The 144,179-nt window shown below is 36.0% G+C and overlaps 8 protein-coding genes and 3 long non-coding RNA genes across 23 annotated transcripts; 6 read left to right on the forward strand and 5 right to left on the reverse strand.

Annotated features, from left to right (window-relative positions):
- The first annotated feature begins 294 nt into the window (after window positions 1-294).
- Window positions 295-9,630, forward strand: LOC110904385. 4 transcript variants are annotated; one of them, XR_004879646.1, is made up of 20 exons: window positions 295-2,309; window positions 2,419-2,487; window positions 2,570-2,768; window positions 3,031-3,115; window positions 3,766-3,888; window positions 5,024-5,092; window positions 5,403-5,484; window positions 5,571-5,630; window positions 5,708-5,760; window positions 5,839-6,005; window positions 6,156-6,324; window positions 6,450-6,507; window positions 6,587-6,643; window positions 6,752-6,997; window positions 7,434-7,495; window positions 8,477-8,541; window positions 8,631-8,687; window positions 8,803-8,896; window positions 8,993-9,133; window positions 9,277-9,630. XR_004879646.1 is itself a non-coding variant. In XM_035983380.1 (19 exons), the coding sequence occupies exons 1-19, from the start codon at window positions 846-848 to the stop codon at window positions 9,361-9,363; spliced, it is 3,339 nt and encodes a 1,112-aa protein (XP_035839273.1). In that variant the 5' UTR covers window positions 304-845; the 3' UTR covers window positions 9,364-9,630. The 4 variants fall into 4 exon arrangements, 2 of the variants coding, with proteins under 2 accessions (XP_035839273.1, XP_022005934.1); XR_002572501.2 differs by lacking the exon at window positions 8,477-8,541 and having other exon boundaries at window positions 297-2,309; window positions 8,542-8,687; window positions 9,277-9,611; XM_035983380.1 differs by lacking the exon at window positions 8,477-8,541 and having other exon boundaries at window positions 304-2,309; window positions 5,574-5,630.
- A 4,378-nt stretch (window positions 9,631-14,008) lies between these two features.
- On the forward strand, window positions 14,009-23,302 carry LOC110904387. Of its 7 annotated transcripts, none has more exons than XR_004879650.1 (9): window positions 14,009-14,214; window positions 14,652-15,190; window positions 15,437-15,495; window positions 15,837-16,006; window positions 16,090-16,642; window positions 16,742-16,808; window positions 21,867-21,972; window positions 22,783-22,854; window positions 22,965-23,302. It is a non-coding gene; the product is annotated as an uncharacterized LOC110904387 (long non-coding RNA). The 7 variants fall into 7 exon arrangements; XR_004879651.1 differs by having other exon boundaries at window positions 14,652-14,903; window positions 15,100-15,190; window positions 15,437-16,006; XR_004879648.1 differs by having other exon boundaries at window positions 15,437-16,006.
- Window positions 23,303-40,680: 17,378 nt separating this feature from the next.
- On the reverse strand, window positions 40,681-41,733 carry LOC118486723. Its single transcript, XR_004879653.1, has 2 exons — window positions 41,665-41,733; window positions 40,681-40,870 (listed from the first exon to the last, which is right to left on the reverse strand). It is a non-coding gene; the product is annotated as an uncharacterized LOC118486723 (long non-coding RNA).
- Window positions 41,734-47,500: 5,767 nt separating this feature from the next.
- Window positions 47,501-49,194, reverse strand: LOC110906108. Its single transcript, XR_002573668.2, has 3 exons — window positions 49,049-49,194; window positions 48,485-48,551; window positions 47,501-47,690 (listed from the first exon to the last, which is right to left on the reverse strand). It is a non-coding gene; the product is annotated as an uncharacterized LOC110906108 (long non-coding RNA).
- A 9,546-nt stretch (window positions 49,195-58,740) lies between these two features.
- On the forward strand, window positions 58,741-59,344 carry LOC110904388 (splicing factor 3B subunit 6-like protein). Its single transcript, XM_022150243.2, has one exon. The coding sequence runs from the start codon at window positions 58,837-58,839 to the stop codon at window positions 59,212-59,214; it is 378 nt and encodes a 125-aa protein (XP_022005935.1). The 5' UTR covers window positions 58,741-58,836; the 3' UTR covers window positions 59,215-59,344.
- Window positions 59,345-60,676: 1,332 nt separating this feature from the next.
- Window positions 60,677-65,662, reverse strand: LOC110904389 (magnesium-chelatase subunit ChlD, chloroplastic). Its single transcript, XM_022150244.2, has 14 exons — window positions 65,291-65,662; window positions 64,021-64,199; window positions 63,479-63,880; window positions 63,267-63,390; window positions 63,068-63,160; window positions 62,812-62,907; window positions 62,607-62,735; window positions 62,262-62,489; window positions 62,022-62,177; window positions 61,774-61,881; window positions 61,526-61,660; window positions 61,166-61,321; window positions 60,967-61,087; window positions 60,677-60,887 (listed from the first exon to the last, which is right to left on the reverse strand). The coding sequence occupies exons 1-14, from the start codon at window positions 65,597-65,599 to the stop codon at window positions 60,802-60,804; spliced, it is 2,322 nt and encodes a 773-aa protein (XP_022005936.1). The 5' UTR covers window positions 65,600-65,662; the 3' UTR covers window positions 60,677-60,801.
- Window positions 65,663-69,901: 4,239 nt separating this feature from the next.
- LOC110904390 (arginine biosynthesis bifunctional protein ArgJ, chloroplastic) lies at window positions 69,902-79,161 on the forward strand. The gene is made up of 17 exons (XM_022150246.2): window positions 69,902-70,159; window positions 70,525-70,650; window positions 73,726-73,849; window positions 73,920-73,993; window positions 74,078-74,122; window positions 74,799-74,849; window positions 74,917-74,985; window positions 75,061-75,119; window positions 76,563-76,632; window positions 76,819-76,899; window positions 77,026-77,112; window positions 77,279-77,401; window positions 77,494-77,556; window positions 77,686-77,763; window positions 77,901-78,046; window positions 78,657-78,727; window positions 78,826-79,161. The coding sequence occupies exons 1-17, from the start codon at window positions 70,097-70,099 to the stop codon at window positions 78,906-78,908; spliced, it is 1,413 nt and encodes a 470-aa protein (XP_022005938.1). The 5' UTR covers window positions 69,902-70,096; the 3' UTR covers window positions 78,909-79,161.
- Window positions 79,162-84,198: 5,037 nt separating this feature from the next.
- Window positions 84,199-86,760, forward strand: LOC110904391. Of its 2 annotated transcripts, none has more exons than XM_022150248.2 (3): window positions 84,199-84,748; window positions 85,571-85,958; window positions 86,177-86,760. In XM_022150248.2, the coding sequence occupies exons 2-3, from the start codon at window positions 85,587-85,589 to the stop codon at window positions 86,618-86,620; spliced, it is 816 nt and encodes a 271-aa protein (XP_022005940.1). In that variant the 5' UTR covers window positions 84,199-84,748; window positions 85,571-85,586; the 3' UTR covers window positions 86,621-86,760. The 2 variants fall into 2 exon arrangements, with proteins under 2 accessions (XP_022005940.1, XP_022005939.1); XM_022150247.2 differs by having other exon boundaries at window positions 84,206-84,748; window positions 85,534-85,958.
- Window positions 86,761-87,143: 383 nt separating this feature from the next.
- LOC110907604 lies at window positions 87,144-88,443 on the reverse strand. Its single transcript, XM_022152560.2, has 2 exons — window positions 87,546-88,443; window positions 87,144-87,172 (listed from the first exon to the last, which is right to left on the reverse strand). Exons 1-2 carry the CDS (start codon window positions 88,441-88,443, stop codon window positions 87,144-87,146), a joined length of 927 nt encoding a protein of 308 aa, XP_022008252.2.
- A 1,876-nt stretch (window positions 88,444-90,319) lies between these two features.
- LOC110904394 (ras-related protein RABE1a) lies at window positions 90,320-94,679 on the forward strand. Its single transcript, XM_022150251.2, has 9 exons — window positions 90,320-90,429; window positions 90,532-90,675; window positions 91,878-91,950; window positions 92,058-92,158; window positions 92,438-92,503; window positions 93,264-93,361; window positions 93,462-93,524; window positions 93,611-93,703; window positions 94,378-94,679. Exons 2-9 carry the CDS (start codon window positions 90,603-90,605, stop codon window positions 94,459-94,461), a joined length of 651 nt encoding a protein of 216 aa, XP_022005943.1. The 5' UTR covers window positions 90,320-90,429; window positions 90,532-90,602; the 3' UTR covers window positions 94,462-94,679.
- Window positions 94,680-94,876: 197 nt separating this feature from the next.
- On the reverse strand, window positions 94,877-100,432 carry LOC110904392 (type I inositol polyphosphate 5-phosphatase 8). 3 transcript variants are annotated; one of them, XM_022150250.2, is made up of 11 exons: window positions 100,245-100,432; window positions 99,092-99,164; window positions 98,454-98,538; window positions 98,277-98,354; window positions 97,921-97,981; window positions 97,191-97,283; window positions 96,562-97,000; window positions 96,277-96,473; window positions 96,073-96,181; window positions 95,842-95,990; window positions 94,877-95,475 (listed from the first exon to the last, which is right to left on the reverse strand). In XM_022150250.2, the coding sequence occupies exons 2-11, from the start codon at window positions 99,119-99,121 to the stop codon at window positions 95,226-95,228; spliced, it is 1,491 nt and encodes a 496-aa protein (XP_022005942.1). In that variant the 5' UTR covers window positions 99,122-99,164; window positions 100,245-100,432; the 3' UTR covers window positions 94,877-95,225. The 3 variants fall into 3 exon arrangements, with proteins under 3 accessions (XP_022005942.1, XP_022005941.1, XP_035839274.1); XM_022150249.2 differs by having other exon boundaries at window positions 97,179-97,283; window positions 100,245-100,426; XM_035983381.1 differs by having other exon boundaries at window positions 97,179-97,283; window positions 99,092-99,182; window positions 100,245-100,426.
- Window positions 100,433-144,179: the final 43,747 nt, after the last annotated feature.

A 144,179-nucleotide genomic window follows, 5' to 3' on the forward strand; every position in this document is an offset into this window, starting at 1 on the left:
CGATTAAACTACACATCACATAACCAAACACCTTTTCCACTTTATCTTGCGGTTCATGCGAAAAGGTAAACCGCGAATGCATGTGACTATGGAAATGGTGGCTATAGGAAATGCAAACTGCAACTCCATGTGTGAAAACGGTTACTATGGGAAATATAACCCATAACCCACATCGCCCACGGTTCACACACCAATTTTCATATTCAAATCTGAATTGCGTATAGTCGTAAATATCATGACATCCACACCAATCAAAGATGATTTCAAATCCAAACCGTCCATTTGCCCCATTATCGGATCAAAGTTGCTGTCACTGCCACTTGGCAGCTTCTAATAAGTTCACTGTATCCGGGACCCACTCATATCGATTTTACTCTATCCACCCCTCTTCTCGTGCTCCCGCAAAAAAAAAAAAAAAAAAAAAAATCAGTTTGGTTCGTTGGCGCTGCTTTATTCATGCAAAAAAACGGAGACGAAGATCGAATTACAACAATAAACCCTAGTTTTCTAAAATCGATATGTACGGTTAGTTTGCTACTTTAATATTTTGCAATTTTGATCATAGATCCTATTCGTACATCTGTAATCCACATACACGGATGCATGTAAGGTTTATCGAATTATCGAGCGATTGTTATGCGAGTCACTGATTTGATGTATGTTTTAGATTCACAAGTTGTTTCGTTGTTTGAATCGGTATTTGATTTTTGTATCTTAGAGTTGGAATGTTGTGATTAAGTTGTTTGAAAGAGTAATAGTGAGGGTTTTGAATCCTAATTTTTAGGAATTAGGGTTTACGTTGTGTTATTTGATAGTTTCTGAAGTTGTTGAGGAGTACGGTTAGGATGGGGGAAGGGGAGGGTTGTGTGGTGGTGGTGAGTAATGTTGGGGAAATGGAAGATGAGAAAAATCAGCAAAAGCGTGACCGGCAGTGGCTAACGGGTGATTCTGATAGGGAATGTGTGGCCAAAAAACAGGGAAAAGAGGGTTTAGGTGAGGATGAAGTTGATCGTTGTGCTATGAATCAATCAGAGGTTGCTCTGGATTCTGTTGAAGAAAAGCCTTGTGCTAACGGGATGCTCACGGAGGGTTTAGATGTTACTAAACTTGAGCCATGTGGTAGAAGACAAACAGCAGAAGCTCTAAGTGACAATATGGCAAACACTTCTGATAAGGTGACAGTACAAGAGACCTGTGAAATTATGCAAGCACATGACTCTTTAAATTGTATTGGTGTAAATCGTTCGATTGAGCAGTTTGTTAATGACGATTTAAATGACATGGAGCTAGATTCTGCTGGCGAGAAGCGCTCGTCAGGAGTTTCAAATGATATGGAAATGGAGACTGTAATTGAGCAGCCTGTTAAGGAGTGCCCGGATGAGATGGAACTAGAAACGCATGGTAGTATGCAGAGAACAGGGGTTGAAATTGACATTGAACCAGAGTCTTTTATTAAGCAGCCTGTCAAAGAATGTTCACATGAGATGGAAACCGATGGTTTTGTCAAGATTCAACCAACAGATCCTTTGAATGAGAATGCACCAGATTCTTCTGTTCAGCAACCCGTTAAAGAATGTCTGCATGATATGGAATTAGAGGTTTGCGTAAGGAAGCAGACAACACAATCTTCAAATGATATTGAAATAGAGTCTTCCTCTGTTACCAAGCAGACATCACAGGCCTTGGATAATACTACACTGGAGTTTTCTGCTGATAAATTTATTAAGGAGTGTCAAAATGAGATAGTATTAGATCCTTGCTCCAAGAAGGAGGTGAATGAGGCTTCAAATGATGATATAAGTTCTGAGGTTTCGAATCCAAATGTATCTCCTCGTGATAATTCTTTGAGTTTCCAGACTGTTAATAGCCAACCAGATGGAAAGCTTGTCATGACAGGCCAAGCTGTTTGCGGTGAAATTACGTCGGCTTGTATTGGGAACTCAGGCAGTGAGGGGAGCTCAAGCCAAGAAGAACAGTGTACAAATAATACATCTGTTACAGTGTCAACATCACATGTTGTATTAGAGGTTCCAAAGCATGCTAGTACTTCTTCTGGTATTAGGAAAATCACCTTCAAGTTCAGCAAACGGAAGGAAGACTATGGTAATCAATTGTCTGCATCTGCTGTGAAACGTATGGGTGGTGGTTTCGATAATGGTACCCGTAAGGTACCCAGGTTAACCTATGTTAGTGAGCAAGGGCTGCATGAACCTGGTGATTCTATTCCTGATAGTTATCCTACTACTGTTAAAAAGCTCTTATCAACTAGAATACTGGATGGAGCCAAAGTGAAATATATTTCTACCTCAGTAAGTTGCATCTGTGATTAGTTATTCACTTATTCACTAACATTTTAAGAAAAAAAAAACATTATATTAACAGAAATTGGCAATTGTGTATCCATTTGCATTAAACCAGGGGGAGCTTATTGGAATTATTAAGGACTGTGGATATTTATGTGGATGTGCAACATGTAATTTTTCTAATGTAAGTTTCTCATATGTATATAAAAGGGTGTATTTTGTTATTGGACTGCTACATTTGTTTAATGCTTGAATGATGCACCCAGGTTCTTCGTGCTCATGAGTTTGAGGGACATGCTGGTGGAAAAACTAGGCACCCTAATAAACACATATATCTGGAAAATGGAAAACCTATTTACAGCATAATTCAGGCAATGAAAACTGTTCCTTTCAGCACCGTAGATGAAGCAATAAGAAATGTAGCTGGTTCATCTGTCAATGAGGAACTCCTCCAGGTTTGGAAAGGTGACAATGATGACATCAGTTTTATTTGTAAATTAAATACATATGTATAGACTTGCTCCGGAGAGACTGAAGGAGGTATAATGGATGTGTGGAGTAGTATATTATATGTGATGGATGTTAGTGATATTGATTAGGGCAGTGGAAAACATGTTATTTAGGATACTGAACTACATAAATATTATGTTATTACTCCTCTTTGATATATTAATTTTTTTTTTTTTTTTTTTTTTTTTTTTTTTTGCATTTTCTTTGTAATATGCAGGGAGTCTTCAAAGAAACACCGACAAGGATAAGATAGATGAAATCCATCATTCAAAGCTTATGAATTTGTATCATTCAACAGCAAGGTGCAGACCATCCCTTCAATATCTGTTATTCTATCCTTTTTATAATCTTTTTGCTTTAGGGGATCAGACAATCACAATATTGAGTTATCCGTTCTTTATATCCATTAGTCTTATAAAAATTGATAGTATTAGTTATGCCCCTAGGCTAAAGGGATAATTAAGCATCTATTTCTTTTGTCAATGTTTGAATGCATGACCTTATAATTTGTTGTCAGCATACAGCTATAATATCATCTAAGAAATAAACTTTGTGACACATTCTATATTGGTTTGTTTTCTCTTTCTCGACTAGGATGCAATTCATTTGACCCTAAATATTCAAAGTCTACATGATTCTTCATTTCTTAGCATTTGGGTTCATATGCTTATTTACTACACACCCACACCCACACCCACGTCTGTACGCAACTTATATGTTGCATGATTTTTTAACAATGTCCACCGATGGTCAAACTGAAAGCTGGAAACATACTTTTTGATATCGGGTTGTATCATTTGTTTTTCATACTTTAGCAACTTCTTACTGGACGGCATTTGCGAATGTATGGCTTTAGATCTTGATTATGGTTGGACAATGGTAGATGCTGTTAGATGTGAATTATAATTTTAAAGATTATAAACTTAACAAGTTTTGATTATTCTTCTTTTAGCTGCACCAGCCACACGCGAGAAGATTGTTCAAGCCCGTTCTATTGTTATCGTAAGAGCTTCACTTTGGAACCTCCAACATTTGTTAGTGAGACCTTGAAGGAGCGGAAAGACCTGTTTAAGAAGTATGCTCTTTTTGTGTTCTTCTTTCTTGTGTCCTCTCTCACCCACACATGCAAATTGCATCACTTTATATGTGTGTGTGCATGCGTCAATATCTAGACATACATGCATATATGCATACTTAAGATCTGTTGAGACGAGGGATGACTTCCTAAGAAGCAAATTATTGAATAAATCCCTGTATGATATCTGTGCCAATTATCTTTCCGATAATTGCTAGTTACTAGTAACAATGCCCGCGCTATGCAGCGGGGTTTCGCTCGGTATCGATTCGGTTTGGTACAAACTGACATACGTTTTACGTCGATCGAAATCCAATATCATTGTGGCACGTTAACCATATAAAAGAACAAAATAAAAAAAGTCTGAAAAGATATTTAAAATATAATGTTCACCTCAGGATTATACTTGAATATTTATCAGTATATTTGTTAGTTGAGCAAATGATAATCATATGTATTTAAGGTATAACTAAGCATATTTCTTTATAACAATCCTAATATGATACTGATATTTCATGCAAGTAGTTATTATATGCTAACCAAAGCGGTTAAAAAATAACAGAGATTTTTTTAATAACCAACTAATACTTGTGTTTAAAAGATCATTATTATACCAAAGAATAATAATTTTGATTGTAAAATGTAAACGTATTCTAAATTTCAAGGCTGTAGCACACACTTTCACCAAAAATAAAAATAAAATGGTGGCCCAATAGAAGGTGGATATGTGACCCAATTAAAGAAAACCACTGTAGACACAAGTTGATAATTGTATGTATTAGTAAAGTAATAGTAATAGTAAAGTAATAGTCATAGTAATAGTAACTAGATCCCTCTTTTTATCTTTTTCCCTTATGTATAGTTGTTCGCCTGCGTACATTAATTTTTGTACGCTGTACAACGTGTTTATAAAAAAGTGAGGGCGCGATACTTACATAGGATCCAAGAGAGGGTCTCTGTAATGCATTTTTGCGTGTGTTATACTCGTTTTTTGTGCATATTTCTTGTAGTTTCCTTAGGCGTTCATTAGAGTCAAAACAAGTGATTGCCTATGGTTGATTTTTTATATCACTTCATTCACTTGTGTATTTGCATGCGTATATCTCTTCCAGCTGATTTCACATTCTTTTTGCAGGCCAAGGTCATACACATATAGCCCTGTTGTTGAAACCAAACGAAGTGCTGAAGGTGGCCAAAGGAAAAGGTAGTCTGATTTTTTTCTATATCTTAATCTGGTGCAATTTTTCATGCAGACAGAATCTGGAAATAGCTGCTTGACATTGGTTCTTTTCACCAGCTATTCTTTTAAATATGTTATCTGGTGAAATAACTTGTGTTATCTGTCACACTCAACTTCAAGACTCAAGAGCTCTAAGTTAAAATTTGCAAGTTTCATGTTGTGGCACATGTATATATTTGCTTTGCTTTTCAACCCCGCTGTAATTTGCTCCATGTTGCTATTGCTATCTTGCCTCAACATATACACTCATAAAATCTATTCCATATGGTGACAGGGATAATGATTTACATCGCTTACTTTTTATGCCTAATGGGCTTCCAGATGGGACTGAACTGGCTTATTATGCCAGAGGGAAGGTGAATGCTGTTTTAATGGAATATTGGATATTTTATTTTTTCTGTGCATACTTCATGAGTTATACAAGACGTTTACAATTTTGCAGAAGATACTTGATGGTTACAAGCAAGGGAATGGTATATTTTGTAGCCATTGTGACACCGAGGTAAACACTCTTTTCTGGTTAAACAGAAAGTTTCTCTTAATTAGTTTGATATTAATTTATCTACTTCCTTCCCACAGGTCAGTCCTTCACAGTTTGAAGCTCATGCTGGATGGACTGCCAAACGGCAACCGTGAGTGGTGTTTTGGAGTTTAATTATAATATGATTATATTGTGTGTTGTGTTAATACAATAGCCCCGTTTTGTGCAGATATCGCCATATATATATTTCTAACGGCCTGTCACTCCATGATATAGCTCTGTTACTTGCAAATGGTCAAAGTATTGCCACTAGCAATAGTGATGATATGTGTACAGTATGTGGAGATAGAGGAGAGCTGGTTTTTTGTGATGGCTGCCCTCGTGCTTTCCATGCAGGTAGAGCTTTATCTGTTTAATTGCAATAATGCTACATTCTTATTTAACTCGTTTACTCTCTAATCTTATATTGGTTCATTTCTTCTATCCTGTATGAATACCGTTCTATTTTGCAATGCTGGACTAGTATTTATAGCTTCTAGCTTGCAGGTTGTTTGGGATTGGAGGGTGTTTCTTCTGAAGATCGGCACTGTACGTATTGTAGAGACAGTGTTGGTTCTGGTAGAAAAGCTACTGCAGAGTCCAGACCGATTGTTATCCGACTGACCCGCGTTGTTAAAGCCAGAGAATACGAAACAGGTGGCTGTGTTATTTGCAGGTTTGTATATGCCCTTTTGGTTGAATAGTGTCTAATCCAGTTTCATTGACATATTAGTTTCGAATGTTTACACTTTTATAAATTTGGTTTAAGCTTACCAATCTATTTTTGTGTTCCTCTACCAGGGCCCAGGATTTTAGTGTTGCTGAATTTGACGACCGGACAATGATGTTATGTGATCAAGTATGCATAATCCTTTTTTGTACCATTTTACTTTGTGTTTTGTTCTCTTATTGTAACATTTGTGTTTCATGCTGCCTAGTGTGAGAAGGAGTACCATGTTGGTTGTTTAAGAGAGAGTGGAAGATGCGATTTGAAGGTCAGCTACAAAATCATTGTCGTATTTGTATTTGAAATTTTGAACACTTGATGGCTTTTTATTGTTTAGGCAGCTAAAGATTCAGCATAATTTGTTAAATGTAACCAGGCACTCCCGTCTGATAAATGGTTTTGTTGCAATCACTGTGATTTGATCCACGGTGCTATTCAAGATGTGGTTGTCAGTGGAGCAGCTGTAATTTCAGGTTCAATAATGAGTACAATTAACAGGAAACACATAGAGAAAGGTTTTGTTAGTGGAGCTCCAAATGAAATTAAGTGGCGGATGTTAAGTGGGAAAAGCCGCTATCCTGAACATTTGCCGCTGCTGTCAAGGGCTGCTGCCATTTTTCGGGTATGTTCTTTTACTATTGCTATCTTGTAAGGTGGCTTGTCTCTCACCTTATTTACTGACATAATATGAGGTGCACTACATGGGCAAGATAAAGACAATGCAAGCAAAAACAACTAGATTTTCAAGTTCATATTAAGTAATAGATTTGTTTCACTAATTAACGTTTCTGTTTTTATACTGCTTGTCTGCTTTGCCACATATCATATGTGGGCTTAAGTGTGTAAATTGATTCATTCAGTAGCTTATCTTGGTTTTTTCGAGTGGTGGTGATAGTTTTGAGTTTTTTTTTTAGAATCTTAATGAAAATGGTGCGGTTGCAGAATTGATATTGATTAAACATGCCTTTGTTAAACACTTAAATTTATTGTTCTCATCTCTGTTTATAAATTACCTTTCAAAATTTGTTTTGCTAAAGTTATATGGTACCCATTTGCAGGAGTGTTTTGATCCCATTGTTGCAATATCTGGCCGTGATCTGATACCTGTAATGGTATACGGGTAAGTTGTCTTGTGGTGTGCATGTTGTTCTTTTTATTGATTTTATTCAAGGGCCTGGATTGACTTCGGTTATGCTGGACCTAGGGGTGTAAACGAGTTACCAGCCAAGCCCGAGCTCGCCTATGCTTGAGCTCGGCTCGTTTAACTTGAGAGAACTCAAGCTTGGCTCCAGGGTAGTTTTTCAAGCTTGAGCCCGCGTTTATTATTTTTTAATGATTATATAATTTTATTATTTTACAATTACATTTATAAATTCTTTCATGTATAGTTATAATTATAATTTATATATAGAACATGATATCATCATCATACTCAGTAAATCCCACCAATAGCAAAGCTAAGGTAGGGTCCGAGGAGGGTACGATGTAGACAGCCTTACCTCTACCCCGTAGGAATAGAGAGGTTGCTTCCAGTGAGACCCCCGGCTCGATAGTAGTTTTGTATATGTATCAATTAATTATTTTTATCATAGTTTTATACACAATATTTATTATGTAAATATGTATCTGATATGATAAATAACAATTACATAAATAAATGCTCATTTAGGCTCGCGAGTCTAGTCAAGCTCGATGTGTGAAGCTCGTACTCGGGCTCGTTTATTAAATGTGCTCCAATATAAGCTCGAACTCATTTAAGCTTGGCTCCATTTGAGCTTTTAGTGAGCCGTCTTGACTCTTGAGTGACTCAGGGAGAAGGCAGGTGCTAATTTGGATAGGAAAACATCTTCCATTTGTGAATAACATGGATCTCAGATTTTATAACCAAGTTTTACACACACAAACAAACAACAACTGCAGTTTGCATATCTATGTAACTGATAAGAAAAGCTCAAAATGCTGCAAATTATATTTTCTTTAACCAAGGGTGGTCAGTGGTGACCCAACCTTTCCATAGAATCTACCAGAATTCAGTTTCTTGGGGTACAAATTTCCTGCCCTCGTTACTGTATACTAGGTGATGTTAGATGATGACTGGCAGATATCAAGGATCAATACATGACCATGTTTTAGTCGCCATGTTTTTTACCCGTTCTCTTTTAATAGGTAACCATGTGTATCATTATCAGAAAGCACAAAGGCTTTTAAATATAAAGGCTTCGTGAACCATTACATCATGACTTTTCAATATTCAGGAGAAACATATCTGGGCAAGAGTTTGGAGGAATATATTGTGTTGTTCTTATGGTGGGGTACGTTTATTAATCTGCAACTTTATTTTTAGATTCCACTGCTTCCATTTTGCTATCTAATTATATTTCCACTGCCTGTTTTTTTCTTTATCGTCTTGTTGACATACACGTGCAGGTCAATAGTTGTATCTGCAGGTCTCCTGAGAGTTTTTGGGCGGGAGGTTGCCGAGCTCCCGCTGGTAGCTACCAGTAGACAACACCAAGGGAAGGTGAGTGCAATGCTTTTTGTTGGTTCAAATATGGTTAATTAGAATGTTACGAGTAACGATTCACTAATTTATAGTTGTAATCTATATTGGTTGCAGGGATATTTCCAAGCTCTCTTCTTTTGTATTGAGGAATTACTCTTGTCAATGGGTGTTGAACTCCTTGTGCTTCCTGCTGCTGAAGAAGCCGAGTCTATATGGACCAAGAAGTTGGGTTTTAGAAAGATGAGTGATGAGCGGGTAAGTTAGTTTTTTTCTGTTTTAAATATTTTTCATTCGATGTGTGGTCTTTTTGTAGACCTGAAAAAACTGAAGCACTTTCCAAAATAACAGTTGAAGTGACAGATTAGTTGGTTAATTTGTTGTTAATGTTTTTGCTACAGTACTCAGAGTTCGCGCGGGACATCCAGCTGACCATATTTAAGGGAACATCAATGCTTGAGAAGGAATTGCATCACGCTACATCATAATCTTTTTGTTCTTTCTGCTTCGTGTCTGCTGGACGAGAGTCAATATCGACGCATAAAGCTCAAGTTATATAAAGATTTTTTTTTAGCTTTAAAGGCAGTCTAGTTTTTATAAACTGAGAAAGCACAAACTAGAGGAAAATGGGCATGTAAGCCTTTGCTTTTATTTGGCATACATATATGGATGTAAATTGAAAGGGTTCTCGAGACAAGTTGAACACATTTCGAAACGTGCTTTATATTTGTATTTAGTTCTCTTTTAGTAGTAAATTTGCTATTTAAACCATGTCACACAAGTAAAACAAAACGGAAAGTAATGATTGAAAGGGTATTAAGGCGCATTAATCATTACGCATTTTTAAAGAGGTATTATGATACTGACGTGGTAGGAAGTGCCCCTTAGGGGGGCGGGGCGTTAACCATTATAAATGGTCTTATAGGAAGAAAAATGATGAATTAGGCAAGCTCCCTAATTCATGTTTTCCTAAATTAACATTACCTAAATTAATATTTTTGTTCTCAAAATTGTTAACCCTTGTTTAGTCTCAATATAAACAATACATGTACATGTAACCTTTGAGCACCTTGAATAAAGATGCACTTGTAATCCTTGAGAACCTATATAAAGAAGAAATGGCATTGGGTTTAAAATTCCTCATGCATCTTCTCCGTCTCTTCTATAAGAAATGTTTTGTATATCAGAAGATATCGGGTATGTTGTATGTATGTCTTGTAACAAATGGGTCCCCGAAGAAAGTCAACATTTTCGCGTGGAAAGCCAATGTGGGTTTGATACCATCAGCCTTTTATGTGGGGAGGCTGATGGATGAGGCATATCATCTGCTAACGACTTGTCATGTCGCCTCTATAATATGAAGCCAAGTCAGTTTGTGATGTGATATTCTACAAATACACTGTCTCAGTAAAGCACCTCCTAGATATACAAAAAAAGCCTTCTGTTGTCACGAGCAAAGAGAAAAGTTATACATGGCATATGGTGGCATGCTGGGTTATTTAGAGAGAGCAAGACACGAAAAGGCTTTCTCCAACAAGTTAACCACGGTAGGAAAGATTATGGAAGATATAAAATCTAGCACCTTCCCTCAAATCAACAACCGGTTTTCCTATAAAGCGATTTCATGGAGCAATTGGTGTAGTTTCAGTTTTAAAAAATATATGTAGTTATATATTTTTATCTAGCGTCTTGCTAGTTGTTTAACGAATGGTTGTTAAAAAATATATCTATAGTTAGGGGTGTTCAAAAAAATTCGAATCCGAAACCGAATCCGAAATATCCGAAAACCCGTATCCGAACGGATAATCCGAAAATTCGGATTCGGATTCGGATAGTGATTTTGAGAATTTTCGGATAATCGGATTATCCGAAAATTTAATTTTTATTTTTTTCGGATATCCGAATATCCGAAAATATCCGAAGTATCCGAAAAATATCCGAAGTATCCGAAAAATATCCGAAATATCCGAAAAAATATCCGAAAAATATCCGAAGTATCCGAAAAATATCCGAAATATCCAAAAAATATCCGAAATTTATATTCGGATATCCGAAACTCTCCGAAAAATCTGGTTCCAAATATTAAAAATAATAAAAATTAAAAATTAAATAAAAAATTGGTTATTCGGATATCCGATTAGATATCCGAACCCGAATCCAAAATTTCGGATATCCGATTCGGATATCCGAAATTTCAGATTCGGGTTCGGATGTCAATATTTCACTATCCGAAATTTCGGATATCCGATTTTCGGATATCCGAAAACCGGATTATCCGATCTTGAACACCCCTATCTATAGTCATGTGTGTTTAATAATTAACTAAAGATGCACATTTATTTTAGTGAGAAAGTGGTAAATATTACAAAGATATAACTTAGTCTTTTTTTTTTTTTTTGAAGAATGGCGAAAATTATATTAAAAAGCATAAGCAAGAAGCTTTGTGCAGTGCAGTACATGAACAAAGGAAGTAAGCTAATACAGAAACAAACCAACCAAAAGAGTTACACTGGGAAATCAGAAAATTTAAAGCCTTGCCATTTTTCCCAACAGAGGTCTGTGTATCCTGCTCGGAATTTCGCCCAGAAGAAGGAGTCCGCCTTTATGTCACCTATAATTTTTTCCAGCCGCGGATGTCGATCCTTGAAGATCCGTTCGTTTCTCGCCTTCCAAATGTTCCAGCAGGTTGCAGCGATGACCATCCCAATCGCCTTTTTTGTGCCCTTTCGGAGTTTCTCGGCTGAAATTGTTTCCAGCAACTGCACTAAACTAATGAAGTAACGCGGAGCTGGTAACTTGATCCATTGTAGAATTATGATCCAAACATTTTGTGCAAGGTCGCAGGAGATTAGGAGATGGTTCGAATTTTCCACACTATCATTGCAAAAGGCACAACCAAGGTAGGGAAGTGATACTCCTCGTCTTGCCAATGCTTCACGGGTTGGAATGCGATCTAAAACGACCCGCCATATAAAACAGTTTACCTTCTTGGGTATCCAATGGAGCCAAGAAAGCAGTTTTGTTTCGGGAATGATATTTATGTGATCAAGTTCTGATCTTAAACCACTCACTGTAAAATCTTCGCAGCTGGAACCCATTTTCCACAACCATCGATCTGGGCCGGGCCCAAGCCCAGCAGAACAAAGCAAGTCGGAACATAGCGACCAACTGACCTGGTGTTCTGGCAGAGAGAGAGGTGTTGAGCTGCCCCAAAACCATTCCACGGATCCATTATTTCGTTTGTACCGTTGCTGGACATAGCATCTTTTGTCAGATTCCAAGGCAAAGAGACTCGGAAATTCATCTCGGAGGGGCTTGTTTCCCACCCAGGTGTCTAGCCAGAAGAGCGTTTTGTCCCCTATTCCTACCTTTGGCATCATCCTTGCTTTAACATCGACTACCGGTTCTTGTTTTACTCTCCCCAAATTGATAATCGACTTCCAGACCCCAGCAATTGAACTTTTAACCGGGATAGAAGCATGACATCTAACCCCGCAATGTAGTGCCGAGATCAGTTTGGCCCATAAAGACGAGTTTTCATTTTTATACCTAAGACACCATTTAACCATTAAAGCCTTGTTTGTGGAAGCGAGACTTCCGATGCCTAAACCCCCCTCCTCCTTGGACGCAACGACCTTAAACCATGGAACCCAGCTGATCTTGTTTTTTTCCATGCAACCCCCCCAAAGAAATTTTCGACGCATTTTTTCCAGTTGCTTGATGACATTGAGTGGTGCACAAAATAATGAAAAGTAGTATGTTGGGAGATTACCTAAAACCGCCTCAATGAGGGTTACACGGCCACCGAAAGATAACGTCCTCGCCTTCCAAAGAGAAAGTTTGTTTTCAAACCTTTCAATTATCGGTCTCCAATTTTTTGCTAGACCCATGTTGGCCCCGACCGGAAGACCAAGGTAGGTAAAGGGAAATGATCCCGGTTTGCAGCTGAGGATTGATGCCATGTTACTTAATTCAACGTTGGTGACACCCACACCGTATAGTAGACTTTTGTTGAAATTCACTTTAAGACCGGAGGCAAGGTGAAAACATGCTAAGAATCTAGCAAGATTGTTGAAATTTGATAGGGACCAGTCGCCTACAAATAGCACGTCGTCTGCGTAGAGAAGGTGTGACACCGTCGGGCCGTCGTTTGGAGTTTTTACACCATTGAAAATACCTTCCAAGTTGGCGTTGACCGCAGCTACATGTAGGGCTTCCATGGCAAGAATGAAAAGTAACGGCGAAAGCGGATCACCTTGACGTACCCCCCTTTGAACTTCAAATTCACAAGTTGGTGATCCGTTTACTAGAATGGACGTTCTAGTAGAAGATAATATGCCCGACACCCATTTTCGCCATAAAGCGGAGAAGCCCATTTGTTGCATGACGGAATCAAGAAAACTCCAACTTAAAGAGTCGAAGGCCTTTTCGAAATCCACTTTAAAAAGTAGCATTTTCCTCTTGTTTTTCTTTCCCCAGGATACTAGATCATTTATTATCAATGGCCCTTCTAGAATACTTCTCCCTTCAATGTACGCCGTTTGAGTATCACTTACCAAATCACTGATCACTTCTTTAAGCCTGTTTGCTAGTCATGAACCCCAAACATCCTCTTATACCGTGTAGTATAAAGGTCAAAAGTCGGCTTTTGCAATCAATGGTAGGACAATCAATAGGAAAATTAATGAAGCATTTATTATTGGTATTATTTTGACCAAATCGTAAATCTCGTCTTCCAATTTACTTGGTAACTAGCAGCCACATATCACACTATTACATCACAACTCATGCTTTGAGTTAACTAGCAGTCACATATCACACTTTTACATCACAACTCAGAGTTTAACAACAATTCAAATAAATGTTAAGCATAAGGTACAAGGTTTGATGCTTACAAATGTTCCTAATTGATATTTTATATAATATAATATAATATTGTAGTATTATTATTTTTTATTTAATTGTGTTGTTCTAACTTTCTAACTATGTTATTATATTATTATATATACTGTAATTATTATCCTATATAACAATTAGCGTAGACCTTAGCTACAGTTCCGGTTTCTAGGTTATTCTAACCTACATTTGCCTGTCATTACCATCGTTGGTACCTACAGTTCGTGTTTTCTCCCTTCATCCTCATGATACTCATATGATGCTCTGATTTGATTTGATTTGATTTGGGGGTTACGAAGCCTAGAAATCTTCGAATACATCGGTGTATCGAAAAAAGATCGGAGGTAAGCACCATTCCCACCATCGAATACCTCTATTCTCACTCCGCCGGTGACCTACTTTCTTCAATCGCATCGAACCCTTTTCAAATGCAAGATAAAAAGGTTTAATTTTTATTTTTTTCACTATTAACTTCATTGTATAAAGATGCATGCGTTGATTCACGCTTATGGTTGTTCACTTCTTGATTAGTTATGGGTTTTTGGTTGGTCGATTCTTGATTAGTTATGGGTTTATAGTTGTTTAATTTGGTGGGTATTGATTGTTCTAGGGTTTCGGGTTATTACGAATCTGTAAAGATTTCGAATCTGTTTGTGTGTACTTCGGTATATATTGGTTTTCTTTTTGTTATATGATGATTTTGAAATTTAACTACATTGTTTGGTTATATTGGTATGTACATCTGAGTTCGTTTTGTCCTCCATTCACTGGTACTTCAGGTTTCGAAGTACCACACACTAGGGTTGGGTGTTACTTGGTTGCTGCTTTTACCCACCCACGATAACTGACCTCTTTAGGCTTTTTTTTCCCTAAATCGCAGGCGTCATTAGATTGGTCCCCCACATCAGCTAACCACCATCGTCACCACATTCACCATTGCTCGCCACTTGCAAAACCCTAACCTTGCCCAACACCATCTATTAGCCCTAATCAAACACTAGGGCATTGGAGTTGCCTTCAATCGAAGTCCCTGTTGAACACCTGTTTGCATCTTCCACCAGCACAGGCCACCTACATCAACAACACCATCTTCATCGTCAACCTCCGCCTCCACACTCACACCTCTGATAAAGTACTTTGATCTATCTCGCTATGTATAGTTCATGATTTTTGTCAATTAAACATCCTCAGATAACCTTTTGGTTGGTAATTTTGTGTAACTAAACATATTGATGGTTGTGTGGGTGCAACACATCACACTAAATTACCCCATAACTCGCACCTTTGCTTGTAGAGGTTACATTTTGGGTTTTATTTTTGACCTTTAGTAAGAGAATAAATTGGTTGCTGACTTGCTGTTGATGTGGGATCTGATATTTTAAGCTACTCACCATAATAGGAAATGGTGCTATTGGTGAGGTATGGTTACCCTGCTCTTTTTACAATTTAAATCCCTTTGATGTTGTTCTTTTGCTAGATGTATTTTACTATTTCACAAGTGTAAATGTTAGTAGTATTTAATTAATTAAAAAAAACACCAATGTATACGTCATGAAAAAGCTTTATGTTGACGAATGTTGCTTACTTACATTTAAATATTTGGATGATTCTAGCTTTAGAATGACATTTTATTTCTGTTAGTGATCCGTTTGAAATATGTTGCAGGGTGATATTTATGAGCAAAGAACCCAATTTGCGTGGGAGAATCTTCGAACAAAGCTGATGTAAATTTATTAATTCTGAACTTTCTTTTATCCATCATGGTTCAGCTTACATTGAAAATTAAAGTTAAATTTAAACTTAATTTTTTGCATTAATATTTAGAGCAACAGTCATTTACTTTATCCTACGACAACAATAAAGCAAACAACTTACTCTTACTACATATTGGTCAAAATTGCCACATATAACTATAGAAATGGTTTCCATCACCAGGTTAATAATTATGGTTTAGCTTTTAAATTCGGCCTTCTTTCAAACGTATCAATATATATTTTCTAACTATTGTACGTTTGAGTGTTCTTAATTACGCATTTCTTTGATTTTTTTTATTTATGGTTATCAGTAAGTTTAAAGTGGGAACAAAATACAGAAGAGTACACTTTGTTTAGCTAACCGAAATTTGGATTTACATATTGAGGTTGCGTGATAATGTTGCCAAAAGGGTTTTGAGAAAGCATGTTAGGGAGTCACCTTTGGTTGAGAATGATGACATATTCTGCACCGCTGTCAACAGTAAGTTAACTGTAACTCTTTACTATATTTTGTCGTAAAATATAAAATTACTGCAATGCATAACAATGATGGATATGTGTTAGGTGTATCAAAGGGTAAAGATCAAGACTCGCTACAAGGACTGAACATCGTGCACAAGACGCATCTATTGTTAATAATGCTAGACATCCTTTTTTCTATATATAGCTTTATAAAACGCATACGAAGACACTTTAAAATTTGTAACTAATACCATTAACGACTTGACAGAAATGAAATACCCCGTCGCACCGCGACGGGTTATCTTCTAGTTTTGTAACATAGTTAGGCATCATGTGTTGTACATCATGCTTTGTGGCTTTTATATGCTTTACAGGGTACAAGTGCACATCCCATCTGCCTTTACCCTACTTCTTTTTATACAGGCTTCACAATAACACTCTCCTCTTCAATCGATCCTCCTCTGTCGACCTACCGTTGCCGCCAACCACCCTCCGTGTTTTGCTTTTTTGTTAGCGAGGCTGATTATAGTGGTCTGGAGACCTAGCCGCCACCTCCGACGACGGTGGATTGGATTCTGATGATGATTCCGGTGACGATAGAAGGCTCCTCCGGCGATGCTTGATTTCTGACTCGGCAACTACGAGCCGGTTCGAGGTAAGATCTTTTTGTTTCGTTTTTGGGTGAATACCAGAACATTCAGATTGAGAAATTTGGTAAGGAAAATTTGAGCGATATAACTTTTGGTGATTTTAGGGATTTGTGACTGATGACCAATTTCTCGAAGCTACTGTATGGAGCAAATCGCTTCTTCCTTCAACAGGTACATTGTAACACAAAACTGTCACCAGTTATTGCAACATTAATGTCCATGAAAGGGTTAGTGAAAAAACTATTCTATCATTGGTGCATTTAGTATTAGAAAGTTTATAAGTGGCCTTATTATGTTAACTGTCAAACTAATTGGTACTTCATGTACGAATAAAAAGGTTAAAACAGAGACTCATGTTGTGTAAGTGTAATTATTATATGGGGAAAGTGAATATGAGGCTGTTACGCGTCTAAGCTTAGATGCGAAACCCCAAAACTACGTAGTTTTGTTAAAATGTAACTAAAATAATCTAACTTTTTTTTTGAAAAAGGCTATCTCCATGAATATCGTCCAAAATTATTCGCCCCCTCCAAAATAGAAATTGACCTGCATCTTTGTTCCTTCTCTCGCCTTTTCTCTCCCATTTAGAACCTGGTCTATTAAAATTTCCGAAACCATCCGTCGTATCTCAGTTCAAACTCACTAACTTTGATTTTTGATTATGGAGTTATTAGCTTGAATCTGTTTGACTGATCTATTTGTAACATCCTAGTTACTACTTAACGATTTTGTATGTAATTACCAACGATTAGATGTGTAGTTAAGACTACACATGCTATAAAAATACGGGTTTATTAAAACTTTTACAAATCATGAGTTATTCTACATCACGTGATCATATGTTTAATCCTTATGTATCAAAGTCAAAACTAATGTTTTAATGGTTTTGACCCTAGGTGATTTACAACATGGCAAAGTGCGGAAGCGTGTATCTATATCGTGTTCGGTTCTTCGTTGAGCTTGATCGTCTTCCGGCATCCAAGGTGTACCTACATTTCATAAACATGAAATGCTTTAGTCATACAGGACTTAAAACGTGTCTAAACGAGTCCGAGAAACAATTGATAACAAAAAAAAAACAAAAATTTCAACCTGACCTCCACCGTAAATTACGGTGGCACCGTAATTTACGGTGGCCACTGGTTTTACATGCCCCTACCGTAAACCAGTAGGGGGCCACCGTAAGGCTTTTCATCTCCACCGTAAATTACGGTGGCACCGTAATTTACGGTGGACCCTGCATCCAGTTTTCCATTTTTGCCGTAATTTGACACGAAATCTTCCGTATCTTTCTAACCGCTTGTCCGTTTGGCCTACCGTTTCTTCCTACGTGTTTGAAATTTGATTCTCCATCACTTGGAGTTAAATCCGACATTCGGCTTAACAAAATTTAAGACTTCTAAGTCTTCGGCTTATTACCCTTTATACCAAATTTTGACCCGGTTATGCATTTTATCAAATAAACGTATTTATCTGATTCCTATATTTCGTACACTTCATCAAATAATTGTGATATACCATATTAGGTTCTATTCATAGGTTTATTCACAAATTAAACCCGTTTTCACTAGTATGCTTATTTTGACATGTTAAGGATATTTTAAGCACTTTTAAGCTAAATTTCGCTTTCATTCTAATCTAGCGTTGTAACCTATATCTCTTATCTAGTACTCTTCCATCACAACTAAATGTGTGCTGGATTTAAAGTAGATATCTATGTGTTCCGAATTTATACCTCTTGAAATATCATTTTACGGCAAAGACTCATATGGAGTCTTTTGGCTCAAGAATTACGTCTTTCACTACCCGTACTCGTTCTAAACTTTTGTTTAATCATAAGACTCCTTTCCAAACAACCTCTAAGAGTTGTTTGTTCAATTTAGCCTACAAGGGCGTTTTGGTCGATTTTGGTCCTTCTTTTACAATGAAGGGCTATCACCAATTATTCGACCAAATTAGCACTTTTACATACATCATAAATAAGCGTACCTGGCTCGGATCAACAAATAGACCCAATTTTAATACCTTGCTTTATATTCGATAATTAAGAACGATGCGAATATCCATTGGATATCTATTCCTGTAAGCATATGACTCGACAAAAGAATCATTAGTCTATATAGTCAAAAGGTGTTGTCTACACCTTTTGACCCGTTTGGCCGAATTGACCATTTATCTTTGCGAAATGATATTTATTATCATCACCTCTACATGACTCTTCCCGTTTAACACCGTACGGTAATTTTAAATATAAACCGTGTATTTCTTTCGACATAATATGACCAATTTATCGATTTACTTCTTTTTAACCATTATTATGGTTTCTATCATCTTTGATTTTCTTGTTCCGTTCGACTACACGACGGAACATCATATTTCAATTGTTTAGATATCTCATTCATAATTTATATGATAAGAAAAAATTCCACAATTTAAGACTAGTGTAAGATATACTTACCTTGCATCCGAATTATGCTTTTCCGCCATTCTTGCTTCGTTTGACCCGCTTCCTTTCCAAGCCTCCACCTAGCTTGTCAAGCGTCAAACTATCATCATAATTCGTAAGAAGGTTATATTAGTCATCATTAATTATGACTATTCCATCTTACATATTTTCTATCACAATTACCATTCGATCTTATTAATGGTCGGTTTGACTATTTAAAAGTCAAATCACCAATTAACACATATGATTGCACTATCAAGTTCACAAGACTCAATTAGGCACATTATCAACACTTAGTTCTCATTTAGGCATTTTAACAAACACCTAATGTGCATGATTTTACATATTTACTAACTAGTTCCTAACTAGTTATTTTTACCATGATTAACATCAAAATTCACCACTATCACTTATGATCAATTACTCAAACTTGCAAATTGTTCAAGTATCTTGTTCCTACTAGCAACTATGATGTTTTTAAACATGTGTACATCATCATCTTTACTACATAATCAAAACCCACTTGACACATGAGTGTATGATCATGGATTCACAACCATGAACATCAATTCAACAAGTACATGACTAGGGTTTACTCCTAGACATAGTTTCATCACTAATTTCACCCAAACAACAAACATGCAAGTTCAGATTCGAGTTCTCTAGGTTTGCTCAGAATTTCAACTAGAGATTTCTCAGGAAATTTACATACCTCATGACTCCTTTTTCAATGGAGATCACTAATTCATACTCGGATTTTGATTTGGACTTGATTTGCCCCTTCAATTTGATGAAATTGTGTTGATTAGGGTTTGACCCTTCTTGGTCGCCCCTGAGCTCGATCCAGAACACACACTGTGTGTGTGTGTGTTTGTGTTTGTTTTTATTAAAAAACTTTTCTAGTTATCCCGCTTTAACCCCTCGTGTTTGGTTCGTTATTAAGTAGGCCACAACCTACTTATTTCTTTTAACAATTTTCCCACTTATTAACTAGGTTAAATATTCCTAGTTAACTTAGCGGGTTAGGGAATATTTAAGACTAAGTTTATTTTAGGTCCCGTTAACTCGGGCCTTCTAAGCTTTTATTTCTTAAAAGCTTTTATTCACTTTTTATTTATTATTAGGATTAATTATTTAAATCCTAATATTTACCGGGTAAATTTTTACCACTAAAGGTATTTTACCCGTCTTTACTATTAACGTGGTTTGATTACCAAAGCCGTTTTCGGGGTGTTACACTATTAAAATTTCCGGCAATTCAACTGATTGATCCATCATGGGTGTATTAGCTACAGATGAGACCAGGCCCAGGCCCAATCGGACCGCTACCGAAATCTACCCAAAACCAAAACTGAATACCGTACCATATTATGTTTGATCGGTACTGGTTTAGTATGGTACCGTTAAAAGTCCCGAACCGGGACCATGCTGCATAGTACCGATACCGTAATTGATCTAATTCTAAAGCTAACTGAAGTATTGTATACATTCGGTCAGTACTGGTATGTTAGGTTCGGAATGAAATTCCTAGCAGTTACTGTGGTCTGTGCCATACTGAATGAGTAAGATTACAAAAATTTGCCAAAAACTGGTTCGTTTTATAGGCTTTAGTCAACAAGATTTTTGAACATGGGAAATAGCATCCTTATTTTTCAGTATTAAATGGTTTGTAATCTTTGTTTTTTTTTTTTGGCACAAAAGAGAAGCATTTGTTTTCAACTATTTGAGGTTCATTTGCAAAATTTTAGTTGATTCTTGATTCTATACTTCTTCTGGATTTAATAAGCTAAATACTAGTTTTCAAGGGGTCATCTTCTCACCTTAATGGTCATTTAGTGGAGTAATGTTAGTATCTGTTTTTATATCTTTTAAATGGCTACTTATATCTTCTATAAGCCACTTCAATTAAATGGATTTCATACCTTAAGTAAAGTGGAAATATGATGAAAGAGGTCAATATATGATGAACTAAATCATTTGCCAATCATGAATTAACAATTCAAAACACCAGTAATGACTGCACTTACAAATCCAAGATCAACAGTATAATAGGTATCCAAAGCAGGTTAATTGTTCACTCAACCCATAAATCTCCTTGCATCAATTTCCCATCTCATACTTAGGTATCAAGATTTTAACTAGTTGTCCATAAAAAGAGACATAATATATATATGTGATTTTTATTTGTTTTTCGGTAGAAGCTAAAGAGGCACAATTGCATAAAGTAGGTCTTTAAAAAGAATAAAGCAGAGAATAAGTTTTTCAACTAGGGCGTAAAGGAGACGTAGAAAAGGTAGACAGAGATTTAGTTTTTCAACTAGGGCGTAAAGGAGGGTTGAAGGTGCGAATTGATACATCTATGGGAGGAAACAGAGATCAAAATTAACTTTTAATTTCTTTTAATCAAAACTACATAGTTTTGGTGGTTTCGCATCTAAGCTTAGACGCGTAACAGTCCCATATTCACTTTCCCCTTATTATATACACAATTAGGTTTTTTGTTGTCCGCAAATATGTAAGCCATGTGTGTAAACCCGCAAATACATAAGCCATGTGTGTAAACCCATTTTTGTGAATTTATTAGCTAACATTAGTGTTATACTTAAATAAGTTAATCAAGAATGTGGAACAGTGGCTGGAAAACACATGGCAGCAGATATGGTGATTTATTTATATGATAAAGTTGCTGTTAATATATATAACCATAAAATTTACCTTCTTTACCGGTTTAGTCTATTTTCACATTCAATTCCCTTATGTTTCTAAATTTCTTTGAATAACAGGTGTGCTTCAACTAGGGTTCACATCAGCAACATACATTAATCCAACTCTATTGCTACCAAGTACAAAATGTCCATTTGGTGATCATATACAGGACAACAGGAGAAGGTATTTTGAGTTTTGTGACCACATTCTCACTATACCATTTTAGTATATTACTTCAATGATTAAACTATTGTCCATAGTTATTAAAGGCGCGAGGTGCACTCAGGGCGATTTGTTGGTCTCGGGGCTTTGCGGCTGGGCGAGCGCTTTAATAACTATGACTTGAAGCATAGTTATTAAAGGCACGAGGCGTGCTCAGGGCGATTTGTTGGGCTCGTGGCTTTATTTGTGCCTAGGCGCGTCGCTTTAATAACTATGCTATTGTCAACTATTCCCATTGAAATTTATCTAATTAACATAATTTCCCTATTTTTGAGGGGGTGTATAGAATCGCCAATTGTACCCATTTTAGATTTTGACCTATTTACTTTGTTTTCAGAGTATTATTGCAATACTATTGTTTTTGTAGTCATAACATGGACCGAAAACTATGTATGGGTCAACCCGAACCGACCCTGCAATTTTCAACTCTGCACATAACAGTAAATTTTTTCAACCCAGAACCCATTTTCATCTGTTCCCAACCCGCCCAATCCAATCGTCTTGCTACTCTAATAAACTTTTTATATTTTTACCTCTATGTACAATTATTTGTTTTAACTTTTTGGTAGTGGTTCTGTAACTAGCGAGTTTGAGGCTGCAAAAAAATGAGCTGAAACTCAAGACACCACTCTGTGATTAATTACTTGAACCTTAAATTATACCTTGTTATGTTTTTTTATGTGGCATAATCAGAGTCTTGAAAGGATTACTAATAACACATGATCACGAAATAAGTAGTGATGTTTTGTTCATGTCTTTATTTTAATTCAGCCGCCGCGCTAGACATTCATGATCAAGAAGAAGCTCGCGAAGGAGAACAAGCCCATTGCTCTCGCTAGATTCGTATGTCAACTGACAATACCATCCTGTGAAATTTTGTTTTGTAACAGTCTTGATTTTAAAGAAAGATACCATCTTTATGAATAGCTAACGAGTTGTTTACTTTAATTCAGGTACGGTACAAAGCGTAAAACCAGGCTTGAGTTCTAAGGTGTTCTCTATGATGTCTTGATTTTTGCTAAAGGCTATGAATTTGATGATGAATCTGTTCGATCACATGTTTTCCATGTACCTTGAATTATGGTAGGCTATTTAGTGTTTTTATTTGATCTGATGTCTTCAGTTATTGCTGCTTATTTAGTAGTAGCTGCGTTATGGTACAAGAATAATTAATGCTACTGATGTACTCAAAAGTGCATCAATTGTGTGTGCTTGCTTAGGCAAACCAAGGTGCAGCATAGGCGCCTTGAACACACACAAGGTGAGCCGCTTGCGGGTGAGGAGAGGCGAGCACCTCATCCCATTTGGGCGCAATAAAACATGTGATGTGAGGCGAGCAGCCAAAAAAACCAGACACAATTATTGAAAGCTTATTTAGTCCTAAACATTCACATGACGGTGTAAGTTGTTAATCATGATGGCCCACGCGGCAACGCCCGCGGGGTTCCATCTAGTTATTACTAATTACTGATTTCGTGCATATTGTGATTTTCTCTTATACTTTACAATTTTTTATAATATTATGAGTATATGGATATGACTTATCTATGTTATCTACGTATAGATATAAGTTTTTTAAAAATGAGTTCTAATTACTAATATGCAAGTTGTCAAGCGTAAATGTATATGTTATAAAGCTACCTCACATATTGTTTTCTTTAACTGACACCGTTTACATTTTGCATTATTCGAAAATAAAATGTAATGCTTTATAGAATTCCGGATACACTGTTGCGACATAGGTATTTTTTAATCTACATTTTGATAAAAGTTTTATTCAAATATAACTGACTTTTTTGTTCTATATAGTGACGACTTTATTTTTTTGATTTTCTTTTTTGGTTGTTATAACGATTAACGAGTTTGGTGCTAGGCCGATATCAGAATGAAGTAAACCGTTATACTAAATTCTCGTCGAAATCTATGGAAATTTCCATTAGTTTTATTATTAAGTATAGAATTCTGTACATAAATTAAGTATACTAGGTTTATCACCATTGCCGCGTTGCGGCGAACTTGTTTTGTTATTCGGTCTGTGTTTACATGTGTTTTGAAATCACTACGAGCGCATAATGCACGGAACCGCTAACAACACCAAAAAGAAAACGTAGAAAAAACACTAAAAGATAAACGAAAGAAAATCAACCAAAAAAGTTATATTGTTCGTATAAAACCCATAGTCAGAGAAAAACAAATGGTACTGAGTACCAGTACCGAATTTCTCAAACCGAAAGAACTTAAGTACCAAATTTTCCATTAAAAACATCAAAATGACACACATGGCTAATTTTGAATGGTGTTGACACTATTCCTAAGGTTTGAATTTTAATATATAAACTAGCGGTAAGACCCGTGTGCAAACACGGGTCGTTTCTTAGAAAACCATGCATAACACATATTGATAGAACATATAGATGTGTGTATAAATATTGTAGCAAAACGTGTTATCTATTATAGCTAAAAGACAACTATAAGTAAATAAGTAAATATAAAAGATATTTAACAAACTTAATAAAAGATATCTAAAGGATGTCTAACAAACTTAATAAAATTAATCAGTTACATATGATTATTTCAATTCTCTTATTCAAAAAAGAGAGTACATATGAAAGATGTCTAACAAACTTAATAAAATTCAAATACAACTTAACTTTAACAAACATTAACTAAGAACATATGATCACCTGCCCAAACAACACACATCAAACCTCGTTCAAGAATTTGTTACGCAGCAACATATCCTTCGCTACATGTTGTGATCTGGTTAAATATACTACTGCAAACAATGTAACAGATGTTGGTTCAACAATCTCCCTATACAACAGATGATATGAAAACCCTTCTTTATTACTGACTTTTATTTCTCATCAACATCTCCCTAATTTGTCCTTTGAATTGTAGTTCAAAGTCCAGGGAGAACATGTCTTCTTCATCATCCCTCTCAAGTTGAAGGTCCAACAAATCTTGGAGATCGTATTGATGTGCGTTAGGTGTAATATATTTTTAGATGTTTATTTAAGCCCTTTTTACACTTTTAGCCAAGTTTTAAATTTATAAAACACGATATTCACTAACACTAAACACACATATGGGCAAGTGCACCCATCGTGGACGTAGTATAGTGTTGGTAAGATACCGAGGTCGTCCAAGGACACAAGAGCTTTTAATACCGGTTTATCCTCAACGTCTAATCAAATCAAAAAGTTAGAAAATTGTTTTAAACTAAGAAAAATAAAAACTAACTAAATGCTGAAAAAGAAAATAAAATAAAAAACAGATAGACAAGATGAATCACTTGGATCCGACTCGTGTATTAGTATAACCTTTGATTATTTTCGCACTTTTGCACTTGTTTAAGAGATTATCTTAGTTATTGTAGTAGGCCCCTCTTTTGAAGGCGACGTTACCCTCAACCCAGTAGTTTGAGTCAACAAGGATACAATCCTAAAGGGTCGGATTATTGGAAGATAATGAATTAAGTTATTAATGCAAATTATGGTAGGCCCCGCTTTTGGCGGTGACGTTACCCTCGGCTAAGTAGTCTGAGTCAGCAGGGATACAGTCCTAAATAGCCGGGTTATAGTATTAATAGTAGTTAGCTTATGAGGGGGTCAAAGAGTTTGGATCCCCGCCATCCAATACCTATGGGCATTGAAGGAGATCCTACTAAATTTGACCCAGGTCCCAAGCAGGACCTCTAAACGCTGAACAAGGGCAAGACCCTTACCAAACCGTTCCCTTAACCCCCGACCAGGTAGCCAACATACCTCCATATAGACCGTGGAGATATGAATGGTGAAAATCTTTTATTTTATATAGACAGTAAAATAACGCCAAGACACCACGGACAAACGATAAGGAAAGATCACCTTCAACATAAGTAACTAGTTATTAAAGTCATTAATACAAAACCAAATAAAAAGTGCAAAAGATTAAAAATAAAAAGTATTATACTAAACACTTGTCTTCACCAAGTGATGTAAGAGACTTAGGCAAACATGGCCTTGATTGTCAAGAACTCTTACGATCAATCTTGGATCCCGAGACGACTCACACACTCTACGATGGACAATGGATGATGGTGGTGGATGATGGTGTTATGGTGGTGGTGGGTGGTGGATGAGGTGTGAGAGAGGTGGTGTGCCAAGGGATGAGAGAGAATGAAACCAAGCTCCTCTATTTATAGGCTGAACAGAACGCTGGACACGGCCCCGTGTCCGCTGGACACGGCCCCGTGCCCGTCTGACATTCTCTCTCTTCATTAATTGTAATTGCGAATTACAATTAATGCGCCTGCTGTACTTTCAACACGCCCCCGTGCCCGCTGGGCACGGCCCCGTGGTGAGCAATGGAAGCTTCTACTGATTTGTCTTTTCTGCTGCTTCCTGGGCACGCCCCCGTGTTCACTGGACACGGGGCGTGTTCAGACTCTGTTCTCTTCTCTTTGTCTTGGGAGGTGCCGTTGAGGGTCCGGGCAGTTTACTTTTGTTCCTTTTCTTGTATTTATGGTAGAATTAGTGGTCTTTTTGCTTCTTTTGTGATTTTGAGCTCATTTCATCCTGAAAATTCAAAAGGAAGACAAAAACACTCTTTTTCCAACATTAGTACTTAAAAAGGGTTAGTTTTATGCCTTAATTGATGTGTTTTATATGTTGCATTTTACACACATCAAATACCCCCACACTTGAACTTTTGCTTGTCCTCAAGCAAAACTCTTTTAATGTGGCTTACACTCCCAAATGGAATAGGTAGAAGAGAAGTTTTTTAACTTGTCCTAGAGTGTCGGGAATCCATGGTTTGTATAGGTTCTATTTTTATTTTATTTACAATCTTATTCGTCATGGTTTATTTTGAACTTTTCATAAGATAAACTACTTATTTGGGCATAGCATGCCTTATTAAAATTCCATTTATATACAAGTTCACATACCTCACGGGAGATCACTCAATCACTCGGCCGAAGGTGTATTTTTAAGTGAATCGCTCGAGAGCGGCACGGATTTACATTCTCCATATGCTTGCCAAGCGATCAATCCTCCTCCTTTTTAACTTTTTACCTTTGTAAATATCAAGAGGTCTTTTGGGGTGAAGGCTCGGGTTTAAAGGTGGGTGGTTGGTTAGTGGTTAGTAAAAAGGGCGAAAATCGTAACAAGTGTCGGTTTTCGTAAAATACCTTATTTTTGGTGACATTTATTTTTGAAGTATTTCTCCAAACAAGCTTTTTGTAGCTTATGTTTGTTTTTGACTTCATTTTTTTTTTTTTTTTTGTCACGTAAAGGGTATGTTTATGAAAAACCGAGTTTGTTACTAAAATAAAGGTGAAAAAATGAAAAAGGTTTTTGGTGGGTAAAAAAAATTGTTTTGGGGGTAATGAAATGAAAGGTTTAGGCTCAAAGGGGTTTTCTAGGGGGATTTTGGGTAGGTAAAAAAAAATGAAAAATAATAGTTTTGAAAGAAAAATAGTTAGTCCTAATGCCTCCATCATTTACTTACTTGGGTTTAAGTTGGTAAGGACCGGGAATGTATCGTCGTGGCAAGTTCTAGATTTGTAAAGACCGAGCGGCTATTCACACAAGAAACGAAAAATGAGCATTTAATCTAAATATGTGTATTTTTATGCTCAATAAAGGCTCAAAACTCACTTTTTGTGGGAATGGGTTTTTAATGTGACCAAGCATATATAATCGAATTTTAGCTAGACTTGTTATACCGTTTCATAATTTTCTTATGTTAGTTCTTTTTATCACGACGCTATCGGTTGTAAGTTTGTAAAAATATAACCCTTTTATAACTTGTTATTCCCAACTTAAACTAAGACAAGTAAATAAAATAAAAAATGAAAAAGTTTTTGAAAAAATTTGGGGTGTTTAGCGGTTCCAATAGAGTTTTGTGTAAGGCTTGTTTTAGGATTTTGCAAAATTCCAAGGTTTTAGCATCCCCCCCACACTTAAATTACACATTGTCCTCAATGTGTCCAAAAATAAAGTTTTTGGTTGATTAGAATATGTAAAAGTGTGTTTGAAAACAAAGATTTGTGTTACTGGCGCTCTGGACACGGCCCCGTGTTGACCGGGCACGGCCCCGTGGTCAAGTGCCAGTAACAAAAATTATAGAATTGAAACAGAAGCCTGGGCACGGGGGCATGTCCGCTGAACACGGCCCGTGTCCAGTTACCTGAACTGGGTGATTTCCTGCAGGGGGCTCAGCACGGGGCCGTGTTGGTTGGGCACGGCCCGTGTGGAGCCTTCTGTTATGGAGATTTTTGTCGGTTTGTTCTGTTCTTCTGCATGGTTCCATTTTTTCTCGTTCCCTTTTTCATCCATTACCACCATGAGTCCATAAATCATAAAAACCATCATAACATTGCTAATAGAGAGATTACATAAATATAGTTAATTAACTAAGGAGTACATAAGGTTATCATAAAGGTTCTACTTATTTAGGAAAATTTCGGGAATAGCTTCCCGATGTAGAAACATTCTTCAGCCCATGGCTCCTAGGTTCTCACTCAAAGCCATTCTTCTATCTCCCGTGGGAGGTAGAAGGTAGCCTCATTCTCGTCGGTATCTTGAGGAGGAGCGCTTACCGGGACTCCTTGCACTACCCTTGGTTGCGGTACTTGATGCAAGGCGTGCCATTCTGCTGGGATGATAACCTCGGGTACCACATTCCACGCCCTGTGTGTTATCACCGGAACCAAAGGCGGGGAAGCAAGAAGGTTTAACCTTTGGTGCAGAAGGTTTACTTCTTGCAGGCAGCCCTCCAAACTTATCGTCAGATGATTAACGCGGTCCACTAAAGCTTCTTCTACACTTGTCAATTCGTCCACGGCTTCCCTTAAAGCGTAAACGTAGTTTACTAGGGAATCCTCTGCGGTGGACGATCTCCTTCCATTTCGGTTATTCCTTGAAGATGCTCCGCTGTTTCGGCTGGCCATTTTCTGCGAAATAAGCCGAGGATAACTAAATTTTTGCAAAACAGTACCTCGAACACGGCCCCGTGCTCAGTGAGCACGGCCCCGTGTTCAACTGTCTGCAGGAATTTTTTGTCTAATGGTTCTAGGTTTTTAAATTATTTCTATATACTTTCGTCGTGTTATGAGCTTATATAATTTAAAAACAAAGTTATAGAACTAACTTTAGACAAGAATCCATAGCGAAAATTCCTACAAACCTTGCATAGAAGGTTGGAATCATGGGTTTCCAAGCTTCCATGGAGGTAGGGTTTGAAAAATTTTTGGAAGAAGAGGAAATGATCAAAAGTGGAAAAGACAAGATGGTCCTTAGGAACCTTCTTTTGGTACTTACCTAGGATGGTATATGTGAAGATTCCAGGGATCTCTGCTTGGTGGAGTGGTCAAAAATGAGCAGGATTCAGGCTGCATTTAAAGAAAACGACAGCACACTGAACACGGCCCCGTGTCCGCCGGACACGGCCCCGTGTGCAGAAAAAATCCTGACACATTTTGTCCGTATTCTGACAGAATCAGCAGAAAATCTTCTGAGCGAACACGGGGTCGTGGTGACCGGACACGGCCCCGTGTCAGAGGGCTGTTTTATGGAGTTTTGTCTTTATTAAGGAGCTAATTCTTATCGGGTGGCTCCTGACTTGTTGGAACAACCCCAAAATGCCTAAGATACCTTATTTGTCCTATACTAAGGCGAGAACGCAAGAGGTTGTCGGTGAGGGTAATTCCTATTTTCATTCTAGGTGGACAAGTCCAACCCTTTCCCGGGCTCTCGTTAAAGAAGGTGTATGCCGAATCGCTCAGGTCTATGTATGCACCGAACGAGGTCGATGGGGAGTCCTTCACGGCACAATCGGCACAGGGACGACTATCGTCCACGTCTTGTCTAGGAAGAAAGGTATTTTTGGGAGCAACGAGGTTGTCAGAATGCGGTTCCAACATTTCCTCATGGTCATCATCTTGGGATGGATCTAAGAAATCCTTCCTAAGTTCTTTTGACCAATTTAGAAGTAGTTCTTCTAGTTGAAATAGCTCGTCAAGGAGCATATCTCCTAGAATATCCGGTTGGGCGCATTCGAGGGAGAAATAGTGTTTATTTTTACTTTCGCCCCTCTTAAGGTTACAAGGAATTGGTGGGTCTATATAGTGTGGCCTATAAGTGAGGAAGAAACATTTTAATTCCTCGTGTTCGCCTCCACATATTTGACACCACAAACCATAAGAGTGCCGAAAGTAAAAAGAATCACTATTACTCATGTTTGTATCAGAAGTTACCAACCGCCGGGATCAAACGGTTCTGTTTTCAGCAACTGAATCTTGGGCACGGGGGCGTGTTGAGTGGACACGGCCCCGTGTTCAGCCTACTGTCTGATATAAAACAGGATTGCCAGTTCCAATGATTGAGCACGGGGCGTGTTCAGCGGGCACGGCCCCGTGCTGAGCTCTGCAGAAGCTGAAAAATCTAAAAAAAAATCCTAAAAAATTAAAGAAAAATAAAAAGATGATTAGGCCGTTGATTCCTAACTTTCTTAAAATCCTTGTTTCCCCGGCAACGGCGCCAAAAACTTGATGTGCGTTAGGTGTAATATATTTTTAGATGTTTATTTAAGCCCTTTTTACACTTTTAGCCAAGTTTTAAATTTATAAAACACGATATTCACTAACACTAAACACACATATGGGCAAGTGCACCCATCGTGGACGTAGTATAGTGTTGGTAAGATACCGAGGTCGTCCAAGGACACAAGAGCTTTTAATACCGGTTTATCCTCAACGTCTAATCAAATCAAAAAGTTAGAAAATTGTTTTAAACTAAGAAAAATAAAAACTAACTAAATGCTGAAAAAGAAAATAAAATAAAAAACAGATAGACAAGATGAATCACTTGGATCCGACTCGTGTATTAGTATAACCTTTGATTATTTTCGCACTTTTGCACTTGTTTAAGAGATTATCTTAGTTATTGTAGTAGGCCCCTCTTTTGAAGGCGACGTTACCCTCAACCCAGTAGTTTGAGTCAGCAAGGATACAATCCTAAAGGGTCGGATTATTGGAAGATAATGAATTAAGTTATTAATGCAAATTATGGTAGGCCCCGCTTTTGGCGGTGACGTTACCCTCGGCTAAGTAGTCTGAGTCAGCAGGGATACAGTCCTAAATAGCCGGGTTATAGTATTAATAGTAGTTAGCTTATGAGGGGGTCAAAGAGTTTGGATCCCCGCCATCCAATACCTATGGGCATTGAAGGAGATCCTACTAAATTTGACCCAGGTCCCAAGCAGGACCTCTAAACGCTGAACAAGGGCAAGACCCTTACCAAACCGTTCCCTTAACCCCCGACCAGGTAGCCAACATACCTCCATATAGACCGTGGAGATATGAATGGTGAAAATCTTTTATTTTATATAGACAGTAAAATAACGCCAAGACACCACGGACAAACGATAAGGAAAGATCACCTTCAACATAAGTAACTAGTTATTAAAGTCATTAATACAAAACCAAATAAAAAGTGCAAAAGATTAAAAATAAAAAGTATTATACTAAACACTTGTCTTCACCAAGTGATGTAAGAGACTTAGGCAAACATGGCCTTGATTGTCAAGAACTCTTACGATCAATCTTGGATCCCGAGACGACTCACACACTCTACGATGGACAATGGATGATGGTGGTGGATGATGGTGTTATGGTGGTGGTGGGTGGTGGATGAGGTGTGAGAGAGGTGGTGTGCCAAGGGATGAGAGAGAATGAAACCAAGCTCCTCTATTTATAGGCTGAACAGAACGCTGGACACGGCCCCGTGTCCGCTGGACACGGCCCCGTGCCCGTCTGACATTCTCTCTCTTCATTAATTGTAATTGCGAATTACAATTAATGCGCCTGCTGTACTTTCAACACGCCCCCGTGCCCGCTGGGCACGGCCCCGTGGTGAGCAATGGAAGCTTCTACTGATTTGTCTTTTCTGCTGCTTCCTGGGCACGCCCCCGTGTTCACTGGACACGGGGCGTGTTCAGACTCTGTTCTCTTCTCTTTGTCTTGGGAGGTGCCGTTGAGGGTCCGGGCAGTTTACTTTTGTTCCTTTTCTTGTATTTATGGTAGAATTAGTGGTCTTTTTGCTTCTTTTGTGATTTTGAGCTCATTTCATCCTGAAAATTCAAAAGGAAGACAAAAACACTCTTTTTCCAACATTAGTACTTAAAAAGGGTTAGTTTTATGCCTTAATTGATGTGTTTTATATGTTGCATTTTACACACATCAGTATGCATTCAGATTATATGCACTATCCATTTTAATCTCTTCAACACTACCATCTAATCTAATCTGATCAAAGTCAATACTTGAGTTTTTGAACATGACTTCCACTTTAATATTTTTGGATCAGTTGGTTTTCTTGGGCAAAGAATTATTGAAGATGAGTTTGATGATTGTGGTTTGCTAACTAAATTTACAATTGATTCAGACAAATCAGATGATGAGAGAAGGTTTTTTGGAGTACCAATTTTTGGAGACAGAGCAGCAGTTGTAGGATAGACTGACTTTTGAAGAACATTTGAATGTTCAACTCTATCTTCTTCCAGCTTTTTGTAGGTCTCAACAATTTTCAGTTTAGACCATCTGGCAATGTATCTAACTGGACCATAATCAGCAGCCACAAGCTCTGCTCTCATTCTTTTAAACTTCAATACCTCATCTGAATCCACTGTTTTGACTTTCTTCCAATTAGATTGAGTTGGCTTTACCAGAGGATCATTGTTCATTTTTGTGATTCTATCGATATGAATTTTTCTCTTAGGTGTGGAGATGATTTCTGGTGAAGGAGAAGGTTTTGGTAGTGAAGATGAATGTATGGGAAATCTTTGTGACGTTGGAGATGCTTGGATTGTGGTTGGCGTAGTAAAAATGATCATGGCAGATGTTTGAGAAACTTCTGCTGAAACAACTGGTGTCTCAGCAGCTGTTTGGTAAACATCTACTGATACTTTTGTGTTCCCAACATCTCTTGACAAAATGGGTGATGATGGTGTGAAAGGTATTTTCTCCTTCTTTTGTAGTGGTTTTTTTGGAGAATGTTGGGATTCAGGTTGAGCAGGCAATACAATTTCTGTAGGATTAGCTTTTGAATCTAGTGAAAACTTTCTCAATGAATCTTTCTCCCCCTTTTTAGTATCATTATCATCATCATCATCATCATCTTTCTCAAAGATTGATGTAGAAGTGGAGCCAGTAAGTTCCAACAGATGTTCCTTAATGTTCATAATGTCTGCTTGTGTGTCTTTATACCTGGCATCAACCAAATTTCTGCTAAATTCCAAACTGAAATTGCGGTTACTTTCAGCCAAATTCCTCTGAACTTGAAAGATGGGTTGCATAGAATTCCAAAGCTCATTGGCAATTTCCTGTCTGCTAGGTTGACTTTTAAAAAGCTCTATCATCTGCTTAATCAATTCTTTCATTTCAGCAACATCTATTTCAATGTTAGACACTCTAACCGTCAAATCCTTATAAGTGAATTCATCACCTACTTTAATAGGATCATCTGAATTGCCACCTATAGTGATTGTTTTTATTTTGATAATAGGAGAAGTCTCCATATCATCAGAAACAGATGCGCCTTTTTCTTCGTTCTGGGGACTTCCCAGTGAAGCAGAGATTACAGTTGTAACCTCATCAGTAGTTGCCTTCAAAGGAGTCTTAATGATGTAACCACTGTCCAACTGATCACCAATGGGTTCACAGTTGTAGTCGCTGCTCCACTTAAACTACCACAAAGAGTTTCGTAATACTCAACGGAGATAACCTCCTCAACTGTTTGTAGAATAGAAGATTTAATTGGTTCAGACACAGTCATTTGTTGCGATCTACTATCAGTAATGTGTGCATTCGAGGAACTGTTTTCTTTCTGAAATTCAATTGCTTCTAACAGAGGTAATATTGTTAATGGAACTTGAGCCGAGGGTTGTGGTGTAGAAAGAGTGATTGCCCTGGGAGAGGGACTTTTAAACATACTTTCATATGAAAGCTCTATTTCATGTTGTGGTGTCCCTGTACTTACAACATGATCCTTTTGTAACGATACATGAGGAGTTTGGATGGGTTGAGATCTTTCCAATAACTGTGAAGAAGTAGCAGCAGTGGTTTCAAGTGACATTTGTGTTTTCACTGCATTAACCTCTGGGATCTCATCTTCCAGAGGAACCTTTTTATTTTGTTTAGTTTTGATAGACTTTTTGGATGTGACAGCTTTCTTTTTGTGTTTTCCTGGTGTGTGTTTCACAACATCGGTTGTGGTGTCATGATCAGCATGAGCAGTTTGCTCAACAACAGAAGTTTGAGCAACTGATGCAGACGCATCTAAAAGAGGCTCATCTCCTTTTGTTTCAGTTGTTGAAACTTTTGACTCTTTATCCATAAGTTTAGTAAAAGTTTTACTTGTAAGACTATTTATTTGAAAAGCTACACCTTGTTCAAAATCTGTTTGTGACACTTGTTTTCGTAGGTAGAAGCTTAGAAGTCTTGGATACAACAAAAAAGCATTACTACGAACACCTTTTTTCAATTTTTTCACATTATTCAACAAATCAGAAAATAGTGCTTTTGATAAATTGTAATCAGATTTTGTTAAAATAGCATAACCCAAATACCGAATGTTCAAAGGTATCTCATTAAATGCGGTGGTCTTAGCTGAGAGACAAACTAAAAGAATATGAAACAAAAATTTCATTGGAAGAGGGAAGTTTCGTTTGTAGATAGTAACTTCCTTTAATTGTGCATCATACCCTCTTTCAATTAACTCTGTATGAAGTTCAAATTTTTCAAACTTGTTCTTACCTACCAAGTCGTCCAATTTAAATGTAGTGGAAATTGTAAAGGGAGAAATTCGTACCACACTTTCCCTGACCTTAGATGTGATGGCAACTGGATTATTATCTTCAGTCTTTATTTCAGCATTAAACCAAAATTGTCGGAGTGTTTCTTCTTTAACCGGAGCATCAGCAATAAGAATTGATTTGTATTTTGATGACGTTAAAAGGTCAATTATTGAGTGATAGCTGGCATTTTTGCTAGTTTTCTCGAAGATGGGGTGGTAGTTGTGAGGGTTTTTGATGTTCAGAGACATGATCAGAAAAGAAGGTGATTTGGGGATGAAACAGGATTTAAATTGGAGGGTTTTTAATATGTTGGAAACTGTTTTTGAGAATTTTGAATTCGAGACTGCAGTGGTTGAACCTCGATTTAGGGATGAAACAACTTTTATATAGAGAGAAGAAGTGAATGCTGATGTGGCAGTAATTACAAATATTTGATGGCTAAGATCTGTCCACGTGAGAAGCTCTCTTGCGCCAACCGATGACAGTTGTTTGGAAACCTCTGTTGGTCGTTGGGAACAGTGTGAGTCAAACAGTCGTTAGATAAACAGAAGTTATGAGAACAGATGATAACTTTCAGCAGTTGTTTTATTTTTAGCTAACATCTACCCACGTCAGAACCTCTGTTGTCATAATGGATGACAGTCAGCAGTTTAGTAAATCAACAGTCATTAGGATAAACAGAAATTATGACAACAGACGGTAACCTTTAACAGTGGTTGTATTTTTAGGCAAGCAGAAGTTTCAAAAACAGTTTTTTTCAATCGATGTAACTAAATAGTAGTAATTCTAACATCTGTTATTAGCCCAACCACTGTTAGTATCAAATCTTCTGTTAAGCATTTTAAGATTGAATATCATTTGTTGTTCGTTAACATCTGTTGACCCATAGCAGACCTTTACATCTTCAGACATTTATTCATCAGCAGATGCTCTCTTTTGTCAGATTTTAGCTACAACACACCTTTTATAACACAAAAATATACGGTAAATCCTTCCAAAAAATTGTTGTTGATAAAAAAATTATATAATAATACTTATAGCAGACGTTATATAATAATACTTATTCATCATTAGCCCAACCACTGTTGACCCATAGCAGACCTTTGCATCTTCAGACATTTATTCATCAGCAGATGCTCTCTTTTGTCAGACTTTAGCTACAACACACCTTTTATAACACAAAAATATACGGTAAGTCCTTACAAAAAATTGTTGTTGATAAAAAAAATTATATAATAATAGTTATAGCAGACGTTATATAATAATACTTATTCATCATTAGCCCAACCACTATTGACCTATAGCAGACATTTGCATCTTAAGACATTTATTCATCAGCAGATGCTCTCTTTTGTTAGACTTTAGCTACAACACACCTTTTATAACACAAAAATATACGGTAAATCCTTCCAAAAAATTGTTGTTGATAAAAAAAATTTATATAATAATACTCATAGCAGACGTTATATAATAATACTTATTCATCAGCAAATGCTCTCTTTTGTCAGACTTTAGCTACAACACACCTTTTATAACACAAAAATATACGGTAAGTCCTTCCAAAAAATTGTTGTTGATAAAAAAAATTATATAATAATAGTTATAGCAGACGTTATATAATAATACTTATTCATCATTAGCCCAACCACTGTTAGTATCAAATCCTCTGTTAAGCATTTTAAGATTGAATATCATTTGTTGTTCGTTAACATCTGTTGACCCATAGCAGACCTTTGCATCTTCAGACATTTATTCATCAGCAGATGTTCTCTTTTGTCAGACTTTAGCTATAACACAAATTTTATAACACCAAAATATACCGTAAATTCTTCCAAAAGACTGTTATTGATAAACAAAATTATATAATAATACTTACAGCAAACGTTATATAATAATACTTATTCATCATTAGCCCAACCACTGTTAGTATCAAATCCTCTGTTAAGCATTTTCAGATTGAATATCATCTGTTGTTCGTTAACATCTGTTGACCCATAGCAGACCTTTGCATGTTCAGACATTTATTCATCAGCATATGTTCTCTTTTTTCAAACTTTAGCTACAAAACAAATTTTATAACACCAAAATATACCTTAAATTCTTCCAAAAAAACTGTTATTGATAAACAAAATTATATAATAATACTTACAGCAGACGTTATATAATAATACTTATTCATCATTAGCCCAACCACTGTTAGTATCAACAGTTGTTAGAATACATAGTTGTTTCATCATCAGCAAATGCTCTCTTTTGCCAAACTTTAACTACAACAGACCTTTTACAAAATCTTACTCAAACACTAAATAACTAAAAACAAAACACAACATGTTCAAGCACAATTCAACATGAACATAATCTAAAATTTATTCATTTATTCATAACATTAAAACTAAAACTCCAATAATAATAACAACATCAAATACTGAACAACATTAATTTTTAAATCTAACAATAACAACAAGAATTAAGAAACTTTAGCTTCAACTCCATCGATTGTTGAACCTCTCGATGTATGTCCTTCAACATCACCATGAACTTCACGTCTCTATCGTCGCACTCTATATTACTGACAACACAAAGCTCACGAATAGAGGCTGAAGGCATCCGCATAAGATCTCTGGAAACCTGCTCTCTAGTGAACAGGCCAACTTGCAATCCATCAAAACATCTCTTCAACTCTTGAAGAGTAGCCATATCTTTATATACCTGTTCCTCGATTTGCCTGACAAAACGCTGCTTGAAATCATCTGATTTTGCATTTGTGAATGATGCCATTTGAATAAACTATATTACTCGACTTTCCTGAAATTATGATATCTTCTTAGGAAACGTGATGAAAAACAGGTGAAGTGACTATGAGTTTATATACTGAAATTTGGTATTATGAAAACGTGTACATTTCATATAAACATATTAATTAATGTATATTTCAAAACAACAATCTTTTAATGCAAACACCTTTCCAAACCCCAACTTTTATGAGAAAACTGTAAAATTAAATACCAAGAAACCCAAGGGACAAAATTTCGAAGTTCAAAGAACTAAAGCAGATTATCACAATTACAATTAACCTCTTGATTTACCATGTAGACGCGTTTTTAAACTCTATAAAAGACCGATGATTACTATTGATTCAAAACATCAACAAATTGTCCTACAAATCAATTTCTGTCAAAAATTGTTCCAAATCAGAAAACCAACAAAAAATCTACATGGCAAACTTCAGCTTCTACCACTGGTCAGACACCAGCAATGTTAAAACACACTTCTCCATGTGGTCACTCAAAGAACAAAGAACAGACGAAGAACTAAACAGGAAAGTCGACATAATAAATGACACTAATTACAACAAAACCTGGAACAGCATAGCATTACTCGATAAAGTCCTCCACTCTCCTCCATCAGAGTTCCTGAAGAATGCAGAGGATTTTCTGACACAACTTCTAAAACAGGATCAAAAAATCTGCAACATGCTAACTGACCTGAAAATCAAAAGAGAACATGAAATCACATGGAGAAAGGCCAGAGTCTATGAAATTCTAGCAAGTGTTAACTCTAGCGTGTAATCCTTTATAAATATTTATTTAAATTTGTATTTTCTATGTAATAGCTCATTTTAATAATATAAACATGCATCTTAAAATATTCTAAAATTTCAGTGTCTATAAAAACTCTCAACATCATCAACATTTAATCAAAATAAGAAACAAACCTAACATGCAAAGGGCGAAACAGAACTGTTGTACTACATCTGACTTTTCACAATATTGCACGAATCTATATATACTTTCTATAAAACCATGGAAGTCTCCCATCGAAGAAGATATCACATGCAACTATTCACGATATTGCAACAATCTGCAACATCGATACTGAAAGGTTGATGTGTGATGGGAAACTCCATTGAAACGACGATGTTGGAACAATGATACTGGAACGATAACATGTAAACATAATCACCAAACATTCGAACAAGAAGTGTAATCGGAGATTAGCGGCTGAATCATGATCAAGATGCATTTGAGAGGGAGAGACACCTCATAGATGTGAGCGGGAGAGATTTGAATGTGGAGCCAGATTATTAACCCTTATTTATAGGGTTAGAATATATGGTTCGAATTTTGATTTTCAATGTGGAGCCAGAATTTCTTATCTCAGCAGATGTTTATTGGCGAGTGACATGCATTAATTGAAAATTACATATCCCCATGCATTTTAAAATTCAAATTACCCACAATTTCAAAACATCTGCTGCTAGATATACGTTTACCAAAGGAACCATCTGCTACTTTCTTGTAGATGGGCAGTGGTTTGCCCTTTCGAATGTGGGCCAGACCTTTAACACTTGAATACACAAGGCAGTGGTTCGATAGAACATATAATGTATTTTAAAGTGATTTATATATTAGCCTTTATGATGTAATAATGACATAAGAAAAGCCTTGTTGGACATGCTCTCACGCTGATACCTTACCTTTTCTTATGTCACTTGGATTTCTCCTTTTATAGAAAGTATAGATATATAAATGACACATAAAAAAGAAAAAAAAAAACTTGCCACATGGCTAATCTTGAATGGTGTTGACACTATTCCTAAGGTTTGAATTTTAATATATAGGTAATAATTCATGTCAATTTTTTATATAAACTAGGATGTATCCCGCCGCGTTGCTGCAGGCAATGTATGCTTAATCAGTTAGTTTCTATATCTTTATACTTTATTTTCTTTTTGGTGGTTAACTTAGTCGAGACAAAAGAAAGGTTAACGGGTTAACCTTGTTTAACACAAAGAAAAAAAGGAATTATTTGTTTCGGATCACCAGCCCTCTATTTCTACACCCTTTTCCCCAGACTTATGGAAACCCTTAAAATCAACTTAGGATGAAGTTGGGTGTTTGCATATTTGTTTCAGATCTCTCTCTAATTCACCAGGTGAATGTGCAAGAAAAAAAGAAAGACAAATGGCCAAATGGGTTTTAAAAGGTAGGAGGAGATGCTTCAAGAAAGAAACCTCAAAAATTAGTGGTCAATGGGTAAGAAGCAAAAGTTCGGTGGTCAATGTGTTAACATCAAAAAGCATCCTAGCGCAAACCAATGTTGTAATTTGATATATATAATAAGATCGTGGGGTGTGGGTTCGAGGAAGCCTGTGTGCCAACCCATGTGGCAAATCACAACCCACAGTTTAGTAACGAGTAAAATGCACGGATAGTCCATGTGGTTTGTCAAAGTAACACCTATAGTCCCCAACTTTTCAAAATTACACTCGTGCTCCCTATGGTTTAACAAGCTGTTACTCGGATAGTCCTTAGATTGGATGTGCGTTAGTTATCTCAGTTAAGTGGGTGTGAAGTGACATAACTACCCTTACTAACAGAGAAAAAATTAAAAATATTTAAATTAAAAGAGTTTCAAATGGGGCCCACTTTTTTATTTTAAGTATAAAAAACCACCCCCACCCTACCCTTCTTCTCCATCCACCTGCACCTTCTTCTCTATCCACCTGCAACCTCTACAACCCACTACCATCCTTACACCACAATCGTTAACCGCCAATATCATGACCAACACTTCTAACACAATCATCTAATCAATCTCAGAAAGCAAAACGAAAACACCAACACAAATCGACTCAGATCTGAAAAGATCATCATCGTTATCTCTCATTTTAATAGCAGCAGCTGGAGCACCAACAAAATTAAGAATCCGATGATGAACAGGTCTCGGAAACTGCGCAATATTACTCTGTAAGACCCAGTTTATATTACCAGATTTAACAACCTAAAAACCATGCATTTAACGCCAAAATGACGACTTAACAAAAACTTTCATCGTTTAAACCCAAAACTAACACAACATACATGTATTGTTGTTACAAACCACATTCAAGACGGTAACTACCATTAGTTTACATAGTTTTTAAAACAAAAGTTTGGATGCGGAAGCGTTCTAAAAATGTGTGTGTTCGGTTCGACTCGCTTGCTTGATCTTCATCCTTTACTTGGGTACCTGAGAACTAACATTTTAAACAAGCATTAGTACTATCACTCTTGGAAATTTACGTATTCGAATCAGGTCCGAACACTGGTTCGAGAAAATGATCAAAACAAATTTTATCAAACAGGGCTCCACCGTAATTTACGGTGTCACCGTAAATTACGGTGGCTTCTGGACATTTGGGGCCTACCGTAACTCAGTAGAAATCCACCGTAATAGAATTGCAGGCCACCGTAAATTACGGTACTACCGTAATTTACGGTAGACCCTGCACATAACTCCCTTGTTTAAAACGCAGTTTTCTTGCTGATTCATTATGAGTCGAAACAGCATAATTTCGCATAATTCGCTAAACGGCTGGGCTAATACTTCATACTTGTGTTTTGTTTTTAACATTACTCAACTATTTCTTAATCGAGCTTGTTTACGGGAACTATCTTACACGCTAAATTACAAGACTTCTAGTTAATTGTTTGTTCTATTATCATGCATCCAATTCAAACCTTAACTCCTATAATAAGAACAAGGCTTTTAAATTTGTCTATGGTGTTCGCTACACGGCCTACACCTCATGTAATATTCGCACAATATAATAAAGTCATGCTTCGTGTTTATTACCAAAACTTGTTTGACCCGTTTAGGTGCTGAGATTAAACACCTTACGGATGCTCAATTTCATGTTTATAACTTGTTTAAGGCAATAGCCAAATTCATGACATAATGGAAATTCTTGGTCCTCATGCTTTCTTTCCTTTTAAGCAACGCATAAGGCTAATAATATGTATAATGTAATGAAACGATTAAATTTCATACCTTTAGAGCGCGCCTTTTCCTCGTGAATCCCCTCCGGCTTGCCCGCTAGAGGAACCGGACTCTTTGCCTAGAAATTCAGTTTTTAACATGTTTAGAATCATTTTCATGACCATTTTCACATCAATTATAGACCATTATCAAATCTGCGTTTTTATCCAAATTTCACATTTAATCCTTACTTAGGCATTTCAACAAACACCTAGTGGGTCAGATTTTTCTACATTCAAAAACAAGTTCGTGACTTGCGATTCAACATCTAATTTCACTATAATAGTAATTTTTGCATGCATCTTGACATCATCTTTTCAGAACTTATTTCCTAATTTTCAGATTATGCAAAACAAGAGTTATAATTTCAGCATTAAACAAGCTTCTTAAAGTTCTCTAATCACCTACAATGGTGATTATGTAACCCTAAAATTATCATACAAGGTTATGTCAAGAAATCATCTAGGGTTTGATCCTAATCCTCATACTCCTTCTAATTTCAGCCATGCATCAACAATCAAGTTGAATTTCTCATGTTTCACAATTAACCTAGAATTTGTGATGTAACAAAATTACTGAATTTCACATACCTTTTGATCCTTATAACGAGGTGTTTACTAATATGTGATTAGAGCTCGATTTGGAACTGATTTGGGGCTTCAATTGAAGAGATTTTGCTTGAGTTAGGGTTTGGAAATGGGGATGTCGCCCCCCTGCTTGTTTCTTGATCGACCAGACTCCCAATTTAGGAGGTTTGGTTTATTTTGTTACTATTAGTAACATAACTTTGAGTTTTGACAAGTTTAGTCCCTTTAACTATGATTTTCTCTAGTTTTAATTATTTTAACCATAACATGCATTAATTCAAGACTTTGAATTTAACTAGGTTAAATTCCTAGTTAGTAAACTCTTGTTTATCTATTCTTTGAACTTTATAATATACGGGTTTATGTTTTTGGGGTGTTACAAGTCCACCCCCCTTAAAAAGGGTTTCGTCCCTGAAACCGAATTACGTACCAAATAATGTAGGGTAGAGACGCCGCATCTCCTCTTCGGGTTCCCAAGTAGTGTCTGACCCTTTTCTGTGGTCCCATTTGACCTTGACTTGATTTATCACTTTGTTCCTCAAGCTTTTCTCTTTACGATCTAAAATCGCAATCGGTTTTACTGCATAGTTGAGACTGTTATCTACCTCGATATCATCGTAGTGGACATGAGCGGTCTCGTCGGCCAAACATTTTCGGAGATGTGATACGTGGAATGTGTTATGAATCCCACTCAACTCTTCGGGTAATTCAAGTCGATAAGCTACCTTACCAACCCGTTCAATGATTCTAAATGGCCCAATGAATCTCGGGCTTAACTTTCCCCTTTTTCTGAATCTAATAATACCCTTCCATGGGGAAACCTTTAGCATGACCATATCGCCAACCTGAAACTCAATTGGCCTATTTCTTTTATCTGCATATGCCTTTTGCCGGTCTTGAGCCGCTTTCAAGTGTGTCCGAACTATGTCGATTTTCGCATTTGTAGCTCGGATTATATCAGTTGGTGCTAGCCCTCGCGGACCCACTTCTCCCCAACATACCGGAGTCCGACACTTTCTGCCATGTAATAGCTCATACGGGGCCATTTTAATGCTCGCGTGATAGCTATTGTTATATGCGAATTCGACCAAGGGTAAATGGACATCCCAACTACCCCCAAAGTCAATAATGCAAGCCCGCAGCATATCACCCAATGTTTGTATTGTTCTTTCGCTCTGCCCATCCGTTTGTGGATGATAAGCAGTGCTAAGGAACAATTTAGTTCCCATCTGTTCTTGGAATTCACGCCAGAATTTCGAAGTAAACCGGGTATCTCTGTCTGACACAATGGATATCGGTACCCCATGCCTTGCTATGATTTCATTGGTGTAAACCTCCGACATTTTCTCAGATGTATAAGTCTCACGAATGGGAATAAAGTGAGCGCTTTTGGTTAACCTATCCACGACTACCCAAATAGCATCAAAACCACGACTTGTTTTAGGCAGTTTGGTCAATAGGTCCATCGTGATTTGCTCCCATTTCCAAACCAGAATTTCTAACGGTTGGAGTTTACCATACGGCTTTTGGTGTTCCGCCTTGACTTGTAGGCATGTCAAACACTTTTCCACGTATTTCACAGTGTCCCGCTTCATTCCGGGCCACCAATAGTTTTGCTTTAAGTCATGATACATTTTGGTCGCTCCCGGGTGAATAGAATAACGGGATTTATGAGCTTCATCAAGTAGAAGCTTCTTAACCCCACATGTGTTAGGAACCCAGATTCTATTAAAACGAGTTTTTAGGCCGTGACTGTCCACCTCAAGGTCCTTAACTTGGCCGATAATTCTTTCCTTTTTCCAGTTTTCCACCTTTACAGCTTCATTCTGTGCTTCTCGAATTCGTTCTAGTAAACTTGAAGTCACAACCAGTTGCATTGATCGTACCCGTATCAGGGTATAATCTGTTTTGCGACTCAGCGCATCGGCAACTACATTGGCCTTACCGGGGTGGTAATGTATTTCGCAATCAAAGTCCTTGACGGTTTCTAACCACCGCCTTTGCCGCATGTTTAATTCCTTCTGGTCGAAGAAATATTTCAAGCTTTTATGGTCGGTAAAGATTGTAAACTTTACTCCGTACAAGTAATGTCTCCATATCTTTAAGGCAAACACCACCGCTGCCAATTCTAAGTCGTGAACCGGATATTTATTTTCATGAATCTTCAATTGCCTCGAGGCGTAGGCGATGACCTTGCCTCGTTGCATTAACACGCATCCGAGCCCCAATTGAGAAGCGTCCGAGTAAACCACCATGTCTTCGGTCCCTTCCGGTAATGTCAGTACCGGAGCGTGGGTCAATTTCTCCTTGAGTGTTTGGAAAGCTTCTTCTTGCTTAATGCCCCACACGAACTTTTCCTCCTTACGAGTTAATTTGGTCAATGGTAAGGCAATTTTGGAGAAATCCTGTATAAATCTCCGATAATATCCTGCAAGCCCTAAAAAGCTTCGGATTTCCGAGGGATTTCTTGGAGGGCTCCATTTCGACACAGCTTCTATCTTAGACGGGTCTACTAGTACTCCATCAGCACTAATAAGATGCCCAAGAAACTGTACCTCCCGTAGCCAGAAGGCACACTTCGTGAATTTTGCATACAACTTCTCTCGTCTGAGGGTGTCTAATATTTCCCGCAAATGACACACGTGCTCGGCTTCGCTCTTTGAATATATCAAAATGTCGTCGATAAATACAATTACCGACTTATCTAGCATGGGTTTGCAAACCCGGTTCATGAGGTCCATGAAAGCCGCGGGCGCGTTGGTCAATCCGAAAGGCATTACGAGGAATTCATAATACCCGTACCTCGTACGGAAAGCCGTCTTGGGTACGTCCTCCTCCTTGACTTTCAATTGGTGATAACCGGATCGGAGATCAATTTTGGAAAACCAACTTGCTCCTTGTAGTTGGTCAAATAAATCATCAATTCTTGGGAGCGGGTATCGATTCTTCACCGTGAGTTTGTTTAACTCTCGGTAATCGATACACATGCGCATACTGTCGTCCTTCTTCTTCACGAATAAGACTGGTGCGCCCCACGGAGACACACTCGGTTGGATAAACCCCTTGTCAAGAAATTCCTGAATTTGAGACATCAATTCTTGTAACTCCGACGGTGCAAGCCGGTATGGCGCCTTAGCCACGGGTTTTGCGCCCGGAATCAATTCGATTCCGAACTCTACCTCCCGTTCTGGCGGTATCCCCGGTAGTTCTTCCGGGAACACGTCTTCATAATCTCGCACGACTGGTACATCCCCAATTTTGAGGAGTTCTTTTTCCGTTTCGCTTGCATATACCATAAAGGCCTTGCATCCATGTTTCATGAGCTTATGAGCTTCTAGCATTGTGCATATCACTGGGTTACCTCCTTTTTCTCCATATATCGTAACTTGTTTTCCGCTAGGAGACGTTAGCTTTATTTCCTTTCGGAAACAAACCACCTTTGCGTGGTAACGGGATAGCCAATCCATTCCCACTACCACTTGAAATTCTCCCATCGACATCGGGATCAAGTCTATTGTGTATTCCTCGTCATCAATATTCATCGTGCAGTTTTCACATACATCACAGACAATAAAGCTTTTATTATTACCTATCTCTACCTCTAAAGGCATAGGTAATTTTGTTAGAACAAATGAAGGGTGTCGAATAAACCCATATGAAACAAAGGATTTATTCGCACCAGTATCAAATAACACACGTGCGGGAATTGAATTTATTGTGAATGTACCTGAGACCACGTCAGGTTCGACCTTTGCTTCAGCAGCGGTCAATTGAAAAGATCTTGCTTTGGCTTTTGTGGCTTCACCTTTTGAGTCTTGCCCTTCTTTCTTTCCTGCCAATTCTGGGCACTCCGATCTTTTGTGACCCGTTCGGTAACAGTTGTAACAAACGGTCACTTTTTCCGGGCATGATATAGCCATATGTCCCGTTTTTCGACATATAGGACAAGGCTTATCTTTGAAGCGACATTCACCCTTATGATTCTTGCCGCAGATTTTGCAACTTGGTGTTCCGCCCTTTGCATCTGATTTCTTCGTCGTTTCACTCGTTCTTGCTTTCTTGGTAGGGCTTGGATTTATGTCTTGTGCCCTTCGTTCACCCCGTTCTATACTCTTTTTCAACTCAATCTCCCTTTCCCGAGCGGCATTGACAATCTCGGTAAGGGTCTCATACTTTGAAGGGGTTATGAACTCCCTATATTCTGCGCTTAGCATGTTATGGTAGTAACAAACTTTTTGCTCTTCGTTCGTTATCAGATCGTCACAGAACTTCATTTTGTCCATAAACATCCCCGTGATCTTGTCTATGGATTCACCCTTGTGTCTGAGTTGCATGAACTCTTCCTTGATCTTGTTTATAACCGCTTTGGGGCTATGGTGTTTAAGAAACGGCGTCTTAAACTCCTCCCACGTCATGGCCTTGGCCGCTTCGTTTCCAATCTCCTTCTTTTTATTATCCCACCAGTCTTTCGCTTGACCTCTTAACTGACCCGTACCATAAGCTACGTAGTCATTCTCATCACAATGGGTTCTCTCGAATACTCCCTCGATATCGCCTATCCATCGCTGACACACGATTGGATCAACCTCCCCAGTATATATAGGTGGTTTACAAGCTATGAATTCCTTGTATGAACAAGGTTTTCGTTCCCCAGATTTTTCCTTTGCTAGATTTGAATTATCTTCTAGCTTCTTGATTCTCTCTTCTACCACTGATAAAACCGTATTTTGGATTTTATCAATGAAGTTCGACAAACTGTTTTCGATCGCCTTTCCAACCTCTTCGGCAATCACTATTCTCATTTGTTCGGTGACTCTTGGCACCGCATCACCATCACCTCCGCTTGCCATCTTTGATACTGAAATGTTTACATACATTGTTAAACATTTCATTTGTAATACATGTTTTACTTGTTTTGATTTGATCGAGTTCGTAACTTGACTCAATCATTCTTGTTTCATGCCTTTCTTGTGTTTGAGTGTGCTTACACACTCTTGATTCTATTATTCTTGTTTCATGCTTTTCTTGTGTTTGAGTGTGTTTACACACTCTTTTCCTTGCATATTTGTTCGTGAATTATTTCTATACTCCTTAAATTTTACTTAAGCAATTACTCTTACCGGATGTTGATCAAGCTTGAACCGAACATTTATTGGCAACCTTAAGCTCTGATTACCAACTTGTAAGACCCAGTTTATATTACCAGATTTAACAACCTAAAAACCATGCATTTAACGCCAAAATGACGACTTAACGAAAACTTTCATCGTTTAAACCCAAAACTAACACAACATACATGTATTGTTGTTACAAACCACATTCAAGACGGTAACTACCATTAGTTTACATAGTTTTTAAAACAAAAGTTTGGATGCGGAAGCGTTCTAAAAATGTGTGTGTTCGGTTCGACTCGCTTTCTTGATCTTCATCCTTTACTTGGGTACCTGAGAACTAACATTTTAAACAAGCATTAGTACTATCACTCTTGGAAATTTACGTATTCAAATCAGGTCCGAACACTGGTTCGAGAAAATGATCAAAACAAATTTTATCAAACAGGGCTCCACCGTAATTTACGGTGTCACCGTAAATTACGGTGGCTTCTGGACATTTGGGGCCTACCGTAACTCAGTAGGAATCCACCGTAAAAGAATTGCAGGCTACCGTAAATTACGGTACTACCGTAATTTACGGTAGACCCTGCACATAACTCCCTTGTTTAAAACGCAGTTTTCTTGCTGATTCATTATGAGTCGAAACAGCATAATTTCGCATAATTCGCTAAACGGCTGGGCTAATACTTCATACTTGTGTTTTGTTTATAACATTACTCAACTATTTCTTAATCGAGCTTGTTTACGGGAACTATCTTACACGCTAAATTACAAGACTTCTAGTTAATTGTTTGTTCTATTATCATGCATCCAATTCAAACCTTAACTCCTATAATAAGAACAAGGCTTTTAAATTTGTCTATGGTGTTCGCTACACGGCCTACACCTCATGTAATATTCGCACAATATAATAAAGTCATGCTTCGTGTTTATTACCAAAACTTGTTTGACCCGTTTAGGTGCTGAGATTAAACACCTTACGGATGCTCAATTTCATGTTTATAACTTGTTTAAGGCAATAGCCAAATTCATGACATAATGGAAATTCTTGGTCCTCATGCTTTCTTTCCTTTTAAGCAACGCATAAGGCTAATAATATGTATAATGTAATGAAACGATAAAATTTTATACCTTTAGAGCGCGCCTTTTCCTCGTGAATCCCCTCCGGCTTGCCCGCTAGAGGAACCGGACTCTTTGCCTAGAAATTCAGTTTTTAACATGTTTAGAATCATTTTCATGACCATTTTCACATCAATTATAGACCATTATCAAATCTGCGTTTTTATCCAAATTTCACATTTAATCGTTACTTAGGCATTTCAACAAACACCTAGTGGGTCAGATTTTTCTACATTCAAAAACAAGTTCGTGACTTGCGATTCAACATCTAATTTCACTATAATAGTAATTTTCATCATCTTTTCAGAACTTATTTCCTAATTTTCAGATTATGCAAAACAAGAGTTATAATTTCAGCATTAAACAAGCTTCTTAAAGTTCTCTAATCACCTACAATGGTGATTATGTAACCCTAAAATTATCATACAAGGTTATGTCAAGAAATCATCTAGGGTTTGATCCTAATCCTCATACTCCTTCTAATTTCAGCCATGCATCAACAATCAAGCTGAATTTCTCATGTTTCACAATTAACCTAGAATTTGTGATGTAACAAAATTACTGAATTTCACATACCTTTTGATCCTTACAACGAGGTGTTTACTAATATGTGATTAGAGCTCGATTTGGAACTGATTTGGGGCTTCAATTGAAGAGATTTTGCTTGAGTTAGGGTTTGGAAATGGGGATGTCGCCCCCCTGCTTGTTTCTTGATCGACCAGACTCCCAATTTGGGAGGTTTGGTTTATTTTGTTACTATTAGTAACATAACTTTGAGTTTTGACAAGTTTAGTCCCTTTAACTATGATTTTCTCTAGTTTTAATTATTTTAACCATAACATGCATTAATTCAAGACTTTGAATTTAACTAGGTTAAATTCCTAGTTGGTAAACTCTTGTTTATCTATTCTTTGAACTTTATAATATACGGGTTTATGTTTTTGGGGTGTTACATACTCGCCTCCATTAAATCCCAAATCCTCTTACGAATCACCCATTTCCAACCCTTTGGATCATCCTCTATTTCAGCCGCTTCAATCGCCATTGATTCTCGTGCTTTTGCGTCCAGACGAAGCCTCTCCGCCTCGTACAGTGGCGGAGCCAGAAAATTTTTGTTATGGTGTCGTTTTTTATGGATACTATAGTAACCCGGAGTCGAACTTTTTGGATCGGTTCGGATCTAGTCGGGTCAAATCTCATAATAAAAGTAAATATCAAGTAAAAGTACAATGTCATTGAATAAAAACACATAATAAAATTTCAAAGTCATTTGAATATATAAAAAAATGCATTTAATAGTTGCTCTGTACGCATTTTCATGTTTTGAAAACGATTCATAAAGTTTTCAGTGGCAACTTGCAAAAAAAAAAAACCTCTTTTTCATTATAACAAACAAGTGCGCGCATCATTCAAATGATTATCAAACATCCTGTTAGGTTAAACAATTGAAACAAAACCAATTAGACATGGGGCTATAATGCTCACTGGATTAGTAAAAATAAAAATTAAGCATGGACCTTTAATGATTTAAAGTATACTAATTAAATTCAAGTAACTGAGCTTAATTTTTTAAATATAAATTTGTTTATTATGTAATTCTTTGAGAAGAAAACAAAACAATGGTGTCGTTCGTAAAAAAACAATGGTGTCGCTCGAATTTTTCCTATTATATGTTATATTTGCTACACAAAATCAATGGTGTCGGATGACACCGTTGTTCAAAGTGTAGCTCCGCCACTGGCCTCGTACACGGATTCATCGAAGGAAGGTTGGGGATTATTCTTGCTGTTGTTCATTTTGAATGAATTGTTGGTTGAGTATTGGAAGAAGGAGAGTGAATTGGAGGATTGGTGTTTGATTGAAGGGCTATAGTTGAAAAATGGAGCTTAGAATGTGCAGGTCTTCATGATGGTTTGATGATGATATCTTAACTATTTAAATTATTTAAAAAAATATGTAGATATATTAACAAGTGTTATATATTGTATTTTATAATTCATAATTAATTGTAGGGCCCAATTCATATTTTAATGATTAATTACTTTTTTTATTATATTTTAATAAAAGTAAGGGGTAGTTTTGTCATTTTACATAGATTTAACGGATAAAACTAACGGACATCCACTCTAGGGACTATCCGAGTAACAAACTAACGGACATCCACTCTAGGGACTATCCGAGTAACGGACATCCACTCTAGAGACATCCACTATATGTGTTATTTTACAAAACCACAGGACTATCCATGCATTTTACTCTTTAACTAGTATTAAGCACCCCCGCGTTGCGGCGGGGGCGCACACCAATGCCACACTACTACCAGCGACCACTAACACTGAAGTTGCAGCGTGTTAATGCGAAAAAATTACACCGAAACGTTAAACATATAAAAAATAAATAAGTCGATCTAGGACCCGAGCGTTACGATGAACCTGTGAAACGGAAAAAAATAGACGACGTAAAATATTTAACCACACACGCACGTTGCGCTGTGTTAACTCGCAAAATTATTTATAGTTTTTAATTGAAATACAAATTTATCTTTAGTGGTACAACCCATTAAGCATTATCTTACAAACCATAATGCATAGACATGAATTTGTCTTTAGTGATACAACCCACTAAGCATTATGTTACAAAACCATAATGCACATATATGTTGCAAATTAATATATACTAGGACCAAGTATGAAATTTTTACAAACCACAGGGACCAACCAAGCATTTAACTCTACAAATGGGTCATGCTAATTACACACGCGAAAATAATTTTCACACCCCTAAGCGCCGCGCTATGGCCAAAGCGGGGCGCTTAGGTCGACAAAAGGTGATACGAGGTTTGACTGACTGACTGACATTGCAGAGACATAAAGGGATACGAGGTTGCAGGTGTCTCGTGAACCCTAAGCGCCGCGCTATGGCCAAAGCGCGGCGCTTCGACCCCAAATGTTCACTTTTAAAACCTGCTCAGACTCAACATTCACCATTCGGTGATTTTGTTGTTTGTCGATTTTCTTTGCTCTATTAGTTACATGTCTTGAAAAAATGATGTCGTGGTTAAGCAACTATCTTTTCGGTCAATATTCTGACGAGTCAGTTGTTCCTGATTCTTACGAGGGGACCGTTATTTCTGACTCGTATGAGAAACCGGTCTCGTCCAACTTGGGGGAGGCAGAAGTTGTATCTGGCATTCGTTATCGTGATAACACGGTGAAGCTGGATTTGAATACCCCTGTGGAGGACCCTTACGCACAACAAGGTTATTCGAATTTCGTTACGGTGGCGAGTATAGCTTTGTACAGCAGGAGTGTTATCCAAATGACAGTTACGGTTGTCAACAGAGCTTACAAGGTTATTCGAATTTCGGTTACGGTGGCGAGCAAAGCTTTGTACAGCAGGAGTGTTATCCAAACCAGAGTTACGGTTGTGAACAGAGCTTTGAACATCAAGTCTATTCGAACCTCGGTGATGATGGTGAGCCGGAGGATGTGTCTGTTGACGAGGAAGGTTGTTACCCGGTTACATTTTCGTTTGATACAACGCAGACCTTTTCGTCACGTAAAGAGTTGGTACGTTGGGTACAAGACACGGCAAAAGACAATGGTTACCTCATTGTGACTAAGAGGTTGAATAAAAGAGGAGAGAATTACAAGATTTGGTTTCAATGTACTTTTGGTGGGGAGCATAAGAGTATAGCTACACAGAGGAAAACGGGTAGCAAGAAAATAGGCTGCCCGTTCGAGATGATCGGGTTTTCAGAATCATCCGGAAGTGTTTGGAGGATCGAGGTGACGAAGGCGAAGCATAACCACACTCCTATTGAAAACTTCGAGGGTCACGCGTATGCGAGAGGGCTTTCTTCGGAGGATAAAAAACTGGTTAAGGAGTTGGCAGAGCAATATATTCCCAACCAAAGTATCTGGCGAACGCTGACAAAAAACAATCCGGCTAGAAAGCTTATTCCGAAAGATATACACAACGCTGTTCAGAAGATCAACGCCGAAAAAAATGTCGGTAAGTCTCCGATGCAAAAACTTGAAAACATTCTTCTCGAAAAAAATTACACTTATTACATGCGCACGAATGAGATATCGAACGAAGTTGAAGATGTCTTCTTTGTTCACGAAAAATCATTCACTATGTGGTGTGCCTTCCCGCATGTGCTAATGATTGACGCCACCTATAAAACGAACATGTACAACCTGCCATTTGTTCAGGTCGTAGGCATGACGTCGACAAACAAATCGTTTACGGCTGCTTGTGCGATAATTTCCGCTGAGAAGTCAGAGAACTACCTATGGGTGTTGCAGAGGATCAAGTCTATGCTGGTAGGATGTATGGAACCGCGCGTGATTTTAACAGACAGGGATTTTGCGCTAATGAACGCGTGTGAACAAGTTTTTCCAAAAGCGCATAAGTATCTTTGTCGGTTCCATATTCAACAAAATATTAATAAGAACAGCAAGAAGAAATTCTCTGACAAGGAGTGGAAAGAATTCGTACGTACATTTTGGACATTGTGCGAGTCTACGACCGAGGAAATATACATGTATAACTTGGAAAACCTTGAAGCACAGCTGAAAGAAGATGACCGTGAACATGGGTATTTCTTACATAATTATGTTCAAATTTATATAATAACAAAAACTGACTATTTACGTTTTTTTAATTTTAGAGGTTTTTGATTATTTGAAGAAATCCTGGTTGGATCCGTACCGTGAATAGTTTGTATCTTGCTGGATTAACAAAACTATCAACTTTCACCAAACTACGACCAACAGGGTTGAGGGCATGCATGCAACATTAAAAATTCACTTTCCAAGTCATCGCAACACACTGGATAAACTTGTACTGTATGTTGATCATGTTGTTGATAGACAATACGCCGAGATTAGAAGTAGCTTTGAAACAAGCCTCCGAAAAGTGATGACGCACACCAAGAATCAGCCCATGCTTGGATATATTCTCAGAAAGGTTTCAATATATGCGATTGAGCTTTTGAGTATGGAACTAAAACGTAAGGAAGACGGGTTGAGAGCCTACGGTGCAAGCTGTGGTTGCCAACTTTTTACTAGCTGTGGTTTGCCATGTGTCTGTCGTTTGGAAAAGATGGAAAATAACGGTAATTAATATTTTTGACCTTTCTCGGTATGATTTTGCCACCTAATTTGTTTTCATCCACAGGTCAGCAAATCCGGATCACACACATAGATGTGTTCTGGAAGAAGCTTGACTTCAAGCCTGCAAGGAATAACATAGAGGATATCGATGTAGACGCGGAATTTGAAAAATTGAAACAACAGATCGATCCAACACCCCCTCAAGTGAAAAGGAGTTTCTTTGAAAAGTTTCAGCAAATCCTCAATCCAGTGAACAATAACAAAAAACCACCTGCTGTTCTGAAGAAAACTCGTGGTCGCCCAACATTGAAAACGCAGGAAGAAAGAAAGGTTGAAGCCGCTAGAAAAAGCTCTTACATTCCGTCAGAAGAAACTTGGGTCGAGGCCTCAGACGATCTTCCCCGTCACAGTTCGTACATATCACCCGAAGATTCTAGAAGAGAAAATAATACCAACCCGCTCAACCTACACCCTGATTTCCCGATGATCAAGCTCGGTCCTAAGACGGATATAGCGATCCGCAACTACGCATCTCAGATTCCCAAAGTGATCCATCCATACATCGTTAGAATAAAGGACGTGAAACCAGATGGTCATTGTGGGTTTCGATCGGTGGCTGTTGGGTTAGGAGTGAAACAAAATTCATATTTGATGATCCGGAAACAACTTATAAAGGAGTTACGTATGAACAAATCGCTTTGGAGGCAGGTTTTCGATCCGGAAAACATAGGACATTATGATGCGCTGGTTAGACGGATCGATTTCAAGGGGGTGGGACGAGCAGGTATCGAAAATTACATGACGATGCCTGAGACGGGGTTTCTTATTGCCCAACGATACGGTGTGATTGTTCACACCTTCGACATTCGTGGGAGCGATACAATTTTCCCTCTGCTGGGCGGGCCAAACTAAGCTGAGCAACCTCCCCTGGTGGTTGTGGTTGTGTTCGTCAACGATGGGCATTTCATACATGTAGAGCTTGGAGGTTGTTATCCAATGCCTCCCCCAAACCTACTCTGGAGAGCGAACAAAACAGAGCGCGCAGCAGCCTGGCACACATTATACAGGGATCAGATCAACGCGTACGAAATGCTTACGTATCGTCCCCCTGACCTTAATGTAACCCCATATGTTCACGATGTATCTTAAATGTGTTTAATAATAATCACGTTTGTGTTTGTTCAATATATGCGTTACATCACGTTAAAAACCGAATGTCACCGACACGACCCAATCAGATTCAATACGCACTTGTACGACCCAAAATGACAATATACATCATAATACTACAATTAATGAAAAAATACGTCATGTTCATGTACGGTAGGCGGCTGATACACATACCACTACTCATAGGAGTCCTTATGCTTTCAAACCAAAATGATACGATATAATGGAATATGACATCACACGTAACCGATTTGATCCGGAGCTTGTAGTATAGTCCATATATATTAAAAAATGATGTATAATGGAAAAAGCGTAAAATTTAGACTATTATCGACGCGTTTGTGAATTAAAAACAATTTTAAAAAATAAAAAAAAGGACCTAAGCGCCGCGCTTTGACCTAAGCAAGCCGCTTTGGACCTCAAAGTGCCGCGCTATGGCCATAGCGGGGCGCTTCGGTCCATCGTTTAACCTGAAGCGGGGCATCTTCTCCCCCATTTCAACCACAAACATAAAAACACACACAAAGGTGCGATTTCACACACTTGAGCCGGAGATCTTCGTTTTCAAGCTTTCAAACCGCTAAAAGGTAAGATCGAACACCCTTAATCGTTTTGGTTAAATGTACATGTTGAAATTTGTGTTGATTGGGCGGGTTTTGATCGATCTGGCTGGGTTCTGTTCTTCAAAATGAAGAACCAAAGCGCCGCGCCGAGGCCAAAGCGGGGCGCTTTGGTTCATGTTTATTTTTTTATTTATTTATTATTTGTTTAATATTATTTGTTTATTATTTAAATTGTTTAATAATATTATTTGTTTATTATTTTATATTTAATATTATTTAAATTGTTTAATAATATTATTTGTTTATTATTTTATATTTAATATTATTTGTTTAATAATATTAAATTGTTTAATAATATTATTTGTTTAATATTTTATATTTAATATTATTTAAATTGTTTAATAATATTATTTGTTTATTATTTTATATTTAATATTATTTGTTTATTATTTAAATTGTTTAATAATATTATTTGTTTATTATTTTATATTTAATATTATTTAAATTGTTTAATAATATTATTTGTTTATTATTTTACATTTAATATTATTTGTTTAATAATATTAAATTGTTTAATAATATTATTTGTTTAATATTTTATATTTAATATTATTTAAATTGTTTAATAATATTATTTGTTTATTATTTTATATTTAATATTATTTGTTTATTATTTAAATTGTTTAATAATATTATTTGTTTATTATTTTATATTTACTATTATTTGTTTATTATTTAAATTGTTTAATAATATTATTTGTTTATTATTTAATATTATTATTTGTTTAATATTATTTGTTTAATATTATTTATTTAATATTATTATTTGTTTATTTAATATTATTATTTGTTTGTTTAATATTATTTGTTTAATATCATTATTTGTTTATTATTTAAATTGTTTAATAATATTATTTGTTTATTGTTTTATATTTAATATTATTTGTTTATTATTTAAATTGTTTAAATAATATTATTTATTTATTATATTTTCAACGTGCAGAGATGGATTCCTCCGATGACGAGATTGAGCATATGGAGGCTGAGGGAGAGGTGGGGGACGAGGGAGAGCCGCCATGTCCGTACCTGCAGTTTCCGCAGGGGTCACGGGCGAGGGGGAGATGCGCTAGGTTGCGCACCATAGAGATTGGGGGGCATGTAGGGATAGACTGGGAGCTGCTGACTACCGTGGGAGAGGTCGAGCGGGCGCGTGATATGGTCGCGCCTATTTGAGTTAGCGATGGAGGACTCGTACCCTGAGCTTGCGGTCGAGTTTCTTTCTACGTTTACATACGCGCCGCATCCGGCGGATTACGTGGAGGACCCGGATTTTCCAGTCCACGAGGTTACATTCCGTCTCGCCGGTCAGGAGTTTCAGATGAGTGTGCGGCAGTTTGTTGTCCTTACAGGTTTGTACACAGAGCCTGAGCTCGATACTGATTTATATACGCAGGCGGTTACGATGATGGACAGGCAGACGCTTATCAGTTTCTGGAGGGCCATTTCCAGGGTTCCCTTTGGGAAATCCTGGCAAAAGGCCACCACCATTAGAGACCCCTTGTACCGATACCTGCACCATGTTATCGCGTCATCTATCGCACCGCGGGGTACCAGCAGGGAGAAGGTCAACCTCAGTGACCTTTTCTTTCTATATTGCCTCATTCGCCGCCAGCCCTGCGATCTAGCAGCCTGCCTGGCAGATTACTTTGCCACAGCATACCACCGGCAGCTCCGCAGGCAGCTGCACACTGGCTCATACATCACCGCCATTGCACGCTCGCTAGGGATCGTGCCCGAGCATGATCCGCTGCTGTCCGATCCGATCCCGTCATCCAGGTTGGGCCGCGCGTCAGTATCTAGCATGCAGATCACCCGTACCTTTGATGTTGGTCTGAGGTTCAAGGGTCGTGACGGGCTGATTTGGCAGCCGAAGGTCATCCCGGTTGTTATTGAGGTGAGGCCTGGAGTGTTAGTCCCTCCTCATGTTCAGGAGGCCGCTCAGCAGGCTCAGCTACAGGCTCTGGGCCTCGATCAGCCTCAGGATCCGGCTCAGGAGGAGCAAGTCGAGGAGATCCCGTTACCACCAGTTCAGCCAGCTCCTGAGCCGCCACAGTACCCGCAGCACGTTTACGCTGACCTGCCTCCGGCAGCGCGTGAGGTGGCTCGGGACTTCGACCGGCGCCTCAGACGTCAGGGCGCACGCATTGACTGGATCGTCGAGACGCTCGTTGATCTACGAGAGCTCGCTGGGTTGCCTCCACTTCCCCTCCCACCGTCCCCACCGCACGAGGATTAGTACCTTACTTTGTTTGTTTAGTGTTTTGTTATGTATTATGTACTCAGTTGTACCTTTTTGTTTTGTATTGTATGTACAAACTGATATACATATATATATATATATTGCAATTAATCTTCTATTTACATTACGTTGGTTTTGGATTGTTTACGTTTGATTCTTATGGCTTTCTGTACATTTTATTTAACGTGTTCGTTTAATTTAACAAAATAAACAACGTTAAGAACTTATATTATACACATTCTATAAAAATAATGACGTAATTATAAAACAACTATGAATTATATGTAATAAAACTAAAATAAAAATTTTTCCTCCAAAATCTCTACCAAACTAATTCAACCAAAAATCCCTACCAAACTAACCCACATCAACCCACATCCCATCTGTTTAAAAAAAACATTCAAAGCGTCGCGCTATGGCCAAAGCGGGGCGCTTTGGTCTTGGTCAACAGACAAGGACTGACAGAAGTCAGTCCTTGTCACCAAAGCGCCCCGCTTTGGCCATAGCGCGGCGCTTTGGATGTGCAAAAAGACAAAAGGCGTGTGCGAATAGACCCAGCCCTACAAATTAACAACCATCTAAAGCACATAATACTCACAAAGCTCAAAGTAGAACAATAGGAAGCATACTAATGTTACAAATTAACAACCACCTAAAACACATAATACTCACAAAGCTCAAAGTACAACAATAGGAAACATACTGATGTTACAAATTAATAATATATAAATATAAATAAGAGTTAATTGCTCGGATGGTCCTTGTGGTTTCAATATTTTTCATGTTTAGTCCCCACCTTTTGAAAATAGCAGGTATGCTCCCTATGGTTTGTTATTTTGTTACTCGAATAGTCCCTGAGTAGATGTCAGTTAGTTTAAAATAGCAGGTATGCTCCCTATGGTTTGTCATTTTGTTACTCGGATAGTCCCCGGAGTAAATGTTGGGAGACTATCCGAGTAACAAAATGACAAACCATAGGGAGCATACATGCTATTTTCAAAATGTGAGGACTAAACGTGAAAAAACGTGAAACCACAGGAACCATCCGAGCAATTAACTCTATAAATAACTTCTCGAAAGTTATAGGTCGGTTTTAAATATAGCCTTAAAATAATATAATTATGGTCAACAAAACTCGCTCTATCAAATTTTAAAAAAAAAACCCAAATCCCTCCGTATTCAAAACCCTAATTTTCTCACCAGCGATCTTGAATGGCGACAATCAATCTAAGAAAGGGAAACACGAGGCTTCCACCGGAAGTAAACCGAGTCCTGTACGTACGCAACTTGCCATTCAACATCACATCGGAAGAGATGTACGATATCTTCGGAAAATACGGTGCAATTCGCCAGATACGTATCGGAACCAACAAGGACACACGAGGTACCGCTTTTGTGGTCTACGAAGACATATACGATGCGAAAACAGCAGTGGATCATCTTTCAGGTTTCAACGTTGCGAATAGGTATTTGATTGTGTTGTATTATCAGCATGCGAAGATGAGTAAGAAGTTTGATCAGAAGAAGAAAGAGGAAGAGCTTACTAAGCTTCAGGAGAAGTACGGGGTTACTGCTAAAGATCTCAAGTGAGTTTGTATGTTATTATTGTTTCATCGGTTTTTAGGGCTTTTAATTGTAATTCTAGCTGTAAACTTGCGAATCGATGAATTTTAATACTATAATCTTTTTTTTCTGAGTTTAAAGCAGTGCAATTTGAGCATATTGGTGTACTGATATCTTTTTTTTTTCTGAGTTTAAAGATCTCAACCTTGTTCTGTACATTTTTTTTCCTTCATGTTCTCACCTCTGGTGAGAGAGAAATGAGACTAGTTCAGTAAAATGAATGTTGATTGGAATGGACTTTAGGCAAATCTAATACAACTTTTGGCCACCGGTCCCTAGCCTTCTTTGTTATCTTCGTATAATGTGGTGGTTTATTAAGACGTATGTAAATACTGAAGATGCATAAATAACATCTAAAAGAGCAAGTGGACTTGACTGTTGGTAAATGAGCAACAAACTTAAAACTTTTCCCCACTACATTTAATCAAGTTGATAATGGTGTATGTTGGTCTTGCAAAGCAACTAGAAATAATGATTGATCTTGTGATTTAAATATATGTAATGCTTGAATCACCGTCATCGATAAAATACCATTTGTGACTTGTTCATGCCGGTTTCTATATCCATATATGTTTAGATGACTTTGATTTAGAACCTACATATTAAAAAGTAACAACTATTGTTTTACTTATTATAACTCAAATCCCAAACTTGCAAACCAAACATGTCCTTAGCATCGTAAAGTTGATCAAATGCGTCTTCTACAACCATAAGAACTTTTTTTTAACAAATTGAGTCCCTAGTTAACATCGTACATGTTGCAGTTTGATTGCTTCTAAGACTAGAAGGTATGGGGGCCGGCTGAGGCCCGGCTAGGACCGGCGCCGGTCCCCCACACCGCCCCCCTCCCTCCCGTCCCGTCCTCACCAGCAGCCCACAGCCGAACTCGCCGGGCCTCCTTCTCCTTCCTTCTCTCACATATACCTATACATACATACATATATATACACAAAGGGGTTCATCCCCCACCCCCTAGGTCCATCCCCTCCAAGCCACTCCTACGTGGCGGTGACGTGGCAGCCCATCCTTGGAGGACTTGCCTCCTCCATACCTTCTAGTCTAACTGTCACGTGTCAAATCCATGCATCTGCTAATCTGGGTTGTGTTTTATATTTATTGCAAACAAATGTAGCAAAAAGAGAGAATGGTTCAACTGGATTGGAGTTGCTCGAAGTGTACTTATAATGTAGAAATTATAAAAACCTTCTAAAGTAGTATATTTAAATATCTAGTTGGTTATTGATTTTTATCACAATTAACACCTTCATTCATTGTTTTTTAAAAAATGGATTAAAAAAATGTTGGCGGGTCAACTAGACCCGACCTGATTCAAAACAATTCAATTCTCACTGAAAATGACGCGTCTCGAACCAAGCTTTCCCACACACCTTGCTTCCTACCAAACAACAAATTGTTTCACACTTTGATATGCACAAGTTAGAGTATGAACCTCACTCAATAAACGTTGTATGATATCGATCTATCAATTTTGTCTCGCATTTAGTGAAAACAAAAACCACAGCAGATAAAGTACAATTTGTATAATTGTATGATTCAAGAGTTTTTCAAACTTGATAAAGCATCCTTTGTTGCAGCAGATATAACAGCATCTGAGGCATTAGGCAGGTAATAATATTTTCCTGGTAAAGTAATAAACCAAATATCAGCCATGAACCAGATTATAATCTTATACAACAATTTAGTGGCGAGAAATCATACCTTGGGCGACTCGTGCAATCTCTTTAGCAAAACCAGTTGAAACGAACTTATTTTCTGTGTCAATGACAAGGAGTGACATTCCTGCTTTGTAAATTTTGCCAGCCACTTCAAGTATCTCATCCTATAAATGTTACACAACAGAATGAATCAATATCCAATTATGTTTAGTTTGTGCATTTCGGTGAATAAATGAAATAACCTTCAACTCTTGAGAAGAAGGCCTGGGTGCATCGGAAGCCATTTCAGGATCGTTGGATCTTTTGAGTGAAATATTTGCTCTACCATCAGTTATAGCTACAATCATTATACGCCCGACATCTCCACTTTTCTCTGCATTCATCCCAACCCGAACAGCCTGACCAGATTCCAAATAAAGATTCAAATAGATAGATAAACAAGTAATTTCATCCCGTTTTTATGAATGGGTTGAATCGGGTAGTACTTGCCTCTTAACAAGTCAAATGGGTAATAAAACTATCAAGCCGCTAAAAAGGAAACATGTCAAATAGGTTGAAAGTTGTCCAAGTTGTATTTTTAACGCATAATTTAATAAATTTACCGTGGTGAGTCCATGAGCAAGGGGAGACCCTCCACCACAAGGAAGCCTCTCTAACCGTTTCCTAGCCATAGAGATGGATCTAGAAGGTGGCAAAAGAACTTCTGCAGCATCTCCACGAAAAGGAATAATGGCAACCTAAGTTTTACACAAGTGAAAGAAAAAAAAAATCATGTTATTGTAACACATAAGTCATAATAAGAAGGGTTGCAAAGAACAAGGAAGTGTTATATTGTAAATTACATAATTACCTGATCTCTGCTTGTATAGCTCTCCGCTAATAGTTTAAGTGCTGCACCTTTTGCATTCTGCATTCGATTTAATGCCATGCTTCCACTAGCATCAACCACAAATATAACCTGTCACGTGAAAAAAGAATTGTGTTACAAAAGAAGGCGATTTCAAGGTTCATCAAAAAGTACATTTACTTTTATTTGTTTGTAACCCGATGAACATCGAGATAGGCTACAAAACTGTAGCCATAAGGTACTTAACTTACCAGTGCTCCTGCTTTACGGGCCATTCTTTTAGCTCGCATATCCGTTTTCTCTACAAAAACCTTTCTAGTCTTTTGTATGTCTTGTTCCCTACGCAATCTTTGATACGGTGCAGCTGCTCTTAATGTTGCATCAACAGCCAATCGTTTCACCGGACCCTGTTTGATATCAACATATACGGTTTACAGTTTACTAAAATAAAAAAAAAGCCCACAATTATGAGAACCTGTCGAATCTCTTACCTTGGGAAGCATTGGTTTAATATATCGACCTCTATCCTCTGAGAAAATTACATTCTTAGCCCTCCCGGCTTTCCCCTTTCTTCTCTGTGCTTGTTGTGCAAAGAAGAGAAGTTTCTCATCCACGAAACCCCCTTCGGCATCGATAATAAATTCTTCCGGTATTTGATCTTGCTGTTCATTCTCCTGATCATTTTCATCATCTTCGTTATCTTCTTCTTCTTCTTCTTGCTGTTAGTACAACAAAGCTCTCGTTATTAGCATATGCCCGAATTGGCAACAAGTTTATAGATTAATAAGAAAAATAATTTGATCATATTAGGTTTATTTAAAGTTTAGCGTTTAGACCTCTTCATTCTCTTCTTGGTTCTCGGAATCCTGACTTTGCGGTGGCGGTGGAGGGGGCGGCGGCTGTTGTTGTTGCTGGTCCGGTGGGGTCTCGTTAAATATTGAACGAGGAAGAATTACGAGTTCTACCTGTCATTACATAGCTAGAAAGTTAAATGGTGAAATTTAACCACACCTTTTTACAAGTCCAAAATAAGATACTTACAGCTTTCTTTAGGTCATCCACGTTGACTTTATCACGACCTTCAAAAGCAGCCAAACATTTGGCAACACGTGCGGCATATAGCTCAGCCCTGTGCCCCTGTAAAGCCCTCAAAAGTTCGTTTCCGTTATCTCTGTTCAGTTATCTCTGTTTTATCCAATTTTTAATTATCTATTTCATTATTTACTTTTTAGTGATTATATTTCGAAATGCTTTATCATCGGGAGACGTGCAATACTAAGAGTAAGACGTATTCAACCTGGCAACCGCCACGAAGAGCTTCCATGACCAGGTATTTTAGTTGCTCTCGACTAACAGTTACGTCCTTCAAATACTCCCGTGCCAAAATAATCTGTAAGAATGTTTTATAACATATTTAACTATCATTTAACGCACAATTTCGCCACAGATATTATTATTACAACTATTTCTGCAACATTATGATAGGATCACATTACCTGAGTCTTTGCAGAGTCTGTTTCTTCCTCCATCATTTTAAAAACGTCATTACTTTGTTCTTGAAACTGTGTCGCAATCCCTACAGCCGCAACACGATCCTCAAAACTCATTGGAAGATCTGCACTGCAGAACCGAGATTTCATTGGTAGAAACGTATAAAGGCCAACAAATTCTTGTAATATTTTTATGTAAGCGAGTATAAGAAGTCTACCTCAAATTAATTGCAATACGGTCCAGTAAATGTTCACGTACAGCACCCTCTTCTGGATTATAAGTAGCAATTAACAACGGTTTGCACGGGTGGCGAAAGCTGATTCCTTCTCTTTCAACAATATTAACACCGTCAGTCAACACATTAAGAAGCAAGTTACTTATGCCCTCATCCAGTAAGTTGATTTCATCAACATAAAGAACTCCTCTATGTGCTTCAGCCAAAAGACCTGGCTGGAATACGGTGGTTCCGGTTTTGACAGATTCTTCAACGTCAACAGATCCAATCAATCGATCTTCTGTAACACCAAGTGGAATCTGCACAAACGGTGATCTGACTACTTGAGTCTTGATGTTACCAGAAGAGTCATATTCCACTTTTTCAGCAAGCCCGTCTTCCCACCTTCAAAAATTATAAATAAAACAAAGTTTAGGTTAGACATGAAGATTGCTAAAGGATTATGTGAATGTATAGCATCAACTGATTATAAAATGAGATATAAGTTAATGTATTTAAACATTGTCAAGATTTGGTAACCTTACTCTTCAGGACAGGCTGGATCAGCATTTGAAAACGATCCAACAACTACCTCAATAGGAGGCAGAATGGCATGTAACCCGCGTGCCATAACAGTTTTGGCCGTTCCTCTTTTTCCGCAGATTGCAATCCCTCCAATCTCACGGTCAATAGCCCCGAGTAAAAGAGCAGTTTTAATAGCATCCTGTTAGATGAGCTACTCTCAGTAAACTATATGAACATTGCACCGGCTAGAGAATAGGGGTTTACATGGTCCGGTTCGGCCAGTTTTGAGAAAATATATGAGCACATCGATAAAGGTACATGATACGTGCCAAAGTCTAGTCAACCTACACATACACCACTTTATCCACAATCTTTACACGTTGCCATGCATCATCCTTTAATGCAACTTTTTATTTGTTTTGTGTTAGTTATTTTATAAACCTCTAGAGTAGTGGTAGTCATGTTCTTATTAACTTCCATTTCAGTTATTCCCTTATGTAGCCTATAAAAGGCATTGCAAGTTTATCAATGGAGGATAGCAGAAAATTGAAGAAAAAAATAGTCTCTTCTTTATCTTGTGTTCTTAGAGCTTGACCCCCTCTAAGGGTTATCTATCTTGGGAGATTGACCATCTCGAATTGGTCTCTATCAGTACATTTATAAAAAAACTAAAGTGAACCAGCTGGGTTCGTTTTGCCAGCTGCTTCCAGACCGTGAAAACCAGGTTTCCAACCAAGTTAGCTCGGTTTGGACGGTTCGGGCGATTTCAATGGTTTCTGAACACCCCTACCAGGGAGTATGAAATCATCTAAAAAAAGTAACTGGTGTATTTTGTATTCCAATTCACCGTCCACATAACAGGAAAGTAGGGTAGTGTTCGTTTCATTGAATGGAACGACTAAATCTAAATTACCCGGTTCACCTCCTTGTTTTTGGATACAAGATAGGTATGTCATTTTACATTCCAATTCCGTTGATAATTATTATACCCACCAAACACATCATGGGATTTCAAAGGAATTCTTTAATATCCAATTCCATTACACTCCAGGAAACGAACTCTACCTAACTTGTGTTAACTGTTGTAAATTCACATGTCTAAGTTAATAATATGCTACACTGTATGATGCATATAATATATTGTCAAAGCTGACGAAGAGTGATTCAGAATCTAAACTAAAACCATTATTCCTAATTTCATTTACAATCTACAACATCCATAAGAAAATGAAAATGAAAATGCAAATGCAAATAAATAAATAAGTAAAATTCAAAATGAGAAAGACCTACTTGTCCAACTACTGCGGCGAGTGGAAAGTACTGTCTGCCATAAGGAGTGACGGTGGAATCAACTCCGACAGAGAGAGTGGCGGCGCCATTGTTGGATTCAAGAGTTGCTGATGCACGAATGCGGAATCGATGGATGTTGTTGTTGTGTTTGATCTTGAGGGAGTTGGTAGAAAGGGTGCGTAAATTGAAGGGGAATATGAAGGGAGTGTGGATGAAAGGAGGGTTTGATTGTGTAGAAGAATCGCCACTAATAGACGCTGGAGATTGCAGAAGCGCCATTGAAGAAGAGTGAAAGGGGGAGAGAAGCATTCAGCTTTCTCTTCTTATCTGGTTGGATTACCGTTATCCATACCCACTTTCCCTGTCTTGCTATAATTATCATATTATTTTTTTGGGGTTTGTATTATACTAGTTAATGCCATCGCCCGCGTTGCGGGGCGATGGCCGAATAATTCTCAATCAATTAAAAAAAACACTATTATAGTTTTGTTAGGAAAAAAAAAACTAAAACGATGACAAGACCGTAGCTCTGAGCTCAGGGCAAAACTGTAGCTTGTAAGGATTAATGAGCGAGTTTTAGTAAGCTCCTTGACATGAAAAAAAATTAAATCCAGTCAACTAATATAAAAAAAACACTTTTATAGTTTTGCTAAAAAACTAAAACGATAGCAATACTGTAATTTGAACTAAGGGCAAAGTTGTATTTGTTGACTTGGGTAAAATCGTAATTTGGCAAAAGTTAAAGTGATGACAATACTATAAATTTGAACCGGAGACAAAATCGTAATATAACTTTGCACTAAGGACAAAATCGTAATTTTAAGCTGGGGAAAAAACTATATTTTTAATTTGAACTGAGGGCAAAATCGTAATTTTGAATAGGGGGCAAAAGCATAGTTTTATTTTGAACCGGGCAAAAACATAATTTTAAACTGAAGGCGAAATCATAATTTTTTAAACGGGGCGAAAATGCAAAGTCGTCATTTGTCGTCATTTTCAGTTTGGGACAAAAGTAAAAAATTATTTTGAACTGCGACCAAAATTGTAATTGTAATATGGGGATAAAATCATAATTTTGAACCGAGGGCAAAATCGTAATTTTGAGCGAGTGATAAAAATATAATTCTATTTTGAGCTGGAGTAAAAACGTAATTTTATTTTAAATTAAGGACGAAACCGTAATTTTAAAACGAATATAAAACAATAAAATTGTTGGTCGAATGGGGAAGTGTCACGCAACACTATTCCCCTACCTGGTTTTTGTATATGTAGAGAATTATATACAAAAAATAATAAAATACAAGTTTGATACATAATAATAACAAGAGTAAACTGCCATTTTGGTCCCTGAGGTTTGGTTACTTTTGCCACTTTAGTCCAAAACTCAAACCTTTTGCATCTGGGTCCCTGTGGTTTCAGTTTTATTACCATTTTGGTCCAAAAATGAAATCAGGTCATACTTGTCTTATAAAATCCTACAATTTTGTCATTTTCCTCAAGGGCAAATCAGGTCATATTTGTCTTATAAAATATGGTATTTATTTATAAAAAAGAAATGATCATTTTGCCCCTGCGGAAAATGACAAAATAACAGGATTTTATAAGACAAATATGACCTGATTTCATTTTTGGACCAAAATGGCAATAAAACTGAAACCATAGGGACCCAGATGCAAAAAGTTTGAGTTTTGGACTAAAGTGGCAAAATTGACCAAACCACAGGGACCAAAATGGCAGTTTACTCTAATAACAAATTAACTTTACTTATTTCTTCATTTTTAATTTTAGGATAAATTACACTTTTCGTCCTTTATTTTTGTATCGAACTGCAGTGGATAACTTTTAACTTCAATAATCACAGCCACAATCATTTATTTTAAAAATCCATTACACTTTTCGTTCTTTAACACTAACCAAGTTACAATTGAGTTAAGTCTAGTAATGTGACTTGCACAAGAGGGCAGATCGGTAATTTTACTCATTTGTTTAAAAAATTAAAAAATTATATATAACACATAAAATCCTAAATCTTTCTCTCAGTTCTCTCTTCTCTCTCTCCCCCTCTCTCTACATCCCTCTTTCTTCGACCACCACAACGGCAAGCCCACCGTAAAAATCAACACCATCACACACATATCACACATAATCCAAAATCAATCACTATAAACAAAGATCAAGAGTAGAATCAATAGAGTATGCTTTTGTGTTTAATTTACGCATAGTGATACAACGGTAACCATGATTTCCGATTTATAAATTTAAAAAAATCTAGGTCTCCGATTGAGAATATCCCCTATTCCAATTCATCTCCATATATACTCTCCTCGTGGTGGGTTTCTCATATAAGTTTTCATATACACACATATGTTGTGTGTGTGTATACATATATAATATCTTCCGTTTCTATGATACACCAACCTTATTTTGTTCCTTTATTGATACTTGATACAGTTGTGAACTTAACCTTAATTGATTTACCTGGATTGACGAAAGTTGTTGATGGTATATCTTTCCCTTGTATGCTTGTAATTGCATTATCTAATTTATCTTAACTTTATCCAGCTGAGGTAACCTATTCATTTGCAGAGGGACAACCTGAAAGTATAGCAAAAGATATAGAAAAGATCTATATACAGAGGTAACCATGATTTCTGATTGAGAAATTCAGAAAATATAGGGCTCCGATTGAGTATGTTTTAGAGAGAGAGAGGGGGGGAGAGAGAGATAGGGGTGTAGCTCCGATGATGGTGGTGGTGATGTCACTAGCGTTGCTGGCGGTGTTTGTATATCCAGAAAATATAGGGCTCCGATTGTGGATGAAACCTTGAACCAAACACCAACACCCAAACGCCAACAGCGACGCTGTTGGTGTTTGTAGATCCGGCGGTGGTGTTATGATTTAGAGAGAGAGAGAGAGAGAGTGGTAGTCGTGTAGCTCCGATGATGGTGGTGGTAATGTTACAGGCGGTGGCGGTGGTGGACTTAGGCGGTGGTTGTTTTATCAGAGAGAAAGAGAGTGTTTAAAGGGGATTAAATAAGTTGTCGTATGTATATATGTTATTTTTTAGTTTTATTTATTAATAACATTCAATAAAAACGTGAAATGACCATAATACCCTCATGTGACTAGATTTAACTCAAAGTTTTAACCTGGTTAGCGGTAAATGAGTTTAACTCAAAATTTTAACCTGGTTAACCTCTTTTGGCTTTTCTAACTTTTATCATGTTGCCAACCGATCTACCAACCGACTATCTTTCAATCGGTTGATCTTGAGAATCGTCGTCTCTCATGTCACTAGTTCTAGATGTGTTTCCACATGACACATTTTGGTTGGTTCATATGTGGTCTCAATTTTAGCTTTACATGAGATTCAGTGCCGACTAAGAGGTAACCGTTACAGCCGGTTGGTCCTATCTGTTGTTGTATGATTGGCAAATTTTTTTTTTTATCTTTGTCTATTTTTTAACGACTAAATATGCATGTCTATTTAATTAATTTTCAAGATCAACTTATCAATTTTAGTAAATTTTCCTAACTTTTTTTGCCTTTGCACGACCTTTTTAATAACCGTAAAATATTATTTGTTTTAATTTATTTCGCTTAATATTTAGTTTGATTTAATTTTTCCTTAACACACGTGACTAAAAACAATGACTTTTTATATAACCCAGTTTTCAATAAAATTTGTATTAAAACTTATAAAAAATGTACAATACTCTATATTTAGATTGTTAATAAAAATATTAAAAGTTACATGTTATTATAAAAAAAAATCTCATGTCACAATCTTGAATTAGGGAATATTAGGTTCAACTTGGTTTTGTGTTCAAACCAAAACTAAAATTTTAGTATTTCGATTTTAGAAATGGTTTTGTGTTCAAACCAAAACTAAAATTTTAGTATTTCGGTTTTAGAAAGTTTGGTCTTAGTTTTCGATCTTACGGAAATTGTTTTTACATATGAGTGTGGTTTGGTAGTTTTGAAATTCAAATGAGTAAAGTGTCATTTAGTCCCTAATGTTTGATCCAAAATGCCATTTTAGCTTAAATATTTTTTTCTGTTATTTTAGCCCAAATAGGTTTTTCCTTCCATTGTAGTTATGACTTTTGTCATTTTTTGTCATTTTCATCCACCACCACCCACCCCACCACCATCACTGTAAATCGGCACGCCACCATCCCCGTACCTACAAAAAATATGGTTTGACCAAAATGCCCCGAAGTTAACTGACTTTTTAAAAGAAGTTAGTGAATTGGATGTAAATTCCAAAAAACGACAAAAGTCAGGGACTAAAATGACAGAAAAAACTATCTAGACTAAAGTGACATTTTGCGTCAAACCTCAGATACTAAAATAACAATTTACTCGATTGAAATTTATGGACTCCAAAAAACAAGCTCTACGTGGGCCTCAAAACCCTTGATCAAATTACTTGTTAACCTACTTAATAGTATTTTTGTTTCGTAAATTTAATAACGTACATTCAAACAAGTTCGGCATGATTTGGTTCAATTCAGGTGCACTTGGTTTTGGAATGAGGTATAACAAAATCAAATGTTGTCTATTGGGTCATTTAATTTAGTTCAGTTTTATCATATATATTCCCCTTTGTAGAAAATAAAAATAAAATAGAAAAAAAGTTCCTAAAAATTGCATATTTGGGGAGGTTTAGCAAAGAGTCAAAAGACACCTCACTTTGAACACTGCAACACCTTTATTAATTCTACAACCCTAACTGTTACTCTGCTTCTTCCCTTTCCTTCCGCCCACCATATACCATCTGTCGCATTGCCAAGAAAGAAACTATGTCATTGTGTGTTCCTTTCCACTTTGTTTCTCTTAAACCCTCACACTTGTATTCTCCTAAGGTTAGTCCTGCCTGCCTCACATCATTCGCAATTTTTTGTTATGTTTATTGCTGCTGATAATACGATCAAATACTACATTTCTATATATTGTTAAATGTATAATCCTTCCTGATTATTATTATTAAGAGCTGCCCGTTTGTGTATAACAAGTTTAGATTTTGATTCCTGATGCACAAATATAGTTAGGAGGATAAGAACTGGATGTGTGTATGACATTAGAAAGAGTACGAAGTGGAGTGATTGTGATAAAATAAAAACTATTGAGGTTTTTCGATCCCCACTTTCGTTAAGAATAATAAACCGACATTTTTCCTATACGGTGAATGTATCTGTATCAACATATGGCTGTTGTGCTTTTTCTGCAGAATTTGGGTTCCTTCTCTTCTTCGAAAAGAGATTTTAGGGTGTTTGCCATGTCATCTGTTGCAAACGAGGCGGCAACTTTTATCCCAGCAGCTCCAATATTTTTGCCTCAAGGACCGTGGAAGCAGGTAACGGGTTTCAGTATTTTGATAAAGTTTAGACTAGGCCTGGCAAACTGGGCGGGCAGAGAGGGTTCGGGTCACGGGTCTGAATGGGTTCAGATCAGAACAGGTTCGGGTCAAAACGGGTTGTATAAAAAATGGTCATTTGGTCCGGGTAGAGGTGGCAATCTTGACCCAAAGGCTTTCAAATGGGTTATTTTGGGTTGCTTTTAAAATTATATGGGTTAGTTTGGGTAAGATATTTTAACTAAACGGGTCACTACGGGTCAATTGAAATTCCATTTTGTTATTTTCGGGTCAAAGCGGGTCGACAACTTAAAAGAAATGGGTCGATGTGGGTTAGCACCTTAAAGAAACGGGTCAGAGATTTCGGATCAGATTGGGTTTCGGGCCGGCACAAGTATCCGCACAAGACGGGTTACGGCACGAAATAGGTTTTGGATCGGAACGGTTTCAGTTCGAATTGAGTTTCGGACTGAGACGGGGTGGAGGGTTTTGGATCGGAATGGGTCGGTTCGGATCAGGTTCAAAACGACACAGGTTTCCGCACGGGACGGGTTTCGGATCGCAACGGGTTTTAGGCCGGCACGAGTTTCCGCACGGGATTGGTTTCGGATCGCAACGGGTTTCCGCACGGGATTGGTTTCGGATCGCAACGGGTTTCTGCACGGGACGGGTTTCGGATCGCAACGGGTTTTAGGCCGACACGAGTTTCCGCACGGGACGGGTTTTAGGCCGACACTAGTTTCTGCACGGGACGGGTTTCGGATCGCAACGGGTTTTATGCCGACACGAGTTTCCGACATCCTCCATTCCATTTCTTTTTCAAGATGTGACAACCTCATTAGTTCATTGTTTATATGATGTTCGTCTTCCTGCTAATCAATTTAGGTGGTCTGTAATTTTTTGAGTGTTCATAAGTAGTTCACCCTTTCAAGCAGCGAACTTCTCTCCAAATTCCTGCAAAAGTCTGAACTTATCTCTGAACATCGCTGATTGGAACAGCCAACTTCTGAAAGTCGCTGTTTGAAACTGAGTTTTTATTAAAATTCGCTGTTTGAAAACTGAGATGTTATTGATGACAGCTTTATGCATGTGACCTCTCTACACATGCAGGTCAAAGAAAAAAGATTAATAATGCATAATCACATGGAACAAGGCAAAATCATTTATAAAGCAATGTTTTATACAGATCCGTAACGAGCGTAGGTCCGTATCGAGCGTCGAAACGGACCCAGTCGTTAATATATAATATGTTTATTATTTAGTCAACATCGTCCGTAACGAGCGTGGGTCCGTTTCGACGCTCGATACGGAACTAGTCGTAAATATATAATATGTTTATTATTTAGTCGACGTCGTCCGTAACGAGCGTAGGTCCGTATCGAGCGTCGAAACAGACCCAGTCGTAAATATATAATATGTTTATTATCTAGTCGACGTCGTCCGTATCGAGCGCGGGTCCGTATCGAGCGTCGAAACTTAACTAGTTGTTAATATATAATATGTTTATTATTTAGTTGAAGTCGTCCGTAATGAGCGTGGGTCCGTATCGAGCGTCGAAACGGACCCATTCGTAAATATATAACATGTTTAATATTTAGTCGACGTCGTCCGTAACGAGGGTGGGTACATATCGAGCGTCGAAACAGACCCAGTCATAAATATATAGTATGTTTATTATTTAGTCGACGTCGTCCGTAACGAGCGTGGGTCCGTATCGACGGACCTGTATAAAACATTGCTTTATAAATGATTTTGCCTTGCATGTGATTATGCGTTATTAATCTTTTGTCTTTGACCTGCATGTATATCATCAATAATTTCTGCAAAAATAACACGTGAACACCACATTAATGCTTCTGAGAGGTTTAATAACATATTTGTATGCATTGGTTCAAAACAGTATTGTTATCAATCAGCGACATACAATAACATCTCAGTTTCAAACAGCGAATTTTAATAAGAACTCAGTTTCAAACAGCGACTTTCAGAAGTTGGCTGTTCCAATCAGCGATGTTCAGAGATAAGTTCAGACTTTTACAGGGACATGCAGCTTTTGCAGGAATTTGGAGAGAAGTTCGCTGTTTGAAAGGGTGAACTACCTATGAACACTCAAAAAATTACAGACCACCTAAAAGCACTCTTTGGGGGTTCAAACCCCCTATTTCTGCAAAAAACTCAAAGATTTTTTAACACTGAAATCTACAATTCACCTTCTGCTGAGCTAATTCTGCAGCAGGACTGACGACTTCGATCAATTTAACCAAAAATAAACCAAAATCAGTCCGAAATTGATCGAAAATTAACCGAAACAATCCGAACTCAACCGAAATCAGATTCGATTACACCGAAACTCGTCCGATTCTAACACGATTACTCGCAGAGCTTCCCGAGCTCTGATACCACTTGTGAGTTCAGTACCGTATCGACGCGAACCGTTTCGACGCGTACCGTTTCAACGCGAACTGTTTGGACGCGTACCGTTCCGACCAGTACCGTTTCGAACCGAACAAAATTGCCCCTTGATGTACAATCTCTTTAAAAAACATTTTTAACCAACCCGACCCGAAACCCGTTCTGACCCGAACCTGTTCCAACCCTAACCCGTTTCGACCCGAACCAAAACAACCCCCTTTTTTAATTGACCCATTTTGACCCGAACCTGTTTTGACCCATGACCCGACCCGACCCAACCCAACCCGACCCGTTTGCCAGGTCTAGGTCCGGGTTAGAACGGGTTCGAGTATTTTTGTGCCCATTTCAACCCATTTTTCTACATTTTTTCTTTGCAAGTTATTTCAGGCTATTGTGTTGTTGGAGGGAGAATGTAATAATTTTCTTACGTGGAAGACGAAGCGTAACACCAATATTTTTTCCTTAAGTAATAAAATGTGCTGTGTTACACTGTTACTTAAAAAGTAGATTTGTAGCGTCATACGGCACATTTGGTTGACAAGTGGATCTTATTTAAATGTTGGTTATGGGATTTTTATAATCTATTAAATAACTGAGGGCTGGTAGTAGACCTGTTGACTTTTTATATTGATATGACCTGAATAAATGATTTTAATTCTAAAGATTGCTGGTGGAGTTACTGCTGCTGAGGGATTTAAAGCTGCAGGAATGTATGGTGGATTGAGAGCCTTAGGACAGAAGCCTGATCTTGCACTCGTGACTTGTGATGTAGACGCTGTAGCCGCAGGTTTGTTCTAATCTACTTATGTTGACCTATCACATGTCACTGTTTGACTTTTTATGCCAAAATTCTTCAGGGACATTTACTAAAAATGTGGTTGCTGCTGCACCTGTTCTTTACTGCAAAAGTGTCTTAGAAAAATCTAAAACAGTCGGTTTTCAGTTCTCTACTTTGTTGTTAAGTATTAGATCTCTAAAAATATATTATACTGATTTTCGTTATGCAACCTTTTAGGCTCGTGCAGTGTTGATAAATGCTGGTCAAGCAAATGCAGCAACGGTAACTTTTACTTGAAACATGAGTTATAAATTCACAATTCGTGGAACTTTTATGGTGTGTGCACGGTTCGGTTCGGTTCGGTTCGGTTAGGTTATTAGCATTATCCGTAACCGTAACTGAAGTTATCGGTTAATCGGTTCAGTTAATTCGGTTAATTTGTCGGTTTTCGGTTCTCGGTTCGGTTCGGTTAATTTTCGGTTAATAACCAAGTCAAACAAGGGCTATTTTTTTTGCTTAGAAATACATAATATGGAGGTATAAATACATGAAATAGATGTATAAATAAATGAAATGGATGTATAAATGCATGAATAGATGTTTAAATACATAAAATGGAGGTATAAATAAATGAAATGAAGGTATAAATGAATGAAATGAAGGCATAAATAAATGAAATACATGTATTATTAGATGAAATGAAAGTATAAAACATGAAATACATGAAATAGAGGTATAAAAGCTAGAAATATATAAAAAAAATAAATGATTCGGTTCGGTTCGGTTAACCGATGGTAAAAAAAATATCCGTTAACCGACTTTCGGTTAATTCAGTTTCGGTTAATTTCGGTTTCGGTTTTGTCGGTTTTCGGTTCGGTTTCGGTTAACGGTTCGGTTATTGCACACCCCAATTCTAGATAATAGAGAACATTCTTAAGAAACTTTGTATGACTTTCAGGGGGATGCAGGTTACCAAGATGTAATAGATTGTTCAAACGCTCTTTCTAAGGTCTGTGAAATTTGGTAGGTTTTTATATTTTCGATCTACATGATGCTGATATTTGACCATTCTACAGTTACTTCAAGTTAGTCCAGATGAAATCTTGATAGAATCAACTGGTGTGATAGGGCAACGAATAAAGAAGGTATATAATAGCACATAATTTATTAATTACTTTTGAAGCACCGAGCACGTGATTAATTTATCATCATGTGCGCAGGAACCCCTTCTCAATTCGCTTCCTAAACTAATTAGTTTGCTTTCAACAAGCGTTGAAGGGTAATGTTCTAATTCATAACTCATGCGGTTGGATTATGCTTCATTGCTTCTGTTTTAACTTGGGTAGAATTTTTTTATAATACTTGGATTGAAAGCTTCTACGACTTTCACCCAACAAAATGCAACAAAATTTGTATTGGTCGAATCATTTGCGCCCATGATACTTTAAAGTTCAGACGTTGACCCTTGGAAGGATATTTACACCATACCTTTATGTGGCACCAAACCAGTTTAGCCAGTTGGCATCCCACAAAGATATGGTTCGGTTCATCTGTGCCTGCATTACACCAAACATACTCTTCTCCCAAGTTGCTCATTCCCCGTTTTTTAGCACTGATCTAGTCGGGATTTTATCTAATTAAGCTCTGCACACGAAATAATTTACCTTTCTTGGTACCCACGAATTCCATATCAGTCGACTGTAAGGATGAGCAGTTGGTGCTGCTTGTTGTTGCTTTGACTTGTTTTTTAAACGTTTTTACCCATTCCCCATTTTTTCGATGCCGATACTTCTGTTATGACATACCCTGCTGTTTACCGGACCATGGAAAAATGAAGAATTTTTCGTCTCCAAACTGAGCCCAGTTAATCTTTGCCTTCTGCGCCAGATCTTTACTCATGTCCCCTTTTGTTTTGAAGATAATTTTCTTGCATTTGGCTTTAAGTTTTTTTTTCAGTCTCGATGAGTGGTCTATGAACTGTGGAGAGATGGTGATGGGTTTGGTTAAGTTGAGTTTGGGTCTGAATTTGTTGGGCTTGGGTTGAACGGCTACTTTTTCATGGGTGTGGGCTGGGGCAGAAGAGGATGTTATAAGAGGAATTATTGGGCTGTTTAAAGTTTGATTTGGGCCTGGGTTTATTGGTTGAGAAATGTGAAGTTCTTCCTCTGTATCTGACTATCTTCTGTGGGTCCCCCGTCCCTCCTCTTCTCCAGAGACTGTAGATGTCGAATCCTTCCTCGGAATATCGCCTTTCTTTGCATGCTTCTATCCTCGGTTGATGGGATGTAGGTATCATTGTTGCCACCTCGTAAATTGTTGCCTCCTCGGAATTTGTCATGAGATAGCGAAACATCCATCGGACTAGACAGGTTACCGGAGTTTGTTGATCCGTCTTCGTTTTCCTTCCGGTGTGGTCGTTTGTGTTTTTCGATTCTTCCTTCGCGGTCTCTTTTCGAGGAGATGGGCTTTCGCATCCTCCTTCCGGGTTCTTGAAATCTTCTGGTAGCCATGGTTTGACAGTTTCTTCAGAGATGTCTCTCTCTCTCTCTCTCTCTCTCATCTCTCACTCTCTCGGTTGATCTTTGTGCCCGACATATAGTTTAATAAAGAGTTCATGGTCAAATGTCTAAAGATTTACTTAACAAGTACAAAATAAGGGTAGCTCTTAGATCAAAATCATAATTGTCAATTTCAAGTAATAATTTTTCACGATGGCTTGCAGAGCAGACGCTGCTTCTGTGGCAATAACAACTACTGATCTTGTAAGCAAGAGCGTGGCAGTAGAGTTTGAGGTATGTATAGATATGTTATATCATCATACATGCCTTCACCATCATACATCTTTTCAAATCTAGACGGAGTTTGTTTTTAGCCTATACTACTAGATCGGATTATGAATTCCAGTTATATGATTTAAGAAAAAGTAAGACGGGACTCGCAAGTTTGCTTATTTGTATCAGTTCTAATGATATTTTCAGGTTGGTGGTACCCGTATAAGAATCGGGGGAATGGCAAAAGGTTCCGGAATGATCCACCCAAATATGGGAACACTTCTTGGTGTATGTAACTATGTATTTCATGTAGCAACATTGTTGTATCAAAAAGTGTTGCAAATAGTTTTTTAAAATAAAAAACCGATAGTCTTAGTAGATGGTCTTATCGCATTTCTGCTATTCAATTTTCAGGTTATAACTACCGATGCTCTTGTAGACGCTGATGCCTGGCGAAAGATGGTACAGATTGCTGTAAATCGAAGTTTCAACCAGATTACCGTGAGTATTAGTGAAATAAAAAAAATTCTAAAAAATCAAAAAATAAAAAAAATAATAAAAAATCAAAAAAGAAAATAAAAAATCAAAAAAAATCTAAAAAAAAATAATAATAAAAAACCCAAAAAATTCTAATATATAGACGTTGAACTACCTTTAAACGTTGTAGGTAGATGGAGATACAAGCACCAATGATACCATCGTTGCCTTAGCTAGTGGTCTATCTGGATCAAACAAGATATCTGCACTGCACAGTCCTGAGGCAAAACAGTTACAAGCGTGCCTTGATGCCGTATGTTTGAATGCTAATATATACCTAAAAGTTGAAAATTTTTTGCACGTAATTTATTAAATTAAAATCCACATTTGTTTCGTGATCTTCAGGTAATGCAAGGACTTGCCAAATCAATAGCCTGGGATGGAGAAGGAGCAACATGCCTTATAGAGGTCTGCATAACTAAATCATAATTTGAAAACTTACGCGCTAAAAATATTGCGCAAAGAGTTTTTTTTTTTTTTTTTTTTTTTTTTTTTTTTTTTTTAATTCATGTGTATTAATAGAAGCCAATTGTGTAGGTCTCGGTTACTGGTGCGAGCAGTGAAGCTGAAGCGGCGAAGATTGCACGCTCTGTAGCATCTTCTTCACTTACCAAGGCATGATAATTTACACACCTGTTAAAATTTTTAACATCTTTGTAACTTACCGATAAAATAAAAATATTTGTAAAAAGGAAACTCTTATGGTTAGGTTTAATGTTGGTTAATGAATGATACATATGTTTTATAATCAGGCTGCAATCTATGGTCGGGACCCAAATTGGGGACGAATTGCTTGTGCTGCAGGGTATGCAGGAATTCCTTTCGACTCAAACGCACTCAGAATAGCACTTGGAGATATCTTGCTTATGGATGGAGGCCAACCACTTTCATTTGATAGGTGATACACGCACATCTATACATACATATACACACAAACACACATGTATGTAAAGTGCATATACAACGGATGCAAACGAGCCAAGCTCGATTAACTTATGAGAGCTTGAGCTCGACTCGGTTTGAGCTTGCTTTCAAAGAGCGAGCTCGGCTCGTTTATTATTTATTAATTAATATACTAAATAAAAATAATATAAATAATAGACTCGTTTAGGCTCGCGAGCTTGAGAAGTGAAGCTCGGGCTCGTTTACTAAACAAGCTTATTCTTAGGTTCGGGCTCGGCTCATAAACAAGTTTAAATAAGCTCGAGTTGGCTCGTTTACTAGACAACTTTAAACAAGGGGTAAATGTTATTAAATATTAGTAAAAAGTAATATTACACTAAGGCTCGATGAGCCTAACAAGCTTCACATGCCAGGCTCAAGCTTGGGCTCAATAAATAAACGAGCTTTATTCTAGGCTCAAGCTCAGCTCGGGCTCGATAAGGCTCGGCTCGTTTCAAGCTTTTTCTTGAGTCGATCTCGAGCCGCTTGGCTCGTTTGCACCCCTAGCATATACACACAAACACACACATGTATGTTAAATGCTACAAAACTCGGGCTTGTTCCAGGTCAGCAGCTAGTAATTACCTCAAAGAGGCCGGTGATGCTCATGGCACTGTCAAAATTCAAATTTCCATAGGTAAGTTTCTTGGTTAAGCAGTATGCAAACTTAACAGATTCATATAAACCGCCTACTCTCTGACGTCGTTTAATTATGTGTATATATGGCCTCGATAGGAGATGGACCAGGAACGGGCGTGGCTTGGGGGTGTGATTTAAGTTATGACTATGTGAAGATTAACGCGGAATACACCACGTAGGGACTCCACTTCTCCCTTATGTACCAAGTCAGAAGGTGTGTTTAATTTATAACCGTGGAAGCTGAATTCAAACGCGCTCGAGGGGCTCAAGCTTACCGATGCGCCAGACTGTTGAAACTTAAAATTTTGCATGCCCCTTGTTTGTAACATACAGTGTTTGATCACTAGACTTAAACTTCAAATGCTTCCAAGTTTGTTTTGAAACAAGGATAATATTCAGAGTAGAGTTTGATCACTAAGTTTAAACCTCAAATGCTTCCAAGATTGCTTTGAAACTTAAGAATAGTATGCATAGCTTAAGAATATCTTAAAACATTGTCAACCTTGATCCAGTTGTGAATTAATTTACAGTTGGTTATAAATTTATTTTTTAGGAATCAATAACTATTATAAACATTTGTGCATATCATGTTTGTGTAGAGGAGGAACTTTCAATTAGTGGTTTAAATGGGTGGTGTCTGTCATAATCATAAAGCCAAACACAACATAAGTGAAACTTATGAGTTGACGCGAACAGAGTTCTTTAACTTGAATTTTTAATATAAAAGTTACAAATTTACAGACTTATATAAAATAAGTTAATTATCAATTTGATGCTCATTTTTTTTTTAATTTTTCGTAAAAAAATAACCAATTGGTTTAAGGTATAAATATCTTCTATCTACTATAATAAAAGAAAACAAGTTTTGGACACATGTCATTCATTAAAGTTATCTATTTTTATAGATAATTAATATCAATTAAAAAATAATTATACAATTAAATTTAATATAAATTTAAACAATTCATATACGAGATAATATATATAATATTTTAAAATAGAGTAAATTACAAAAATCGTCCTTTATGTATGTCACTTATTACAAACTGTGTCCTTTGTCTTCAATAATTATAGAAAACGTACTCGATGTTTGCAAACCCTTGCAAGTTATGTCCTTTAGCTTTAACTCAGTTAAGTTAAATGATTTATTTATTTTATTAAATTAAATAGTTAAGGGTAGAACCTATTTCAAAAATGTTTAAAAGGTGTTTATTGGTTCTATACTTATATTTTCGTGTTCAATTCTCAACTCAAATACGGTAATCACTATGTTTACGTGACATTTATAAGAACAATCACCGCAATCACCCCATCCATCGTATATCGAGTATATGCGTTAGTTTTTTTAAGATATAAATTTTTATTAGATTCATTCAACCCGTGTAATAAACGGAGTTTTTTAAAGATATAACATTTTTATTTTTTACTATACAAAATTACATTTATGCAACTCGTGTAATACTCGGGGTTTTAAAAATATAACTTTCTTTATTATATAGTATATAAAATTAGATTTATTCAACACATATAATACATATGATTTATAAAAATATAACTTTTTATTGTTTGGTATATAAAATTACATGTGTTCAACCCGTATAACACAATATCCCGCTTTAGTCTCCTTAATGGTCGAACTTAGTCTCGTTCCTCAGCTCGACGAGGTTCATAAAAATGTAACTTTTTTATTATTTAATATATAAAATTAAATTTACTCAACCCGTACAATACACAGGGTTCTTAAAGATATAACTTTTTTATTATTTAATATATAAAATTACATTTATTCTACGAATGTAATAAACGAGATTTTTAAATATATATTATTTATCATTTAGTATATAAAATTGCATTTATTCAACCCGTGTAATACACAGGGTTCTAACCTAGTTTGTTTATAAAATAGTCTGCTTAAATAGATCAACCGGTGACCTCGCCAGGTTGTGTCATGACACGACCCGTCTAGCTAAACGTGTATGTGGGTTCGACTCGAAACTGACCTGAGTCTGTTTAGACTAAACCAATGGAGGGTACAGGTATCATCGGGTATTGATTTCCAGGTATTGGCAATACCCGGGTCGGGTTCGGGTCCGGGTACTGGCCAGACAAACCATAGCCGGTGTACCCGGGTATTAAAATACCCTATACGCGGGTATAAAAAACCCGGTTTCGGGTATAGGCCGGGTCGGGTGGGATATTAGGAAAAAACTATACGGGTATAAAAAAACCCGGTGGATATACAAAAAACCCGATTCCGTTGCTGTGTTGATTGATTCTTTATTTATTTTATATTTTTTTTTGTAGTTTTATGTTTCCAACTCCATTTTCGGTTTATAAACTTTACCATTAATAACATAAAACTTTCACTATATTGAAAACTTAGAAAGTTAGAAATTTAACAACAATACATATCATAAAAGTGCATACCCGAAAAAAAAAACCGGGTACATACGGGTATGCAAAAAACTCGGGTATCGATAAAACCCGGTGTCGGGCATGCAAAAAACCCGGGTACAAAACCGGTTAAAAAAACCCGGGTCTGGGTTTTTACAGTGTATACCATACGTAGGGTCAGGTTCGAGTCCGAGTTTACAATAGCCGGAGTATGGCTAAAAACCGGGTACAAAACGGGTTGAAAAAAGCCCGGGTTCGGGTTTCACAATGTATACCATACGTAGGGTCGGGTTCGAGTTCGGGTTTACAATACTCGGAGTATGACTAAAAACCGGGTTCGTGTTCGGGTTTACAATACCCGGTTTTTAGAAAACCAGAGTTCGGGTATTTTTCCCGGGTTCGGGTTTTTTGTGCACCACTACTATAGTACTATCAATACTAGGCATGTAAACAAACCGGATGTTCATGAACTGTTCGTGAACTTGTTCAGCGGGAAGTTCGTTTATGTTTGTTTATTTAATAGACGAACGAACACAAAAAAATTTGTTCGTTTAATTAAATGAACGAACATGGACACACCTTGTGTTCGTTCGTTTATGTTTATAAATGTTCGTTTATGTTCGTTTAAATACATAAATAGTTATACTTATATAAATATTAGGTTTTCTAACTACTTATATAAATATAACTAATTAGTATTTGAGTTTTATAGTAATAAAAAACGAAATTTTAAAATGTAACTGATCGTTTACTTAATATTTATATAAAAAAGCTACTTAATTTTAGTGTCTATGAAGTGTAATTTAGATGTGTTTTTCGGATGAATTATAATATATTAAACTTGTTCTTTTGTGTTCACTAATGTTAAACTGTGTTTGTTTATATTTGTTCAATTACGTTCATTTGTGTTCGTTTACGTTTGTTCAATCATGTTAATTTATGTTTATTCAAATATGTTCAGTTAAGTTTTTTTTTTTTTTTGTTTATGTTCCTTTGTGTTCGTTTAGGTTTTAAACAAATGAAAATAAACAAACACGAACATGCCTGGTTTCTTAATGAACGAACACGAACAAAAAATTGTGTTCAATTATATATTCATGTTCGGCTAAAGTTAAATGAACGAACACGAACATACATAACCATGGCTAGGAGTTGGCTACAAACTCCAAATTTTCTAAAAAGTGTAAAAAGTTATAAAACAATATAATGTCAACCATAAAACCCACAAATAACATAATGAAGATTACTAAAGCATCATATATGTGGGGTTTTGTGTTGTGTTTTGGATGATAAACATTATTGTATTTTATGTTGATTAACATATTGTGTTTATATTTATAGTTTTACGATAGTGTGTTTGAAGTTTTTATGAACTTTTAGGGTTTGAATATGGTGTTTTGGTAATCTCAACTCTGTTATTTGTGGATTTTAGGTGTGTTATATGGCTGAAATTATAATGCTTTATGACTTTTTGCTAGGGGTGTACACAAAACTCGCGGTTCGCTGCTCGCTCGAAAAAAGTTTGAAAAAAGCTCGGCTCGAAACTGGCTCGGTTGTAAACAAGCTAGCTCGGCTCGACTTGGTTTGTAAACGAGCCAAGCTCGAGCTTGGCCTGGCCTGGCTCGGCTCGGCTCGTGAGCTCGTGAGCCGGCTCGATAAGGTTTACATCCTTCATTTTTTTGTCTCATATCGCTCAGAAGACAAAACTAAAGGAATATTTACCCTATAAAAGAATGTAAAGACAATGTACAAAGTGAACTAACTATTTATACTTGCATATTTAGCCATTTGGTTAAATTAAATTGCAATTATGGCCCTTAGCCTATAAAGAGATTAATTTTTAGGGCTTTTTAAGTAGTAGATTTTGCGGTTCCTTGTTAGTTCGAGCTAGCTCGAATTTTAACCTAGTCGAGCTCGAGCCTCAAATCTCAACTCGATTTGAAATTCGAGCTCGAGCTGAGCCAACTCGAATTGAGTTCGAGTCGAGCTTGAGCTGGGTCGAGCTCGGCTTGACTCAACTCGTTTACAACCCTATTTTTTACACTTTTTAAGAAATTGTAGCTGAACCCTACAACCCTATCGAGTAGTGCACAAATCGGGTTTTCTGAATACCCGGTTCTGGGTATGGAACCGGGTTCGGGTACGATCGGGTTCTACAAAATCGGGTATTGACAATACCCGGGTTGGGTCCGGGTCCGGGTTTTATATAAAAAATGCATACCCTATATACCCGGGTTCGGGTAGGGTTCGGGTTGGGTTTTCTAATACCCGGGTATTATAATACCCTATTTTGGGGTTCGGATAGGGTCGGGTATGGATCGGGTTTGGTTTGGGTATGCCTCGGGTATTCATTTCTTTTGGATAAATCATAGAAATATAAAATGCAAAACCTTTTTATTTCATAAAACATAAAAATACATGACACCTAAATAATCATTGAACCGGATCGAATAAGATGATGAACATAGATAGCTTCGAATAACTTGCTCGTCTTCGTTTATTGTTCGTCATCAAAGACCCCTTTTATAGGATATAGAGATACAATGTAAACCAAACAAATGATCATAATACACTTTCTAACGGCTATATAGCCGTTACCAAGGTACAAAACTCGAAAAAACACAAAAAAACGAAAAAACCTGAACAGGGTATTGGGAAACCAGGACCGGGTATTGAAAAAACCCGGTTCTGGGTTCGGGTTGAAACCGGGTGCTCGTAAAACCCGGGTTGAAAACGGGTATAAAAAACCCGGTTCCGGGTTCGGGTTTTATAACAGAAATGCATACCCAATCCTTACCCTATGGGTAGGGTCGGGTTCGGGTATAAAAAACCCGGGTTTTATAATACCCGGTTCTGGGTTTTATTTTCGGGTCCAGGTCTGAGTTCGGGTTTTTTGTGCACCACTACTATCGAGGTAACCATAATAGCATATCAAATTGTTCATAATAATAATTTACACCCTTGCCGAGCCCATAGATTCGTCAACAGGCCCAGTCCAATTCCATTGCCGAAGATCAGGCGTTGACTTTGACCTGCATTTTCCCCCAAATATCCCCCGTCTTGTTTATCCATTCACCTTATATACACATCCAACTCCACAAATTTTCTATAGCTAACCCTTATTTCTCGCAATTCAACCATGTTCTTCCATTCCGATCATCGTTTTTCCATCCTCATATTCACCTAATCACTTCCACCAATCAATTCAACTCATCACCTCCTTCAGATCTAATCCAATCGTGTAGGGTTTGGAGGCTAATCTCATTTCCTACAGAAAATTAGGGCTTGAAGAGCATCGAACAATGCCTTCGGTGCTTTCGCTCGAATTTGTTATTATTCCTCCTTTGGCTACCTCTTCTTATTCCGGTCGTTCGTATTCTCATCGTCTTAAACGTCGTCGTCGTGGTAATCTTATTAGTTAACAATTGCTTTGTTTTTGTTGTCAAATTAGTATCTGTTTCTGCATCTGTCTTCATCATCGTCATCGGTTTGCTGTTTTTGAGGCGGTCAATTAGCTGTATCTGTTGAATTAGTGATCAATCAAGAGATACGAGATTGTTTGGATTGGTTTCGGTTTCTGCGTGGTTGAAGTTTGGTCAACCCTAGATCTGATCTTGCTACAAAGGTACAAATTTTTTTTGATATGAATATAGTTTTGTTTTTGCATATGAAAGTAAGATTTGTATATTTATTGGTGGATATTGTTTGGGAAAGGATATATTGTGGTTTTGATTGTGAATACGTGTTTGTTGAAAGTCTGTTGGCATTTTCATTTCTTTGTTGTGTTTGTATTAGATGTTTTGATGCGCATAATGTTAGTTTGTTTTGCATTTAAAGATTAAGAGGACACATTTGTGTATTAAAGGGGGAAAGTGGCATAACTCAGCTCTTTACTGAGCTGTTATACAATGATACATATGTAAATGCAAAAGATAGTCTGTTGGCTTTGCGTTAGATGCTTTGATGTGCATAATGTCATTTTTTTTCGCATTTAAGGATTATAAGGACGTGGCATAACTCAGCTCTTTACTGAGATTTTATACGATGATACATATATAAATTCAAGTATAATCTGTTGGCTTTGTATTAGATGCTTCTTATGCGCATAATGTTGTTTTGTTTCTCATTTAAGGGTTATAAGCCAACATCTGTGTATCAGAGTGACAACCAACCCTGTTTATATCAGCTAGTTAAGGGGTTCTGAGTTTACATATGTTGATTGTTATGTTGAAATGGAAACTTATTAAGAGCCCTAAATATGGATAATTCTTGGAAGAAACTGGTGAACACGTGTCATGTAGTTAGTCTTTTTCGTATGTTCTATATCTTTTTTTTCTTCGTTTCTTTATTATTCCTAACCTAATCATGACGTTCCACTAAGTTGATAATTGATTTTTATTTTGATAATAGGTTGAGCGTTTAAACTATTTTTGCAACCCGATTGCAGCTCTTGCTTGAGGCCAATGGACATTTGTTCTCACGTTGGTTTGGCAGCTACTGATAGTATAAATGATCATCATGGAGTCCTAGAACCTCTATCTGTGGACGAACTCAGTGTTGATATGACCAAGTTTCTTAACATTCAAGATGCCATGGAAGAGGATTTAAGCTCCTCAACACCCCATAATGATTGCGAGTTTCAAAATAAAGACTTGTGCGACAAGTTAATTCAAAGCAAAACAATGACTCAATCCCCTAAAAAGTGTCCTAGTAAGCATGCATCGTCTTCAGGTAAAACTGTATCTCATCAAGATGCCATCACAAGCGCGTTATCAACACATGATGACAGCATCAAATCTAATGATCCATCTGGCTTCTGTACCGTATCTATGCCTGTAAGTATTACTTTTATTACTAATTTGTTGGATTATATTAAAGACAGCAAATTATAAAGGATACATTCTTACCGCCCTTTATTCAAAGGAGTAGATTTTTATTATAATATCATATATTACGCACTCATCTTTAACACACGTTATTCAAAAGAGTAAATTTTTATTCTAATCATATACTATGTTACTCATATATATGTGTGTATATATGTTTTTCTCAGACCCATTCGAAGCCTGTATCTGCAATGAAAGGCAGCCGTGAGAAAAGGGGAGCTACTCCACCAGTGAAGTTAACAGTAAAATGGGCCCCAGACGTATACGATCCAATTCCTACTTCAGTATCGCACGTTGTAACAAACAGGTCTTCTTCAAAACACAACAAGAAGAGTTCAAAGAACAAGCAAAAGAATGGGAGCAAATCATCACGTGGAAGCAAAAGTAAAGATAAAAAGCAAGTTAGAAAACGTGGTGGAAGCTCTTCTTCTTCTTCTGGCATGAGTTACAAGTTTGAACATGAAGAAGAGTTGGTTGATTTTTACGAACTGGAACATCAGCCAGGTGGCATTGATTATCATGTTGGGAATCCAGACCGATTATGTGGAAGTAGCTTTATGAAGAGATGTGGAACGAGCTTATATATCTCATCAGTTGCTGAAGCCACCTAGCTTTTCGAGATAAAAAACGGGTTTGTGTTAATTGTGTGTAAATAAATAATAAGATTGCAGTTTTGTTGGTTAGTATCAGAACTTGGAAAACGCTCGTACTATGGTTACTTTGATTTATGTAGATATTGTGTTTTTGGTAATCGCTTCCATGTCTATTGGGTGTTAGCCGGTTACATTACATTCATTAGATAACCTAACATATAACTTGGAAAACATATATGGTAGATCATTAGATAACCTAACATATAACTTGGAAAACAAATTTGGTAGATAACTACAAAGAAAACAATGCAAAATTTGTGATTATTTCAAAAACAAAACCATATTGATGAAGAGTTTTACTGTACACGGCGCTTTTGATTATAAAGCCAAGTTGCAGAGTTAAAGAGGTAACGCCCTTTGCGGATGAATGTGTTTGAGATGGATAAATGTGTTTTGAGATTGTTGGTATAAAAGATATTGAAACTGCTTTAGTTTTTTTTAGAACAACTCATACGTTCTAAATCTAGTACTAAACTATAGTTTAAATGTCCACCATGAAATTGCTCAAATCTGTATATTATGTGCAAAAAAAAAAAAAAAAAAAAAAAAGAACTATGTAACTTGGTTTTCTTGGTTGTTCAAGTCACCTGTGCGTATTTTGGTGTATATAGCATGATTGTTCTAGTTATTAAATGCTAATCAGACATGTTCGGTGCTATTTGGTAGCTTGATTTCTATATTACACATTTAATTTAATGCATGTCTAAGAATTAAAGATATGTTCAACTTTAATTTTTTTTTTTTGAAAAGTTAACTTCATTAAAACACACCACACCCGAAAACCGGGGAGGCCCAACACACACACCTTACATATTTACAAATTTACACCAATCCAACCATGAAATAGAGCTACCCTTAGATCTATATTTGAACCATAAAAAACCTAACGACCGAACCTCACCAAACAGACTATCGACTTTGACTTCCATTCCGGAAAACACAACCTTGTTCCTGGCCGCCCAGAGGACCCAGCAAGAAACAAAAATGATACCGTGAATGATATGCTTAACCCTCGGGATGATAGCTGGACCATTGTGGATCTCCACCAAGTCTTTGAAAGAAAACGCGAAAATCGGGGGGATACGGCACCATCTACTAACCTTTTGCCACAGGATCGAAGCTATCACGCATGAAGTAAAGAGATGCTCCACAGATTCGTCAACCGATTTGCAAAGAGGGCAAAGAGCGTCCCCCACTCCAATCCCCCTCCGACGCAGAGAATCGATTGTGGGAATTCTATTTAACCCCGCACGCCAAACGAAAGCATTGCACTTAATTGGAACCCACTTACACCACTGCAACACAAAGCCGCTATTGCTGTTGTCGACCGTCTCCAGAAGCTGCTTGGCAGACTTCACCGAAAAAATCCCGGCTTTGTCCGGCAGCCACTTCCAGTCGTCCTTCCGATCGCTAAGCGAGACCTGAGCCACAGCCACATTTAAAGCTGCCAATTCCGTCAGTTCACTAGGAAGCTCCGGATCATGCTTCCACAAGAACTCTCCTCGGAGCCGATCCTCCACCGAGCACGTTTTAACTACTTCGAGCGAGAACAACATGGGGAACACATCCTTTAACGGCACGTCCTTTAACCAGGGATCCAACCAGAAGAGAATACCATCCCCCCTACCCACAGAGCCCCTAAAATAGTCCCGAAAACGCCGAGACCCGACCACCGGTCTGTTAATAACTTGAACAATATTATGCCAAACACCTCCCAGCGAATTTTTGACAGGAAGGAACGACCACGCCGAACCACCAACATGGAGGGCTTCAATAACCATTTGAGGTTGATGAACCTCACATTGGCATTTAGAATTATCCGACTTTGTGTCTTAAATATTAAACGACACTTTGTTACAAGTAAAATGCTAGATCTAATGAATAAAGATTAGGTAAATTATGCTTGTATTCTAATACGGAGACACTTAAATTGTCTGAATTGATAAATGAAAGACTTGTATAAGTTGTGTGTTTGATTTGGTATGTAACATACTAATTCTAAACCTCTTTGTTGGAAAGTATGCTAGCTAGTTAATAGCTTGCAGGTTTAGTGTTTTGAATTGGGTGTGTGTGTGTGTGTTTATCCCAGTAATTTAGCATGATAGTGTCATTTACATGTATGCATTCACTTGAATTCCCAATTTCCCGATAAAGGATATGAAGGCAATGAGCTTCAAAATTGAGGTTAAGAACCTCACATCAACAATTTGAAGTGTTGTTTGAGTTTGAGGTCAATGAACCTGACTATATATTGAAGACCAAGATATTTGCATACAACTTGAGGTTTATTAGTGAAAACAACAATTTGCACCATTGGTAACTAAGGACTATGTTCCTCACATGTAAATAAAGTTTGGGTGTGGTTGTACAAGCAACTGAATTGGCATGATAGTGTCATTTGTATGTGTATGTGTATATGCAGTTGAATACCCATTATGTGAATGTTGAAGGCTTTGACCTTCTTTGGCTTCTTAATTAAGGTCAAGGAACCCACAACTCTTAAAGTATCATGTGTTGTTTTGAAGTCTAACATCTTTACTTGAAATTCTTGGAAATATTGAGTTTACGTTATTTGTGTAAATAACGAGTTTCTCCGTTTTGACCAATAAAAAACTATGATTCTTACAATTTATAATGTTGCATGATGTTAGTGTACATGAATATTATTACCAAAACAATTACCATGTCTACCTAAAAACCACCTTACCATGCCTAAACAACACGAGTCATCTCGATTCCCTAGAGCATTTTCATGATCACCGATTTTGGGGATCGTGTTTTCGTATTCCCCGGATGTAGTTCATAATCCCTTTTCCCCGGTTACACCCTTTTCTTCATGTATCTCTCCCCAACCCGATAAACGTTCCCCCATTTCCAACCCTTTTCCTTGAATAGAATTACAACATCATCACTCACGTCATCATAAAACCACCTCCATCTTATCTTCTGATTTCCCATTTCTCGAGACGACTCCGTGTAACCTAATAAGCATATTTTTTAAATAGCGCATTTCATGATTTCCCATTTCTCGGGACTACTCCCTGTAACCTAAAAAAACATATTTTTCTAAGTAGCATATTTATAATATATTATGAATAAAGGCTAGGAGTTGGCTAGAAAGTCCAAATTTCCTAAAAAGTGTAGAAAGTCATAAAACACCAAATTGTTAACCATAAAACACACCAAAAACCCACAAATAACAAAATAAAGATTAATAAAACATCATATATGTGGGTTATGTTTTGTGTTTTGGATGATAAGGCCCTGATTATCGAATAACAAATATTATTGTGTTTTATGTTGATTAGCATGTTGTGTTTTATATTCATAGTTCTATGATTATGTGTTTTAAGTTTTTATGAACTATTATGGTTTGAATATGGTGTTTTAGTAATTTTAACTCTGTTATTTGTGGGTTTTAAGTGTGTTTTATGGCTGAAATTAGAGTGTTTTATGACTTTTTACACTTTTTAGAAAATTTAGATTTTCTAGCCGAACCCCACCCTATGAATAAATACAACTAATAAATACATTTATTTAAGAGGAAAGAAATATAAATACCTTTAAAAGTTCAAAATTTGTAAGTAATGGAAGCAACAAAAGAACACGTGGCAAGATCCTAACGGGTGTAGGAATCAGAAACCAACGAGTGAGATAAAACCGAAAAAAAAGTGTATGAAATAAATAAAAAGAATTATTGAATTTGAAGGCCCGACCAGTGCTGACGTCCAGAGAGGCTTCTCATCTCATCTTCCTCCCGCACATTTGTTAGATCTCTCTCTCTTTCTCTCTCTCATTTCATTCCGATCTGTTAAATATACATACAAATCTCTATATCTATACATTTTGTTTATCTCCTGTATCATCAGAGGAAGAAGATCAGACGGAGTTGCCAGTTTTCTAGGGTTTTGTTCAATCTTATTATTATAAATCAACCAAAATGGCGGCTCCACCTGCTAGAGCTCGAGCGGATTACGATTACCTCATCAAGCTTCTCTTGATTGGCGATAGCGGTATGCATTCCTTTGTTTTGGATCCTGATGTACGTTTATTTGATTTATGTTGATTTGTGCGTTTGTTGTTTTGATCGATTTGTTTCTTGTGGATTATGTGTGACGAGAGTATGAATTTGATTCAATTGGCTAGATGGAAAATGCATAGTTTTTGTTTTTGAGTTTTTGTTGTTAGGGTTGTGATTTCTATACAGTTGGATATAAAAGTGGTGTGTGAAAGGATTGTTGTTTGGTAGGGTTTCAAAAGCAAAGTATCTTCAATTTGTTTTCGTAACACAAATGTTTAGGCGAATCGTGATCTTTAGATGTTTGCTAACAGTAGTTTGTGTAATTGATAAGACGCATATGGAAGTCGAATACATTAGCTTTGGTATGGTAGTCATTTAGTCAGCTTTTTTTTAACAAAAAAAGGTGCAAGAAGCTTTGTTATGGTAGTCATTTATACATTTTTGAACCAAATCATAAGATTAGTTTTGCTTAGAATCGTGTAAGTGGTATTGCGGATTGCCTAGCTCTTGGGTCGTGTGTTCGGAAATGGAAGACACTCTACATCTTTTTAATACGTATTGAATTCATATGCCAAAATTATCAGTGGACAACTTGTTATAAAGTTATGGTCCTATAAGAGATGGGTTTGATAAGCACTTGGCATAAGTTAGATTAAATAGTACATATAGAGTTTATTGCGAAAGCTTTGTGAGAAGTATGGGCTACACATGGAGCACACTGGACACACCAATAAAGTTAATGGACGCACGCTTATTTCATATGCTGGTACTTGCAAGCTCCATCTGAGTATTTTTCATGTTTTTTTAAATACATTTTGAACATCTTGAGTACATTCTTTTAGAGATTGTATTAGTTATAGATGGTTCATTTTCGTTCATAATTTATTCTGCAAGTTATAAAGGCTATCTCATTTAAGCTTGTTATCCATTTTTTAACTTACGTGTATTCTTTCAGTTTGTTACTCGGTTGTAGTTGTATAGGGTATTCCAAATCTTTTAGGGTTATACGTTCATACCATTCCCACAGCTCGTGTAATACCTTCTATTATCAAACCATAAATGTTACACTGTTTTTAGTCTTTTAGCTCAAATTAGTTTTATTACAATACTTTTTTTTTGTAGATTACTAGATTTATTGAATTTATCAGCTGATTCAGCTCAGTATTACAATAATCCTTTATTTTTCTACTGCAGGTGTTGGTAAGAGTTGTCTTCTTTTGCGATTCTCAGATGGTTCTTTCACCACTAGTTTCATCACAACCATTGGGTTCGTATATCGAATTCTTAATTGCTTCTTGTTAAAAAAACTTGATTTTGGTAGTACCATAGTATTATGCTGCCATACTTGTAGCCTGACTTTTTCTTGTCCTATAGTATTGATTTTAAGATAAGGACCATTGAGCTTGATGGAAAACGTATCAAACTGCAAATCTGGGACACTGCTGGTCAGGAGCGATTCAGGACAATCACAACTGGTAAATCTGTAGCAAATTTTTTTTTGACTTCCATGATTTATGATTAATTCCATGTCTAGTAACTAGTAAGTTGAGCTATAACATGTGTACTTTGTATGATGCTTGTTAATGTGTGATTTTCTTCTTTTTTTATCTTTCTTTTTTGCTTTTGCAAATGAATCCAGCTACACAAGTAGTTTCATAAGCTTTATATTATTTTATGACAAATAGCGAACATGTATGCCTTATAAGATTTTTATTAACATGGTGTGTATTTTAACTATTCTTGCTACTTTGCAGCTTATTACCGTGGAGCCATGGGTATTCTGCTGGTCTATGATGTAACCGATGAATCATCGTTTAACAGTAATTGCTATACCTTTCATCTACAAATTAAATCTTTATAAGCTTGCACTTTAAATAGTTTTTCCTAAATCCTTTTCTCCCTCAACTTAATTTTGCGGTTATTATGCTTACTTTTGCAGGGTAAAGTTCTTGTACAAATAATCTTAACATACTAAACATACAAATTGAAGGAAAACTCAAAAAGACAAGGTGGCATTTTTGTAATTATCAATAACTATCAAAGTTACTCTACAAATATACCTAAAAAAACCTAACCACTCCCCCCACCCCCAAAAAAAACCTAAACCCCCCACCCCCCAAAAACCTAAAAAAACCTAACCCCCCACCCCCCCCCACCCCCACCCCCCAAAAACCTAAAAAAAAACCTAACCCCCCCCCACCCAAGCTAAAATGCTAAAAACTAAACCCCCCAAAAAACCTAAAAAAAATCTAAAAAAATAAAAAAAACACACAAATTATTTTATTTTATTTTTTTAACATTTTTTATTAAAAAATCGCTACATTTCGTTAGCAAAAAAAAAAAATTGTGTTTTTTTAGGTATTTTTGGTTGTAACTTTGATAGTTGGTGGTAATTACAAAAATGCCACCTTGTCTTTTTGGGTTTTCCTTCAATTTGTATGTTTAGTATGTTAAGATTATTTGTATTTGATCTTTTGCCTACTTTTGCATCATCACCATTGTATTTGTATATGTTTCCTGTTCTTTGCATTCTCCCATCAACTTCCATTTCTAAGAAATAATTATTCTTTTCCTGTTCAGACATCAAGAATTGGATCCGTAACATAGAACAACATGCTTCTGATAATGTAAACAAGATACTGGTTGGGAACAAGGCCGATATGGACGAAAGCAAAAGGGTGGGTCATCTCTCTCTCTCTCTCAACAAACAGACAAATAAAATTATTAAATGATTTGAAATTACGTCATTTTCCACACTGAGTGAAATTGATAATGCAGGCCGTTCCCACCTCTAAGGGTCAGGCGTTAGCTGATGAGTATGGCATCAAGTTCTTTGAGACTGTAAGTAAAGATGTACTTATGAATAATGATTACTCTTTTTACATATTACATATGATTTTGGTATTTATATTTTGACATCTAAACAGAGTGCAAAAACGAATATGAATGTGGAGGAGGTCTTCTTCTCAGTAGCTAGGGATATAAAGCAACGACTTGCTGAAACCGACACTAAGGCTGAGGTATGTTGATATTTATTGATAACGAAAATCGCAACACTTGACTTGGCAAATTATTGAAGGAAATTGTTCTTACTATTTTTGCCACATTAAAAACGGAGTAAATATAGAGGAATCAGGGGCGGATACGTGATTTAAACATGTGAATGCTTCAATGCAGAAACTGCTGCTATATCTATTGAACATATCTAATAGAATATCTGTAGTACCCTTAAATATGAAAAATAGCTGATTTTTTTTAATAAAATCTGTCACAACTGATAACGAATAAAAAAAAGTTAATTTTTCAAAGTATCATATTTTTTCAAAACATAAGCTTTCAGTGAATACTGTAATATGTAATTTGTTACAATTGATAATGAGCGAAAAAAAGCTAAATTTTCAAAGTATCATATTTTTTCAGAACACAAGCTTTCAGAGTTTCAATGAATACTGTAATACGTACAATGTTCTTAAAGTGTGGTTTGGGACATGATATTTTTTGCAACTTTAGATGGGGGGATATATGAAATTTACGCCTTCTGTATTTTTATTTTGGGGCATTAAGTTTACATTTACTTTAGATGGGGATATATGGAATTTACGCCTTTTGAAATTTACTATATTCATCTAGTTTATTTGTGATCAAAACATGCAAAGCCTAAATCTCTTTTTCTTTATTAAATTTAAAATTGCAGCCACAGACCATCAAGATTAATCAACAAGGGCAGGCAGCAGGGTCTTCTGAAGCTGCTCAGAAATCAGCATGTTGTGGGTCTTAACTGGATAATAAAAAAGATTAGTCACATTTTGACAAAAGAAGGCATGAACTCTCAGCTTCGACGTAAACGTCGATAGGGTCATTATACTAATCTTGTCAGGACAACATTATGTTTTATGTATTTTTCCCAGAATTCTAACTTTTTATTTACTAAGTCGTGTTTTTAAAAGTTGATTCCTGTTATGAAAAATTTATTAAATACATCTTTGTTTCTCTATATGCAAAATGTGTTTTTGTGTTGTAAATTAGTTTCAAGTGAAAAAATGTAGCAACGTTTAAATATATACCTATTTTTCTAATAGGTACAACTGTATAACCTGTTATCTTTTTCCCTATCATTTTATATGGTTAGTATACATATATTTATGTGATTATTATACTCAAAACATCGAATTCAAAGCATCAAAATCAAAAAGAAATTCAAGAAAAGCAGCTTAAGATTCATATAAAATAGCTTGACAAAATTGGCAAGAGTGTTCTTCAATGATAGCCCATTGACTATGTAAACCTCTCTTGACTGTTTTCTACTTTCTAAAAATAATAAAATAAAAATAAAAAATACTTTCTTTTCACAAAATGATTACAATTCACAAAACCCTAAGAATGTAAATAGTGAATATAATATTCAAAGCCAGCCGAATTCCTTCCATAAATTACGTTGATACGTAGGTTTCATGTTTACCCTTTTGTCATCTTCTCCACAGCCACGGCACCGGTGTAACATTACCATTGTACCCCTACGGTCGTATCCAAGCTATAAACAACTCAATGCACCTCTATGCAACTTGTTGTCTTGCTTATCAACAACCCTTGGTCTTGGCCTTTTGCTACACAAACCGGTAATAGCGAAGACCTCGTGTTTGGATCCTTGAAGTTGTCTTTATTCTCGTTTGGAGGCAAATTTACTTGAACAGAGAATAAAGAATTAACCGGTCTATGATCTGAGAATTTTGATTCACCTCTTACATATGACATCTGCTTTAGTCCTTCGCCTTTCCACAAAATTCGGTCACACCTATCGTCATATCCACACATACCAATCAATAAATCATGTGGTACTCAAAATTCTACTAATAATTCATCTAGAACAGTGGAATCAATTAGCCAATAACGTCATTAGAATAAGAATAGTCAACCATGTGTGTGTCATGCTTTAGAAGTCAAAATGACACATAGATTTTTTAGCAAGTGGAGCTTTAAGAAACATTTCAACTTAGGCTCATGGTTTGGATTTCACATGATAATAAAATGAGAGTTGACCGAATCAAAATACCAATAAAGTCAACATGTGCTTGTAATTAATTTCAAACCATATTGATTTTTAATCTTTATTAATCTAGATATGCATTAAAAATAATTTTATGAAGTATTGAAATCTTACCATGCGGGAGTACGTCTTTTTTCTTTAGGAGTAGAAGTTTGTGCCACATAGCGATCGGAATTCATGACATATTTATACGTAGGCGCGAAACATATTTCTCCCTCTTCCCATCCCTTGAAGATTCGCCCGGCCTTTTGCTCTATTTTTAACTGTAAATCACCACTATTTATGTTAATTTTTGTTATAATGAGGGATATGTGTCTACAAAAATGCAATCGCGATGATATTCACCTGATCTTTCTCTAGAAGCGCTTGCCAATCGTTTCTTTGTAGGATTTCGTGTACATCATCAGACGTCGATGACAATCGATAATTTAAATCTCCGAGCCAAATTATCTTTCTGCACTTCAAACCAAAAGAAATATTAGTAAACATAGAAAGTTATTAACTTAAAAGTAAATAAAAAAAAGTAAGTAAATAGAAACGAAATCTTACTCGTGACCCAAAATGTTACTAGGAGGAACGAGTTTTCCAAGTGTTCTAAATGAACGAGAAAATCTTGTCTTTTTCAAGATTTCTGTCACGTCTGAGTTTCTCTTGAACTCGTCCCCTTCTTTCTCCCCCGACGCCAAATGGGTACACACAAAGCAAAATGTAGTACGGTGTAATGTCACGCTAATGGAAATAGACCCCTAAAAATAAAAGGTGACACAATAATGTTTAGATTTTAGAACCCACTAAAATAATAAATCAAAATATTTATTAAACGTTGCAACTTACCTTATTTCCAAGATATCCCATGATGCCTCTTCCAACACATGACACCTTCAACTCGCTAACATAACGTCGCAAATCATTGCGAATAAATATACAAAGAAAGATCCCGACCATTTGCTTACTTGCAACTAAGCTGAACCCTGGATTCAGCATAGTCTCGGGATTGTTAATCTCGCTTAACGGAGAACTAACATCGTTATTGAAAATCCTTTGGAATTCCTCATGACCAAGTTCATCTTCAAGTGATAGAAGATCAGAGAAGCTGGCTCTTGGCTTTGGGGCTGACTGATGGTGGTCAAAGGTTGGGGTAGGATTGTAATTATGTGGAAGTTGAGGGTTAGTATTCAAGGCTTCATGAATAAGTGATAGCCACTTGACAGCAGGGCTTTTGTTCTCAGCTCCCAGTACATTGCCTGCATTTAGGGGTACAATTTCTTGAAACCTGTTTTACAGAGGGTTAAAAATTAAAGTTAAAACTCAAAGGTAGGTGTAAAAGTGTAAAACAACAGTTGTGTGTAATTATGATTTTTTTTTCATTTATGCCCCTGTTACTTTTTTTTTAGAATTAAAATCTTGTAGATATTTATATGAAATTTGAAAAAGGATAAAAGTGTCATTACCCAATGACATACATATCAGCAGGGGATGATGTTTTAAGCCAGTCTTTCACGTCCAAGTCCTTGTTTGGGCAATTTCCTCCTACGTTCCATGTCCCAACAAACATACTACAAAAACAAAACATAAAAATTGATTAAACAACGATAATAACAATAATACTTCTCTTCCCATTAGCACCTTTCTCACGACACCCCACCACCTCTCGTTGTGACGATAATAATAATAACAATAATACTTCTCTTCCCATCAGCATCTTTCTCATGACACCCCACCACCTCTCGTTGTGAAAGTGACCAAGTTTACCAGCGCCAATGGTTGAAACTGTTCACATTCGGAGTGGGGTTGCGTGAGAAAGACAGTGCCTCGGGTAGTGAGCAAAGATGATGAATTTCCAATAGCAACCACAAACTAAAAGATTTTTTTTATATTATTTTTCTTTTTTATTTACTTTTTTTTACGGTGTAATTTACTTTTTTCCCTTATGGACCACTTGAGTATTATTTTGTCACCACACCAATTCAGAATGAAACCCAATAAAAAAAAAACCCCGCTGTGAGAATCGAACTCAATACCTAATGGGCCTAAGCGTTGTCCCACACTCCCACCCCTAAAATGCTAGTAGACTATAATGCCATGGGCTATTTTAAACATTCTAATCCCAATTTTTTTAACATATAAAAACTTGAATATATCATTAATAAAAAAAATCTCCGAACTTGATTGGGCATAAAATAAAAATACTACCTGAGATCAACTTTCTCCTGTCTCGACCGTCCAATATCATCATCATTTGTCAACCATTCTTCTGCCATCACAAAACCATAATAACTTTAACATATAAAACAAATAAATTTAACTTATTTAAAAATTAATTTTCAAGGAGCTCAAAAGTTAAAACACCTATGTCAAATGTAAGCAAAAGGACAAACCAAAAAGAAAAAGAACAAAACTTTCCATTTTTATTCAAGTCTTTTCAATTAAACAGAAATTACAGTTGGATTTGATGGTTAGAGATAGAGTGCCAGATCGGACGGCTGAAGGAGTACGAAAATTAACCATACAGCCGCCGTATGTAAAGAAATGAAATGAGTGAGTTGTACCTGATAACTCCTCCGGTACGACAGCGTATCTGCCATCGTCGGAGCAACTCTTCCTTCTTTCACTCCTATCAGGTGTAACTGATCCCCACCGTACCAAAAAAAAGATTAATTAATTGTTTACACTTAGATTATTATAGCAAACATCACATTAATTAAAATAAATTAAATAAATCATACCATTTACAGAAAAAAAATCAGAATGAAAACCTTCTGCTCCTTTCTTCAAATTCAACCACTTTCTCTTCATTTTAGACCACGATCCCTTCAAAAAAATATTCCACTTTATTATTCTATTTATTATTATTTAGATAATTAAATATTCATTAAATGAACGAATTTACACCATTATTATTTACAGAGTTATTGGATTTTATCACCCCTAACTATTGGTTATTGGCCGCTGCCACCCTCACTTATCACTTTGACGCCCGCCAACCTCAGCTTAACACTTAGTATGTTCTGTCATCACGTCGTTAACTGATTACTAACTTTTAATCTTGTTATTATACTTTGGGGGTGTCCTAAGATCCCTATGACACCCTCAAAAGTATAGTAACGAAATCAAAAGTTAGTGATCAGTTAACGATATGGTGACATAACACACTAAGTGTTAAGTTAGGGGTGACGGGCATCAAAGTGATAGTTGGGGGATAAATCCAATAACCCATTATTTATATGTCGTGAGTATAATTTTACTGGACATGTTTGTTCGTTTGATAAAAAAGAATACTTTTTTTCTTGATGCTGATATTCATTTATTGAGTTTATAATATATATGCGGATCTTTAGATCATAAAAAGAAAAAAAAAACATACCTTTGAATGTTGAATGCTTTCGGTCTTCATTTTCGGGGAGTTACAATAGCGTCGAAATCATATGTGTTTGAACCTAAAAAAATCAAGAAAACTGTGGGTATTTGATTAACAAAAACCAACTAAATGTAGCCGGTTGCATATACAATTATACATCTCAATCAATTAAACAAGCCTGACTCTACACGACGTTATTGTGCCTAATATTTTTTATATCAAATATATTAATTTTTACGTATTAAAATATTCGTATGATGATTTATTAGCAACTTAAAAACACCCATTTGCAGGAAGAATGGAGGCAGCGTGTAAGGTGGTACTTTCGAAACAAATAAATTCTAATTTAAAATCATTTAATTTTAATTTATTAATTATACTATGTGTTTAAATCTTGAAAATAAAGAATATTCGACTAAAATAAATCGATAAGTTTCTATATTCTGTATTCAATATTTTTTAAAAGTATATTCGTACAAAAATGTTTTTCAAGTAAAACTTGCAGAAAGAGATTAAAATCTTAGGAATAATAAATCTTTGAGGAAATGCTAATAACAGAAAATTAACATTAAAAATAATTAAATTGACTAAATTAATACACATACACAGAAGAGCCAGATTGTTGCTTTCTCTTGAAGATAATGAAAAAAATATAACTTTTTGAATGAGACTTTACAGACTAGAAAACAGAGAGATGAACAAACACTTGGAATATATACAAGATATTGAGATCTGTCACACTTCCAGATGATCAAAGAATAGAATTTTCAAAACCCCATTATTAAATAAAAAGCCTTTTTAATCATCAATCATAAATCTTAAATCTTAAATCTACCCATGATACAAAATATTATTAGTATTATTATATACTAATAATTAATAAAGTACTATTTCTGATTTGGTTTATTATTGCAAAAAAATATATACAGAGAATGTAATGATCATGATCTGAGTATCTTTTCATAACCTAACTCTTCTGGGTAAAAATAAAAATAAAATAAAAATAAAAATAAAAATATTTGCATGAAAAAAGAGTATCTTTTTATGGGATTTATGTAATGATTCAAGAAACATGAAAAGAGAGTATGATTTGGGTTAAGAAAAATAAAACCATATTTTTGTAATGTGAATGTTTGAATCCTGATGAGGAAAGACTTACATGAAATGTTGCAGAGACTTGATGCAGAAAGATAGATTTTTGTTTCCTGTTTTGCCCTTGTATTCAGGTGTGTGTGTTTATGTGTTCGAATATTGAGGAGTGTGGATTGGTTGCGAAGATAGGAGAAGGGGTGGTTTGAGATTGTGGGCGTTTTCCTCGGAAAAGAAAAAAGGGGCAGTTGCTTCGTTATTTATACAACACTTCATCATGTTTGACGAGGGAGTAGGGAGGGGTGGGTGGGGTACGGAGCAGGTGTACAATGCTCATTTCCATTTCTTTATAAATTATAAATTGAATTGAATGAATACCGGTACACGTATCAAAGTTCGGATGGTTTCGGTCTGGTAAAAATGTAAAATCCATGTGTATAAGTTTGTTTACAATCGTCTTGTTATACAAAAGTTGTATCTTGTAACACAAAACACAGTTTTGTGAAACGCCCAAAAGATTATTAACACATGTTTTACATCGACCGAAAATTGTAAAAACAAATACTGATGATGATATTGATGTTGATGCCCGGTAGGTATCAGTTTAGTTTGTTATGGTACCGTCACTCGGTGTCGCTTTTAAGATACAGAATAAAATATTATATTTTGAATACAACTATTTTTTCATATAACTTATATCAAAATGTTGAAAGTAGATAAGCTAATCACACCTTTGTATTTAGTAGTGGCGGATCTAAAAGATCCGCATAGGGGTAACGTTTCAATAAAAGGGGTGACGAAATCGAAAAAAACGTCATATTTTTTCAAAATTTACACTATCGTCGGAGCGTTAAGGGGCAACGGAGGTTACCCCTTCTATCACTCTAGGTCCGCCCTTGGTATTTAGTATTTTTCTTGTCTTTTAAAGCTAACAATTGCATGCTATTAGATAAAAGTAAAATTATTAGGAAGTTAAATGGCCTAAGTTTGGGCGAATATCATGAAAAACAACATACTTTATATTGTTTCTCATAAAAGTTACTTAATATTTTTTGCATATAAAAAACTAACAGCTTTTTTTTTCATGCAAGTCTCTTAACATTTTTTTTTTCACATAAAAACCAACCAACGTACTTTCTGTATTTAATCATAAGAAACCCTTAAAAGTTGGAAAAAAAATATATCACACACTTATGATTAGATGAAATCATTGAAACTATATTTGACAAAATACATTTTATAACAGCGATAAAAATCAATTGTTTTATAAATTTTTAACGATTTTTAATATATATACACCATTATATATGTTTTAAATTTTTTAATTGATTTTGAGTTACATCATCCACACTCTGTAAAAACACGACTTTAAGTATTAAGATTTCATTCATTTTAATCCCGTTTCGGACCATGGTTTGGTTTGTCATGAAGCTCTCAAACAATTGAACGTAAGCCATAAAAATAACCGTATTATAATAGTTATATATAATAATTTGTGTTAAAAGTTAGTGAAGAAAAACACCTTTTTTTCCAGTTTGACCACCCATAATGGCTCGTGGTTGGGCCAACCACGTGGCCAACACCGACCGCTCACCTTGTGAAGAGTTGTTTTTGCCCTGTATGTAACAGACCAAGTACACCGTGTCAAGATATTTCCGCTTTGCCCCTAATAGGTTGTCCATCCAGAAACTGACGGTTTTGTTTTCACCTGACAAGTTGCCCGCAAGGCAAAACGCGTCTTGCTAGAGAAGGTTTCCAACCCCTTATAAAGAAGGTTCCATTCTCCTCCTCAACCGATGTGGGACCTACATTATATATAACCCATTAATTTCACATGCCTCACCACTACACCATTTTATCTAGTGAAATGGATCCTACTACTCATGGTCTTATTAAAAAACACATATTCACTATTTTTCCAACAAACATGTCGCATTTATGTAAATCTATATAAAAAAAAAAAACTCATGCCGTTTTCGGATTCATATGTTTCACATGATTTGTAGGTTCGGGTCAGGGTCAAATTTTAAAGCTCAACCTGCGAGCACAACTCATTTGACACACCTAGTCTCCGGCAAAACCACCTTAGTCTTTCTCTTCGCTCACTAAAAGTCCTGTAACCATAGAAGCATGACTAGACTTTTATCCCGAAGGGACAAGAGTCGGTACCATGAGTACCACAATGATCATGAAAGTGGGAAAAAAAATATTAGATATGATATTCAACATTTTCTAAATCAAATGGTCTTAGAATTTTGTGTTTACATGATGATTTGTAGTTCCAATTCACGCCTGTCTTCTTCTCACATGTGCCCAGATCAACTTGATGACTACACCATGCCTTTGCCTTGTATTACCCAACCCCCTTGGGTACAGGGCTCTAGCACTACTTGCTACATTTTTATGTCAACCATCAAATTCAGGAATCTTGCTTTGTTTAACCAAAAACTTTTTTATTTGAACGGTGAAGTTATAATTTCATGGTTTAACCGAAAACTAGCCCAAGTAAATAGAATAATCGAAAAAATAAAAAGCGCTTGTTAATTATTAATAATTGTGTTTTACAGTTGCTAATGTGGGGTAGCCCACTTGGTAGAGACTTATGTCTCTTAGAGGTGATGTCCTAAGTTCAAACCTAAGCAAATGTGTAATTTGAATTTATTGGTGTAATTTATAGTATGGGTATATTTGCCATTAAAAAAAACTGTGTTTTATAGTTCGGTTATGGTTGTATCATATGTGTGTACGAAACCAAAATAACCAAACTAAATCTTTAAGTTCAGCCTCTATATGTATAATAATATATCTAATGTCTACAAGTTTGTTATTACAACTTTTAATACAAAATACATGGCCTATGTTGTGGTTTTCCTATACAGAGGGGTGCGTATGGCGTATGGCGTATGGCGTATGTTAGAACCACTAATATGTAGAGAACTGCAAGAATCACATAAAAAAATATGAGTTTTTTAAAGTGTGGCACATAATGCCTACCTCTTATCTCATTCAATAATCAATGCATTATGTGCAACTAGCCAACTACTTTATTCGGATTTTTTGCGGTTGTCAACATAACATCGTCTTTTACAAAAAAACATGCTCCTTCCTTTATATTAACAGTTATGTTTGGTGCTTGTTCCGTACATAATGTAGGTATATTGATTAACGCAAGTGACTATGTAATGACTCGGATATAAAAAAAGTAACTAAATCACCCCCTTGAGAACTAAAAGTTTGGATTGTTCATCACTAAATTTGATCAGTTTATGAAAATTTAAACACCAAAACTAAAGTTATGAACAGTTTGGTTTCGATCATAACCGAACCGATCAATGATGAAACCCTAACGTGTTGAAGTCGGTTCGGTTATCAATTCTTTTTGAGTTAATTGCCATTTTCGTACCTATAGTTTGTTCAATCATGTCAGTTCAAGCAAATTTCAAATTTGTACCATTTCCGTCCCTTACATTCTTGAAATCATGGGTGGAGCTTTTAAGGGGCGGGAGGGGGCGGCTGACCCCCCGAACTTTTCGCTCAGTAGTGGAGAGTATGTAGTTTTCGTATAGAAATTTTTGGGTGTATACGTTTCGACCCCTCGGTTTTATAGAATTTTTTAGGTCCGATGACTTCCGCCCCCCCCCCCTCGGGGTCGAAAATCTCAAGCTTCGCCATTGCTTGAAATATGCTAGTTCCGTCCACAAAAAAACATGAGTTACTACCATTTTCATCTCTGTGGTTTGTCAAATTATTCGATTCAACCTTACTTTTGTTTTATGGAATTGACATGTTTTAAGAACCTTAGGGACGGAAACGGTATAGATTTGAAATTTGGTCTGGACTGTCATAACTCGACAAACCACACAGACCAAAATGACAGTTAACTCATTCTTTTTTTTTTTTTTTTTTTTTTGCAAATTTGTAAAACCAAATAGCTTGAAAAACAACTAAATGGATCGAATAACGGGTTGTTACGAAGTAGGGGTATAATGGTAATTTGCAGTTTATATAAGTGATAAGTGTACACGTCCTTGAGTTGGTAAAAAGGATGGTGGGTCATAGGTAGTTTATGCAACAAAAGATTAAACATTGGCATGTAGTGATGCATAGAATAGAAGAGGGAATGATGGTCAAACATTATTGGTTAATCTATAACTGAATCTTCGTTTGTAGTCAGAAGTATGCATGTTGTGTGTACTTTGTGCAACAAAAGATTGTACGTTTAAGCAGGGTGGGTTATTGGTTCGCATAAGAGTGGCGTGGGGAGGTGGGGTATGTGGCAGGGTTAGTTTATGTTTTTAAGTTTTAACCCAAGTCACCCCCTTTAGACCTCTTGTTTCTTACTTGTGGTAAAAAACAGTAACTATTTTTGTAAGTGTAATGTCACAGAAAAACAAACATAACTTTTTGTTTCTTAATGAAGAAGTCTCAACATATATAATTTGCTATTTAGAAGAACATGCACATGTCAAAAAAAATATATGAAATAACCTTTAAACCTAATTTTGTTGTATTAAAGTCACTAAATTTGGAGTTATCTAGAATGCACATAGATATAAAATAATCATATGTACCTCTTAAATTTGTGAAAATGTAATTAAGTGACATTCAACTTTTTTTGTAAAACACATTTATATAATTTTTAGAGGTAACGTGTTATCACCTTAATTTTTTTTTTTTACAAATACATGTATAACAAAAGTGTGAAAATTGATAGTATTCTTATGTCTGGATAAAATGCAGGTAATGTTTTTACTTATGAAAAATTGAACCATCAGAGCGATAGTATTCTTATGTCTGGATAAAATGCAGGTAATGTTTTTACTTATGAAAAATTGAACCATCAGAGCATTTAAAATAGAATCCTCATCTTTATTTATATAATTTAACTAAAATACTCATTCATCCGTATAATTTATTCACTTTTCAGAGACCTTCCAGTCTTCCACACCCGATTCCCCATATATATATTCATAATCAATAAAATAATACCATTTTCCACTCATAACCACATTAAAATAATAAGATAGGGGTGTAAAATTTACTTTTGTTTTCCTTATAATTTGAAGAATGGGTATAATGTATAAGGGTGAAGGGAGTGGTTAAACATTTTGAATAGGTAAACTCCCCATTCACCCAATCAGACAGTGCCATGTCAATTCACCTACATTGTTTACCTAATGCTCAAAAACGTTAGCGGTGGTTTATCTAATGGGGTTTAGGTAAACTATTAAAAAAAATGTGTGATTGGTTGAGAAGAATTAGACCCCACTATACACCTTCTCTCTCCTCCTTTCCTTCACCTTCACCGAATCGGTGAAGGTTCACCGCATTGCTCCCCTTGTTCGGTAAAATAGTTGATGGCATTGGTTTACCTATTCGATAAAGGTGTTTACCGGTTGATTATACCGACCACACCGTTCCCTCTAATGAAAATAAACAAAATATTGTAATGTCCTTAAAATTTGGGTACCGAAAAGGAAAGAGAAACTCCTTTGTGACTTGTGAGTGTACTTGGAGGCACAAGTTCCATCTCCCACATATGTTAATACGCTACAGAAAGACTAGTATTGACTAAAGCCACTTAGACCATAGGGTATGGTGGGATTGGGTTGGGCATTGGTTGACACGTGGAATGGGGTGGCAGACATGGGTAAACCCACAAGAACACACGGCATGGTGGGCGGGGGTTTGGGGGGCGTGGGTTTGGTGGGCTTGTGGGCTGACTGGCTGGGCTGACCCGTTGGACAGACCCAATAACACAAATTTATTTTTTTTAATAATTTTAAATAAAGAAAATTACAAAAAAAAAATTCCTAACTTTTATATTTGTTTTTTATCTCTTCTCTCAACGCCAAGACAATTTCTAACTCGTCACCCTGTAGGTGATCAATCGGCTGGGATAGAATTTTCAAATCATTCCGTCTTTGTTTCAGGGCATCTCTAGTGGCATCTCTAGCTTCTTTGCTCCTTCGTATTTCGGCCCTTTGTTGTTGGAATACGTTGAATGGAAGTAAAATGTGAGTTTTATAGTGAAAAAATGAAAGAATTTTTTTTTTTAAATATAGCCGTGGGCCAACGGCTAGCCCAACAGATCTTTTCTTTTGGCCATTCACAAACCGCCATGTCACCTTGGTCTCCCGCCCCACGCCCGGCTTGAAACCCAAGCCCCAACCCAAGCCCACCCGGAGTGGTGCCTTGGGCATTTTCCCCCAGCCCACACCCCAACCCAAGCCCCATACCCCATGGCCTTATGCAAGTATATATTTATAGATACTTCTCAGAAATTTTTAAGTTAAACAAAAAAAATGTCATTAAATTTGTATAAATATAATAATGCTTTCTTAAATATTGTATATATTTTTTTTGTGTGAAAAAGTAATTGTTTGAGCTTTCAGTAGAAACAACATTAATAAAAGAAACAATACGTTCTTAGTAACCTGTTGATATGAACTCGAATCTGAAACAGAAAAACTGGAAAGAAGAAAAAGAAACAGTAACAGTTAACCGGGCTTGTGTTTGACACAATTCCTTTAAACAATTTCGCGATCTGTTCCCAGGGTACGCCGGTTCGAAGCAGCAACAGCGCACTGCCAGACTTGAACACTTGCCTGAGTAATAATGATCATCAATACTGAATAATCATATGAATGATTCACTGGTAAAGAGTAGAAATTTGTGAGAACATAATGTGGCAAAGTATTGATTACCTAATGTTTGTGGTCCATTATAAATTGTCAAGTCGTTTTCCCCACCTATATATGTTCTACCGTCGCTATACATAGGTTTCGGTCCATGCCCCTGCTATTTTCATAGTGAGCTTTTTCGATTAAAACCGTTGTTTGTATATGTTATATTGTTGGTCTAATTAACATCATAACATAAAACCAATTGATTTCTATTAACGTTATAATGTAAAGAGTGTGTTACAATTACAAACAACTAGCATTTAAGTTTAATCACATAAAACAAAATAATAATACTTGCACTATGTAAATCTCATATAAACCAGACCTAAGTCGATCTTGTGATCATAGCATGCTTAACAGATTTTAAATGTAGGTCTTTTGAATTTGTATACTAAAGCAAGATTAGTGGTGTTAATATATAATAGTACTTTAGTACTAGGTCATATGGGAAACGTGCACCTTTGTGTGTAATGTTGGTTCCATATGAATATCTATCTAGTAACTGTATCAGTATGTTGACATCGTAGATCTTCTTCTTTGAGCGCATTCACATCGGAGCCTCTATATTAATACATTTTATATCATATAGAGAAAGAAGTAGAGGAAACAACAAAAACACCCTTACATTTGAATCTCTATTATAGAAATTTTTTATAGATACTAATTATAATGTACACCTGTGTATTTAAAGGCTCATATCCAATCTTCTATATTTTTATTGTGAGTATGTAGCAAAGAGAAAAGGTTAATATAATAAGTTTTTATGAGTAAGATAAAGATATAGATATAGATATAGAGTTGAATGTGAGAGGTCTTTGAAAAATAAACATAACTTAAAGAAAAATGAGATTTGAGTTAAATTATATAGATGGAGATGGAGGCTCTAATGTGAATGCTCTTGGGGGATTAGATATTCCCAAAATTGTACCCGGTTATTTAAAACATTCAAAATTTTGATGTTCAACGTATTATGCGATTACAAAATATTATAATAAAATGATTGATGGAGCTAATGAATTATTGATGTAATATGGAGTTAATAAGACCTAGCAATTTAAAAGGCCTAAACACGAAATGGTAAGGGAAGCCAATGAGAGGATAAATAGTAATTGTATGCTTGAAACCCTAAAATGAAAAGCCTAAAATAAGTCCTTATCATTCTCACATCTCCAACACAACTTCTAGAGAGAGAAAACAAATAAAAGTGTGATTTGAGCTTGTTCTATAGTCGGATCGAGCAAGGATCAAAGGAAAACGTGTGGAATTCGACTTCTAGTCATTACCAACCGGTTTTCAGGCGAAAAGGATATCTTCATGAGGTTTTCTTCTTAGGTTCAAGCTAGGCAAGAAGGACCACGTGAAAAAGGTATGATTCACGTTAAAAACTTGCATGTTTTTTTTATGATTTATGCATGTTTTGTTGTTATATCATGATTCCGAGGCTTTTCCAACCCTAAAGTATGAATCTTGACGTTAAACTTAGGGTGGGAGAGCTATCTAAACGAAAAGTACATGCGAAATCTACTATTAGTGCGAAAAATCATGCTATGCGAAATCCAAAACATGTGAATACAATTCATACGAACACTATAGTTTTCGCATGAACAAGGGATGTGAAAACTTACTAGTTTTTCTTCTTCACAAACCCTAGATGGTTGTGTATGGCGGCTTTTAGTTGCATATCTGTAACCACATCAAGTTGTGAACTTTGTTCACCCAAATGACTTGGAATACATGTTAAACATGATCACGTGCACATTGGTTGATGAAAACACAAGTTATAATACAGTTTCTTACCTTTGAGTTGTGTGCAACAAGTCCTACACTAAACACTGCTTCAAGTCCCCCATTTTTGGCTTCCAACGACTCCTACAATGCTCGATGTTTGCTAGAGTTACACTCACGAGCTTCCTTGTGTGAGAACCAAAGCTTAAAATATGATTTTTGGCTAAAAAACACTTCCTCTTTCCAACTTCAAAGTGGAAAATAGTGAAAATGAGGAATGGTGACTAGAGATATCCCTTTCCATATGAGGGTTTTTGTGAAATTTGCAATTTTTTTCCTATGGGCCTTACAGGCCCTTTATATATGTGGGTTTAAATAGAAACTATCCCATGCCACTATATTACGTTTAAAGAATTGTATACCTTTCGGAAGTCAATCACTAATAACATAAGCTTCTTTTCCTTTTCTTCTACCAATCCACAACTTCCTTTAATATTAATGGAACATTGGTTATTTGCGACCTTTATTAGAAGCTGATTGCTCGAAGTTCATATGAGCATAAAAAAAATCTTTAAAGAACCCATAATCTCTACATATAGAGCATACAATAATGTACAGTTTTAACATCCTCAACTATAAAACATTTAATTTTGAATAGTGTACAGTTTTTAACATCATCAACTTTTAGAATTACATTTCGATCAATAGTTCATAAAGGGAAAATGTCATTGAACGCAATGGAAACTTTAAATTTTACAACCCAAAACAAAACAAAACAAATGTCTTTGACATGAAAGCAGTAACATAGATGGGATGCAGTCGCCATAGGGGAGCCTTGCCTCAAGCCGGTAATCACCTATCCAGCTATCTTGATATGCATACTAAAAGTCAATTATATTGAGTGAGTTCTAGTTTAATTAAAGCAACTATAAACTTTAACAATTAGCAATTATTAAACACTTAAGCAATAAGGCACATCATTATATCTCATAACTATGCAGTGTGATAACATAACACTTTATCATAAACTACAACACTTTACTCTAAATTGTAACATGCACATTGTACTATACATAGTTGATTTACCATCGACAAGCAACAAATGCACCGCCCTTTACCAATTGGTCACATTGTTAACCTTAGAGACCATTTGTGATCACACCGTTAACTTTAGACGTTGTTTGTGATTTGGTGTTAACTTTAGACATCGACGATAACTTTAGACGTGATAAGTCTCCTTTAACCTTTATCAATGCAATATGCATATTTTATATTTTATCACTTTATATTACTTTAACAAAACTTTATCGTAATCTATCATGTTTGAAGGTATAATACTTTACTTTGAAAAACGTATTGAGTATGCACACTAGCCCAAAACCTTAATGTGAAGAGGGGTCTAGAAACTTACATTTGATACTATGATATTGTTTACCACACTAGTTTTCCTGGCCTTTAGTGATCCTAGACATGTGTTTTAGGTTCACATGTGAAACAAGTCAACGATAATTCAACTATCGGGTGCAATGTAAGCTTTACGCTCAAAACTAACAGACGCTTAGCGTCCCTCTGCGCTCGGGCAGAGTTTGCATCTTGCCTAAGCCATAGCGCTTTACTACTGGCATGATAACATTGCGCAAGAGTGACTTCTCGTAGATTACCATGCTTGAAATACTCTATGCCTAGACTAAGCAGCGTGACCAATTAAGCTTTATCTATACTATGCGCGGCAAAGCTACAAGTGAACCATGAACCGTATTCATGTGTGCGCAAAACAACGCGTGAATGAGGATGTGTAAAGTACTTAATACTCAAGAAAACCCTAAATCCGAACTGCAATAGTGGCTGTGGTGATCTTGATCTGTAAACAAATCAAATTTTAGACTTTATGATTCTAATCAACCCAATATACAATCTCATGCATTCCCATGCAAAACTATTGATGAAATTTTGATCTTTAAAGCGAGTTTCTTCCTTTAAAACCAAGCACGGACTTTGATCCCTGAAACCCCCAAAAACATGTTTAGATACATTCCTTTGGCTTGAAAACAGATTTAGTATGATCTTGCGTAGCTTGCCTTTGATTAACACTTGAATCCGACTTGAAATTGTGGATTCGAGCTCTCTTTCTCTCTCTAACTCCAAAGACAGAATAATGAGAATGAGGTTGTGAAAATGTGGTTAGAGTTTCCATTTTTCTTAAATATCGTCATATGAAATTACTTACTTGGCCCTCATAGGCCTTCCACTTATTTCCATGCAACATGGAATCCTTTTTTTTTAAATCTTTTAATTACTATACTGCCCTTATCAAAATCACCAACTTAATTGAAATTTTGGGATATTAAAAATTTATCGTTCACGCACCTAAATTTGCATAAATTGGAGGGTTGTTACTCTAAATCTTTTTATGAAATAATATTCGAATTTGAAACTAATTTTAGGTCTCAAAATAGGTTGAATGGTCTCATCGTTGCCGACAAGAGCAATAAAAGAATGCTCACAATGGAAAAGACAATGTCTTTCGATTAAACTTGAATGGACTCACTACTTTAAATGAAGATTAAGATATTATTCGTAGCTCGTAGGTATCAAGTACACTTGATTGATTAAGGGTCTAGTGATCCGAATTTAATTTGTAGAAATGTAATGGATCATATTGAAAAAATTTTACATATTTCTTCTATATCTGTAATTTTACATGTTACACTTCATATCAATTAATAAGTTCAAGCCGATCTTTCTCATTAAGACCTTCTTCAATGTGGTGCCCGTAAGGCGATGTGTGGTCTATGTTGAAGAGATGGGTGACACAAAGGAGGTGGGAAGAGAGAGACATGGGAGTCGTTCATTGAAGTCTTTTACACTCTATTGTCAAATCTCATTTAACAGGGCGAGGGGAAACAAAATAGGAGGGGAGGGGAAATGAGAGAAAATGGGAGAAAATTTGTACGTAAATTTATCCTCCCAAATCGGAGAGATTAGGAGAGAAAATCTTATTAATTACTAAATTACACTCATATCTAATTAAAATGTTCTATGTTTAAAGGGTATAATGGTAAAATTGTTCCTTTATTTTCTTTTCCTCCTAACTCGGGAACACATAAAATGCTTGATTTCTTCTCTTTTCCTTTACTTTTCATTAAACTCGGGAACACAAAAAAAATCACATCTTTTCCTTCCGTTTCTCTCGTAATTTATTTTTCTTCCCCTCCTCCTGTTAAATGAGAATCAGGAACACAGTGTTAATGTAAAGAGAGAGCCACTTTCTTCCCATAAATAAGCTAAAGAAAGGAATGTGAAAAGGGGTCATTAGTTGAAGCCTTCTAATGTAAAAAGAGAGCCTCGTCCTTCGTTGTAGCGATAACGACGGCCTAAATGTTGAAATTCCCACCCTAGTATTCTGCTATATGGTATTAGGTTATGGGTATGTTTGGCATGGAGCTTTTAGGAGCTTCTAGCTTTAAGTTTTTAAGAAAAAACTCCTATTTAATAAAAAGTCTTGTTTGGTTGAAGGAGCTTTAAGCTTTTAGGTTAGGAGCTTGAAGCTTTTGGTTGAACGCTACTACTAGTAGCGTTTAGAAGGAGCTACAAGCTTTTAGGGAAAAATTACTATTTTAACCTCTCAAAATAAGAAACTTTTTAATGCACCAACTTTCTAAATTTTTAGTTATGTCCATTTTGGTAATTTTATGCATTTTATTAAAAGCTCCAGCTACTCTACCAAACACCAAATATATCTAAAAAGCTACAGCTACTAGCTACCAGCTACAGCTATCAGCTTCCAGCCACCAGCTACCAGCTTCCAGCTTTCAACTACCAGCCACCAGCTACTTTTACCAAACATACCCTATGTTTTACTTGGAATTTAAAAAATATATTAGCATATTTTAATTCGATCATATTTTAGATATATCAAACTAAAGTTTTGATAGAACATCTGGCAATCCCAGTCCCCTAAATTAAGTGGATTATTACTGAAGTCATCACTTAAATTAAAATAAAGATTAAAATACGAGTACTTTATAATAATTTGATTAAATAATCAAGTTCTTTGAATTTTCCAAATTGTTTTCTATAGTGCAACAGGAATTGTTTCAAGTGATTAGGGGGCAATCTCCAAGATATTATCTAATTATACAGGAGACACTTGTCCCCATTTAAACAATAACTTATTTCTAAATTTTACTTTTCACAGTCATCCCCATTAAAAATTGTTTGTGTTTATCATTAATTAAGGATATTTTAAGTAGTTAATGAGTTTGTGTTTATCATTAATTAAGGATATTTTAATTAATTAATGAGTAATTTGACGTGGCTATATAAAGTCCAATAAAATATTATTTACTCAAAAGTAAGGTGTACATCTGCTAAATTTGAGATCTAATTTCCAAATTTTTAACCCTTTGTTTTCCCTTTCAATACACCAAAAGGTCACGTAGATTCCTATTCAAAGATTGTTACAGTTAACAGAAATTTGAACAATTTATAATTTATTTTGTTATAAACCTTTAACCCTTAGAGCTTGTTCAATAAAGAATAAATACCAAAGTAAATAAAATGACATAAACATTTCTATATTTTGCTTGAATTGGAGTGGAGTACATAATACATTTATATGATTATCCTCACAGTTTTATCTCTTCCTCTATCTCTCATTAAGTTAGCAAAGTAGTTACTATTTCGGTAATACTCAACCTAAAATTAGTTTTGTATTAAACATTTTTTTAACAGCGAACTTCATGTATAAGGGTGAACAAGGTGCATAAGTGGAGTGGGGGCGGCGAGTGGAGTCACCGGCCACCGCGCGGTAACACCGTTGCCGACCCCCCATTCCACGCCGTAAACCATAAAACGTGGTAAACACTCGCAAAAACCAATCAAAGCATGTCATGTCACGCCGTAAACCTTAGGGTGAGAGTGGAGTTGACATGACATGCTTTGATTGGTTTTTGCGAGTGTTTACCACTCCCCAAAATGTGATCACCCCTCTCACCCTAAGGTTAACACACTCTCCAAAACGGAGAGCCCCGTATTGCCCCACTTTGGCCAAATTGTTGTCTTAACCGGGCTCATGTTGGCTTCAAAGTTTGGCTTTTTTGGGCGTTCACCCGGGAAACCATACCGCCAGCTGCCACTTGAAGTCGTTGTGCAACTACAGAAGTAGAACTCTCTGGTATAACACACGGTGGGACGAAAACCCGATTGGACTCAGGAATCGAACTGATAACCTCACACAAGGCTTAGTCCAAATCCTTTATTGCATATATCCACCCCAATATGACACAAATGAAAATTGAACTTGAGTCTCTATTGGAAAAACCAAGCCTCCTACCACTCGACCAAAAGTGGAAGGATAAAATAATAGGATAACCTGACAAGGAGCGGTCTCCTTTCTATATGAAAGACGCCCTAAACGAAGCTGCCATTTCCCGTTCTTCGGATGAGTATTTTTATTCCCAGTTATTTCAATTGTGGAGATATGTGCATAGAGGAACAAAAACATGTATAATAATCCTCCGAAAAGTAAGGTCACACTTATGCTAACGTCGTTAGACTACAACCCTAAAGAAATAGACGTTAGGCCAGTTGTTTCAGCATTCATTGCTCCGATAACAAAAGATTGTGTTGGTTGTAAGACATGCGAATCTGCATGTACAAATAACCAGATGATTAATTGTCCTTTATTTTTTACCACTCAGTCGCTCTTTTGATCTTGGACAATCTTAGAAGAGAATTATAAATACTCTTTACTTGAATAGTTGAAAACATATCATAGTATTACACGTCATTATGTTTAAATTTACCTCTTAATTTTTATATTAATTAATTAATAAATTTTAATTAACTTTAATTAATTAATTAACTATTAACTATTAACTATTAATACAATTAGCAATTTTGGGAATAGTGTTCTCGCTTTTTATTTTTTATTTTTTTGTCTCTTTGTGTGTGTTTTCTTTCTTTTACCCCTCAATTTTTAGCATTGACACGTATAACCTCTTAACTTTCTAAAGACTTTTTAATCGAGTTGTACGTGTTTTTATTGATGTATGTGCCGGTATAAATTCAAGTTGAATTACGTTTCGACCTAAATTTTCCTGAAAATGAGTTGGGTCAAATATAATATGTTCTTATGCTTATTATTGTGTATGTTTTTTAGTTGATCTACGTTTTGACGTAAATTTGGTTTTTATGGAAATGCATCGGGTCAAATATAATACGTTTTCGTTCTTATTTTTATGTACGTTTTCAATTGGTCTACGTTTTGACGTAAATTTTGTTCGGAAACGACTTGGGTCAAATATAATACATTTTAATTAGACACTATAAGTTCGAGTCACTTTACGTTTAGACACCGCCGCAATACGTCGTACCGTTCTTTAACTTAAAAACAATATTTTCTTACGTCCTTATTTCTATGCACATGTCGGTATAAATTCAAATTGGTTTACGTTTAGACGTATTTTTTCATTAAAGTTATATTTAAGATAATATCTATGTATCCATTTACAGGCAATTTAAAATTAGCCCGTATCATTATCCAATTTAAATTTATTTTTATAGTTTCCGATGGACGTAAAACATGTGTATATATTTTTTGAGCATATTTCTTTCGTTTAATATACTGAACCAAAACAAATATCGACCGAAATCCTGCAGCGTAGTGCGGATAATCTAACTAGTTTATTTACATATTATATATACACACATCATATAATGATAAGTAAAACGATATATGTATTTTATAGTTGTTGCATATTTATATTGGTAATAAGTTGTTTTTTGTTAAGTACAGTTAAACAAGCAATACGAACTGTGATAAAGATTTTAAATTTAGTTTTACGGGTTTTCTATCTTCATCTTCTTACTTGTTATCTGATCTCATTTTTTTTTAATCTGAGTTTTGAAATTTATTTAAATATAACCAGAAAACTTGTTAAGTTACATCAAAACAGAAGGTAGACGGGCAACAAGCTGCGCCGCCAACCCTTTCTGAAAAAAAAAAAATTATGTAATTAGTCACTATAGTCATGGTATGATTAAAGATAACATTTGAGTAAAACACGTAGTCGTCTCTATTTTAGAGGTTTTAGTTAAAAAATCAATTTTTCCATGGTCTTATGCAGATGTAATGATCCGATTCATTACGGTTTAAATAACATTATTTATGATACGAAATAAGTATTAATATTTGTTTGTGCCAAAAGTGGTGCATGAGTATTAGGTTAAAAGTTGTTGGGTAATCTAAATAAGTGGCACGTTCGATTTTGTAGAATACGTGACCGTTACAAATCTTAAATTTTATTATTAAGATATACGTATGAAAAGGATGCATTTAAAAAGGTATATTATTTAATATTGTCATGTTAATTGATACACGTTGTTGAAAACAAACACCCCGTCATAGGTAATTGATACGGGGCAGCTCAAAATTAAACGTTGTTGAAAAAACAATTATCTAAAACACCCGTCATACGTAATTGATACGGGGCAGCTCAAAATATATATGGAGATATAGGGGCTGTTTGGCTAAGCTTATTGGAATGACTTATTTACTTATTTGCTTATTTGAAAAGTAAATAAGTCATAATGAAATGACTTATTTATTTATTCCTCTCACATAATAAGCTAACCTAAACACCTTTTAACTTTTCAAAAAGTAAATAAGTAAATAAGTCACTAAAATAAGCTTAGCCAAACAGCCTCATAATATGAGTTTTTAAATAAGATTTTTTCGATTACTAAAATCCATATATTATTGTTTTATCTTATGTGAATGATACGTTTACTTTTGATATTGCTTTGTATTATGTCACACGAGTAATAATATGTTAAGACTTGTCGTTGGGGCGTCAACGACATGGTACTCATTGTGATAGTGCGTAATTAAAGTTCACAGTGTTTCTAACTTGTACTGGATTAGTACCTTGGCCACTTAGAGGCGAATAGATCAATCTTAGCTCTGACTCTTGACTCCTGTTTGAGATAGAATAATGTGTGTGCTACACGTACCGTCTCCTTGGTGCATGAACTAGCTAGTTATGTACCTGTCGTTTTAGGTTCGTGAGTGTTTCTATGTTATGTGACTTATTTTATTGCCATGTGTAGTAACATATGTCTTGTATCTGTTATGATACGTTTGATATGTTTATATGCATCTAATTATGTTCAATATCTATTTTGTATAAGTTATATAAGTATCCGTTTCAATGGCATCATTTAAATCTGTTTAGTGTCAGTACCGTTCTATGTCGCTTTCCGTATGCCTGTCATTACTTTTACTGCTGATTTCTTTGTTACTGAACAACTGTTTGGCTCAACTGTAGTTTCTTTCTTGTGTTTGTCTTATTTGTTTACAGGTGATCCCGGGAAACGGAGATGAGAGAGAAAGGAATATGAAGTTCAAGAGTTTTAAGCTTTTGCATCATCATTTATTTATAGTAACCGGATAAATTAAGACTTAGGTTTTGTGGTAGACTATTGTTCAATCTATACATCAACCGTCGTTTATTTGTAGACATTTGTTTTGTTGTTTTAGTATGTGAAAATGAACATGATAATATATATATATATATATATATATATATTTTAAATTTGTTTCACATTGATATCTTTTATTACTTTTATTATGTACGATCACCTTTCCACTAGATAGTATCTTTAAATTACTAAATCTATCATTAATTTCACCGTGATTTTTATTTTGTTTATGTATTAAAGTTAATTACTTCATTAAAAAAAATGTAAAACTTAAAGCTACTGATTTAACAACTTTACACGCACACTCAGTCGCATCACTATCTTGCAATAATGCTAAAGCATTATATGGTGTTTAACATTCTTTTTAAGTTGGTCCTTATTTTCCATTACATTTATATGTTATGTTTGTGTTTATTTTAGTATTAGTTAATACATTTATTTATGTTTATTTTCCAATACATTTTCAGTTTCATATGTAGGGGGTAAAATTAACGAAGTAAACGTGAGGTTTAATGAAGTCAAAGTTATTATTGTTCAATGTCTAAATCAATCTCCATCTATATCAAAATTTCAAACTATCATATTAGAAGAACACATAATACATTTATGAAATTGAGAGATTTCAGATAGATAGTAACGTCGAAAACAGTAGTATGTACGCGTTTATTATTTTACATTGTTTATTGAGGTATTTAAGAATTAATCGCATGATTAGTACTTGTGGTTTACTTATTTTGCTATTTTAATACCTATTTATTGAAAATTAAACAATTCATACCAACTTTTACAAATGACACTTGTGATGTACTTATGGTGAAATGATTTTTGTAAAAATTGATATCAATTATATAATTTTTAATAAATAGGTATGAAAATCATAAAATAAGCAAACTAAATGTTCCAAACATGTAATTAATTCAATATTTGAGTTTTATCACTTTATGTCATGTCTATTGATATATGAGATAAAATTCTAAGGCATTAAAGAAATAAAAAATTCAAAAATTAAATATATGTACATCTTGCCAATAAGGTATAGGAATTGATATTGACGAGGAAGTGAAGATTTGGGTTTGAGGCCATAGGTATTAAGTTTGAATACGATTTCACCTAGATTTTATCGTAGTGGGTCTTTGACAGTGTCCGAAACTTGAGATGGTGGGCTTGAGCTACCTAGCCGTCTACGGTCACGGGTATCTAAGAGAGTAAGGTCATCTTTTGTCATTATGTTACCCCAGGTAGCGAGCTTTTATTTATTGACCATAAAATATATTTGTACATCTTGATACACCTCTATATATATGTATTTGTCACTTTTTAAAGAATAACTTTATTAAACTTTCTATTATAAATATATAAATTACGGATTTGTCAACTACATGTATAAAGTTGTTATTTGATTATGAATGTGTGTATGTATGTATATGTGTTTATGTATATTTATTTATATATATGTGTGTTGATACATGTAATGTACGTGCTAGTTATTCAACAAACTTTCACCTAAAAATTGACATCATAAATGGAGTATCAACTTAGGCAGCTTGACAAATTATGTGGATATGAATGACTACTGATTTCAAATTAATATGTATACAAAGACATTAAAACATTCATAATTGATTTAACTTATCCGTAATCTAAACTTCACGTATTCTCAAGATTTCTGTACATCAAGGAAAACAATTATTATGTAAGAAATAAGAAATTGACAATGATTACCGGGTGCTGTAAAACATAATCTAAAACCAATTTGTTGTTAACAGGGGTGTTCAAAAAACTCGTGGCTCGCAGTTCACTCGAAAAAAGCTCGGCTCGAAATTGGCTCGGTTGTAAACAAGTCAGCTCGGCTCGGCTCGGTTGGTAAACGAGCCGAGCTCGAGCTTGGCCTAGCTTGGCTCGTGAGCTGGCTCGATAATATTTACATCCTTCATTTTTTTGTCCCACATCGCTTAGAAAACAAAAACTAAGGGAGTATCTCCCATATAAAAGAAGATAAAGACAATGTACAAAATGAATTAACTATTTATATTTGCATATTTAGCCATATGGTTAAATTAAATGGTAATTATGGCCCTTAGTCTATGAAAAAAATTCATTTTTAAGTAGTAAATTGTGCGGTTCTTTGTTAGTTTGAGCTAGATCGAGCCGAGCTAGCTCGAATTCTAATCGAGTCGAGCCGAGCTCGAGCCTCAAATCTCAGCTCGAGTTCGAGCCGAGCTCAAGCTGGGTCTAGCTCGGCTCGACTCAGCTCGTTTACAACCCTAGTTGCTAACGTGACACCGGCTTTGACCACGCGGAACTATTTAAAAGGCGTCTGTTTTTTTTTAATTTAATCTAATTGTCCACAAACACAAATACCTTCTCTCCATTTACCTTTGTGCTATCAGAATGGTACTAAAATTCACATTTTTCTTTTGAAATCACACATTTAATTCTCACTATTCACTCAGAATGTAATACATATTTGTTCATTAACACTAATAGACATTAATTTTACTAGTTGGACATTTGATCTTTCTAGTGCTTCATCTTTCACTGGTTAAATCGTGACTTGATCTTAACATATGAAAAAGCTTTGTTTTATAAAAATATCGACATCTTAGAATTATCTTTCAACCCATATGTCTTGTATTTTAACATCATCTAAATAAAACTTATATAGTGGCTATGTATGCCCCAACAATCTCCCCATTTTATATGATGTAAAAAATCCAAGAACATGCAAAAGATTTGCCAAAAATCCAAGTTAATCTATGTTAGTAAACGCGAATCCTTCATCCTTTAGAGGCACCCCTGAATAACTAGAAAGTTGTTGCCTAGGAGAAAACGAGGTAGATAATGGACAACACTTACTAAGACCAACTCTTTGTAACAAATTAAGTAAGTCACAATGAAGACTAATAGTAGTAGTCGATGGCTCAGGGTCAGAGACTAATGTAAGAGCCAAGAAGGTAGTTTCATAGAAGATAACATGTTGAGAGGTACAAGTACGAATATAACACCTTGCTTTTTAATTTAGATAAATAAAAAAGACATAGAGAATGGATTGTGATTAAAAGCCCATATTGAGAATTTACATGGCTAGGTCCATGAAAGGCAAAAGGGGTAATTATATGTAAATCATCTTCTTATGAAAATGATGCTTGAACCAACCTCCTCATTTGCAACAAACCTTACCACAAAGCTTAGGGAGAGATAAAGATCCGGAGAGAGAAAAAGTGTAAACCAGGGTGTTTAGCATTGTTTTCTCTCACGAGTTCGAAGAGGACAAGCATAAAATCCTCATTTCACCGTCTCCAAGCGTTCACGATGTAGGAAAGGGTTGTTGCAATCGGATCTTGAAGGTTTCAAGCTCGGGTTAGGGTTTTCGCTATAAAGGGCGCATGATTCACAGAAAAGTTTACATGTATCTGTATATTTGCAACTTGTAATGGTGTTATGGGTTGGCCCTTATACATCTCCTATGATAAAGTTAGGATCTTGACATGAAACAAGTTCAGATCTGAGCACTCACCAGTTTTAGGGTTTTTTACAAGAGAAAGTATGTATTCTGTTGTAATTCACACGAATAGTAAGTTTATGCATGATAGTATTTGTATAACCTGCTTACACGAATAGTTCTAGATTTTGCATGAAGAAAAGTATACGAATAAATGTATGCGAACATTTTAGATCAATGTTGTAATTATAAGCGAAAACTTTATCCACGCGAAAACTTTGTCCACACAAAAACTTTGCATGATGATGTATTCGCATAAGGGATTCATGGGAACAGTCTAAGCATTTGCATGAGGTATTCATGTGAATGGTCTAAGTATTCGCACATGATGTTTGATGCAAAAATTATGTTTTTCATATGAAAGTTAAGGGCTTGATGCATGCGAAAAGTTGATGTAGTTTCATGTAAATCTCTGACTAGTCAACTACGTGTTCAAGCGACGGATTGTACGTAGACCTGTAAACGAACCGAACGAACACGAACGAACACGAACATAAGAATCTTCGTGTTCGTTCATTTAACTTTAAAACAGACGCGAACATGAACACACACATATAATCGAACTCATTTTTTTGTTCGTGTTCGTTCATTAAGAAATCGGGCATGTTCGTGTCCATTTATGTTTGTTCGTTTAAAGCCTAAACGAACGGTTCACAAACATAAACGAACACAAGCGAAAATAAACAAAAAATTAACTAAACATATTTGAATAAACATAAATTAACATGATTGAACAAACAAGTCATGTATATTAGAGTTCATCCGAAAACACATCTAAATTAGGGTTCATAGATATACTAATTAGTTATATTTATACATGTAGTTAGAAAACCTAATATTTATATAAATATAACTATTTATGCATTTACTAAAATTTAAACGAACATAAACGAACGTTCACGAATATAAATGAACGAACATAAACGGACGTTCACGAACATAAATGAACGAACACCAGGTGTCTTCATGTTCGTTCATTTAATTAAACGAACAATTTTTGTTCGTGTTCGTTCGTTTATTAAATAAACGAACATAAACGAACTTCCCGCCGAACAAGTTCATGAACGCTTGATTTGTTTACAGGCCTAATTGTACGTTGTAATAAGTAAGAAAATCTAACTCCTAGATGTCTCCTTATTTTCCTTTTACTATTTTAGGATAATATACATGCTACCTCGTATGTTTATGATTCGAACTACATGTTGTGACTGTTAGTTGTTACTTGCTTATGTTTGATGTTACATGTTTATGATTGATGTGAAATGGTGTATGATTGTAATTATTGATGGCTAACGTTTGTTGTTATAGTTAGTGACGTGTGGTATCCGTGCAATCAAGAGCGGGACGGACAAATAAGTTACAAAAATTTCAAGGCCACTTTGCATTTCACGCAATTAGAGAAGTTCCAATTCCTTTTTACTACTTCACTTTGCTTTGCTTTTGTTTTGTACATTGAGGGCAATATAGTTATGGTAAGATATTGAGGTCGTCCAAGGATACCGGGTTGTCATCAACGTCTAGTCAAACCAAAACAAGAGTTGTTTTTTTTTTGTAGTTTTTATAAAATAAAACATAAAAATAAATAAAAAGATAGTTTTATAATCAGTTTTAAGAAACGGGGTGTTTGATGTATTTGTTATATCTTGATGCTTTGTTAATTAAACTTTACTATGGATCACAAGAGCTCACTTTAAAGTAAGTAGTTATATTCTATTAATGCCATAAAGTATGGAGTTATTTTATAGGGACCATCTCACTCCTTAGCCATATTTGATTGAATCAGCAGGGAAATTTTTCGCAAGGTTGGAAGCATATCAAAATGATATTACTGAATCAACAGAGAGACTATAGACCATTGTGATTTACTATTAAGTAAAAAGTAGTCATAAGGGGTTTATATTACCCATCACTATGAAGTATGAACCTCTTGATTTGACTGTATCTCCCCAAGAGTAGTGACGATATTATAAACCAAGTCTTCGATGTCTTGATCCTATCTCCACACTTTGGCAAGACTTTACCAAACTCAATGTCCCAGACCTACACCTCTAACCCTCTTACAAGTAATTAGCATGTTTGACTCTACATAGACATAGAAAACATGAATGTTTTGAATTAACAAAACACAAGATTATTAGTTTGTTTTTAAGGACCTAGTAAACTCATTTTCAATGTGGTACTTAGTACTTAATGACATTAACACACACACACACACCCACACCCTTGTTAATCCATAGTTTGTTTTAGTTAACTCCTTATCAAAGGGTTTGGTTCCCCCAAACACCCACAAAAGCCTTAGCTACATACTCATAGCTTTAAAAGTAGTTTTTAACAAACTTGGAAATATTACATTAATGACCACAAGACTGATAATTACTTAATGATATTCTTAAAATTTCTTAATGATTACAATGCTTAAAGAAAGTGGGTAGAAAAAGAATGTGTTATGGAAGAGAAGCAAAGAATTGAGCAAGTAAAATGGGAAGAAAGAGGCTCTATTTACAAGGTCTGGTAGCGAGGGGTGTGCCTAGATGGCATTGTCTGTGATTGGACAAAGGTGACTGGATCTTCACTGTTTGTCAGGCACGAGGCGTGTCCAGGGGACACGGCCCGTGGTAAGCTCTTATGGCCCCCACTGGATCTTCAAAAATCCTCTGAGATATGATTTGTCATTTATGGTCGGGGCGCGGGTGTAAATTGTAAAATATTAATTAGTGGTAGTGGTCTGGAGTGGGGAAGATGAAGTGGGTAGGGTGGGTGGTGGGTCTCACATAAATTGTAAAATATTAATTATATTTCTTTTAACTTTTTAGTTATTAATTTGACAGTAAGGGTATTTTTGTCATTTCACACGCACCTAACACCAAAAACTAACCCCCATCCACGTCAGGGACTATCAGGGAATGAAATTCAAGAACTTGGGGACTATAGGTGTAATTTTAAAAAGTTAGGGACTAAAGGTGAAAAATGGACAAACCATAAGGACTATCTGAGCATTTTTCTCTATATTTAATTAAAATATAATTCTAATGAATGATTATTAATAATATTATGCTATTAATATTAATATTAAGTAAAATTCAAAATTGATGATTAAAAAATACTTAAAGTTTTTATTAAAAGAATACTTCAACTTTTTTAACGACAGCTATCTATAATTTTAAAACCCATGATTTTAATACTTTTTAAAATGAATAATCATGCTTAAGTTTTTTTCATATGATCTATAATTTTCATATTCCACATAGTAGTTGTGTTTTCCGATTTATTCTTGTATTTCACACTAGTTTATGCTTAAGGTGAATATTATGAACTACTCAGGTCAATCACGTATTTGTAATAGGATTTTTGATTTTTTTAATGGGAAGTGTTTGAATCTTATATATCCTTCTTTTCAGATTGTTGTAACGGGTTCATATCAAAACGGGTGATTTTTTACGGGTCGAAAGGACTTGAGTCATGTTAGGCCAACGTTTCAACACCTTTTGTGCATTATATATATCTATATCTATATATATATATATACACGTTTTGTAATGTGTGATGTATTGTCTATGGGTACCGAAAACATATTATCAAAAATATGATATAAGATTTCTTTTTAATAAAACGATTAAAAAAAATTTAAGCATTCTGCATTCAAATACTTTTGACACATTTGGTTATTTCACGGTTTTGTTTTTTTTTTTAAATGAAACATATTACTCAGTTGAATCTTTCCGTCAAAATACGACTCTAATTGATCGTTTCCAATATCATATGTAAAAATGTAATTTCAGTCGTATGATGTATTTAGAGTTTTATTAATTATATATATATATATATATAATAATTTAAAAATTATAAAGTTATATTTTAAGATAAAACATAATCAAATTGTATGGTTTAGTAATTTTTAATAAATTATTAGAATAAGAAGATTTATATTTTAGAGATTTTGATTGTTTAATTAAAATTATGATCATTTAAAACGGGAGGGGTGGGAATTTTTTTTAGACTTTACCAGAAGGTGCAACGTGTCCCTAGTTATTTTGTTTTATTAATGATCTAATATCATTGGTCTGTTTTGGACTTAAATCGTCAACCTTATGAAGATGTAGAACACTTTACACATCTCGTCAACTTTATGAAGATGTAGAATACTTTGCACATCTTAGTACCGTAAGACCAAAGTGTCCTTTGATCAAGGTTTTACTTACAGGTGTGATTATCATCAAATTTTGAGTTTCAAAATTGTTAATTAAGTAAACAGAATCATTAACATCCTTTTTAACATGAATTCTTCAAATTTAGTTTTCCAAACATTGATATCTTGTTCACATTACCTTTAATTTGGATACATCTTTGTTCGTTGAAAAACTCATATTATAAGGAGAATCCAAACCCGTGTGTGTTTTTGTATATATAAAAGGAAGCAATGTTTTTTGATGTTTGTTGAAAAACTCATATTAAGGAGAATGCAAACCCTAGTGTATATATGAAAGGAGGCAATGTTTTTGAATTAGTAAATGGAGCTATGAACGAATGAGGTGATGGTTCATTAGCAAAGACAAAGCCTTTAAACACCTTAAGAGAGAAGATTTTGAGTTCAAATTCTACAAACGATAAGAATAAAAAGAAAATTTTCATTAAAAAAAAGCTATGAAGTTTTCTGTCTAGATTTGATAAACGTCTCTGATTTGTTTGTTGGGTAAGACAGTCCATGTTAGTTGGTATAAAATGATTCTTTTGTAGGCTAAGTATGAGAATATGCCTTCTTGATTTTTGCAACTCCCATTTATGTAAAGCTATATTTTATTCTCTTTTAAAAACTATGGCATAGTCCATAAAGTAGTTGTCCTTTCTTGGAATGATATGCACACGATCATGAACTTTTGACCATGTTAAAAAAATAGGATTATGCAGTCAAAAGTTATTTTCTCATAAAGGATTTATTGTTTGATGAATACACCTGTGATTATCTTAAATTGTAATTGATATCTAAATATAATGAATCTGGTATATATAATGGTTTGTAGATGTTGAATACGTAAATTATATATCAAGAATCTAACTAAAGTGCATGTAGGCCTAATGCTACTATGGTGTTGAAATGGTGAAAGTTTCTATGGTGAAGGTTCAAGCCTTGTTTCATGAGAACCGCGAGAATTTCGTAAAAGATATATATTTTAAAAATAAGTTACAAAAATTTAATGTAGTTAACTATTAAAAAGAAGAATAAATTGTTTAAATGGTCCCTGAGGTTTGGTCACTTTTGCCACATTAGTACAAAACTAAAACCTTTTGAATCTGGGTCCCGTGGTTTCAATTTTGTTGCCATTTTCATCAAAAATCAAAATCTGGTCAGATTTTTTAGTTAGCATCCAGCTTTTCTGTCTTTTTCCTCCCTTTTAATAAAGGATAAAATGGTCTTTTAAGGTTCTATTATAACAAATTAAAAAAATATGAGTAACATTAGTGTGTTTTATGTTGATTATCATGTTGTGTTTTATATTCATAGTTCTACGATGGTATGTTTGAAGTTTTTATGGATTGTTAGGGTTTGAATATTGTGTTTTAGTAATCTTCACTTTGTTATTTGTAAGTTTTGAGTATGTTTTATGGTTAAGATTATGGTGTTTTATGACTTTTTACACTTTGTATGAAAAATAGACTTTGTGATCAACTCCCACCATATATATATATATATATATATATATATATATATATATATATATATATATATATATATATATATATATGTATAGAGAGAGAGAGAGAGAGGGGCCAGTTGTTGTACAATACCCATGGGCGGACCTACAGCCCGAGGTGGGTGGGCGGGCGCACCCTTTAGAAAAAGAAAATTCAGTGTAGTATACGCGTTAAAATTCCGAGCGCACCCCATAAAATTTTGCAAGCGCACCCCTTAAGCTTTTAAACTGACCAGGCAAAGCACTAAAGTGAAAAAAAAAAGTGAAAACGACATCCGAACATTTTCCGGGCATTTTATTCGGTGAACTCTGGAACTAGAGAAAAATAAAAGATAATGAAGGAGAAGAATACATGATTTGAATTTTTTGATAATTTATTTTCTTTTATGGAAAAGAGTAATATGGTGCTTTAGGAAGAATAATAAATTAATATTTAATAGAATTAAAATCATCTGAACTAATATAATTTTAATATTTAAAAGAAATTATATATTATATAATAGTATAATTATATATTATATAATAGTATAATTTGCAACATTTTGTTGCATTATAGGTTGTATTAAAATTCTTTTGTTTTACATGGCCCGACCCGACTCGATACGGCCCGATATTAACCGAAATTTTTTTAATATACCTAAGGACCTAAAATCTTTAAAAATATTCCGCACCCCATGAAAAAAATCATGGGTTCGCGACTGACAATACCCCTTATCCTACACATTGTACGCGATGACCCCAACTGTTAGATCTTCTGTCTATCAAACCCGGACTTCCCAAACCCGAACATGTTCATAAAGTCACATGGGACTCACAAACTCTGACTCTCAAAAATGGTTGTTCGCATGTTATGTCCAAAATCGCATGGCTTCACAAACCCTGACATTTTCATAAAGTCGCATGGGACTCACAAACTCTGACTAACAAAAAAGCTTGTTCACATGTTATGTCCAAAATCGCATGGCTTCACAAACCCTGACATTTTCATAAATCGCATGGACTCACAAACTCTTACTCACAAAAATGGTTGTTCGCATGTTCTGTCCAAAATCGCATGGCTTCACAAACCCGAACATTTTCATAAATCGCATGGGACTCGCAAACTCGGACTCTCAAAATGGTTGTTCGCATGTTATATCTCCAAAATCGCATAGTGATAAACTCAGACTCACAAACTCGGACACTCAAAATGGTTGTTCGCATGTTATATCTCCAAAATCGCATAGTGATAAACTCAGACTCACAAACTCGGACACTAATCGCGTACGCATAGGAAAAATGAATCAGGGACACGTGTAGGGCTATTATCATCGCGTACGTAATGTATGATTAGGGGATTTGTAGTCTACACTTCCTCTGTATATATGTGTGTGTGTGTGTGTGTGAAAGGGGGGGGGGGGGTTATCGTCTATTAAAGAACTATGTAATTAAAGTATAAGACTACAAGGTATGGGGAGCGTTCCCGGTTTGTTCTGGTCCGGCGCCGTCCCCCCCCCCCCCCCCCCGGCGGCTTCGTCCTCTCCGTCGAGTTGGAGACGTTGGGGACGCTCCACAAAAGGACAAAAATGCCCATTACCCCACATTTGACTGTTTAAAATAAATAAATAAATAAATAATTTCCATAATTAATTCAAACGGTCATATTTCAAATTTACCCCAAAATTCAACCAAATTTTATATAAATTCAACACTTTTACACCAATTTTCACCCACTATAACCCCATCTCTCTCAGCTTTTTAAAACCTTCTTCCTTTTTTATAAAACATTTTCCTACAATGGATCCATTCAACCCGAATCCAAACCCGAATTTTTTTCGGTGCCCGGGTACTATCCCACAATGGAATCAAACCCTTTCGCTCAATTTTCCGCCAACCCTTTTGCTTAATATTAATGAAGTTATTTTTCTATTTTATTTGTTAAATGTTAAAAAAAGTAGATGATTTAAAAAAAGGTAAACTAGTGGGGTAGGATCATCCTCCTATTTCCAAAAAAGTAGATGATTTAAAAAAAAAAGGTAAACTAGTGGGGTAGGATTATCCTCCTATTTCCATTGTTTTTGTGTCTTGGACCATCCTCAAAGTAAATATGACATGGCGCATAGGTGGCGGATCATCCTCTAAGGGAGGATGGTCACCATAACGCATAGCCTAATCATGAATTATGGTATATGCTATAATCTCATTATTATATCTACGAATTAACGAGAGGTCGTCATTTTACAACGACTCATCATCACAAGATTCCTAAATCAAAATCCATATATTAATTGGACTCGGGACGTTAAACATTTTAATTTTAAACTCAAATAATTAAAACCACTAAAATACAAGAACTCAAAAACTAACTTGGTCTATTAGTTGAGACCGAAAACCCAGACCTCAAATATCGAAGTATGACCAAACCTTAATAACATAGTAGACTTTTGTCTCTTATCTTTTTAGTACACAGTGTTATATATGTGGTCCTTAATAACATAATAGACTTTCGTCTCTTATCTTTTTAGTACACATTGTTATATATGTGGCGTCCCCCTCCGTCCCGACCGTTGCCGAAGCCAACACAACGCCCCCCGTCCTCGTCCTAAGCGTCGCCTACAAGACGTTTGAGACGGAGCACAAGATGACAAAAATTCACCTTTTCCCATGTTGACCGTTATAATATAAAAAAAATTATTTTCAATTTCAAAAACTTTCAAACGGCTATTTCCCCCATTTTTATCAAAATCCAAACCAAAATCATATATATTCCCCATTTTTTACACCATTTTTCTCACTTTTCATCCACTACAACTCATCTCTCTCTCATTTTTTATAAACATTCTTCCCTTTTTATAAAATACTATTCTAGATGGATCCCTTCAACAACCCGAACGTCACCAAAACCCCGAACAACCCCAACAACCTGAACCCACCGAACATCCCGAATGTTTTTTCGGTGTCGGGATACTATCCGACGGCGGATACCAACCAATTCGGTCAATTTTCCTCAAACGCTTTTGCCGCATTTCAAAACTCACCCAATGTTTTTGCACACACGCAACAAAGTCAAGCCATACAACAATTGTTGATGCGGAATGCTTTTAATATCCAAACCGTGCAACCCGTTCAACCCGAACCGAACCCGATGAGGATGTTGTCGAAGTTGTTCCTGAGACCCAACCGCAAAAGGCAAACAAAGAAAAGGCAAGCAAATTGCAGGTGAGCAAAGCCAACCGTCCAAACCAAAGCCGAAACCATGGACGCAACTCGAGGAAGAAGCCTTAGCGAAGGCTTACATAGGCACGTCCACACACCCGATTAAAGGTACGTAAAAATAATTTATATTTTTTTAAGTATATATTTTGTAGTATTATTTTTTTAGTTTTTTGTAACATATAATTTTGTCCAACATAGGTAACAATCAAACGGGTGAGGGGTTCTGGAAGGCGGTTTTGGCGACGTTTCTTGAGCTAATGGACCAAGGGCCGTATCGAGATATCGAGTCGGTGTCTTCTAAGTGGCGAAAAATGAGCGGGTTCGCCAATAGGTTTTCCGAAGAATATAATAAAATATATTCAAGTGGGCGTCGTAGCGGGATGAGCGACGAGGATGTGTTCAAAAAGGCGTTGGATGTTTACAAGTCGAACCATGGTACCACGTGCGCACACGTTCGGGCGTGGGAAATTATGCGAACGGCCCAAAAATGGCGCCAGTTCCGAACGAGGTGGAGATGGCAAAGCGGCAAAGGACATCGGAATCCGGTAGTTATAGCGCCGGCGGATCGGACGCGAGATGTCACATAAACTTAAACGACAACGCCGAGTTCGATGAAGAAGAATACTTCGTAAAGGAAGCGGAACGTCCCCCGGGCCGGGACAAATCAAAGAAGGAGGCGGCGTCAAAGAAAGAAAAGCAAAAGGTCGATCCGAAGATGGAGGAGTTTATGACGTAATTTAAAACGTACACCGAGGTCACGACCCAAAGGCGAGGGGAAAGGAGCGGACGATCGAAGAAAAGTCACGCATGGCGGGAGAAAAGTTACGCGTGGCGGGAGAAACGTTACAATTGTCCGATGATAAGGTTCGGCTCAAGGAATGGGAATTATTAGCGATGGATGTTGATAGTTATCCCGAACCGAAACGCTCGACTTTGATAAAATTGCAAAACGACATTATGAAGAAGCATCAAAGTGGTTGATTTTTATAAATTTATGTTTTTTAAGTTCTTAGGATTTTTTTTTAAGTTTATGTTTTTTTTAAGTTTATGTATTGTTTTTTTTTTTAATATTAATGAAAGTATTTTCCTATTTTATTTGTTAAATATTAAAAAAAGTGAAAGATTTAAAAAATAATAATAATAAAGTGGTGGGGTAGGATCCAGGGGCGGCTATGAGGGTGTGCGGGGAGGACTTCCGCACAGGGCCCGTAATTTCGAGGGACACGCGTTTTTTTAAACTGATATACATATATGTTAATAAAGAGAAATCGAATCAAACAATATGCATAAAATGATCTTTAGTATAGTGGCGCGTGTGTTTTGGTTAGTTCTTTGGGCCCGGTGAGACCCGGGTTCGAGTCCCTTGGTTCACTTCTTTTTTATTGAGTTTCATTTAACATTTTCCAATAAATGCACAACTGGTCCCTACACTTAAAAGTTCTAAAGAATTACCAAATTCAGTCCCTTCATTTAGGAAATTAGTTTAATCTAAAATTTATAACTAGGTTAGTTATTTCTTTTGTAATTATTAACGAGACTAACAAGTTTCATTCATAAAATTAATATTTTAAACCCGAAAAAACTAGTTATAGTAATTTCTAAATACGCGACATCTAATATAAATAAAAAAAAGTTCGTTTAGGATCCGGTTTTCAAAACGGATGGGTATCGGAGATCCGTTTTTGGCGGATGTTACACATTGTTTATCGAATAATACGATTTTGTCATTTTCGTAAATGTCTTGTTTATCGTTAAGATATAAGGGCACATTTTTTTGACCTCGAACAGGGTACATGAATTCTCAGAGACCACGCCACTGGTAGGATCATCCTTCCATTTCCATTGTTTTTGTGGATGGACCATCCTCCCAAGGAATATGATGTGGCGCCTATGTGGCGGATCATCTTGCAAAGGAGGACCATCACCATACCATTTAGTCTAAGTGAATAACATGTGCAATTAAACATAAAACAAGTGAAGTCTTTGTTTCAAACTTCTAATGATTTAAAACTTCAGTTCCCTAAATAAATTATTTCAGTCATTTTTAGTGCATAGTTCTGTAATACTAAACTATTATATATATAAAGATTTTTTTAAATATACAAGTAACATAATTCATAAATAAATTAATTAGTATTAGTGAATTTTAATTTATCTTTCTAACAAAAAACTCAAAAATTTATATATAACAAATGATATATTTACATAATAAATCAAAGAATTACGACCCGCCGCAATGCAGCGTGGATTCTTTAGTTATAATTAAGTCGATTTAAGACGCACACATTATGTTGAACCTGTCAAACGGGAAAAAATAGAAGATGTAAAAACGTTCACCCACACACGCACGTTGCATCGTGTTAACTCGCAAAATTTAGAACGAAACGTGAAAATGCTAAACCATAGACACACGTTGTGATGTTTTAAGACACAAAATTTAGAACGAAGCATAAAGCGAAAAATTTGCAAAAAATGAAAACTATAAAGGACCAAAGTTAAAAGTAAAAAAGTCGTGAGGATAGATTGAAAAAAATAAAAAGTTTTATGTTAAAAGTAAAAAAAAAAACAAATAGTTTTGGGTTAAAAGTAATTTATGAAATACTTTTGAGTGAAAAGTTAAAAAAATCAATTTTTTTTTTTGAAAAAACCCCCAAAGCCAAGGTTACAACAACCATAAGCATAACCATTTTTTCTTTGAAAAACCCTCAAAGCCAAGATTACAACACATAAGTAAAAAAAATCAAAGTGGTTAAATCGCAAAAGATGGAAACGTTTGAATTAGAAGTAAAAAATCAAATTAATCAAAGGGGTTAAATTACCAAAGATTAAAACTTTAAACTTAAATTGTCAAAGATTAAAACTTCAGGGTTAAAAGGGAAAGAAAGATTAAAAATTTTAAACTTAAATTGTCAAAGATTAAAATTTTACGGTAAATTGTCAAAGATTAAACTTTAGGGTTAAAAAGGAAACAAAGATTAGAAGTTTAAATTTAAATTGTCAAACATTAAAACTTTAGGGTTAAAAAGAAAATTTTCCATTTTTTTTAAAGACTCCCAAAGCTAAAGGTACAACCTTTTATGCACATATAACTTGCTTATTTATAGGTTAATAATAATTATCAAAGATTAAAATTTTAGGGTAAATTGTCAAAGATTAAAACTTTAGGATTAAAAAGGAAACAAAGATTAAAAGTTTAAACTTAAATTGTCAAACATTAAAACTTTATGTGAAAGCACCGGATCGATGACGAACATCAAACATTGCACTTGATTCAAGACATGAAGAACAAAATATGAAGAACAAGATAGAAATATGTAGAAGATGAATCTCTTTATTGATGATCAGTCATCACAGATTACAAAAACCAAAGGAGTATACATCATCTACAAGCTGGTTTAGATCACAAAGATCTAAACCCTAGCTTTCTCTTACTAACACATAGTCTCTCTCTCTAGAATTCACACCAGGAGGATGAACGAGTGGGAGAGGTGCACCAAGCTACAAGAGTTGCCCTAATCTACACAATACACACATATATATAGGCTAGGGACTAAACCTCGGACAAACCAATTCTACACCAAAAACTCTGACTTTTGCCCTAAACATAAAACTCAGACAAAAGTTCTCCTAAAACTTGGACAAGTTGTCCCTAGGATAAACTTGGGACTAATTTTCAAGACATGTACAATAAAGACCCTAACAATTGGAAGGCATGCACTTTTCACCCAAAGTGCATTAACAACTCCCCCTTGATCAATGCAGGTCTTCATGTGGTCTTGAATTCTTCGTTATGGTTGACTTTAACTTGGACTTCTGCTTTGGTTGACCAGAACTGATAAGCGACAGTTACCCGGCAGGAACTGCACTTACAGTCTCCCCCTTAACTGTTGCATCAGTTCTGTGTGGCATCGATAATCTTCAATCACCGGATACTACACTTAGAGACTCCCCTTTAACTGAAGATATCATGTCAGCTTTCAACTTTGGCTGAGACTTGATCTTTTAGGTAGAGCACAGCGATCTTCAACCCTTCTAATTAAAGACTTGCTGACAATCACTTAAGGCCGCTTTGAGAAACCCGAAGAATCCAACATCAAACACTGTAGATCCTCCCCCTCAAACTACTCCCGAATCAAGTTAACGCGAACCGACCTACAACCACATGTAGGAATATCGCTCGATACATTAATCTTCAAACCTAACCGGTAGCAGAAAGAAACATTGGATTTCCAATGCCCAACCTTGAACACTTCAGACTTCACAAAGACATGAAGCTCAGTTCGATAAGTTAATAACAAACTGAACTTTGTAAAAGTACATCCACCATCTTGATCAGAGTCTTCAACCGAGTGTCTGAAATCATTTCATCTCGAATCTTCAAGATCCAATCTCGTATCTTCACAAAATCCACCAATTACCCGATGACTTTCGTCTCTGATCTCCCCCTCAATGTAAGAACCTCTATTTCGAGAATCCGATCAGTCACCAACTTGGAAGAGGTACCAAGAAGACTAATCTTCTCTACTCTAACCGGCATACGATAAAGGCTTGACCTTCAACTAGTTGCCAAATGAACAATTTGCTTCATCACGTCAACACTTGATTAAACCTTGAACAAACTTGACAAAACTCAATCATACACTAGCTCTAACTTGCTTCATGTTACACTTCGCCACCGGTAAGATTAACACTAAGTTAATCTCAAAGATAGTGAACATGAACTTGTTTCGATGTAGCACTACGAGCTTTTAGTTTACAAAGAAAACATGATTTCCAAAATTTTTACTCCCCCTTTTTCTTTGTAAACAATATAAAAATCCAAGCAAGTCGTATTCTCTTCACCTCCTCACTTGATCCGGACAACATAAGTACCATAAAACTTTTCGATAATCCGAAACCGACTTCAAGTCTTCAAACTACGCATAATTCTGACTCTTAGTTTGTTATCCGGTACCCCAGGTAACCCGGAATAACTAGAAAAACTCGGAACATGCACAACTCGAAACTTCCGAACAACACAAACTTCTAAATTTAGCTATAAGTCCGGTACCCCAGGCAACCCGGAATTCTAGAAAATTCGGAACTCGTAAAACCCGAAAGATCTTGAAACCTCGGATCAGATCATCTGAGCAGAATTTAGAGTACAAAGGAATTCGAAACAAGCAAAGAAATAAAGGAACTCCGAATCAGAAGCTCGGAACAAACTTTATAGTTGAAACCTTGGAATAAATAAACTCGAAGTCAAATTTTAATAATACAGACTTATTAAAACTTAAAACTCAGAACAACTTGGAACAAATCCAAACCTTTTTTTTTTTTTTTTGAATCTTCAATTCTGCCAAATTTCATTTAGCTCCCGATCAAAGGCTGAAGTCGTCAATAATTTCTTTGGTGATGAAAACGTAAAACCCACCAAAGTCACTGACCCATAAAATAATCTTGTACTCCCGGCCCAATTTTAAATCCTATGTTAAAAATTAAGGAGACCAGGTCCTATAGAAACCAAACTAAGCTTCAAGCACATGATTTGCCCAAATAAAATTGCTGATATTCACATCTTTGACATCTCAGTTGCTGAATCCCACAATATTAGATCCAATAATCTTGGAAATAAAATCAAGCAAAAACATGGAATTCTCATTAGCACGTGATCTGCAAAATTTGATGGGCCCCACAACATTCCAAGTAAAACATACCTTGAATTTTGGATTCCAAAGCCCAAATAATAGTCTGAATATGACATATAGGCACGCAGCCCAACAAAGATCCTAATTTTGGCCCAATCATGCACAGCAACCCTACCTCATCGTAACCTTAGCCGCAACATGTGTTTCCAGCCCCCACCATATCATCGGAAATTATAACCGGAACGGAATTTTAACTCAAAACTCGGACTTCAGTTAACTGTAAAAGTCGGACTCGATCCAGCATTATTAAAAACTCGGACTATCACAAACCGGAATCGATCCAGCACTATTAAAAACTCGGACTATCACAAGTTGGACTCGAACAAACCAGCAGAATTTTAACTCAAAACTCAGAAATACATTACTTCAAAACTCGGAAATACAGTACTTCAAAACTCTGAATGAAAAGGCAGTTTACACAAAACTTCGGAACTGGAGAAACTCGGATGGATCTTACATGTGAAACTCGGACCACGTTGAAACTGTTTGAAAGTCGAACTCTCGTTGAACAAGTTTGAAAGTCGGACTACATAAAAAAAATCGGACAAGGAGGAACAACAAACATGAATAGTTAAACATCGGACTGAAGACATGTGTAATATAAAAGTCGGACAAGGATCTATAGAACTCAGACACTAAGCCAAGACTCGGAATTAGATTTAGGATCAAAACTCGGACCCAACACCTGGATCATAAAACTCAGTCAACAAGGAAAACTCGGACAGGTTCATATGATGAACCTCGGAACACATCAAAGGGCTTGTAAAACTCGGAACAAAACATTATATTGAAACTCGGAGACATCCATGGTTAAACTCTAACTTAAAACTCGGACATATAATCTTGAGTTTAAAAATCAACCTCGGAGCAACAACAAAGCTTGAAGTAACAGTTAAAATATCTGAACAACAATTTTGCTTCAAAAACTCGGTAACAATTAAAACATCTGAACAACTGTTTAGCTGTAAAAACTCGGAACAAATAAGATATTCCAAAACTCGGAGACTGAACCTGATCTTATTTAGTAAACAAGCATCAGACTCAATTAAACTTTAAAAATCGGAGACGGTTACCAGACAAAGCTCGGAACTACCCAACTTCCGAAACTCGGACTGTTGAAAACCCAAAACTCAGAGCAGTACAGCACAATTAAAACTCGGAACAGTTTGATTTAAAAACAGTTGTGAAACTCGGCCAGAGGATGTTCTTCAAAAACTCGGAATCGTCAAAGGCTTGGAACAGTGACTTTCTTTAAAGCTTGGACTCATTTAAACTAAAAGTCGTACAAGATAAAAGTCGGACTTTGAAAAACTTAAAACTCAGATAAGCTCGGACCAAGTGAAACATGATAAACTCGGACCAAATGAAAACTCGGACCAAGTGAAAAGAAAACTCAGACATTGAAACATGGAACGATTTTATCTGAACAGGCCAAAAACTCAGACAAAAACTTCTGACAAAAGAACTTCGGACAGTTGACAATACTCGGACATGGTGAAGATCAGAAACAAGTCTCCGGACTTTCTCCCTAGTGTGACTTCACACTAGTTCACCAAAACCCCGGAAACAACAAACACAGAGTTTTAAAAACCCAGACAAGTTTAACACTAAGAGAAACTCGGACAGAGCAAATTTTGGATCAAACCTCATATCTCCAACAACTTGGAGAACAAAACAACCACGAACAGTTTCATTTTCTTCAACTTTTCTGCAAAATCTTCAAGTCTTCAAGATGTTTGGCGGAAACAAACATCAAATCAAGAGCAATGGTGATTCGGAAGGCGGTTAGACCATTCCAAATCGGTAACCATGCTCTGATACCACTGTGAAAACACCGGATCGATGACGAACATCAAACATTGCACTTGATTCAAGACATGAAGAACAAAATATGAAGAACAAGATAGAAATATGTAGAAGATGAATCTCTTTATTGATGATCAGTCATCACAGATTACAAAAACCAAAGGAGTATACATCATCTACAAGCTGGTTTAGATCACAAAGATCTAAACCCTAGCTTTCTCTCACTAACACATAGTCTCTCTCTCTCTAGAATTCACACCAGGAGGATGAACGAGTGGGAGAGGTGCACCAAGCTACAAGAGTTGCCCTAATCTACACAATACACACATATATATAGGCTAGGGACTAAACCTCGGACAAACCAATTCTACACCAAAAACTCTGACTTTTGCCCTAAACATAAAACTCAGACAAAAGTTCTCCTAAAACTTGGACAAGTTGTCCCTAGGATAAACTTGGGACTAATTTTCAAGACATGTACAATAAAGACCCTAACAATTGGAAGGCATGCACTTTTCACCCAAAGTGTATTAACAACTCCCCCTTGATCAATGCAGGTCTTCATGTGGTCTTGAATTCTTCGTTATGGTTGACTTTAACTTGGACTTCTGCTTTGGTTGACCAGAACTGATAAGCGACAGTTACCCGGCAGGAACTGCACTTTAGGGTTAAAAATAAATTTTTTCATTTTTTTTGAAAGACTCCCAAAGCTAAAGGTACAACCTTTTATGCACATATAACTTGCTTATTTATAGGTTAACTAGGATTACGACCCGCCGCAATGCGGCGGGGATTCTTTATTTATAACTAAGTCGATCTACGACCCACATGTTATGTTAAACCTGTCAAACGGGGTAAAAATAGACGATGTAAAAACGTTCACCCACACACGCACGTTGCGTCGTGTTAACTCGCAAAATTTAGAACGAAACGTAAAAACGTTAAGCTAAAGACATAGCTGTGATGTGTTAAGTCACAAAATTTAGAACCAAGCATAGAGCGAAAAATTTGCGAAAAATGGAGACCAAAGTTGAAAGTTAAAAAAGTTATGATGATAGATTGTAAAAGATAAAAAGTTTTGGGTTAAAAGTAAAAAAACAAATAGTTTTGGGTTAAAAGTAATTTATGAAATACTTTTGGGTGAAAAGTAAAAAAAAAAAAACATTTTTTTTTTGAAACCCCCCAAAGCCAACGTTACGACAACAATATGCATAACAATTTTTTCTTTGAAAACCCCCAAAGCACACCCCGCGTTGCGGCGGGGCGTAAAACGGTGTCAAATAGTACTAATGTCACACAATCGTCATCGACAACCAACACTGACTTGACCTATAATATGCGTATTGCGACGAACCTGTCAAACATGGAAAAATAGAGGTAAAAACGTTGAACCACACATGCACGTTGCGTCCTATTAACTCGAAAAATTTAGAACTATACGTAAAACGAAAATTTGCGAAAGATGAAAAGTATAAGTGACAAAAGTTGTGAAGTTAAATTGCAAATAATGAAAAGTTTTGGGTTAAAATTAAAAAAACAAATTATGTAGGGTTAAAATTGGAAAAGGTACAAACCTTTGGGTTAAAACTAAAAAATCAAGTTTTTTTTTTGAAAAACTCATAAAGCATAACTTACAACTAATAATGCACAAAAAGTTTGCAAACTTATATAGGTTTTAATTTAATAATAATAATAATAATAATAATAATAATAATAATAATAATAATAATAATAATAATAATAATAATAATAATAATAATGTTTTAATATGGATCACACCTCTTCTTGGCTCTAGCACATAAGAAATTAACGTTACTTTTCAAATGACGCAAAATATGTTATAGAATGAGCCATTCTTTAGTTTATGATAAGATGAGTTTGCTAGTTTAGTTTATGAACCACCGTTGACTAATTAATTAAAAAAAACTATGAATCATGATTTGATTTAATAAAAAACCATGAAATAAGTTGGACTCTGCTTTAGAAATGATATTAATCTTTTATTATTGATAAAAAAAATTATGTATTTTTACAATACTCAAGAACTTAAAAATTAAAAAAATGATATAAATTTATTTTTTAATGTTTCGCTCTGAAAATTTAAAAGAAATGATAAAGAAAAGTATAGAAGTTTGATGGTTTTGATATACATAATCTACTCTTGTGGAAGATGCAACATTTAAAAGATGAACCAATGATTTAAAAAAAATGATTTCTTTTTTATTTTGTTTTGTCACCCATTGATTTAGTGATGTAATATATATATAGAGAGAGACGCGTATATACATACAGGGAATACGTAAATAGTAAATAATAAGTTTATTAAACTTATAACTAGTGTTCTTTTGCCTTAAGCCCTTAATTATATAAGGTTACCAAATGTGTTAATTTAGAGTTTATAACTTGGGTTCCGAATATGATCCTCATCTCTGTAATATGAAGAAAAGTTTAGTAGTTTCATATATTATTTACTTATCGTAGATGAATATATACTATGTGAGTGTTTATAAATGGGAAAAAGAATAAATGAAAATTACATAGTTAAATAGAGATAGATATGAGAAATGAAGTATACAAGTTTTTTAAAAGATAAATACAATTTAAAGAAACTTATAAAATTTAATTAAATTACATCACACACAAATAAAATCTTGTATATTTAAAGATAAATAAAATTTAAAGAAACTTATAGAATATTGTAAGGTTTTAAAATCTTGTTCTTTTATTTATACAGAATGATCCATCACACACACAAATAAAAAGTTTTCTAAAAAAATATAATACATTTAATGGAAACCTTTCTATTGAAAACTTGGTATTCAGAAAACGTGTTTATTAAAACTAAAATATTCAGTTTTCTTTTTTATAAGTAAAAGTAATAAAATTGTAATTTAATTAAACGAGAGAAAGCATGTTCTTTCATGTACCTCATTATATTTTTCCATATTAAACACGACCCCACTAGCAACCTTGTGCCCAACCCAACGACATTTATCACTATCGCCCTTCGCCTCTACCACCACCAGTCACCACCTTTATCATCTTTGTCCACCATCATCATCGCCTCCGGACACCATTAACATCGTCTCCACCGGCCATCATAGTCGCTTCCACCACCAACATCAGTTGACGCCGGTGGCGAAGCTTGAGATTTTCGACCGGAGGCGGAAGTCACCGGACCTAAAAATTTCTATAAAACCGGGGATCGAAAACGTATATACCTAAAAATTTATATACGAAAACTACATACTCTCCACTACTAAGCAAAAAGTTCGAGGGGTCGGCCGCCCCCTCCCGCCCCTTACAAGCTTCGCCCATGGCCGACGCCTCCGCGGCTCTACCATCACTTATATCGTTATCACAACCACCACTTCAACTACCGTGCATGTTGCATCCATCACGGGCGTGGCCACCACTACCACCAATGTTGATGCTCAGTGACGGACCTAGAAAATAATTATAGTGGCAACATTTCGAAAAAAAAATTATAGGGGCAGCGAAATAGAAAAAACGCAATTTTCTTTCAAAACTTACACAACCGTCAGAGTGTAAAAGGGCAGCGGGGTCTATTCCTCTGCCTAAGGTATATCTGCCCCTAGGGTTGTAAACAAACCGAACGAACACAAATAAGGCCTTGTTCGTGTTCATTCGTTAAGGATATTATGTGTTCACGAATGGTTTATGAACACTTACCGAACGAGGTTTTTTGTTCGTGTTCGTTTATTAAGGAAAGCAACGTGTTCATGAACGGTTCACGAACACATAAAATCGACAAAGTTCGATAGTATTTTTCTATGTGAATAATAAAAAAGATAGGGAAACGGTGCATAAACAAGGTGGAGGTAGGGTTTCCTATTTTATGTGTTTGGATAATGAGATAAATAAGAATAAAGGAATATATAAAGTTTAGATTAAATAAATAAATGCTGAAAAGTATTTAATGAACAACATAAAGAAACGAACATGAACGAATGTTCACAAACACATTATCGAACGTTCACGAACACAATTGAACGAACGAAACAGTTGTTCATGTTCGTTTATTTAACTAATCGAACGAAATTTTTTGTTCATTTTCGTTCATTAACGAAATGAATTTCCTGCCAAATGGTTCACAAACTGTTCTCTGAACGTTCGGTTCGTTTACAACCCTATCCGCCCTGTGTACGGTACATTTTCCATTTTTCTGATTTTATTCTTTGGGTAGCTTTACTAAATTTTAATAGATATCATCATCATCATACTCAGTATATCCCACCAATAGCAAAGCTAAGGTAGGGTCTGAGGAGGGTGAGATGTAGACAGCCTTACCTCTAAATTTTAATAGATATAAAGATAGGAAATGGAAAACTAAAAAGAAATTAAGGAATTTTTTACAATTAAAAACACCATATTTCTCTTTGATTTTATAACTTTACGGTTTTAACAAAAGCAAATATAAAAATAACCAATGTTTTGAACACCATGCATGTAGTCACCAGAGGCTCATGGGTGTTTTTGCCCGGTCTTAATTAAAAACCGGTCGACCAAAAAAGGAAGGATGTAAACACAGGTTGTTTTTCATTGGTTTGGAACAATTTTGCTTCGAGATTTTCGATTTTCACTAGTGTTGTATGTTTCTTGTAAAACCAGCTGGATTTATTTGTATTTGATCTATTGATTTGTAACTGAATTAATTTCTAGGTTAACTAGTTGTACCGGCTTGATCCATATTCAAAACACTATATTTTGGCATTAAGTAGACCTAGTGCTAGTTAGTGCGTAGTGCTATGATATGGTGGATATGAGTTCAAAATCGGCAACTTAAAACATCCATTTCTTTATTTAGAAGTTGAAAAACCCCTTACACGTGTTGAACACAACTCTATTATCTTTATATCAGGTTATGTCAAATCGTGTTTAGTGTTATAACGCGGTGATAAATATGAGTTCGCTAAATTTGCAATTTAAATCACCCTTTTAAAGGTATGGAAAATAGATGAGCTTTAGTGTATTTTAAAGGTATGCAAAATAGATGAGCTTTTACTGTAATAAATAACGATTTAAATTGGTTAATAATAATAATAATAATAATAATAATAATAATAATAATAATAAGGTTATTAGGTATATTTTATGTTAGTCAGAACATCAAAACATAATTCCTTTTAGATTTTACACGTATACATACACACTAGAGAGGTGTTTGCAGTGTGATACAGGGAACACAAATATTAGTAATAATGTAACATGTTAATTATAATTGATTAAAAAATTATAGCAATGACATACTTAAATTAAAGATAATAAAATGCTCGTTTTTATGATATAATACTTTGAAAAATATTAAAGTATTAAAAAAATACAATTGTTTAACAAATCGTGGGATAAATGGGTTTAAAGGTACTAATATGTTTTAAACGATCGTACCATATGCTTTAAAAGTTATAAAGTTTTAAAATCATATAAAATTTCCTTTTTTTAACATTCTTATATGTATTATAATATATATATATATATATATATGTACACACACATATATGTTATATATATGGGAATGTTAACGTACGATAGCTCCATAACATGCGATCGTACGCGACTTAATTACGAATGTTCATTTGTAAATAATGCACGTTATAAATTTCAAACCCTTATTACCCTAACTGGGTTGGTTTTTTACCCTAATTAAACATGTTATATCATAATTATACACATTTTTTTGTTGGTTGCGTAGCATCATACGTTAAAAGACTTTTGTATTTTAAACTCTCTCTATATATGTTATATTGTAAGAATATATATAAATAGAGTAGAAGTAAATAGACAATTAAAAATTAATATTATAATGTTACTTAAATAATATACATAACTTAATATTAATAATAATAATAATAATAATAATAATACATTTTTGGCTAAATTTTGAATCAGTAAATAATATTTCAATGCATTGTAAATGAATTTTAAATTATAAATTTAAAAAATTCAAATATCCTTTTGATGAAACAATGGTTAACCGGGCAGGGTTAACACACTGGTCTCGTCAAGAAGGGTTAATCCCTTCCTCTCGAGGATCGCTGGCTGGATCACCGGTGGTTGATCTCCTGCACAAGGAAACAAACCGTGACTCGTAACAAGGAGGATGGGGTGGGGGTGCTCCTTGTTACCACTCTCCGGCGTGAGAATCAGTAGTTTGCTTGAGAAGCAAAGTAAGATAATAGTAGTAGTGAGAGAGTTGTGAAGAGATACCTCAAACCTGGTTTGGGGTTGGTATTTATAGCCGAGGAGTGAAGGAGGATGATGATGGATGGACTGACGACGTGCTGCACCTTTGCAGGTGTGTCAGGCTTGTCGGTTGTGGAGGTTACGCCACGTCAGTCCATTGCTTACGTAGCTCTGACAGGTAACTGCCATTGGTGCCACTTGCACTGTGGTGTCAGTCCCACTTGTTGAGTGCATAGGATGCGGTGCAAGCCGCATCGCTACGTGCGGTAACATCTAAAGTTACCGCGTCTCCTACTTGTGATCAAGGAATACGCGAGATGCGGTGCTAGCCGCATCGTCGTCCGCGGAGACTATTTGCCTGCATCCCTTGTCGTGACGAAAATGCCCATATGGTGCGGTGTCAGCCGCACCGTTACGTTCATCTTCTTTTATGCCTAAGGTAAGGCTTTCTTGTATTGATAGAAGTGTTCACTGGATGCGGTGCGATGCCGCATCGCTGTGAATACTTCCGTTTTCGTACACCAGATGTGATGCTATGTCGCATCACTCTACCGTTCTCATATTCCATGTAAGTCCTCCTTCGTTACTAGATAGATTGGATTCAACCCTTGTGCCGACGCGTTCTCGCATGGGCACAAGTAGGTTGTTAGCTAGTGGGGGTTTTGATAAGGGTAATGGTCACTCGCGGTCGATGCTGACGCGAGATCTGAGACCATACCCCTTCAAGTCCCCCCAGTCTAGTGTTGCTGCCACATACAAGTTGTATGTGGGAGGAGTACTGGACTATGGTGTTTGGAAGGTAGTTTGGAGTCTGGAGAAGATCCTAGACCATGTGTGGCCTTTTCTGTATGTAAATCAAGCTGGAGGTCTGGAAGGGTCATCTGACGCCTCTTCCGTATCGGTGAAGGAATCTCGTCTGATGCGAAATTCTCAGCCGATTTATGTCACCAGGTGGCTTGCCACCTGTTGTTGTGCCGAAGGTCTCTTGGAGACTTTGTTAGTAATGCTGCACAAACTTCGAACCAA

The sequence above is a fragment of the Helianthus annuus genome, chromosome 14 (genome assembly GCF_002127325.2).
Source record: "Helianthus annuus cultivar XRQ/B chromosome 14, HanXRQr2.0-SUNRISE, whole genome shotgun sequence".
Lineage (NCBI taxonomy): Eukaryota > Viridiplantae > Streptophyta > Magnoliopsida > Asterales > Asteraceae > Helianthus > Helianthus annuus.

What these genes read in the sequence shown, in the direction of transcription:
- LOC110904385 (XM_022150242.2), top strand. Translation starts at nt 846, where the DNA reads ATGGGGGAAGGGGAGGGTTGTGTGGTGGTGGTGAGTAATGTTGGGGAA. An exon ending in GTAGCCATTGTGACACCGAG is followed by an intron (nt 5,631 to 5,707) that starts GTAAACACTCTT and finishes TCCTTCCCACAG; the next exon opens with GTCAGTCCTTCACAGTTTGA. An exon ending in GGGCTGCTGCCATTTTTCGG is followed by an intron (nt 6,998 to 7,433) that starts GTATGTTCTTTT and finishes ACCCATTTGCAG; the next exon opens with GAGTGTTTTGATCCCATTGT.
- LOC110904388 (XM_022150243.2), top strand. Translation starts at nt 58,837, where the DNA reads ATGGCGACAATCAATCTAAGAAAGGGAAACACGAGGCTTCCACCGGAA.
- LOC110904389 (XM_022150244.2), bottom strand. Translation starts at nt 65,599, where the DNA reads ATGCTTCTCTCCCCCTTTCACTCTTCTTCAATGGCGCTTCTGCAATCT. An exon ending in CGTATTGCAATTAATTTGAG is followed by an intron (nt 63,391 to 63,478) that starts GTAGACTTCTTA and finishes TCGGTTCTGCAG; the next exon opens with TGCAGATCTTCCAATGAGTT. An exon ending in CTCTTCGTGGCGGTTGCCAG is followed by an intron (nt 62,908 to 63,067) that starts GTTGAATACGTC and finishes AGGGCTTTACAG; the next exon opens with GGGCACAGGGCTGAGCTATA.
- LOC110904390 (XM_022150246.2), top strand. Translation starts at nt 70,097, where the DNA reads ATGTCATTGTGTGTTCCTTTCCACTTTGTTTCTCTTAAACCCTCACAC. An exon ending in CTCAAGGACCGTGGAAGCAG is followed by an intron (nt 70,651 to 73,725) that starts GTAACGGGTTTC and finishes TTAATTCTAAAG; the next exon opens with ATTGCTGGTGGAGTTACTGC. An exon ending in GAAGTTTCAACCAGATTACC is followed by an intron (nt 77,113 to 77,278) that starts GTGAGTATTAGT and finishes TAAACGTTGTAG; the next exon opens with GTAGATGGAGATACAAGCAC.
- LOC110904391 (XM_022150248.2), top strand. Translation starts at nt 85,587, where the DNA reads ATGGACATTTGTTCTCACGTTGGTTTGGCAGCTACTGATAGTATAAAT. An exon ending in TCTGTACCGTATCTATGCCT is followed by an intron (nt 85,959 to 86,176) that starts GTAAGTATTACT and finishes TGTTTTTCTCAG; the next exon opens with ACCCATTCGAAGCCTGTATC.
- LOC110907604 (XM_022152560.2), bottom strand. Translation starts at nt 88,443, where the DNA reads ATGGTTATTGAAGCCCTCCATGTTGGTGGTTCGGCGTGGTCGTTCCTT. An exon ending in TGGTGAGGTTCGGTCGTTAG is followed by an intron (nt 87,173 to 87,545) that starts GTTTTTTATGGT and finishes CATAATATACAG; the next exon opens with ATTTGAGCAATTTCATGGTG.
- LOC110904394 (XM_022150251.2), top strand. Translation starts at nt 90,603, where the DNA reads ATGGCGGCTCCACCTGCTAGAGCTCGAGCGGATTACGATTACCTCATC. An exon ending in TCTCTTGATTGGCGATAGCG is followed by an intron (nt 90,676 to 91,877) that starts GTATGCATTCCT and finishes TTTCTACTGCAG; the next exon opens with GTGTTGGTAAGAGTTGTCTT. An exon ending in AGTTTCATCACAACCATTGG is followed by an intron (nt 91,951 to 92,057) that starts GTTCGTATATCG and finishes CTTGTCCTATAG; the next exon opens with TATTGATTTTAAGATAAGGA.
- LOC110904392 (XM_022150249.2), bottom strand. Translation starts at nt 99,121, where the DNA reads ATGAAGACCGAAAGCATTCAACATTCAAAG. An exon ending in TGGGATATCTTGGAAATAAG is followed by an intron (nt 96,474 to 96,561) that starts GTAAGTTGCAAC and finishes TTTTATTTTTAG; the next exon opens with GGGTCTATTTCCATTAGCGT. An exon ending in AAAAGACGTACTCCCGCATG is followed by an intron (nt 95,476 to 95,841) that starts GTAAGATTTCAA and finishes ATATGACGATAG; the next exon opens with GTGTGACCGAATTTTGTGGA.